Raw genomic sequence first — 144,179 nt, forward strand, 5'->3', positions numbered from 1 at the left:
AAGATGGGGTTTTTGTCCCCTGCATTGAGACACACTTGTTGCTCTTCCTACTTCTTGCTTAGACTTCACTCCTAAACCTTCTGGCAACTTCCCTTTTGTTCCCTATGAACAGCCAGTGGCTCTTGAAGCCCTAACCTTCCATTAGGATCTGAATGTTTTCCAGCTCATAACTCACTAGCAACCATGTATCATCCTTCTGCGAATTCCCTCCTGAATTTTTACTGGCACTTTAATTCCAGTGCTCTTTAAAGAATGTCCGATACTCTCAAATCTACAGGGTGTTGATTTTTAATTAAAAGATATATGGGTTTAACCAGCAATTTCCTCCGTCTTGGACAGCATCCTGGCTTCTCGTACTGGTGTGTAGGCGAGATACGACACATCTTAATGTTCAGTTATGGGGAAGAAATTGAATTTGCTAGAGGCCAGGGACACAGTAAGGGTGTAAGTTTTTAATGCTGCAGGAAAAAGAGATTTCTTTGTTTAATTGTCTTTTCTTTTTCTTTCTTTCTTCTTAGGCAGGTCACATCATATGGCCTGGGCAGGCCCTGAATTTGCAATCCTTACAAGTGTGGAGATTATAGGTGCGTGTCACTCACACCAGGCAACAGTTGTTTTAAAAGAGATTCAAACTCATGATGCCTGTGCAGCTGTCTTCCTTCTTCTCAAAATGTGTCTACGGAATGATAATCAGAGATAGCATGATAACGCAATAATAATGATAATAATAATAACAATGAAGAATCATACTGGCAATATGCATTTCACTTGCTGGCTAATAGGATCTTGATCAGAGATCTATCAGTAGCATTTAAAAATTTCTACTTCAATTCTATTTAATTCATCACCACAGGCACTGCTTCTGTTTATGTGCTTTTCTTGCCATTGTCATTTGTCTCTATTAATCATATCTATCTTTTCAGATTTCTTACCGTCTATCTGAAGCTCATAAACTCTATCAAACTCCTACTGTGCCATGCTACACAATGAACAAAGGGCTTGAGGTACATTGAACCAGGGACAACATGAAAATCTTTTTTAGTTTTTGGCCTAGAATGGTGTTGGAGATCAAAGACCCTCAGGGATAACACTTTATCCCTCCTCAACGATACATATTACACAACCTGGGGAACTATGCATTTAGTCATCCTCTTACAGGCTTTTAATCACTTGGTGAAGGCTTAGATGCATGGTGAAGGCAGTGAGATAAGGTGGCAAGTAGAACATATAAGCATAAACATGAGCTAGAACACACTCAAAGCTTTCTATGAACACAGATGGAAAATCTAATCCTACTGTGATTAGTGGGAGTCAGCCAATGAGGTATGTAGAGGAATTCAAGTAAAAGACTCAGGAGAAGAAGGTTATAAAAAGATTTTACATGGAGATTGTAATTCTAAGTTTCTTTGAAAACCACAAAACTTTATATAGAAGTGTTTTTAAAGTGCATGAGCTAGCTTATCGGGGCCCATTCCCTATTGTGGAATGCCATGCTCAGCCTTAATGCAGCGGGGAGGGAATTGGTCTTGCCCCAACTTAATGTGCCATACTTTGTTGACTTCCCATGGGAGCCCTTACTAGTTGGGAGGACCGGATAGGGGGGTGCACTAGTCTATGGGTATAAAAACATATTTAGAAAGCAGGTTTAGAGAGCCACATAGAAGAGTCTAGGGAAACTAACTAGATACATGAAACTGACCCGTGCCATGACTCTAACGCTCTAGTTTCAAATAAAGCCAGTGTGGTTTTATCAGTAATAGAGAATGAGAATGATGAGAATGGGTAATAAGCCTTGAGCATCAGATTGCTAGATCACTATCACTCCCATCATGTGACATGTGAGGGCTACTGAGATCATGAGTATTAATGAATTTATCTATCATCTGTCTGCCTATCTGCCTGTCTGTCTGCCTGTCTATCATCTATCATCTGTTTGTCTGTCTGTCTGTCTGTTTCTCTGTCTGTCTATCTGTCTGTCTATCTGTCTATCATCTATCATCTATCTATCCATCCATCCTTATGTGTGTGCATAAGTGCAATGGATTTGTGAAGGTTAGAGGACAGTTTTCAGGAGTTGTTTTCTTTGTCCACCATTTAGGTACTAGGATGTCAAGTCATCAGGCTTAGTGGCAAATGCCTGCTGAGCCATCTTGCTAGCCCAAGAGTTTGACAGTTATTGTATTAAGTAAATTTGATTTAGTGATTGTTAGATTGAAAACTGAGCTTAGGAAATAAGAATTGGATTTATATGTGAACAATTAAGTTAATACCAACAATTAATTTTATGAGACTAGCATGCAGGGTTAGAATTTCAAAACCGACTTCAGACCTTAAATTCACTCTGTTCTTAGATGTGTTATTTGGCTTTCCTGAACCTCAGGTGATTCTTCTTCAAAATACAATATTAATAACAATGCTTCTCTCTGATTTATTACATGGGAGGTCTGCTTCATAAATAACTTTTATAATTACCATCATTACTTTTATATTAGTTTAGCTGATACTTCCAGTGATTAGATTTTTATCCACAAGGAAACATAACTATTTGTGTTAGAAAGTTTACTTATTAATGTCAAGTGAGATTTTTTCCCTCATGTGGTTTATGCTTTATTCCACAACTTAAGGCATATTATTGTATTGATACCTGTACCACTGATTTCTCTGGGGAGAAGTAAAGTATAATTGATGATAGCCTCATAAAATCATTTGAAGAGTAAAATTGTCAGTAATATCAGACAAATGTAGCATGCGTGTCAATATAATGGCAAAGTTATGAATCCATAATTTACTGTGTGTAGCCAAATCTGAGTTTTCACTATAATTGTAGGTACTGAACTTTTTAAATAAATTTATTGGAAGTTTTTATTTGTTATTTTGAGAACTGTTACAAATATTTTCCCTTTTACCTCCCTCTCTCCCTCCCCCTTTCTCTTTCTTTCCCTTCCTCCCTCCTTTCTTTCTTTTCAAGATAGTGTTTCTCTGTGTGAACCTGGCTGTCTTGAAACTTGCTTTGTAGACCAGGCTAGCCTCAACTCCTTCTCAAGTGTTGGGATTAAGGCATATGCCACCAGGCCTGGCTTCTGTTGAAGCTATTGTGAATAGGACTTTTTTCTCCGATGCCTTTCTTAGCAAGTTCATTATTGATGCCCTGATTTTAATATGTTGATGATGCATTTTCGGCTTTTTATGGATTATCAGATATAAGTGCTTTCTGACGTAGTATTTTAGAATATTGTTATGAAACTTGCAAATAGAATTAATTTTACTTCTCTTTTTCTGTTTGCATCTCTTTTATTTTTCTTTTGCCTTTATTGCCTGGATTATATCAGAAAAATCTTAGCTTCATAGAATGAACTTGACAATCTTCTTTCTTTTTTTGTTATTGGTAGTAGAAGAGAATTAGTGTTAGTTTCTCTTTAAGGTTCTGGTAAAATTTGACAATGAATTCATCTCTTATGTTGGGTTTTGTTTGTTGGAGGCCATGACAGAATTCTCTATTTTTATGCTGTATAAATGTAAGTTCATTATTATTTTCTTGATTTATGTTTGGTAAGCCATATGTGCCTAGAAATGAAAATATTTATTCTATATTTTCCAGTCTCTTAGACTATGTTTTCTTTAATGATCCCTGGAATTCATTGGCATTTATTTTAATATTCCTTTTTTCATCTTGAATTTTATCTATCTATCTATCTATCTATCTATCTATCTATCTATCTATCTATCTATCTATCTATCATCTATCATCTCACTATGGCTGTGGCTGTCCTGGAACTCACTAGATAGATCAGTCTGACCTTGATCTGCCTGCCTCTGCTTCCCAAGTGCTGGGATTAAAATTGTGCACCACCACACCCAACCACCTTTGATTTTTATTAATTTAGATTTTTTTCTCTCTTGTTTTTAGTTTAGCTTAGGGTTTGTCAATTTTTATTATTTTTTCAAAGAACTGACTCTTGGCCTCATTGATTCTTTGTATTGTTTTGGTATGTATTTTATTATTTTCACCATAATTCATAATTTCTTTGCATCAACTTATATGGCTTGTTCTTCTTTTTCTATGGCCGTGAAGACTGTCATTGATCTTATTTGATCTCTTTGCTATCATTAGTATAAACAGTCATAAAATGGACTCTTAAAACTGCCTCTGATATATCTCATAGGTCCTGGTAAGTTGTGTTTTAATCTAGGATTCATAGCACTCCAATTTTATTAAGTGACTTGCTAGTCATTCAAGAATGTACTGTTTGAGGAAATGGGAAAATCTCAGAGTATAAAGTTCTTGTTCTGCAAGAATAAAGGCTGGAGTTCAGACTGGCAAACCTACCTAAAACCTGGCAAGTTTGTCAGCTACCTATAACCTAGTACTGGGAAGGTAGAGGTAAGAATTTTCAAGGATAGCTATATTGCCAATATTGACAAACTCTGAGTTCACCAAGAGACTATGTCTCAATAAGTAATGTAAAGAATGATTGGGAAAGACACCTATTATTAATAATAGGCCCTTATACACACAGGCATTTACATGAACTTGTACATGTATATGTACACATACATGCAATCAAACTCCCATGAACACTCTACACACACACACACACACACATACATGCACATTTTAAAAATACTTTATTTTTCAATATTTACATAATTGCATAGTTTTTGAGTTTTCTCTTGCAATTGACTCCTACTTTTTTGATTTCATTAGGTAAAAAGACAGTAAATTATTTAGGTATTTTTACATTTAGTATGCCCTAAAATATAATCTCAGAAAAGTTCCACAAGTCGTTGAGAAGAATGTGCATTCAGTAGCTGTTGTATGGAATATGCTATAAATGTCTCATAAATGTATTTGAATATGGTGCAATTTAACTCTTCACTTCCCTTTTGGACATTTTGTCTGGTTGATTTGTAAGTTAATAACAATGAGACACTGATATTATCTACCCTGAACATATTTGCATCTATTGGTTCCTTTGTATTTATGCTATGAAATTAGGTGCACCAACTTTCAGTACCTATGTTCTTCCAATTGCTGTGTGTTCTTGATTGACTCTTCTTTTTATTAATATGTTGTGAACATTTTTAGTTTTTTCCAGCTTTGACTTGATAACTACCTTGTCAGGCATACGTATATGCTATTTCTATCCTTGTGTTTTTAAAGATTTATTTGTTTATTATGTATACAGTGTTCTGTCTGCATGTATGCCTGCAGACAAGAAGGGAGGGGCACCAGATCTCATTACAGATGGTTTTGCATCATCACGTGATAGCTGGGAATTGAACTCAGGACCTCTGGAAGAACATTTAACACTCTTAACCTCTGAGCCATCTCGCCACCTTCCTGTTCCTGTCCTTTCATGTTTAGTCTCTGTGTCTTTGTTAGTGAGGTGGATTTCTTGAAGACAAAAACTTTTGGATCTTGAGTTTTAATCCAGACATCCAGTCAGCATCTTGTAATTGGAAAATTAGACCATTTATATTTAGTTAGGACATTTGTATAGAGAGAGGTTTTGAGATTTCTGCAATTTTGTTAATAGTTTCCCATTTGGTTCAGATTCTGTTTTTATTTTGGGTCTCCCATTCATTTCTGGTTGGCTGAGTTGTATGTCATTGAATCTTTCCTATCCTTCTTTGCCCATTCCTTTCATGAAATCTAATTTCCTGTCTTCTCATGACTGACTTTCTTCATTCTCTGTAGGGTCCTTCAGTAACTTTAGGTAACCCTGGACAGGACCACATATTGCTCTAGTTTGAGCTTATCTATAAATTTCTCTTTAGCTTTCCATTGATTTTTAAGAGTTAACTTTATTGAGCATGGTGATAGATATGGGTCTATTTTCATTCTTCTACATGTTGATATCCAGTTATGCCAGCACCGCTTCTTAAATATGCTTTCTTTTTTTTATTTGATACTTCTTGTTTCTTTGTCAAAAATCAGGTGTTCCAAGATGTGTGGATTGATATCCGGGTCTTCTGTTAGGTTCCATTGGTCCTCCTGTCTGTTCTTATGCCAATACCAGACTGATTTCCATACTGTAATCTCTGTAGTAGAGTTTGAAGTCAAGGATCGTGATGGCTCCAGAAGTTCTTTTATTGTACAGGATTGTTTTGGCTATCCTGTTTTTTTATTTCTGCTTTTACATATGAAGTTGAGTATTTTTTTCGTGAGGTCTTTGAAGAATTTTGCTGGGCATTGCGTTGAATCTGTAGATTGCTTTTGGTAAGATTGTCATTTTTACTATGTTAATTCTGTCTACTCAAGAGTATGGGGGATTTTCCACTTTCTGGTGTCTTCTTCAATTTCTTTCTTCAAAGATTTAAAGTTCTTGTAATACAAGTCTTCCTCTTTTTGTTTAGAGTTACTCTGAGATATTTTATCCTATTTGTGGCTATTGTGAAGGGTGTTGATTCTCTGATTTCTTCCCTAGCCCTTTTATCATTTGTGTACAGGAGGGGTACTGATTTTTTTGAGTTAATCTTGTATCCAGCTACAATACTGCAAGTGTTTATGAGTTGTTGAAGTTCCTTGGTAGAATTTTTGGGATCGCTTATGTAAACTATCATATCATCAGCAAACAGTGAGAGTTTGACTTCTTCTTTTCCAAATTGCATTCCCTTAATCTCCTTTTGGTGTCTTATTGCTCTAGCTAGGACTCAAGAACTATATTGAATAGATATGGAGAGAGTGGACAACCTTGTCTTGTTACTGATTTCAGTGGAATTACTGGGAGTTTTCATTTAGTTTGCTGTTGGCTGTTGGCTTGCTGTATATTGCCTTTATTATGTTTAGGTAAGTTCCTTGTATCTCTGCTCTCTCCAAGACCTTTATCATGAAGAGATGTTGTATTTTGTCAAAAGCTTTTTTGGCATCTAATGAGATGATCATATGGTTTTAATTTTTCAGCTTGTTTATATAGTGAATTATGTTGACATATTTTCTTTTCTTTTTGCTTGTTTTTTTATTTATTTAATTATTAAAGATTTCTGCCTCCTCCCCGCCACCACCTCCCATTTCCCTTGACATATTTTCATATGTTGAATCATTCCTGCATCTCTGGGATGAAGCCAACTTGATCATGGTGGATAATGGTTCTGATGTGTTCTTGGATTTGATTTGCCAGTATTTTATTTAGTGTTTTTGTGTCAATGTTTATGAGTGAGATTGGTCTGTAATTCTCTTTCTTAGTAATGTCTTTCTGTGGTTTGGGTATCAAGGTAATTGTAGCCTCATAAAAAGAGTTTGGCAATATTCTTGCTGTTTCTATTGTATGGAATAATTTGAGAAGTATTGGTATTAATTCTTCTTTGAAAGTCTTGTAAAATTCTGAGCTGAAACCATCTGGACCTGGGATTTTTCTGTTTGAGAGACTTTTGATGACTGTTTCTATTTTTCAGCAGTTATAGGTCTGCTTAATTTTCTTAACTGGTCTTGATTTAATTTTGGTAAGTGATATTTATCCAGAAACTTGTTTATTTCCTTTAAGCTTTCCAATTTTGTGGAGTACAGGTTTTCAAAATATGACCTGATGATTCTCTGCATTTCCTCCATGTCTGTTGCTATGTCCCCCTTTTTATTTCTGATTTTGTTAATTTGGATATTCTCTCTCTGCCTTTTGGTTATTTTGGATAAAGGTTTGTCTATTTTGTTGATTTTCTCAAAGAACCAACTCTTTGTCTCATCAATTCTTTGTATTGTTTTCTTTGTTTCTATTGTGTTGATTTTAGCTCTCATTTTGATTATTTCCTGCCATCTAGTTCTCTTAGGTGAGTTTGCTTCTATCACCATGCACAAAACTCAAGTCCAAATGGATCAAAGACCTCAACATAAAGCCAGCCACACTGAACCTTATAGAAGAGAAAGTGGGAAATACACTTGAATGCATTGGCACTGGAAACCACTTCCTAAATATAACCCCAGCAGCACAGACACTGAGAGAAACAATTAATAAATTGGACCTCCTGAAACTGAAAAGTTTCTGTAAAGCAAAGGACATGGTCAACCAGACAAAACGACAGCCTACAGATTGGGAAAAGTTCTTCACTAACCCCACATCAGACAGAGGTCTGATCTCCAAAATACACAAAGAACTCAAGAAATTGGTCACCAAAAGAACACATAATCCAGTAAAAGAAATGGAGTACAGACCGAAACAGAGAACTCTCAACAGAGGAATCTAAAATGGCTGAAAGACACTTAAGGAAATGTTTAACATCCTCAGTCATCAGAGAAATGCAAATCAAAACAACTCTGAGATTCCATCTTACATTTGTAAGAATGACCAAGATCAAAAATACTGATGACAACTTATGCTGGAGAGTTTGTGGGGAAAAAGGAACACTTTTGCATTGCTGGTGGGAATGCAAGCTCGTACAACCCCTTTGGATGTCAGTGTGGCGTTTTCTCAGAAAATTAGGAAACCATCTTCCTCAAGACCCAGTAATATCACTTTTGAGTATATATCCAAAGGATGCTCAATCATGCCACAAGGACAGGTGCTCAGCTATGTTTATAGTAGCTTTGTTTGTCATAGCAAGAAGCTAGAAACAACCTAAATGCCCCTCGACTGAAGAATGGATAAGGAAAATGTGGAGTACACAATGGAGTACTACACAGCAGAAAAAAATGGTGACATCTTGAATTTCCAGAAAAATGGATGAAGCTATAAAATATTATTTTGAGTGAGGCAACCCAGACACAGAAAGACAATTATCATATGTACTCACTCATAGGTAGCTTTTAAACATAAACCAGCCTACAAACCACAGTCCCAGAGAACTAAGACAACAATTAGGACACTAAGAGAGACTTACATAGATCTAATCTACATGGGAAGTAGGAGAAAGTAGAAAATGACAAGATCTCCTGAGTAAATTGGGAGCATGGGGACCTTGTGGGAGGGTTCAAGGGGGGAGGGGAGAGGCAGGGAAGGGAGCAGAGAAAAAAAAGTAGAGCTTCATAAAAATCAATAAAAAATTAAAAAGTTAACTCTATTAAATAGAGTAATTTTGATTGGCAGTTAAGGTCTTTCAAGGCTTCAAATATTTAATTTCATGATTTTTTGGGGGCTTTAGAATTTCCAATATAAATTATACGATTGGAAATAGGATAAGTTTATAGTCAGTTCTCCAAATGTCTCCTTTTATTTTCTTAGTTGCTTCTTCAATTTACTTCAGCTGCTTTTTAAAAATTATTACTTATCAAATAATTTTTAAAATTATTACTTATCAAATCCTTATTAAACTTTTTAAAATTAAAATATATTTTTCATACAATATACTCTAATTATGACTTCTCCTCCCCCAACTTCTCCCAGTCCCTCCCCAACTCCCTTCCCATCCAGGTCCACAGACTTTCTGTCTCTTGTTAGTAAACAAGCAGGTATCTAAGAAATACTAATAAAATAAAATACAACAAGATAAAAGAAAAATGAATAAATTGGAATAAGACAAAAACACGAAGAAAGGAAAAGAGGCAAAGAAAAGGCACAAGAAATTCATATAGACATAGAAATATACATATTTGCACACACAGGAATCCCATAAATACATAAAACCAAAGTATATAGTATATATGTATATTATCTATCTATCTCTAACTATCTACATAGATATAGATATACAAGGATCTATAAGGTTTAAAAAATGCCAAAGTTAACACTTGTGAGACAAGAGCCTCCAAAGATGCTGTTGGGTTCCTTTTGTGTTGGCCGTCTCCTGTTGGGTATGGAACTACCCTTAAGGCTATTTTGTGTCCTTAGTGGACTCCCTAGAAGAGAACTATATTCTCATTTGCTAGTGTCTATTCTTGACGTCCTCCATGTATCCTGGCTCTTACACTATTTCTGCCTTCTTTTCCACAGAGTTTCCTGAGACCTGAGGGTAAAAATTTGATGGAGATATCTTTTTCAGGGCTAAGTGTTCCAAGGTCTCTCACTCTTTGCATCTTGTCTAGCTGTGGGTCTCTGTATTTGTTTCCATCTGCTGCTGGAGGAAACCTCTGTGATGATGGCTGAGAAAAGCCATCTATTAGAGTAGCGGAATGCCATTAGAAACCATTTGCTTGTTATGGTTCTGTTGCAGAATAGCAGTATTTGGTTTTCCCCTGAATCCTTGTGCTCTCTAGTCTCAGTTTCTTGGCTATCCAAGTAGTGTTGGGAATGGGTTTCATCTCAGTCAGATATTGGTTGGTTACTCCCACAAGATTTGTACCACTTAATCATAATTTTGATTGGTTTCATTTCATAGATGATTAATTTTTGTTTTGTTGTGGTTCACTAGAAAGAACACACGTATAAATGCCCCCCCAATACTTAGCCATTTTTTTAAATTGTAGAGATGTTCCTAAAACTAGTTGCATGCTTAACAAATGAGGAAAAAGGGAAGTGAAGAGTGAAGGTTAGAACTAGTTCCAGATGTGGACTTACATTCTGCAATGTTACCAGGTCCCCTTTCCCAGTCCAGAGAGTGATTACCAACACTCATGGCATAGTGGTGCTCCAGAAGATTTATCTTTCATTTTACTATAAAATAATTAAAGTTTTCTACTAGATCTATGGTCTTCTTTATTATTTTGTTATTTTTAAAATAATTGTGCTATTCTTTACTTTGTTAGTTAGATTATATTACACAACATGCATGCCATTATTGCCTGAGTGTCTTAATAGCAAGGAGTCATTTTGTTTTATTCCTGCCTCAGAGAGATGGTGAGAAACAGAAATGGGGTTTAATACACTTATAAATGAACAAGTTACACTGTGAAATTGAGATTTAAAATAAACCTACTTTATAGTTAATTGTTTACTCTAAGATTTCTGAGATTATCTTTTTATTAGTGATCATGATTTTAACCCATTGGAATATCAAATAGTCAAATACTCACTTTTTATTGTTAAAGTTGGTTAATACATATGAAAGTATATATTAAACTGGGTTATTCTTAGCATTAACAATTCTGAAGCTTACTTATGATCTTGAGAAATTTCCTTTCATATTCAATAAGAATTTTTAAATCTACAAGACTTTATAAATTATCATGCCTCTGTAAATGTTCACATTTAGTTTCATGAAGTCCTTTAGGTCTCTGTAAATGTGGAATCTATTCACAACTAAAAGAGAGAGAGAGAGAGAGAGGGAGGGAGGGAGGGAGGTATGGAGGGAGGGAGGGAGGGAGGGAGGGAGAGAAACTTTCTAAACCAGCCTGCACATGTTCCTTTGGTTTTAAAATATCTCTTCATATGAAATACATATTTAGATTTATAACATTTTAGCACATCAACCAATTTGTTCTATTTTCTGCAAAATAAATGTTATCTTTGATGTAGCTTCTAATGTATGAATAAACACAAGCTTATCTGTTATGTGATGACATGTGTGCACTCACATATAAATATCACGTACACTCATGCACAGACACCCTCCCCTTGAGGCTTGCTCTAAATGACCAGTTTAATGCTGTCTTCACAGGATACAGCAAGGGAGTGTCAAGCTGGACGCTGTCTCAGTTATAGAGCTTGATTATAGGTGGCAGAATACACCCAGCCTTTAGAGTCCGGCTACAAGTTCACTTATTAGACAGCCAATTAAAATAAATTGTTCTGGATCATCCTTCAGCAATCATAACTTCCATAAATAATTAGGCAGAAAAGATTATAAACGAGTTTATTTGAAATACAATGTGCCAAAGATTTGTGTCTACACCTTTCTAAGAGTTGGTTACATTTTCAAATCCTTTTCTGTGAAATAATTTGCTTTAATCCAGACCTAAACATTTACTTCAGAAAGAACGAAATGTTTTCATTGTGTTGTCTTGAACATCTCTCTTCTCCAGGTGGAAGGAGTTAACTTGTAGAAGGAAGATGTGAGACACATGTGATCATGTACAACCAAGCTTTAGCTCTACTGGGAGCCTATAAAAACTTGGATCATTTGTGAATCAGGTTATATAGATTGCTGTGGCATTAGATTTTAATTGATTCCATTTAATTTGTACTCCTTGTTGATAGTGATTGTGTGTGTGAGTGAATGTGTGTGTATGTGTGAGAGAGAGATAGAGTGAGACAGAGATTGAGAGATAAACACACAGAGAGACTATGAATCTGACATCCTTCTCTTTCCAGAACAGATTTATTGATATTAAGCACTTTAATCTTTGCCTTTGCCAACCAGCTCTTCACCTCTCCTTCATCAATAACTTTTAATTTTGTTATCAGGTTACTCTAAAAAATAATGACAAACGTAGGAAGTTGGCTGTAGGAATTTCTTGCCAACAAGTTTTGTGGTTCAAAGATAGCTGAGAAGGCTGTGTGGATTCATTTTCTCAGCTTCTCTATGGAGGAGATATGTTCTCTCCTCTATGTAGATAATACTTAAAATTAAAATTTACCACGAAAACTACTTGTAAGTCTGTTGGTTTCACTTGAAAACAACATTTTTGCTCTGATGATCAATACCCAAAAACTTCTTGGGAGTTTTGTATAAGAATGTGGTCTTGTCAAATATTTGGGCTGGCTTCAAGTTTTACAATTTTTGTACAATGTCTTCAAAATTTAATGTTAGTACTACTTTTTCTAGAAAATATTAACTATCCATACATTCTAAATAGATACTGTTTTTCTATCCTCATACAGCTCCGACTTCCTTCGCATAACCCACACTCTTTGTACTACCAGCTTCAATGAGACATCAGAGAGCCCTCCCGACTCTTCCTCCTTGTACCTAATTTCTCACTACTTACCATGCCTATACCAAAATTATTAACCCTATAACTAGTTTAACATATTCCTTCTCTTACGTAACTATGATACAATACAATGTACACAGGGTTTTCCTTGAGAAAGTAAAAAGCCATACTAACAAAGAAATATTAAATACTGTTGGTTAAGGCACATTTTTATGTTAAGATGAGACATTTCCGGTTTCCTTTGCAGTTAAAAAGCTCAGTTATGTCGTCTGAGTCAGGTACAATTACATGCACACTTCACAGCATGTTTGCTTTTGCTGCACTAGATTCCAGTTTGCTGACGAATCCAGTCGCGGTAGGTTGTCACTCGAGTATACACTCCTGGTTTATTTGGCAGGCCACACTGATAGCCCCAGCTCACAATCCCCACAACAAACCAAAGCCGCCGTGAGTCTTCTTGTACTAGTGGGCCACCAGAATCACCCTGAAGGAAATAAAGCAATTGATTACTTAAATGGAAAAGCAACTCTGGAATCTGCAGTTTATTTCTACGGCAGTAGATGAAGTTCTAGTCATTTACGAGCCCATGTCTTTCTGAGAGACAATAAGCCACGAAAACAAGCCTGAAATCCTTCAAGTATACAAGCAAGGCTGAGAAAATGTAAAGCTCATTAGCTAGTCTTTCTTTCTAGTGGCTTCCTCTCCATTTTAGTCTTTCACCCTAGGAAGCCTTCTATGACCCTCTGCTTTCCTTTGTACTTCCATCTTGGGGTTCCATTAGCTTCTTACTGTGACCTCATACTCTGTGGTATCTATGTCACTGCTTCTTTAATATTTTATGAAGGCTTGATTATTCTCACTGGTCAGCTCTCCTTGAGTTAGCATTCTGTGCTTTTTGATACTTGACCAATATCTGTGTGAGCAGTGCTGTTGCAAAGTCCACCAGGGAAGGAAGCATCCTTGTTCTTGACACAGCTGCAGCCTAGGTGTCTAGTCCATAGGAGATGCCAGTGAAATAGCTTTTGAGAGAATGAGCTTATAGACTCGTCACTTACTGCCCTTTCTTTACTACCCAGTGAGATGCTTGATGCTTAGTAACTCATCCGCCAGTATTCTTTTAGTGAATAATTGGCAAGAAATTTTTACGACATTAAGTAAAGCATATCTTATGACATATTTATCAGCCAATGACAATAACCATCTGCCTAAACACTTATACACGCAATAATCTAATTAGGGAGATACATTTAAAAGATACTATATTATCGGTTAATTCTGTGAATTCTGGAGCTAGAAAGCCTGAGTTTGAGTCCTCCACCTGTCAGCTCTGTGAACTCCAGGAAGCTCTTTAACATCTCTGCACTACAATTCTCTTATCAATAAATGATGTTTTTATGAGTTTAAGTGAGCACAAAGCACTGTGGGAAGAGCTTGGTGTACAGTCAGTACTAATAAAACCCAGCTATTATCACCAAACATATGTCTAGAAAAGTTAGCTACTCATTTGACTGCTCTTAGTAGTTAGGTTTTCCATACCTATTTAATTAGTAGTTTAGACAGAGAGAAAGGTCAGTGTGTGAATCATCAACTTGCTTGACAAGTACTGCATGAAGCTGGCTGGTACCTCATTCCTTTGGATGATGCTTCATGCTCCATTTGACCAGTCCTCGGGATTTCCTTGCTATGTTTTTCATACTATTTTTCCTATACTGACAAATTTTTCTGAATTATAATTTATCTATTATGTATAAGCAAATGCTACCTATGAGTGCCATGTAACTTTTATTGTACCTAGTTAGTTTTACTGCCTAGTGGCAGATGCTTGAACTTGAATTATTTTGTTTGTTTGCTTGTTTCAAGACAGGGTTTCTCTGTAGCTTTGGAGCCTGTCCTGGAATTAGCTCTATAGACCAGGCTGGCCTGGAACTCACAGGGATCTGCCTACCTCTGCCTCCCAAGTGCTGGGATTAAAGGCGTACACCACCACTGCCTGGATTGAACTTGCATTCTTGCTTCTAAACCTGATAAGTGCAGGGACGATCTAGTTGCATTAACACAAGGAATGTCACATAGAAATAAATGAAAAGATGTATTTTTGAATGACTGTATGAAATTGATACTATAAACTTCTTCGTAAAATATTATTTATTTATTATATTTTTTGAGACAGAAAATCTGTGTGTTAGAGTGTTTCAAGTAACAATCAGTGAGGCCAATATAAAACAAGGAAAAATTTCATGATAGTGACATCATTAACCTGGCTGACGTGAAGAGCAGAGTTTTATATACAGAAGCTGATTGCATGAGAGAGGGGTACTGAAAAGAACATTTTAATATGCTATCCCCTTAAGCTGTTGTAACCAATATTCAGTAGATCTGAAATTGTCAAGTTGGGTTACTCTCTGACTGCTAAGTTCTTTAGAAGGCTTTATGAAACTTGACAATTTGTCATTGTGGAAGGTGGGCAAGGGCTCCACACCTGAAGACACTTGAATATTTATAATGTTTAACTATTTGCTCCTGAGATTATATTGGCTTAGTATCAGACAAAGAAATGGAATCCTTTGTCTTAAGTTTCATCAATTTCATTAAAATTTGGATATTAAATTTTATACTAATCACTAATGAAGAAAATTGCACACTTACTGTTTGTTTTGGGGTATTTAATTTAAAATTTTACAGGCTAGAGACAAAGTTCTTTTTCTTTCTTTTTTTTTTCGTTTTCCCTATTTTCTCTCCTCTTCCTTTTCTTTTTCTTCCCCCTTCCCCCTTTTTTCTTTTTCTTTTCTGTTATTATATAATTTAGAACCCTTTGTGGCTCAAATAACTAAGCTACTTTCTTTAAAGTACTTCAAAATTTAGATATCTTTGGTAGTTGTATGGTATAGTAATTTTTTTTAAATTGGACTGAGAATGAAGAGTGTTTACAAATAAAATGGTATGTTAAAACTTGGTAATTATTTATAAACTTAGCAACTGATTATTTTATTATGAATTGGTCATTCTATATATTTGTAGGATAGAAAATGCTTCTAGCTAATATTTCTACAATTCAAAACCTTAACATTGCTCCTTGTGATAAAAACATAAAAGTTTAATCTCTAGCAACTTTGAAGCAGATTATACTTTATCTTTAATTGTATCCACCATGTTGTATAATATTGGCTTGAACATTCATAGCAATTGAAAGTTAATATTTTCATGACATATGAGATTCATAAAAGATGTTTTTCCTCTATAATTAAGGGCATATATTTTTTGAGATTCAGAGTTGTGTGTAGCAAATGTTGTATCTTTATGCCGGTGACAGAGTAACGAGCTTGAAAATGCCTATAAACTTCTCAGTGATGACATTGATAAGGTTGTCTTGAACCTACCTGGCATGCATCCACTGCACCCGAAGGCACCCCAGCACAGAGCATTCCAGGCAAGACGCTTCCACCATAACCAGATGGTTCATTGCATACTTCGTTACTTATTATTCTGACCTGTCCTTGCCGTAGATCTGTGACTGTGTTGCCTGTTTAGTATAAAAACAGAAATGAAACAGTCTTCAGAAAATATGGACTAATGAATCTGTGCTGAATTTGAGAATGAATAAATGCTCAAAACATTATTTATTTTAAAAGGGAGGCACCAAAAGATGCACATAAGCTGAGCAAAGATTCTTCTTTTTTTTTTTTTTCTTAATTTTCAAGACAGGGTTTCTCCGTAGCTTTTTGGTTCCTGTCCTGGAACTAGCTCTTGTAGACCAGGCTGGCCTCGAACTCACAGAGATCTGCCTGCTTCTGCCTCCCGAGTGCTAAGATTAAAGGCGTGCGCCACCACCGCCCGGCCCTGAGCAAAGATTCTAGTAGGAGAGAAAAGATAACTCCTTTAGGGAGACAAGCGTCTCTTTCCTTTTTCTTTTTGAGTTTGTGATCTGTTTTCCTTTATAGTCTTAGAGTTAACCAGTAAATAGCTGAATGTGGTGACACGTGCCTGTAATCCCAACATTTAGAAAGTAAATATAGAAAAATCAGGAGTTCAAAATCAGCTCCAGTTTCGTAGTAAATTTGGTGTCAACCTCAGCCACCATGAGAACTGGCCTCAAAAAACAACGATAAACCCAACCCAACAACTTGTGTTAAAATTGATTTGCACTGTTTAAATTATTTACGGATGGATTTGGGATTAGAAAACTGTACATCAGTGAACATTTAGCAGCGAAAGAGAAATTGGTCTGGCCTTACAGGACTAATCTCTGATATTAGTGCTCCCTCAGCAGAGCCCTGTCTGTTTTCTGTGGCTGGTATAAAATTTATCTATTGCGTTAAAAGAACACAATGAAATGCTCTCTGAGACAATTAAGACTTATTAGTCCCTAGAGGGATAATCACTACCATGTCTGTAATAGCCCAAAGAAATTGCTAATGTTTCTCTTCCACTTCCTACTAGATTGTGTTATTATTTTTTTGGCTCTAATTATTCTTTCAGATTGTGCTTATTTTAATATCAACTCATTTCTATTCATTCAATGAATAAATGTGATCTAAAGCAAAGAAAACCAGCCTACAGACCACAATCCCAGAGAACTTAGACAACAATGAAGACACTAAGAGAGACATATATAGATCTAATCTACATGGGAAGTAGAAAAAGGCAAGATCTCCTGAGTAAATTGGGAGTATGGGGACCTTCAGGGAGGGTTGAAAGGGGGAAGGAGAGAGGCAGGGAGGGGAGCAGAGAAAAATGTAGAGCTCAATAAAAATCAATTACAAAACAAAAATAAATAAATAAATGTGATCAATATTTATCTCTACGTGGAGTTCCTTGCTGTGGCTGAAGGATTCATTTCATCCTGGAAGAATTAAAGGTAGTACTTTAAGGGGTGTTAAAGTCCCCAGGTCATTATTATTTTAAGTCTCCTTTTCTTCACAGAAAATCAAAGACTTTCTATATTAATAAGGAACTTATTGAAGGGGCTCTGGCAAGCCTAAGCATGGCAAATATGGTTCTAACAGGTTTTGCCATTCTCCTTCATCCCCTCTATCTTGCTAAAAACTGTTAAGTTACATTCCTAAAGCTAGCCCCCAAGGTCTGTTCCCTTATTTGGCCCTTCCTTCTCCTGAGACTGACTACCAAGGTCCAGTTATTAAAGTACTGAAGTCCAACAATCAACCCCCCTTTATGTCACCATAATTAAAACGCCCAACCAAAATTAACCAGCTCATCCTAACACTGGGTTTCTCATTTTACAGCCATTTGCCTCTGGGTCACATCTGTCTCCTCTATAAGCAGAGGCCGTTCCTTTGGGACAAACACTTCACCCTCTCTGTTGTTTCTTTCCTCCCCTCTTCCTTGTTCCCTTCCCCTTTTCTCTCATTTTCTATCTCCTGTCTCTGTCCGTTATCCTTGCCATTGGTTTCTCTGGGACAAATAAATCTCTTTTGTGCTGAAAACTTGGTCTTGGGTTGTCTTGTGCTGACTTTGATGTTTCTATTAGGTTGCTGTATCCCTTTCTTTACATATTTCTGTTATAGAAATTCCCACACCAGGTAGAAGACTGATCTCCAAAATATGCAAAGAACTCAAGAAATTGGTCACAATGCAAAGAAAACCAGCCTACAAAACACAATCCCAGAGAATTTAGACAACAATGAGGACACTAAGAGAGACTTACATAGATCTAATCTACATGGGAAGTAGAAAAAGACAAGATCTCCTGAGTAAATTGGGAGCATGGGGACCTTGAGAAAGGGTTGAAGGGGGGATGGGGAGGCAGGGAGGGGAGCAGAGAAAAATGTAGAGCTCAATAAAAAAAAAGAACAAATAATCCAATAAAAAATGGAGTACAGAGCTAAACAGAGAATTTTCAACAGGGAAATCTAAAATGACTGAAAGACACTTAAGGAAATGCTCAACATCCTTAGTCATCAGAGAAAAGCAAGTCAAAACAACTCTGAGATTCCATCTTATACCTGTAAGAATGGGCAAGATTGAAAACACTGATGACAATTTAAGTTGGAGAGAATGTGGGGTAAAGAGACCATTTCTGCATTGCTGTTGGGAGTGAAAACTGGTACAGCCCCTTTGGATATCAGTGTGGCGATTTCACAGAAAATTAGGAAACAACCTTCGTCAAGACCCAACAATACCACTTTTGCAAATAAACCCAAAAGATGCTCAATCGTACAACAAGGAAAAGTGGTCAACTGTGTTCATAATAGCATTATGATGTAGGGGAGACCCAGCCAATCACCTTGCTAGTAGGGGGTCGGGGTCCCCCGAGGATATTTTTTACTTATAAAGATTGCGGGCATGCTCCCAGTCACCCCTTCTGCTTTCCTGTTCTCCGCTGGAACTTCGGTTCTGTGAGTCTTTCCCTAATTAAAGCTAAATATTTTATTATAATTTCCGTCTGCCGTTCATTTATGCCGCTACATTATTTGTCATAGTCAGAATCTTGAAACAACCTAAATGTCCCTCCACCAAAGAATGGAAAAGGAAAATGTGGTACATTTACACAGTGGAGTACTACACAGCAGAAAAATAAATGACATCTTGAAATTTGGAGGCAAATGGATGGATCTTGAAAACATACTGAGTGAGGTAACCCAGACCCAGAAAAACAAATATCATATATTCTCACTCATAAAACAAAGAAAACCAACCTACAATTCACAATCCCAGAGAACCTAAAAAATAATGAGGACCCTAAGAGAGACATACATGAATCTAATCTACATGGGAAATAGAAAAAAGACAAAATTTTCTGAGTAAATTGGGAGCATGGGGACCATGGGAGAGGGTTGAAGGGGAAGGGAGGGGAAAGGAAAGGAGCGGAAAAAAATGTAGAGCTCAATAAAATAAACAAAAAAAGAAATTCTCTGTCTAGAAATCCCTATGGTTTCTGAGAACATTTCTTGTTTTACAGCCCTGGGGTAGTAGCTGTAGCTAGAGTCAGAGATGACTAGATATAGATGGTTCTGTAGTAGTGGTTGTCCTTAGGCTGTTTCCACATCAAAGAAATACAAAGCTGGACGTAGGGGTACAAGCCCCTATACCCATCATTTGGGGGTGGGAATGACTGAAGCAGAGTATTATGAATTTGAGGCCAGCTTGAGCTACATAATGAATTCCAAGCCAGGCTGGATTAAAGTGAGACCCTGTGTCAAAACTCAAAAACGAATTTCCATAGTAACAAATAACAGACAAGATGTCATTAAGCGGTTTCATTTCCAGAGACACTTACCTCCATAAGTGAGCGATCCCCAGCCTGTGACATATGCAACAGAACCAGGTATGATACTCTGGGTCGCAGCTGGGAGACACACGCTATGGATATTTCTGGTAAATGTGATGGGTCTTTCAAGTTGTATAACTGCAATATCATTATCACGAGTTGTGGGTCTGTAATTGTTATGGACTCTGATAGCTCTTACTCTCACTCGTAAGTTAGGAAGTACTGTAGAAACACCAAAGGTGGCAGTCCATTGTAGAGGATTAGAGTAGCTAAAAACAAAACCAGAAACATGCCATTAAATAGGGAATCCACAAGTACTTCATGTATGTGTACTTCGGCTTGATATATAATTAATTATATTGGGTCTTTGAGAATTTCATATAATGTGTTTGTATTTACCACCAACATCTCATTGATACATTTTCCTGAATTGTAATCACATAGCAGTATTGAACTCCTTACTAGCAGCTTATCTAGTCATTTTATTTTAACTATTCAGAGAAAGAGTTTTAGAAAACACATCTTGGAGTAGTACATTATCTTGACATTTTTTCCCAGTGAGTGTATCCCAAGACTATAGTTAATGATAACTAGTGTAGGGGAATGTTTCTTCCCTGATGTTCCCGTCCAAGCAACAAAGGATTCTGAAATCATTATCTTTTATATTTTAACTCATTTCCTTTGATTATTGTTTTTTTCTTTTGTTTTGAGAAGGAAGATCTATCCAAGCAGCAGAAAGGATGAATGCTATCTTTCTTGTTAATAGATGAATGATTATTCTGTACTAAATTTGAGCATGTTTTATATGTATAGTGTGTAAATATATACATATGTATAAAAAGAGGAAATTATTATTGTAACTTTGGAACTATAGAGTTTTAAAATATACCCTAAAAACACACACGTAAGGTAAAAATGGATGTTTTATTTAATAAAAATTAAATATAATATATACAAGTTTATCAGGCAAGTGAGAAGCCACAGAAAGTACGGATTAATTCTTAATATTTGTATTTTTTTAGATGGTCTCATATATTCCAGGCTTTCTTTGAACTTGCTAGATGACTGAGGATTATCTTGAACTCCAGATTCTGTTGTCTCTGCATTGCAAGTGTTGGTATCACACTCTACTATTCCCAGGTAATACCTACAAGCTTTGAAGGCTCTACAATAATGTCTATATACTATTAGTAAATGGACTGGAAAGCCATTGTAGAATGGGCATGAAATATTAATAGGAAATTCATGGAAAGGGAGACCTAAACAGCTCCTAGAAGTAAGAAAAAATGCTTGAAAACACTGACTATTGAGCAGTAGAAATTATAGCAGTGAATACAGAATGCACATTAATACGAAAGGTAAAAATTAAACAAGAGCATTTTACCAAGTGTTGATAGAAATTTGGATTTTTTTGTATTTCTGGTCAAACTAAACATTTGGAAAGCTCTGTCGTATATTTGTCAAGTTGCATGTCTACTTCAGGGCACATATCAGAAAAATTTCTAAAGATTTATGGATAGTATTCCTTTGTGTGTATGTTCTTGTGTATGTCTAGGGTACGTGTTCTTTGTGGCAATGGGAAATTACAGCAACCTAATGAGATGGGGTAAATATGATGACTGATTATGGTGAATTCATGAACAACAGTGGCTCCAACAGAAGGGAATTCCCATCATTACCTAAAAACCATAAAGAACAATACAGAACTTTATAATCTGCTGTTGTCATAAATTAAAAGCATATATCCACAAAAGTATATACAAGTTTAACAGGTTGTGAATATTTAGAAATATTCAAATTCATTAGTTCCAGTAAGTCTATTGAGTGGAATCCAAGAATGGGAAAAGAAAAAAATATAACTTAAAAAAGATCTTTTGCATACTGATGACAATAAGTGCTTCTAACTTTGAAAGTTGTTTAACTTAATATTACTACTCCTCAGATTGAGTACATGCAAAATTCAATTAAATTATCATTTAAGAGTTTTCAGATAGTAGAGTTAATACAAAAATATCAAAATTATGTATGTACAAATTTCTTGATTACACATGAATACACCCCAGTTACAAATTGTAAAGAAAAACTTAAATATGAGCATTTACATGTAAATATCTCTGCCACAAATCAGTATCATAATTATGCCCATTTAGTGTCTCATTCCATAGTTTATGTAGAAGGTGTGACTGACTGTGAAGTAGTAGTGAAATAAGAAAAATATGTCAAGCATGGCATTGGAATAAAGGAAACTGTCACTTAGAACAGTTACAGTTCTCTCCATTCATAGTTTAGCAAGCCATGGCTGTCTAGTTTGTGTGAGGAAAATCTCTGGAAACAAAACACTAAATAATTATGATTTCTATCCTTTATGAGTTCCATATACTGGTGGAAGAGACAAGTATACTATCAGAAAACAACCAAGATTGCTGAGAAAAGTAAAAGAAAAACTGGAATGAAAAGTAAGAAAATACCATGAGGAGATGATAATAGAGTAATTTTCAGTAGAGCCGCATCATGTCTCCGTACCTGGATGTAAGGGTGGTTATCCCTTAACAACTGCCTGCTCATGGTTCTTGGTGATGCTCAGATCAGGACAGAGGGTACCAGGACATAGTCCACATAGCTTTTCAGCTCTGGTGGTTCCACAAGGTGGAGAGTAGGTTTATGGTGGCAAAATTAAAATACATTTCCTGCATGGCTTTGGCATTCATTGTTGATACTTGTGATTACACCATTGAAGATGGTGACATACTTTCCTTGGTTTTTGATACCTAGGTTCCAAGAGAATACAGATCTAATATTGTTTCTAGTGCATCCCCAATTACACCTAAGTCTGCTGAGTCCAGGCACTTACACTTTTGGTTTCCATACTGTGGGTGTGGCTGAAAGCCAATAGTGTCAGTCTTACTTTTGGGCATTTCATGTGACATTGATTATTGAATTGGTTTTATGACTTTTGTTCCCTGTGTTACCTGAAATGCAGCAGCACATATGCCTATTTAAACCTGAATTATATGATTTGAGGGCAATCTCTCAAGTAAAATTTAAATTTATTCACCAACATTGAGTTATAAAACAGCAGCAGAAAGAGGAGAGGTTTTCTGGAATCTTTGTTCAGAAACTGTATGCAAGTTGTGTTCATGTTTAATCCTCTTCATCTAGTTAATGGACTAGTAAAAAAAGAACTGTGATAAAAGAGAGTGCTTTCAGCTCTCAGTACCATCCATCTCTTTGAATTGTGGCTATCCAAAAGCATTCCAGTCTGAACAAATGGGGATTTGGAAATGATAGCATTTTAGGGAAAAAAAAAAAACAGCAACTTGAGGAGTTTTGTAGATGGGGAAATGTAAAAAGAGTTAGAGGAGAAAAAAAGCTGACAGCCCAAAGCTTAGGATGCATACTTTTGGAAACAAGTTTGGACTGATTTGAGAGTGGATTGTTGTGTACGATAAGGATGCTGTATTTTGCTAATTGAAAAAGACTGAGAAAAGAATGGATATGGTTAGGGGAACACCTGAGTTTACTTTCCTAGATGATTTTCTTTTTTAGTTTTTTAAGCCTTGGATATCCAGTACCAATATATGCCTGAAACTAGAAGGTTTCATGTTGAACACAGAAGAAATCCTTTTCTTAGATACAGTGTGAGCTTCAGCTTGCACTGACAGAATGTTTGCACAGTTGCTCTGAAGCCGTCACTTACACTACTGTAATAGTGTAATAGTCTGCTCACTCTGAAGTGTAAATGGCCTAACATAATCACTCTCAAGTAGGAGTACTGCTGTGGTTGTACTTGGTGCTTCTATGAAGCAGAGTATTGTGTTCCATATAGGCATTAGGTCAGTTTTGTGAAACTAAATTAATGGGATTTTCTAGTCTCTATGCCAACATCAGTCTACTATTTAGCTTATGTAATACAATGTGAAAATCATTTATAACAAAACTTAAAAATTATCTTACTTATTTAACCTGATGTATATGCTTTGCCTGAATGTATGTATGTGCACCCACATGTATGTCTGGTACCTGCAGAGCTCAGAAAAGGGTGTTGATGCTGTGGAACTACAGCCATCATATGGGTACTGAGAACTGAACCCTAATTCTCTGAAAGCTCAACAAGTGCTATTAACCAACAAACCATCTCTCCAGCCTGGACCACAGCAATGTAATAGTTTTTAAAAAACAATACCGTAACCAGACCAACCAGGAATACTAGCACTTAGGTAGTAGTGTTGCCCTAATAAGAAAACAGAGTGAAGTTATGTAAATTCTATGAACTTTTATAAGAATTTAAATCAAGCACTCTAGTGTGTGATTCTTATTTTCTTTGCTATGTTGTAGTACTGTCATTTGGAAAAGAGAACTATTAGCAAATCATTATGCCATAGGAGAAAAGACAATTATACTTCCAGAAATGAAAAAGAAATGACTCAGAAATAATTTCCATTGAATTATTTGGGTTCTAGGGGTAGCGGGTGGAGTCTCCATATATCTGTCTTTCCTGATTACTCCCAGATGGAAGAGTAGCTGTGGACTCACCTTCTGAAGCAGTGAGCTGCGGTCAGGACCCACGAGTTACTGATCAGGGCACCTCCGCAATGGTGGACATTATTGAGCTGGAGACTGACTTGCCAGGGCCAGTCGCCTGTGTCGGCTAGAGTGCCCCCAATGATTCTCTCTTCAGACAGTGTGATGAGGTCCGGGCGGGCTCCACATTCTGACAAGAAAAAAGGATTAACCTGCTGGCCTGGTGATGCTTCTTCCCATTCAGAAAATTACTGCAGCGATTCTCTCTCATTGACAATTTACCCACCCTCTTCCTAACACGTGCTGGATATTCCAAATGCATGACCATTTATTTTTATTTGAGGCAGGGCCTCATATAGCCCAGGCTACCTCCAAACTCTCTTTATAGCTGAGAAAGAGCTTGAACTACTGATCATCCCAAGTCTACACCCCAAGTGCTGGAATTATAGATGTGTTACTGTATACCTGGTTCTATATGTTATATTTTTAGGGGCCAGGCATGTTTATGAACTGCGTTACGGAACACAGTTCTGAAGTAAATTGAATAAGGCCATCTAATTCTGGAGCAACTTCATCATGGTTTGGGATACTTCATAAGTGTGGGCTAACATGGGTCAGTACTGGATATGCCTCCATAGGCCCCAAATTCCTATCAGGTTTCCTTTTTCTAACTACTCAAAATACGATCTGTGGCCTTATTAAATGATTACTCCTGGAACCTTGTTGAGAATACTGACTTTCAGTTCCACACCATCTAACAAGTCAGAAACTGTTATTTTGAGGAGAGACGCATGTACATAGTGAAGTTGGAGTAAAACCATCGTATCTGGAAGCCTCCTCCTGGGCATTGTAGTTCACCATGGGTGTTCTGGTTCTCCTTACCTGGCTGTGTATGAGTAAGAGGAATTGGATGTGACAGAAGATTCTGATTTCTAGAATTAGGTTTAAGTCTGGTGAGATCACTCAGCTGGTAAAGGAGCCCGCCTCCAAGCCTGACAATGTAAGTTTGATTTCTGGGACTCATATAATGGAAGGAGAAAGCTGACTTCCCTTATAGTCTTGCCATAGCATGTGCATATGGACAGTCAATAAAAATGTAACTTAAAAATATAATATAACTTTATTTAAATATCTTAAGAAACCTACAAACATTTCAATGACAGAGGTGAAATGGACTGGGGTGGGTTAATTTGCTCAGTTCTTCTCGACCCAAAATGTTATATCTCGTCTTGTATTTAGTCTAATGTTTATTAGCAGTAATAAAGGTATATCATTAATAAACATTTCTATTGCTGGGTTGGTCATAGGTTGCTAATCCAAAGCATTTGTTTTCTTACAGATTCTCCAAAAAAAGAGGATTAGACTTTTATTAAAAATATACTTGGATATGGGTTTTTTCCTGCCTTCTCCAAACAAATTCTTTGGTGAATTATTTTATTACAGGTTTATTCAAAATAATTGTAAATTAAACACAGAACTGAATTGAAAAATATATTAGAGTGAAGTACCTTTTGAAATCTCTTAAGTTTCTAAAATAAATCAGAAATCCAAGTACATGAAACTAATTTCTAACTACATTTGGTTGATCTGAGACATAAGTTTTATGTTTCTAGGAATTTTATGCCTGTCCTCTTAGCCTAAAAGTATATATGGAGCAACATTGGAACATGACTTTCCCTTCAAGTTAAAGGCTTCAAACAAATATTTTCACAATTTATTACCTTATGATTAACCCAAATCCACAACAAAGCAAGGCATTCTGGTGGTTCCAAAAAGCTACATGAATGTTGTCATCAACCGTAATTTACAAGTCTACAGAAACACCGCTTTAGAACCACAGGAACAAAGCTTCCCAGAACTTCCAAGAAAATTGCCTGGAGCTTGGTGTTGTGTGCCAAGTGGATTATACTCCACTGTAGTTCTATTCTTTTTTTTTCTAGAAGGAGGAGAAATTACTAAAACATTCATACATCAGCCACTGTGAAGAGCAGTGACTGCTTTCTACAAGATCCCTACAGAGTAAACTCTTAATGAAGGCACCAACTTCACAGATAAGACTTTGGCAAAGAGCTCAAAAGACTTAAACTTAAGATCCTTATAATTTGATAACTACAAAATAACTGAGAAACTTACCTTGAGTCAAAAAATTTTCTGTATCCTGGTCAGTGAGTGCTAGTGTTAAAAAAGAAAGAGCGAGAGTAAGATCAACAAAATATAAGCTGAAAACCATTTCACCTTGGTTTTATGAAGCTCAGTGCCAGGGCAATCAGAAACTCAGTCACTGGCAGGGTTTGCTGAAATTCAGATTCCCAGGCTCCACCTCAAGCCTTTGGAAAGAACCTCTGAGTCATGTGCCCCAGAAAGCTCTCCTTGCAACCTCATCCTAGTTTGTTGCACACAAACTGTTGGAAGTTCCTGCTTACATCTTTCATGAAATACAGACTTTCCTGCTCCAAAGTCACTCATTACTCTTGGCAAAAGAAAGGCTTAAGCAGTCGTTAGGATTCAGTGTGATATCACTTAGAAGGTAATCATTCATCTTTCAAATGCACCTGTGAATAGTCATTGGAATATGCATGTTTTACTTTACTGATGCTACAGTGTGCGCTGTTTCTTCAATAGTTAATAAAACAGAGGCTCCCTCAACACATTATTTACAGATTGGTACTAACCAAGAAATCATTACAAATGAAAAATAAAGTGGAGGAAAGAGTAATGATACAGGAAGAGTCAAAGATGTGATCATGAAAGGCATAACATTTGCCCTGTACTTTGAAACCCTAAGGAATGGCCCACGAAGACAAGAAGGAAAAGACATTCTCAATGGAAGGTGACATAACACCTGTGCTCCAGGTTGTAAGATGTGTGTTGTGCAATAGTCAGTAGGTTAATACAGGTGTTGCATGCTGGGTTGTTGGGAGTGCCAGGCAAGACAACAATGTCAGCACTGGGTAGAGACAGTTTGTGTGCTCTACTTCCAGGTCCGAATTCAGAACAGTTTCCCAAGGCAGGTCTTACAGTCATCTCAAAGTCAGTATGAACAACACATTTTATCTGAAAGTTGCTACTTATATTTCTTCATTTAGTAAAAAATACCATACCTACTAGAAGTTAAAAATGGTCTAAAATTTCCCTTTTCTCATTCTCATTCCTTTTAACAAGCCTCATCTTCTTTGCTACTCCATACTTTTATTGTTTGACATTGGTACAGTTATGATACCTTCAGATTGATTCTGTTGTTACTTTATTGGACTTATACTTTCTGAAACAAGTATAAAAATATTCTTGCTGGTCTTGAAAATTTTTAGTGGGCTATCAATCTTATTTTCAATAAAATGAAATCAAACTTCAGAAGACAGGTTTTCATAGTCTTTAAAAATAGTTTAGGCCAAAATTATTCCCGGTTTCATAAAGTTTGTGATATATGATGTACTTTTGTATATGTGTTGCTTTTATTGGTTGATGAATAAATCTGTTTTGGCCAATGACTTAGCAGAGTAAAACCAGGCAGGAAATCTGAACAGAGATATAGAAAGAAAGTAGGCAGAGTTTTGGAGTTGCCATGTAGCCGCCCAAGAAGCAAGATGTGAGGTAACAAACCATGAACCTCATAGTAAAATATAAAATGATAGATATGGGTTAAGATGTGAAATCTAGTTAGGAATACGCTTCAGTCTTTAGTCAAACAATATTGTAACTAATAATGTTTCTGTGTGATTATTTGGGTCTGTGCAGTCGGAAAATGAAAGCACAGTCTCTATGTTCAAGTTTGTGCATTTCATTTGGTTTTGTAAGCATCAGTAGGGCCAAGTCATCCTGTTGGAAGCAGGAAAAACAAAAACATCTGATCATGTTTCTTCCTTCTTTGAACAAAACAGGCTTGAGTTTGAATCCTAATTGCCAACATATCGACTGTTTGACCTGGGCCTTTATCTATCTATGTTTCCTAAATGTTGTCAGTAAGCGAACCTATGGGGATATCCATAAGCTTCTTGTTTCATTGTTCTGTTGAAGTATTCTGTTAGAGTTCTTGCTCCCTGCTCCCACCTTCAGGTAAAGCTTCTTCTTTCCATATCTCAGGATATGGAGATCCTTCTCATGTTTGTGAGTCCATCTGTCCTCTAGTCTCTTTTCTGGATCCCTGTATAGATTGCTGTCTTTAATGGATAGGCTTGACCTGATGGATCCTTCCTCTTGCTTCATTTTTTTTTCATGCTTTGCAAAACAAGCAAGGGCCTTATATGTATAATAGAAATGCTCTCTTCTAAACTGTGTCCTGACTTTGTATATCTTATCTTGATTGTCAAGTCTGTTATCTAACAGTTAGACTAATGTTTTTGTTTCAGCTTGCTATGAGTCTCAGGGAGGTAGAAACTGCTATTGATTTATTTGCAAAATTACCCAGCACATTGCCAAATATATAACAAGTACCCAGGAAGTACTTTGGAAGCATACCGTAATGTGTAGGAGAAGAGGCAATATTTGCTTACTTAGACTGGTATGTGAGTGATCACAATATAAAGCATTTAAGTTTTTAAAAAGTCCCACAGTCTTTAAGGTTTAAAAACTTTAAAAGTTTAGTCTTTTTAAAATATACAGTGTCACTTTAAAATTGCAAAGTTTCTCAAAGTATCAAAGGTCTCATAACTGTGTGTTCTAAAAAATCAAAATAAGTAAAATACTTCCTTATTCCAAGAGGGAATAACCATAGCACAAATCACTATCAAATCAAAGCAAAACAAAGGTCCTACAATACATACCTCAGTGTCAGACATCTGGGACTCACCCATGATCCTTCCCCCAAAGGGTTTGGCAGTTCAAGCTCTGTCCCCTCAGTAGACTCTTGCCAGCTTTACGCCATACCTGCTTTTGTTCTGGTAATCACCTCATGGTACTGGCATCTACAAAATGCTTGGTCCTCTTGCAACTGGGTTGTACCTATACCAGTAGCCTTTCCTGGGCTCTCTTTGAGGACTGCATGATACCAAGCCTAAAGTTCTCTGCATAATCCCTTTAATCCTGGAATTTCTACTGCAACTGAGACTGCACCTCCACCAGTGACCTCTCCTGGCCTCTCACTGCTTCAGACCTCATGATCATGTTCTTCATGATCTCTTTATCTTCAAAGCCAGTATGACCTAGGAAACTCTTACTTCTTACCAAGTTCAGCAGCCAGAACCAGCTGTAACCGTGGGCTCCTCTGGACCACAGTTTCTGTGTGATGACCCTGAGGGAACACTTGCCAGAAAATTTCCCCTTAACGATCCTGGCCTCTTGTTAATCACAGCCAATCCTACAGCTGCAGCTAACTAGAACCACAGATTTTTAATTCAAAACATTGAATGGCCCCAACAGGGTCTCATAAACCTGCCTCTAAAATTTCACAAGCCATGCCACTGTCATCTGTTTCAATCTCAGAATTATCTTGTGAGTTCCCATAATAGCTCATTATGCTCTGAACACTCAATGGCTTTTCTAGCCCAAAGTAACAAAGTCCTTACACAATTTGCCCAAAACCAATCTCGTCTATCACAGAAATATCCCATGAACCTGATATTAATTTTTGTGTTAATTAGGTTTCTATTGCTGTGATGAAACACCATAATCAAGAGAGACATGCTGTGTGTGTGTGTGTAAGGTTTGTTTTGGCTTACAACACCAGATCACAATCCATCACTGGGAGAAGTCAGGGCAGGAAGTTAAGGCAGGAACCTGGAGGCAGGAACTGAAGCAGAGACCATTCAGCAGTGCTGCTTACTGACTGGCTCACCTGAATTGCTCAGTTTTTTTTTTTTTTAAATATACTCCAGGACCACTTGCCTGGTGGTACTGACCCAAACAACTGGGCCCTCTCATATCATTCATAATGACAGAAAATGACCCAAAGACTTGCCTACAGGCTGATATTATAAAAGCATTTCTCAGTTGACTTTCCCCCCTCAGATAACCCTAGTTTGTGTCAAGTGGACAAAAATCTAGCAACACAACACCCACTAGTAATTTACAAGTATGCAGAGAAAAGTGGTACAGAAGGCCAGTGGAATATTACGTAACAATAAAACAGCAGAATGCTGTCATTTGAAATAACATAGAATAGGAAGGCATTGTGTCTAGTAAGTCAGGCTCAAGATAACAAATAATGCATGTTCTCACTTTCATGTGAAAACTGAAACACTAAACTTAAAGAGGCAGGGAAAAGGATAGTTTTTATCTGCCCCTGTAAAGGGTATCTAGGAGGGAAGAATGGAGAGAGGACAGACGACAGGATGGCAATTAAGGATGGGTAGGAAGGATCGCTTTTCATGTTCCACTGTTGTCGTGAACTATGGTTGACAACTATTTATGAATATTTTAAAATACTTACCAGAGAAGACTTTATCTGCCCCCCAAGGAAAGAACTGTTGAATGTCTGAATTGATAGTTAAGCTGGTTTCTCTGATCTAATCTCTATGTAATGCATAAGTATTGAAATGCCGCAGTACCCTGTATATAGGTCTAGTGACTACATGTTGGTGGGGGACAATTCTGCATTCTGTCAATTATGTTTTAAGTAAATGCTGATTAGCCAATAGCCAGGCAGGAAGTAGAGGCGGGGCAATGAGAACAGGCATATTCTGGGATGAAGGAAGCTCTTCCTGTAGTCCTGTTCAGACACCAAAGAAGCAGGATGTGACCTGCCCCGCTGAAGAAGGTACTGAGCCATGTGGCTAACTAGAATAATGGTAATATAAGTTATATGAGCTAATACATAGCCTGAGCTAATGGGCCAATCAGTTTTATAACTTATGTAGACTTCTGTGTGATTCTTTGGGACCTACTGGCTTTGGGATCTGGGCAGGACAGAAACTCCAACAAGCAGCCCGCTCCTCATGTTACAGAATGTCAATTCAAATATGTTTTAAGCATTTTTATGTATTTGCAAATTTTGTCATAATAAATTTTATAAAACTAAAAAAGCATTTTCTCATTTTTCTTATGCAAATTTGAGATATCAGTCCTGAATTATATTCCCATTTTACAAAGATAAAACTGAGGCCATAAATCCTTTTAAATTCCAACATCTAAAATTCACTCCTATTGGAACCATCTTAACTTACGTAATCAATTTCAGAAAGAAAATAATTTTTTTTATCATGCTGTGTCATTCTATACAGGGCACAAAACAATAGAAAAAGACATGGTAAAACAAGTTAAAATACATTGCCCTTGTGTGGACAGTATAAAATAGATTTCTTACTATGTTGAAATTATTGTATTTAGGAAGAAAAATCAAAACTTCAAAATATTTATGACTAGTAAAAGAGAAAAATCTTAGACTGTTTATGTTAGAGAACTATATATTATATTTAGAATTGTAGTACAGTTTTGTTGGTTCAATTACAAGTAGTGAGGTAAGATTCTCATTTAATTAATATGTGAATTTGAATGAGTAAATTTGTAACCTATATTAAAATGAAAAGGCATAGAAATGATACTTGCATATTATCTCATTTGAAGGGGCTATTTCCAAGCTTCCAGAGTTATTCAGTATTCGTAGCACAGATTGTATTCTGCTTTTCATGGTTTTTTTATTGGCACGTTTACTAGATCGAAATTTCATGACAGCATCTGCGATCACACCATTCCCTTCTTTCCTGAAAGTCAAAAGAAACAGACACCTTCAATACTTTTGTGCTATTTATATGCTCTTGATGAGACCATCTTAAAAGAATTCATTTAGGAACACGTTTGCATAACGGGCACACTTAATGATATCTCACAATGCTATCTCCGAAATTTGGTTTTAACACAGCCCACCATAATCACCATACATAGCATTTTGAAAGCAGAATGCTACCATCATGTGACTTTTCATAAACTGTTTAAGTTTCTTAATACACTATGTCCAGAAATCTTACTGATTTTAATGGTTTTCTGTGAAGATTATATGCATAAATTGATAAAGAACTTTTGGAAAGAATGCATGGAAAACACTAAGGTGCACCATAATAACCATTACCTGTTATTAGACTTACCAAGTTGAGAAAAATATTTATTGTCTTAAACTAACTTAAAAGTTGATGAGTTTTCAAATTTATGTGAGTAAAACATCAGTTTTGTGTTACACAGATGCATTCATCTGACCACAACAACAAATTTATAGGCATATATTAAGATTTTATTTTACTTTTTATTGACCACAGAGACTCATTTTTCACAATGAACTTAATATCAAAACCTAGATAAATTCTACTTTATTTCATACCAACAATGTTAGGTTGAAAGTGGGCCTTCAAATAGTAGTGTTGGTGGCAATGACCTAAACTGAGTGTCTCTGACTGGGTTAAACAGAAGGATTGTTATTAGTTAAACAGAAGCCTAGATTCAGAATTACTAAGGAATTCTGTAAGGCCAGTCTGTGTTTATCATGAAAACCACTACCTCCTTTGTCTACCCCAAAGATCAACCACTGTGGGCTAAGGCATCCTGTTCTCAAACAAGTTCTACCAGCTACAAGACTCCCACCACACTATCATTGAAAATTGGATTGCTTTCCCGACAAGTGTTGTTCTCCATCCCCTAGACAGCAGTTTGTTCTTATCTCCCCACCCCGCCAAAAAACATTTCTTTCTATCCATGGAGTGATCCAGTTTGATGGTTTCATTGAGCCCTCACTTACAAATAATTAACATTATGGGCCACCTCCAACATCTGGTCTTAGCTTGTGTTCTTTCTAGTTTTATGTCAATTTGTCACAAGGTATAATTATCGATCAGGAGGGGATCTCTATTAAAAAAATGCTTCCATAACATCAGGCTGTAGAGCTGGGTGGGGGTGGCACATGCCTTTAATCCCAGTACTTAGGAGGCAGAAGGGGGAGGGTGGATCTCTGTGAGTTCGAGGCCAGCCTAGTCTACAGAGAGAGTTCCAGGCTAGCCAGAGCTTCACAGAGAAACCATGTCTCAGCAAAAAAATAATAAATAAACAAACAAATAAATAAATAATAAGATCAGGCTGTAGGATATTTTCTAAATTAGTCATTGATGTGGGAGGACCCAACCTAGTGCAGATGTTAACACCCTTGGCTGGGAGTCCTGGGTTCAAGAAGGAATCAGGCTAAGCAAGGCATGAGAAGCAAGCTAGTAAGCAGCACCACTCCATGAACTCTGCATCAGCTCCTCCCTCCAAGTTCCTGCTCAGTTTGAGTTCCTGTCCCAACTTCCCTCAGTGATGAACGGTGATATGGAAGTATAAGCCACATAAACCCTTTCCTACCCAGGTTGTGTTTGGTTATGGTGTTTCATCACAACAATAGTAACCTTAAAACTAGATCACTTTACTTTTTTGGGGGGAAAGTGCAGTAGGCAAATTTGGCTCAATGTTCCTCGTACACCTCTGTATACAGTTTCCTCTGCCCAACTCAAACACTAGTTCAAATTGCAGACTTACCATCTGTCCCAGGAACTAATTATATATATATATATATATATATATATATATATATATATATATGTTCAAAACAACATTTTGCGATGCTAGGCACTACTCTAAGTTCCAGTACTTGACTGTGGTGAAATTTCACTGTTGCCATTCTTGTGATTGGGCAACTTAGCTGGAGCAATAGACACTGAACAATTACAATTTATGTATTGCCAAATCTAAGCAATTTTAAATGTTATATAAAATGGTATGAATTGTATTTCAGATTCAAAACTGAACTCACAAGATAATGAGGAAAATTTCTAGTATAAAAAACAATCTGTTAAGTTACATATTAAATAGAATATTTAATAGGCTTCCATTTAACAATTTCATAGCAAAATAAAGACATGGTCTTGGGTGAGTGAAATATATGGAATTAGTATTTAGATCTCAAACAACTGAACTCTAGTGGAGGCGTGAATTAAAGAGAAAAAATCCTGCTCACCATAAACAAAGGGCTTATCTCTTTCCAAGGCTCAACTATAAATGGGGAAAAGAGTTTTATCCCCAGAAATTTGGAATCATGAACCTGGCTACATAATATTTGTGTTTGTATTGATACTATCTATGCATTCTTAAACTCTTTAAGGTAGTATCAAGTTGGAGCAAAAAAGGAAAAAAAAAACAGGGAACTTTGAAATTCTCAACACAGTATTACCAGCAGAGAAGTATATTTGAAGTGATTAATGATATAAAAGAAAGAATTATAAATATGAGAAAATAGATGATTTTAACTCCCCCCACACAACACATAAAAAAACCCAGGTAAATGGAATGTTGTGGTTTATTACTATAATCATAACGCTCTGGAGGTTAAGCCAGGAGAACTGAATGAGTTTGAGGCTATATGGGGCTTTAAAATAAGGCTTTATTTCAAAAAAACTAAAAAAAAGCAAGCTAACAAAAGATCTGGTAAAATGGTGCTCATAAAAAAAAGATCCTCACTAAAATGATAACTTTACAAGTTGTTTACAAATCATGTTGCAAAGCTAAATAAATGTAGTTAAATGAGAGATGAATATGAAAAAGAGTAAAGAGTCTAGTAATAGTTGTAATGAACATAGACATTAGGAGACACAGAGACTTTCAATGTACTCACTCATAAGTGGCTTTTAGACATAAAGCAAAAAAAACCAGGCTACAATTCACAATCCCAGAGAACCTAGACAACAATGAGGACCCTAAGAGAGACATACATGGATCTAATCTACATGGAAAGTAGAAAAAGACAAGATCTTCTGAGTTAATTGTGAGTGTGGGGACCATGAGAGAGGGTTGAAGGGGAGGGGAAAGGAAGAAGGGGAACAGAAAAAAATATATAGCTCAATAAAATCAGTAAAAAATTTAAGTTGTTTAAAAATATGGTTGTGTTTATTCATATCTGGGGATGAAAGATCACCATGATAGAGATGCAACTTCAAGAATAATCAACAGTGACCGTGAAGCCACTGAAAGGGGCAAGTGTGAACTGAGATATGTGGCTCATAGAGCACTCTCATGTCCAACCTGTGAGGACCATACTAGAGCTAGCAAAGGAAACAGAGAGGATATCTAGAAAGTAAGCAGCAAAATCACGGCTGTGAAGAGTCCTAAGAGGCAGGGAATGATATTTCAAGGACAAGCCAGCAATGCCAAATGGGGCTCAGAGATCCAAGAGTAAAACTGAAGTAATTTTCTTGGATTTTGTGATTTGGATGCTGTTGATGAAATTGGCAAGAACACCTTACATTTTGGAGTGTGGTCAGAAGACAGAATACAGTGGATTAGTGGCAAGTGAGTCGTTAATAAAAGGAACAAAAATGTGGATGGCTTTTTTCCATCTACTCCTTCAATATTGGTTTAAACCTTTATCATTGCAAGCTAGTGCAGACACAACAAATCACCCAAGGGAACGCACACTGAATAGATAGGAATGTGGTTTGTAACCTTCCTGTAGTCTCTCCCTCAGCCTCTTATTCCTCTTCAAAGCTCAATTTAAACACAATTCTATTTTTGTGATGTTAATTGTCCTTGAGAAAAAATTCATGCACCTTTTTTCATGAATTTTCATATTGCCATGTGAAGCAATATGGTCATTTAAGATATTTCTGGAACACTGTTCAGTGTGACTGTTTTCGTGGAAGAGCCTCTTCTACCATACCACATGGAGCAGCAGATTCCCAAAGCCTGCTTACTACCACTCCTGTCCACTACAGACTTCTCATGGGTTTTACTACACTCTTATCCTTTTATTATGACGTTCCAGGCAAGTGAAGTCAAAATCTTACTTCTGCTGTTGGCATGGTGTGCTGATCTTGGCTGAATACATCCCAAGTATTTTGCAACTCAAGGAGGTACTGTATGTAGACTGCTTTATGATATCCAGAGGATCTACACAGTAGCATGGCCCTGTTACTGTCACCTCACACCAGCTTTTCTTGCATCCATTAATGATTTTTTTTATTAAGGTATTGTGATTATATAGTTCATTTAAAAATGTAATGTAAAATAAAAAATATAGGTTGTTAATGGATAATCATCAATAATAGTCAAGCTTATAGTCATGTTAGTTAGATTTTCTAAATATATAGAGATATATTTCAATTAGATAGACATTCTTCATATCTTTCAAAGACTACAGAACATGACATTTAAAATATTTTAATAACTTAGGGCTTTTTATAAAAATGAGACACATCTGCTCCTGGCAGCACCAATCTACTTCAAGAGAAAGATGAACACCAAAGAGGCTCCTTATGGAGTTTGATAGCCATTTGAACATGAAACTGCTCATGCCTGGACTGTTACATAAACTGGACACAGAAAACCCACAAAAAAAAGGACTGCTAAACTTGCCTAAAGGTGAGATGGATTTTCGGGGTTCCTGACTCATGAAAGAGTCTGCAAGACATTCTACAGGACACAGCAAAAAGTGACTAAACTGTCTTTGAAATTTCCTACTTCATAAAAATGTCTGCTGGATACTATGGGCCTGAAGGCTAAAAATAGATGCCCCAACGGTACAAAAAAACTTTGGGTGACTGTCCAGGCAATGAGATGTCTCTGTCATTTCTAGAGTTTTAGATCTCTTGTTTACTTGGGTAATATTATATCCTTCTGGAGTCTTTGATGGAGTTAAAGAATAGATAAATAGTTATAGTTTTCCTTAATTATGATAAAATAGATATAAATATTATAACTATAATTCTTGCTTGATAACTGTTTTGCTATATGTAATCTTACTATGTTAAAATGAAAGCCTTTCTTTTTTGTTTAAACAAAAAAAGGGGAAATGATGGAGGTGGTTCTTGTATTTTATCTGTTGCTTTCATTGGTTAACTAATAAAGAAAACTGCCTTAGCCCATTTATAGGCCAGCCCTTAGGTGGGTGGAGTAAACAGACAGAATGCTGGGAGAAAGAGGCTGAGTCAGTAAGTCGCCATGATTCTCCCACTCCCGACAGACACAGGTTAAGATCCTCCCTGGTAAGCCAGCTCGTGGGGCTACACAAAATATTAAAAATGGACTAGATCAATATGTAAGAGCTAGCCAATAAGAGGCTGAAACTAATGGGCCAGGCAGTGGTCAAAAGAATACAGTTTCCGTGTAATTATTTCGGGGCATAAGCTAGCCATACAGGCGGCCGGGTGCCGGGGACACAGCCCTGCCGCTCATATTACAACACCAAAGCCTGCTTACTACCACTCCTGTCCACTACAGACTTCTCATGGGTTTTACTACACTCTTATCCTTTTATTATGACGTTCCAGGCAAGTGAAGCCAAAATCTTACTTCTGCTGTTGGCATGGTTTGCTGATCTTGGCTGAATACATCCCAAGTATTTTGCAACTCAAGGAGGTACTGTATGTAGACTGCTTTATGATATCCAGAGGATCTACACAGTAGCATGGCCCTGTTACTGTCACCTCACACCAGCTTTTCTTGCATCCATTAAGAATGTGGTGATATTGTTATTTGTACAATAGCAAAATATAGCGTTTTACTTCATCTTTTAAGCTGGCCCATTTCTTATTATTTTTATTTTCATCTTATTATAACAAATACAAGAACATGCCATTTAATATCCACAGCGCGAACAGAAGTCAAACATCCTAAGCTGCATCTTTGCAGATGTGGTTTTTGTTATGCTTTCACTTACCTGAGTTTGACAACATGTGTTCTGATAAACTCACTTTTTAAATCTGATTCTCGGAATGCGTTAGTAATCTGTAGGAAAAAAAATGGGAAAATAATCTCACTGAAATTGCAGTCTCTTCTTTCTATTTAATGACTCTGTAACATGGGTCTTATATGTTGAGAAGTAGAAATCTCTCAGGTGAGGTCAGGTCAGTTTTGTCACGGATAGCATAGAACTAATATAGGCCGATAGAGTAATCTGATGTGGGTCCTATTTCACAGCTATTAAGAAAAGAGGATCTGGACAGGGCACGCCTTCAATACATCAGATGTTTTACTTCATGAGACCTTATGACATATGATTTGCTAGTTGTGAATGAGGTAGTTGGGGTAAGACTCAAGTCAACATTAGGGAAATCCTTCCACACAACTCGATATGTGTGTGGTTCACAATGTCTGTGTTTCAAATGGTTGAAATCAGGCTAAGGTTAAGTAGTGGTTAATTAGATGATTAAGGCTGATTAGTGATGAAAATCTGAAGGGAAGGTGAAAAGAAGCAAAGAACAGTGTTTCCCTGTTAATTTTTTTTTGATTCTAGACTAATCTCCAGTTATTACTTATAGCATTTGTTGATAATTTCTTGATCTAACAACCTTAGCTAAGAGAGGTAGTTGTCTTGTCAGTTAACAAGCAACATGTTGTTCAAGGTCAGGTATGTTGTGCTTTTATAATTGAAATGGATTGCTTTCACTTATATTATGCGGTTGACCCCAGTGTATGAGGAGTTAGGCATCGTGCTGGACATTATATTTATCCAGGAGTTGAAGTCAACTTTTCTTTAGCTGATAAAATTTATATGATTTCTATAATACCACAACTTTTAAAATCAATTCCCATTAGCAGATTAATAGCTCAACCATTGATGTGGAAAAACACTTTTGTTTTCCCCATATAGACTTTAAATTTTCTTAAAAATAGTGAACTTTGACTGTATTAAAATCATTTATATTTCCTTTTAAAAATTAAGGAAATGCAGCAACTTTAATGAAAAAAGCAAAAAATCACGGAATTATATAGTGTGAAGTGAACTATTTCTATCATTTAGCGATCTTTATTTCAGTTATCTAAGTAAAAAAGACATAGGTTACTATGTTTATTAAGAGCTTGAGTCATAACTGCTCCCTACCAGACTATCCAAATGAATTAAATTTTATACTCATTTGGTTTTATGATCTGTTTTATTGATATTTTTTATAACATTGGGGAAACTAAGTAAACAATAAAAAAAGGGATTTTGTGTTTTCCTTATGATTGATAGTTGGTTTTAGGACTCTGTTGATGTTATAGAACGCTCTTCTCTTGGAGGCCTGCTGTCTTCTGAAGGGAAATGGAGAACAGTGGATCTGGGGGGAGGGGACTGGAGGAGTGGAGGGAGGGGAAACTGCAGTTGGGATGTACTGCCTGAAAGAACAAAGAGAAAACTCTAGCATTCTTAGCAGTCACACTTAGGATTTTTAAAGACTAATGTGAATTATATGTCATGTAAGTAAACTCCAAAAATTGAAACATAAGTGACCATCATTATACATATTAATAAAGTAGATCATATAAAAGCATTAGAAATAGAATTAAAGTATAATTGTCACATTTTTGCTTTTAGAAGGGAAACACTGTAGCAGCTCTCATGTGTTCTATAAACCACTCTTTCTAGTCTGTTACTTAACAGCTAGACTGTGTTCTGTTATCTGTGAGGTGAATGGTAGAGATGATGTTTTGTGGTCTTCTTTAGTGTCCATGATCATATTTTGCCACTTTAAATTCAGAGATGTAAAAAGCTCAGTTTTCAAGACAGAAAGGAAATAAGGTGTGTGGTCATGCGATCTATCTACTGTAACACTGGTTGGTCTGCAAGTGTGTGTGTGTGTGTGTGTGTGTGTGCGTGTGTGCAAACCATACTGCTCTTTTTTGAAGAGGAAATGGAGGGGAGTGGGTCTGGGGGAGAGGGAAGATGAAGCAGAACTGGGAGGAGTGGTGGCAGCTGAAACTGCAATTGGAATGTATTTGCATGAGAAAAGAATCTATTTTCAATAAAAATAAACAATAAATAAAATGAATTTAAAATTATAATTAAATTTGAAACATTAAAAATTGTAAATAAAGACTAAGATAAATGAAAAAGTTACTTTCCCTCTTTATTTTGGATCAGAGCTTTTATCAACTGAGCCCTTTCTTCCATTGTTAAAAGGATGGGTGTCCTGGAGCTCATGCTCCTCTGATTTCTGTCTCCCCATGCATTTCCATTGTCTTGTTTGTTATTTATAGGAATGCTGTTTTGCAAATTTTGAAGAGGACAATACTAGTGGTTTACTAAGACCTATGAAAAATATCAACTCTTCTTTTCAGAGACATAATACTTGGTTTAAGTGCTGGTCCTTTATTCTTTTACTTATAAAAGAATATTCTTTTATAATTCTATAAGCATTTATTCTTCTACAGAAAGATACATGTATATATTAACTATGAAAATCATACATCAAAAATTCAAGGAAAAAATTTAAACATTAACTGTATTATCAAGATACAGTACTTCAAATATAACTTGGTAATGATGTAGGCAAAGATTGATCTTGTGGAAGAGAGCAAAAGACAGAAGATAGAACAGGGAGAGTTAAGCGTGTGATAAAAGTGGTAACAAATACATCCTTTGTACCAAAAAGCTACACACACAAACCAAAAAAGCCCCACAAAAATCAAACAAAATCTACTGAAAGAATTTAAAAATCTGCTTATAGAGAAGTTTTTAAATAAGATATTGTGGTCCCATATGCAATAATGCTTATTAGGTATTTTAAATGATATATTTCTGAATCCATTAATATTTAAACATTTAAAATTAAGTGAAGATATACTTTTTTGAGGAAAACAAGGTAATAGCATATATTTGACTCTACTGTAAGAAAGACAGTCCCATCTTGCAAGATGGCGGGTGAAAAAGCCGAGAAACCTGATACAAAAGAGAAGAAACCTGCAGCCAAGAAGGGTGGCGGTGATGCCCCTGCCGCTAGTGCAGCCAAAAAGGGTAACCCTAAGGCTAAAAAGCTCAAGAAGGGGAAGCCCCATTGCAGCCGAAATCCAGTCCTTGTTAGAGGGATTGGCAGGTACTCCCGATCTGCTATGCATTCCAGAAAGGCCATGTACAAAAGGAAATACACAGCTGCAAAAACCAAGGTTGAAAAGAAGAAGAAAAAGGAAAAGGTCCTTGCCAGTGTCACAAAACCAGTTGGTGGTGACAAGAATGGTGGTACCCGGGTGGTTAAGCTTCGAAAAATGCCCAGGTATTATCCTACCGAAGATGTGCCTCGGAAGCTGCTGAGCCATGGCAAAAAGCCCTTCAGTCAGCACGTGAGACGCCTGCGTGCCAGCATCACTCCTGGGACTGTCCTCATCATCCTTACCGGGCGCCACAGGGGCAAGAGAGTGGTTTTCCTGAAGCAACTGGGCAGTGGTTTACTGCTTGTGACAGGACCTCTTGCCCTCAACAGAGTTCCTTTGAGAAGAACACATCAGAAGTTTGTCATCGCCACCTCTACAAAAGTTGATATCAGCACAGTTAAAATCCCCAAACACCTGACTGATGCTTACTTCAAGAAAAAGCAGCTGCGTAAGCCCAGGCATCAGGAGGGTGAGATCTTTGACACAGAGAAGGAGAAATACGAGATTACAGAGCAGCGCAAGGCTGATCAGAAAGCGGTGGACTCGCAGATTCTGCCAAAGATCAAAGCTGTTCCTCAGCTGCAGGGCTACCTGCGCTCTCAGTTCTCTCTGACGAACGGGATGTATCCTCACAAACTGGTTTTCTAAATTGCTGACGACCTAATTAAACAGCTTTATGTGTCAAAAAAAAAAAAAGACATGTGTGTTTGTGTCTGTGTAGCGGATGCAGTTTGCCTAGGAAGGCAGCTCAGACCTGGAATGGCTAGTACTAGATGTGTACCCCCATTGGGCTCTTTTGAATTTTCTTCTGCACATTTTATGTGTGTCCTGACATTTTTATGTATTGTGTAGAATCTTAATAAAAACACTAAAATTACCTTCATTTTAATGGTAAAGGGTATGTACATACTTTGTGATTTATGTTTTAGAAAATCTTTGAGAATAATTTAAGGATGACAAGTTTTAATACTCGTGTCTATATTTATGTATGTATGTATTCTAAGACATTCTAAGACATTTAAGTATTTTGCAAAGATATATAACATTCCTTTTTTCTCTTATGCCTTTGTGTTGCTGAATATATGGTATTTCTTATGCCAGTTTTTTTTTTTTTTTTTTTTTTTTTTTTTTTTTTTTTTTTTTTTTTTTTTTTTCGGTTAGTTTCAGTTCTGTGTGTGCTTGGTTAAGGTTGAGCTGACCTTCTGTATCTGACCTGATCCGTCTGGAACTGAATGACCCTATTAAGACATCTGCTGTGTTAATAAGAAGCTGGGTCCTGATCCCTACAGTGAAGCTTGATTCTTTCAATATTTAGTTAAGCTCGGAAATGCTATGCTACATGTCATTATTGTGTAGATATGGGGACTTCTCATAAGTAACTGTTTATGACAATCTCGCTCCAGGTTTAGATCATTGGTTGCTCCAAGAACTTTTGGATGCTCATGGGTTGAGCACCAAGCAGACAATTTCTTAGCACAAATGATGCAACTGAACTCTAATTTTTAAGAACAGATTGAATGGAGAAAGCACCAGAAAGGGAGTGTTGGTATACTCCAGTGGAGTTGTAAGTACAGCGTTTAGATCCTGGGTCCTTTGCGTTATGCAATGATGCCAGAGACATCTTGGATCAGGTTGCGACTATTGTGTTATGCATGACAGAATTTTTAGTGTAGGTCTGATTTAATCACAAATCATTTCCTACTGTTAGTCCTAAAAATTTAAGTACCAAAGGAATACATTTTTACATTGTATATGTTGGAATGCTTGATTTTAAAAATTGCTGTTTGAATTTCTAGCTTAAAGTTCATTTAGAAAAAAACAAAAGTCAAATAAATTTGGTTTGAGATTGAGAGAATTTCCAATAATTTTTAAGCAAGTTCTGTGCTGGCTGGTTTTATGCCAACTTAACACAGGGTACAGTCACTTGACAAGAGGAAACCTCAGTTGAAAAAATTACTCAAGATCAGGTTGTAGGCAAACCTGTGGCTTTTTTTTCTTAATTTAATTAGTGACTGATAGGAGAGGGTCAAGTCCAATGTGGGTGGTGCCACCCCTGGGCTAGTGGTCCTAGGTTCTATAAGAGAGCAGATTAATCAAGCCATGAGGAGCAAGGCAAAAAGCAATACTCCTCTACAGTCCTGCATCAGCTCCTGCATCCAGGTTCCTCCCTTGCTTGAGTTCCTGTCCTCACTGCTTTTAATGATGAACTGTTGTATGGAACTATGAGTAGATTAAACCCTTTCCTTCCAAGGTTGCTTTTGCTCATGGTGTTTCATTACAGCAATGACCCTAACTAAGATAGGCCCTAAACATGCTTTAGCATTTGGTACTCATGTGGAATGTGTTATCATTGATAATTATCAAATCAAATTATCAGTTAATTGAAAAACCTTGCAGATACTTAGAATTTTTCTCTATCAAATATGCAGCCAAGATTAAATTTTTTAATAAAAATAAACAATAATATCTACCTCATTAGTATGAAAATTGCTTTTATATTTAATAAATGGAATATATATATATAAACTGGCATCAAGGTGATATATAAGTTATTTATTCCTTTCATGGTGAACATATTTTTCTAGCACCTCTTACTTTACATGATTATTTTAAAGTTATATATGATTTATTGTCAGCAAATGTTTGATTTGTTTCTCTAATTTATATACTATATGTTGAGTAATACATAAATATTTTTCTGACAGCCTAGTGTGGTGGTTCATGCCCTTTAATTGCTATAGTCAGAGGCAGAGACAGGCAGATGTCTGTGAATACAAGGTCAGTCTGGTCTAGATACTGAGTTTCAGACCAGTCAGAGTTACATGGTGTGAACCTGTCTCATTAAAACAAATAACACACACACACACATACACACACACAAATACCAAACAAACAAAAAAACAAAACCATTTCTTAGCACAAAAGGAGTCACAACTGGAAAAAGTTTAAGAAACTCCACAGTGTTGTTTGGTCACAGGAATACATGCATGTTGAGAGTTTAATGGAGAAAACCTGACAGAGATGGAACGAAGCTCTTCAGGGAGGCTCGTTAGCTTGCTGTGCATATTTCTGCTCAAGCTTCTAAAGTTTGGCTCCCAATGAAGTTCACCTCTAAGTTGTGTGACAAGTTGCTTATTCAGTTCCACAGCAATGATAGTGCTCATTGGAGATTAACTTCCGTCTCTCAGAGTGTGGTGTGTAGACACAGTGTGTGTACCACAGCAATGATAGTGTTCATTGGAGATTAACTTCCATCTCTCAGAGTGTGATATGTAGACAGTGTCAGTACCACAGCAACGATAGTGCTCATTGGAGATTAACTTCTGTCTCTCAGAGTGTGATATGTAGAAAGAGTGTCAGTACCACTTTGGAACTAGTTAAAAATGTGTATTGGTGGGGAAGGGTGACCAAGATTTATTGAATTTGAAGTTGAGTCAGAGGCCCAGAAATCTGAGGCTTACTGAGACTATCACTTGGCTGTGTTATGCGTTAAAGTTTCACAAACTTTGGATTCATTTACTTATTTAGATCTTTTCAAAAAGGAGAGGGAAAGTGAGCAACCTTAGACTGGTCGACTCTAACCCAGGACTGAAAGCTAGCTAAGCTCTCTGTCGATGCAGGAGTGCCAGGCGTCTGCTTGTGAGGACAGGGCAAGTAGACCGAGACATCTTCATGCATGAGGCGAAGCTTGCTTTGAACGTTTCTGTTCAAACTATTAGGCCTATCATCACACCAGCTTGGTATCTGAACTGTCTTATTCCTTGTATGGTGAACTTTTTACTTATTTTGTTTTTTTGAGCCTGGGCTTCTCTGTGTAACCGCTTTGTCCGTCCTGTAACTTACTCTGTAAACCAGACTGGCCTTGAACTCAGAGATCCATCTACCTCTGCCTCCCAAGTTCTGGAAATAAAGATGTGCGCCGTGAGTGCCTGGCTGTGAATGTATCTTTTACACCTGCTACTTTACATGCTTACTTGAATAATGAAAGAAAAAAGAAAGAGTGAAATAAATATAAAAGGGTGGTCTCAATACTTAACCACACAAACAACAGATTTCCAGTCTTTGAAGTCATAATCAAATAAAAATCCATATTCTTTATGGCCTTCCTACTTTGTTACAATCATGACAGGAGAAAATATGAAGAAGAACTAGTATACTGGCAAAAAAAACAAAAAAAAAACAAAAACAAAAACAAAAAAAAAACGAAACAAAACTCAGAGAAAGCCGAGAAACAAATTTCTCACTTCTCAAGGGAAGAAAAGACACAAAATATTCATTTGGTAACATTAATATATGAAAATATTATTATCACATTAGGAGTCTTACTGTTTTCATTTTATGCAGAAATAAAAAGGAAAATCAAGCGTTAACCTACCATTGACTCGATCCTTTCACTCAAATGCCTGTGCTCTTGTGTGGCCGGGGAGTTCAGCGCCTCAGTGTATTCAACATTTAGGATTTGAAAGCTGCTATGGTAGAAGTAGGCTTTCTTGTCTGGAGAAAAAACAAAGGCAGGATTACTCTAGTGCTGCTAAGGAGATTGACTTTTAGAGAAAGAAAAGTCCGTACTTAATATAAATGTAGCAGGATTACTTTATTTTGAGCTTTCAAAAGACTGGCAAAGCTAAGATTGTTGAGGTAAAAGAAGTAGGCCTAGCATTAATTTTGGATCTTTTAAAGTTGTACAGAAGTATTATGATTTTTGTTAGTATTACATCTAAATAATATTTTGTTTTACTCACTCGGTAAGCATTAATATAAATTTATGATATGTGATTGTTCATTGGTAAAAAACAAATTCAAGTAAGGGAATGGTTTTAAATTATCAAATATTCTTTTTTAGAAATTAGTTATTTTATGTGTGTGTGGTATATGTGCGTATGCCCTTATGTGCTTGCGTATGTACGCGTGTGTGTGTGTGCGTGTACAGATCAGTGCTAATTGTTTTATTTTTTATCTGACTTAGGTTTTTGACACAGTGTCTGGAATTCAACACTCCAGCTAGACTATTTTCTGGAAAACTCCATGATCTGCCTGTCTGTGTCCACTCCAGTTACACACCCATGAATCTTGCCTAGAATTTACAAATGAGCTTGGACAACTGGTCCTACATACACTGAACAATCACCCCAAGCCTTTAGACAGTAGTTTTGTAGATGGATTATTGATCTGACAGTTTTCCTGGAATAAGAGAAACTTTCTCAGAGCATGTCTAGTCTGGCTGCCTATAGTAAGGTATTTTCACCAAGAGAGTCTTCTGGAAAAAAACATTCAGTGCAAAGATGTCAAGAATCCTTAAAATACGCATACGTAACTAAGAGAATTATGAATAGGGAAATAACTTAGCAGAACCTCTTGGGAAATGTTTTTCGTTCCTATGATCATGTATGTAACTCATAGAGAAATAACTAGAATAAGGAAGAACTACTAACCCTAGGAGTTAAGTAGTTCACTAAATGAGGGTGGAGCAAGTCATTTGTATTTCATAAGTGATCATGAGGTTCTGACTGGAATATGATTGCCTTGGTATCTCTTTTTATTATTTATGTTTGAGAATGTGCTGTCTTGTGACATTCGTTAACTTAATATGAAGCTCAATGATAACCTCCTTTTTTGCATCTATAATTTATTTGATGGCTAACTTCATGTAATTTGATAGCATTATGTTGAGAAAAATTCTACTTAGTTATAGCCTTTGTATCTGATTATCTGGAATGATTATTCCTCATTACTGATTCTTTTTAGCATTGATAATTTTATTTTTAATCATTTTTTATTTTTTATAATACGACATACCATAAACTGTGCCTTTTCATTTTCTATTCATATTCATACATATTTATTTGCACACCATATATGAGGGTTGGCATAGTTATTTCTAAAACAAACTCAAAATGTATTTTAAGGGAAAGTTATGTTATCTAACAATATGTTTTGTGTATTAAAACTCCTGAAATAATATTAACCCTTATATTATTTATATTATTATATAATTACTATACATTATGGTACATAATATGATTAATTTTGTGTATTAAGACTTCTGAAATAGTATTTACCAGGATTTTAAAGAAACCTGTATACATATTTTTTGTATATTACTTTTTCTTGTACTAATGATATAACATAAACTGTTTTAAAGGCTAACTAATACTAAAATCATCCATCTTACTTAAATTTGGTACCGCAGCTTTGTATTTCCCAGTATGAGGTAAACTTATCTACTGAGCACAGTAGCAGTTTAGCTTGTGAGACTGCTTTCAGGAGACAGAATGGCTTAGCAAACACTTAGGCACATCTGAATTTCATGCGGTGAAACTCAAGGTTGTTTGCAGTATTTTGCTTTCATGATTTTATCAGGCTATTAAATGAAAAAAACAGGAGAGGCAGGGAGGGGAGCAGAGAAAAATGTAGAGCTCAAAAAATCAATAAAAAAAAGAAAAAGACAATCGTGGTGCTAACAAAAGCAAAGTTATTCAATGTTAGCAGGAAAGAAGTAGCGAGTGATTTTATTCTTCAGTCTAGAATGTTTCTCTTCTGTGCAACAATGTTTGTTATATTAAAATGGTAGGCTTTATTTGGGGTCTCGTCCTTCTTTCCCCTTGGTCCTTTGAGCACTGGACTTCATAGGGCAAAGGAAGCAGGAATAGCAAGCAGGTCCTTGTCCACCCTGTGGTAGGTATGAAGGAAATAGCCTTCTGGAGACTGCTTCAGTGTTCAAGCTCAGCTTTAGTTCACAGTTAGGGGAGATATAAAGGCTGGGGAAGTGATTGGGCATTAAACAGCATGTGGCTATCATAAGGCTCCTTACTTGGCAGCAGGGTCCTATAGAAAACTCCTAGCCTAGCCGGGCAGTGGTGGCACACGCCTTTAATCCCAGCACTTGGGAGGCAGAGGCTGGCGGATCTCTGTGAGTTCGAGACCAGCCTGGTCTACAAGAGCTAGTTCCAGGACAGGCTCCAAAACCACAGAGAAACCCTGTCTCGAAAAACCAAAAAAAAAAAAAAAAAAAGAAAGAAAGAAAGAAAGAAAGAAAGAAAAAGAAAACTCCTAGTCTGATGTCAGAACACCCGATGGGCAGCAGGGGGAAAGGCTCTGCAGGGAACTGTGTCAAGGGTCACACTAGAGATAACTCAGGCATCTCCAAAGAAGGTCAGGTAGAGAGTAGGAAGGAAGTCTTCTTCCTGGGAGACCTACATGTTCCCTAGCATGGAGAGAGCTGCCGGACCACGGCAGGCTGCAACCTCAGCCCAGCAGAGCCGCCCAACATTTATTAAATGGTTAGTTTGGAGTTTTTGAGAGGGTGTTTCACGTAATCCAGGATGGCCTTATATTCTCGATATAGCCACAGAGTACTTTGAACTTCTGGTTCTCCTGCTTCCACTCACCAAGTAGTGGGATACTTTGTATATTTTGAAAAGCCAAAGTATTACTCCCCTTCCCCCCAAAAACCAACCAAACCATAAATCAAATTAAAATACTCATTGAGAAGAAATGTTGATATATATGAATATATACTTAGAGAAGAATTCTAAACAATATTACTGCGTGTTCGGAAATAGATATAGAGGAAAGACTACGTTTTTAATCTGAGATACATTTAATTATTTAATCTGAAAGGTACTTACCAAAAGCTAAGAAGTGAATAAGGAGACCTACAGTCATGGCCAGGAGCAATACGGTTGTTATGACAACGAAAGCTACTACAAAGGGACTGAAGAACCTTGACCGTGGTATCACTGATCTTGGCCTGAGAACAGGAATCAGAGAAAAGAAAGCCACTCAGTTCATGTGGAAATGCACACTCTCACTGTCTATGGCTGTCTTTCTGAATCTCTTTGTTTGTCCATGAATCTGATAATAGAGGCATAGTTGTAGGAATCCAACCTGAACCCACCAGGATGTTCTTCATACTTTCCTTTCAGAATTTTCTCTTTTTTTTTGTCATAGAGCTCTCTCTCTCTCTCTCTCTCTCTCTCTCTCTCTCTCTCTCTCTCTCTCTCTTTCTCTCTCTCTCTCTCTCTCTTTTTAAGTAGTTTGGTAGAATAATAATGTCATCTGACCTATGGTGTAGAATTACTTTATCTTTTACTACCAGTCAGTGTTCTTTGGGGTTTTTATTTGGTTATGTTTTTGAGAGAGGGTCTTACTATGTATTTCTGGCTGGCTTGGAACTGCCTGTGTAGACCAAGTTGGACCAAATACGTAGAAATCCACCTGCCACTGCTTCCCAAATGCTGGAACTAAACAAACGAACACAATTGTTGTGCTTTTAAGATCAACCACTAAAGATTCTTTCATACTGCAAGGCCTTCCAAGCTCCCAAACCTGGTGCTATCACAGCAATCTATCTTAACTAGGGGCATTACCAAGGGTGTGCTGAGGAGAGCCCACATTGAGTGTGAAGGATGAAAGAGGAAAAGGTGGGGCGGGTGAGGTTGAGGATTAGAACAATAACTTCCTTCAAGATGTTACTGCAATGTGTTACTTCACATTATTGCAAATGACAATGTGGGCAAAAAAAATACTAGAAGCAGCCATGGTTCTCAGCCTTCCTCATGTTGCGACCCTTTAATCCAGTTCCTCCTGTTGTTGTGACTCCAACCATAAAATTATTCTTTTTTTTTTTTTTTTTTCGAGACAGGGTTTCTCTGTAGCTTTTTGGTTCCTGTCCTGGAACTAGCTCTTCTAGACCCCACGAAATTATTCTTATTGCTGCCTCATAGCTGTAATTTTGTTACTGTTATGAATCATAATGTAAATATGTGATATACAGGGTATGGTATCTCTAACCCTTGTGAAAGTGTCATTCTATCCCCAAAGGGATGAGGACCACTGGATTAGAGCCTCTCTAGCAACAGATGATGCAGGTGACGTTTTTATTTTCAACTTCATAAGCTGCAGCACAGGCCAACCAATTTGTATTAATATACTATTTCATTTTACAGTAGGAATACCACTTAGAACAATTTCATTCACTGTCTTCTTTCCTTCAGGAGAGCCATGGCCATGGACACTCCCATGGGGAGGTCACCAGGGCAGCTCCTTGTTTGGGTAGTCATTGTAATGATCTCAGCCACTGCTGAGACAGGCTGATCTTCAGCTTCCAAGCTGAGTTCCTTCTCTCTCTTGAAGAGGCAGCTTCTGCCTCTCCCCAGTTCTCCCCCTCCCTCCTTCTGTCTCGCCCTCTCTCTTCTCTTCTCTTCTCTTCTCTTCTCTTCTCTTCTCTTCTCTTCTCTTCTCTTCTCTTCTCTTCTCTTCTCTTCTCTTCTCTTCTCTCTCCCTCCTTCCCTCCCTCCCTCCCTCCTCCCCTCTCTTTTTCTCTCCTTCTTTCTCCCCCCTCCATAACCCACTGAATATAAATATCCAATCTCACTCTGCATGGTGTGCTTATCCATGTCTCCGTCTCTTGCCACATCTCCCTGCCCTGGACCAGCCACCACTCAAGGACCTGCAGCCATCCCTGTCTGGGATTTACTGCTCTCAGGGCCTGCTGCCTGCTGCTACATGGCCTGCTGCCACTGCTTGAGGACCTGTAGCATTTCTGCTGCCTGCCACCACCGGGGATCTTCATCATTTTTTAATTTTACCATTACAGTCATGTTGTCATTTACCTAAAGAAATGGGAATAACTGTGCCTATCTCACAAGGCTTTTTGAAGATAAAATGAGGTTATATAATACAAAATAAAAATGTTTCTAGTTAAATAGATTAATCTGTGAATTCTTTCAGAATAGATGTTTTCCATGCAGTTGTTTCTGATGCTCTAGACTCTAGAGGGGTCAGGCGTACTTCGGGGTTTTGTAAATGTTTATATTATAAATATTTATTGCACATTCAACCTCCTGGGTGTATTTCATTTTTTAAATCCTCAACAGAACTGGGGTTCAATTACATTTGGCCAGATTCTAGTCTATTTTTTTCTATTTGCTTTTGGACATTCTGAGGTGAGAAAGAAATAAATATTCTAAGGTGATCATTGGTTTCTTGATTTTAGGTTTCAAGAGAGTGTGGCCCCGCAGTGCCTGAATTATGTCCAGATAACAGATTCATAAATGGTTCTCTTCTCCTTGTTGCAATTCATTCTTTGTGTACTATGTGCTGTGGATAGAGCCAGTAAAATTCTAGAAGATGGAAGTGGATGTAAATTTGCTAACTTGCATTTTTATTGACTAGATACATTATAAATTAAAAATACAGTCCTGATCAAACCCATAATTTAATAAGTGTGTTTTAATCCATCTTGTAGGAAGGATGTTACCCAAGAATAACTCAACAAAGAGATAAAAGACATAGATTTCTCTTTCTAATCAATTCTACTTCATCTGGTTTATTTTGCTGTACTGGTGAAAGCAGGCTTTCTAGTTCAGCAGGTGGGAGAAGGCGGGAATTTTGTCATTTACTTTGAGACTCAGTGGATTCACTTGTCCCCCCAGCACTGTCACCTCAGGGGGTTGTGCCAGTTACAGCCTACAACAGGTTGCAGTACTGGGTCTGGAGTGAAATAAAAGGCAATCAAAAACAAGGAGTAAGCTGAAGGTCAACCAAGGCTGATCACTAAAAATGAAAGGTTGGAAACAACAACAACAACAACAACAACAAAAAACCCGAAAGGTTGGGTATAGCAGAACATTTTCTTTTTAGATCAGTAGTGTTTAGTTTTACCCTAGATCAGGGCTATCGAGTCTCTGGTTTGTGGTTGCACAAACACTGTCCAGTATGGGTTCTGTCTCATGTACCAGATCTTAGATTGGCTAGCTACTCCCACACATTCTGTGTCACCAATGTCCTAGCATATTTTGCAGGTGGGGTAGATTGTAGGACAAAAGTTTTGTGGCCGGGTTGATGCACATGTTTATTTTCCAGTAGCCTGACGAATATCTTCCCTTATAGAAGACACTAGAATATAGGGGTGAGGACTCCAGTGGCTAACCCAGTCATCATCAGAGAGGTTTCCTCTGGGAGCAGGTGGATGCAGATGCAGAGACCCACAGCTAGATGCTTTGTGGAGAGAGTCTAAATCAGAGATCTCTATCCAATTCCTACCCTCAGAGCTCATGAATTCCCATGGAAGAGGAGGCAGAATGATTGTAAGAGCCAGAGGGATGGAGGAGAACAAGGCCCTCAGAGTCAATCAAACAAAACGCATATGAGCTCACAGCCACTGAAGCAGCAAGCAACAGGGCCTATGTGGGCCTGTATCAGGTCCTCTGCATATTTATTATAGCGTTCAGCTTTGTGTTTTTATGGGACTCCTGACTGCGAATGAATGAGATAGAGTCAGACCTCTGACTCTTGTGCCTGCTCTTGGGACTCTTCCTCCTGTTAGGTTGCTGGGTCCAACTTTGATAAGATAGTTTTGCTTCATCTTTTATTTTTGTCATGTTGGGTTGTTGTCTCTTAGAAGCCTGTTCTTTTCTAATGAGAGACAGAAAGAGTGGATCTGGCAGGGAAGAGAGGTGGGAAGGACCTGAGGAGAGTAGAGGGAAGGGGAAACTATAATCAGAATGTATTGCATGAGAAAAGAATCTATTTTCAGGAAAAGAAAAAAGAATACAGTAAAATTTTTTAAAAAAGAAAAGAAAACAAAACAAAAAGCAAAAATTGGAGTCAGTACATGCCTCCATTTACATGAGCCTCGCCTCCCATGGGAATGACTCTGGAGCCAACTTTGCCTTAAGTTTACTGAAGACACCTTGAACAGATAGACTGAGAAGCACCATAAGACAGATGACTAAAGAAACAAAGGGTGTGGAGCCTAAGTCACCTTAATCTCTCAAGCGACGATTACATAAGAATCAATTGTTCCACCCAGTAGAAACAGCTGAGGAGGTATCTTCAGAGGTAAATCTCGGTGTGCTGCTGATTATAAAGTTTATGGTAATTCCAGATGAATTTTAAGCTCATAAATTTATAGAAATGACGTCACAGACATTGGCTTGAAGTTTGATTTATAATGTAGTTGAGGAAAAATCAGGAAAAATTTGATTTTCAGCACTTGCGTTAAAACAGAAAAGCAAATATTCAGTTGTAATTTGATTACCATAATGGCCCAGCTTCCTGTACCCTAGTTAGCTGCTTTTGTGACAGGCACCACATATGGGGTGCTAGCTTTCACAACAGTTGTATGAAGTCACTAATAGAGTCCATTCCGAACAGGGGAAAGTGATGCTGAGGAAGTAAATTCTTCTTGATCAAGTGTGGCAGAGCTGGAAATGGAAACCAGGAAGGCTTCAGGGAAATAACACAAACTTCTTTACATATGTCCTGAGTCACCAACACTTCAGAGGACAGAAAAGTGCTGTTTTTTTTTTTTATCTCTTGTGATCTCACTTTGGGAAAAACAAGGATAACCAAATCTTTTGATTGCATTTCAAATATCTAGAATTTTGTCTTACACATGGTATGTATGTATCTTATTGTATAGGAAATATGCAATAAAGGAATTGATTTAATTTTCATTTGAAAAATATGTCTTACTATATTATATGGAAACATTAACTTCTGCCACTGATACATAGATATACCTAATATTTTGCTATGTATTAATAAATTTAATAATTAATTCATATTATCTGAAAGAATAAAAAGGTACTTATTAGATCAAATTTGCATAATGTGAAAACTGAACATTTTGACACTTTTATGTGCATTTTAGATGTCAGTTATGACGTTAGCAGTGATTTGGGTCTCAGTTCTTTTCTGATACATAGTTTTTACCATAAGCTCACTACATGTTATAGATCTCACAAGCACCCAATAGAATATTCCTAAAATAATCTCCTAAGCCTATAGATCTTTCTATATTTTTCACCATTGTTTCCAGTTTTTCACTGAATAGCTTATGGATGTTCCACATCACCTAAATAAACAGTTCATAGACTCGTTCCCCGGCACACAGTGTTTTTCATGTTGGCAAACATTACCACCTACATTACGCACTCAGAAGTTAGCTCCACTTTGTCCCTCTTGGTTACGTCTCAATACAAAAGGTAAGCAATAAATTCATACTCTACTGCCTAAGTCTCTTCCTTTGTAATCTCTATATCTCAACTCTGATTTGACAATTGCCTCATTGGTGATATTTGAAATACCTTTCAACCGGTCTCCTTGATTTTTAACCAATCAAATGTTTAATTAACAGATTTAGGAACAGCCTACAATGTTGTAGTGATTGCTTTAGGTACTGGGCACCCAGTAAACAAAACGAACACACTAGCTGCAATGGGATAAATGTTACTGTTCTTTTAAAATTCATGTATTGAACTCCTAACCCCCAAGATGATGTGGCATTTTAAGGTAGAGTTGGTGTAGGTGGTTAGGATATGAAGAGAGTGAACTCACTGATGGGATCATTGTCCTGATAGGAGAGACTGCATGGATCTCTCATGAGTCTTTCAAGGCTATGGTGAGAAATTTGGCTTCCATAACTCAAAAATCAGGCCCTTAACAGATACAAATCTTGTACTTTGATGTGGACTTCCCAGCCTCCAGAAAGCAAGAAATAAATTTTCTTGTTTCTAAGCTACCTCTTCTATACCACTCTTTGATAGCAACCTTCATTGAATAAGATCCAACCTTGGCGATGGGGGCAAGAGTGGAAGACAGGACAAAGGTAAATGTGTAAAACAAAAGATGAAGCCGGAAGTGGAGAGATGAGTCTGTATGAGGTACTGAAAAGTTAGAGTGACCAGGAAGGACCTACTGAAAAGGTGACATGTGAATGAAGATGAAAAAAGTGGCAAGCTGTCTAGTGTACCACTAGAAGGCAACAGAAGAATGATCTAGTTAGAAAGGATAGGAGGCCCTGAACCTGGGTGCCCTTTGTTTATTTTTAGGGAGAGCGAGGAGGGAGGATCAATGGTCATGTGCATTGGTGGGTTGAGGAAAAGGGAAGGATAGTAAAAGCAAATAAGTTTAGAGATATTGAAATAGAGGATCATGACAGAGACAAGTCTTTTGGGTCTGGGCACATAAAGCTCTCCATCTGAGTGGGGCAGGTATTTGAGGTTTTGAGAACAAAACCCTCAGATCTGTTCTTTTAGTAGGTCCTCTTGTTCTTGTTAGGGGAGTAATAGGTCTGAGATGCAGTGGGAGAGGATTTAGGTTATCCAGCATTCAAGGCAAAAGATAGATAATTGTGTCTTAGATGAGATGGTGAATGACTGGGGAGTGGTCAGAGTCTTGCTATCTTTTCAATTTTGAGTCTAGAGAATTTGGGGATGATTTTTCTGAAAGGTCAAATTTAAGTTGAATATAGAATTTTTATTTCTTTCCAATCAATGCCAGAAAACACTTTTAGGGATTTTTTTTAAAGAAAAACTTCCCTTTTCCATCCCTCATTTGAAATACACCTGTCTTTAAGCTAGCATTTGAACTTTTTTGTGACATTTAAGATACATGGTGATCATCCTTGCCATTTCACCTTCTGTGTCACCCTCACTTACCTGCATCACTTTAGCCAGTTGCCTGCCTTACCCATCCTTAAGATAATTCACGCATCATCCTGCCCTTTTGGGTGGTTCTCCTCTTGCCCCACTGCTACCCCTCATTTAATCTCATAAGGCTTGGTATGTTTTTCTCCTCCCTTTACAGTTCACACATCAAAGGCATTTCTGTCAGTCTCCACTTCCAGGATACTTGCTTATGGAAGGTTCTGTTCTTTCTTCGTCTATGTTCTATGGCTAGCACAAGACCATGGAATTTACACAGACATTGTTAATGGAAAAATCAACAAATGACTCTACAAAGGATACTAAAAATGATTTTACAATAATTTGGAGAGACTTTTGAAAGTTCAAGTGCACATCATGTGTTCTAGCTTTGAACGCTGAAGAGTATAAATTTATAAATGAGGGAACAACTCTCCCAACTATTAAAGTTCACCATGTGCCTGTGCAGTCCTGGCCTTTCCTACATCATCTCATTTAGTCCTCATAAAAAATGTGCTTTATGGATGTGGAAACAGCGGCTTAGGGATTAAGTTACTCAGCTAGTAAGTGACAGAGCTGTCATGTAAATCCGGGTTTGTCAAGTTCAGTGTGCCAAGGTCCACACCAGATGGGAGGAGAGTTTCTGCTAATTATATGGTGTGGCCAACACGCATCACTTGTTACCCTACTGTTGACACTAAAAGATGGAAGCCAAACATACTTCGCAGACCTTCTCTTACAGAATATACAAATAAAATGGAGTTGTAAACAATAGGAGAACTATGTCCAGATGGTGATAGTTTATTTTAGTCAGTCTCAACTCCAGATAGGTTTTTCCCACAATATAGGCAATGGGAGCTATCCAAATGGTTTAGTTTTTACCTTTTTTTGTTAAGTTAAAAAATGCTTTGCTTAAACAACGTCTCATTTGGAAACTCAATACTTTACGACAGATCAAAACAGAGAAACCTCTTTGTGAAAATGGGATCCTTGTTTTACTAGCTGAGCCTTTTCATTTCTTCTTTGTTTTATTTCCCTTGATAACCTTAGGTAAAGAGAATACTCTGTAAAAGGAAAGAAGGCAGCATTCCTCAGAATTGTGTAATTTGATGGCAGCCAGACCTGGAGTCATGGCTTGTTGAATAGACTTGCTTAATAGAGAATTCTCAGTTCATATGGAAGGAAGAATTCTATACTTGAATGACATGGAGGCCCAAAGAGGCCAAAGGTCAGAGAGTTTGGGACTTGTTTTTAGTTCATTTAAGGTTATTGTGCTTTTAACTCAAACAAAGCTCCCACCTAGTTGTAAATCAGAGTTCTGCTCTCTCAAGGGCAACACGTGCGGCTAGTTGCCAGACAACTGCTCGGGAAATAGGAAAGTAGTTGGTTCCTACCTAAAACAAAAGTTTAAGGATCCAACTAAGTTCCAGTTCCCTTTATGGGAATAACTTGGAATTCCACCCAGGGAGTGGTTTGCCTACAGAGTGTTTGGTCTAGGGTGTGAGTCTAGGGTTTGAGTGATGAATGTAGCCCGTGACTTTCAATTTGTATGTTAATGCAGTCTTTTGTTTTACTCCTATGTTTTAAGGTCAGGTGTATATTAACCAGTTGGAAATTAAACACGGGTGAATTTTCAGTACTCACTGAAAAATTCCCTCCCGATACTATCCTATATATTTCTGCGCTTTATTATTTTCGTTTGCATCTTTGTATTCTTTACTATATTTCTACATTCCCATGCCTCCACTCTGGAAGAGGGTATTTTTGTCGAGGCTGGCCCCCGACAGAACGATAACATCCATATCACTCTGTGTTAAAATCTCTTATTATCTTTTAATGATTTATATTCTTATTTCTTTTTATCTTGAATTGCAATTAAATTCGTTTATTTTTCTTGATGATGTAAGCTGCTCTATACAACTTAAACATACAGAGGCTGGAAGTGTGAGAGCCTATATATTTTGGGATAACCAGGAAAAGACAACTCCTTAAAGGGGTGTCCTTTAAGCTAAATGTGGCTTCGCTCTGAGGCAGTCAGCTTGGCAGGGAGCATAGGCTTCACTTTATCCCTCGGTCTTCCACTGGAAAGCCACACATTTTGTAGACCGTTCCAACTGCACAGCTACACATAGCAGTGGAGAACATTGTTCAAAATGCACAGCTACACAAAGCAATGCAGAACACTGTTCAAAATGCACAGCTACACAAAGCAATGCAGAACACTGTTCAAAATGCACAGCAAGATAGCAATGAAGGAGTGTCCTGCAGTTGCTACTGGGAGGATTAACCTTCTCATAAAGATACAAAAGACTAATCTGTATACATGTTTGTGTGCATGTTCACTTATGTGTGTGTGTGTGTGTGTGTACATGCATATGTGTAAGAGATGAAGACTGGAGGAGGTTACGGAAAGGTGAGTTGTTGATGGCTACTGCATACTTGCTGCCTGTGAATCTTGAAAACTGAGTCCTGCTGCCTCATAGGCTGGTTATTTTGGCTTTATAGAATTCAGTGTATGATCACAATATACAAATTGCTTTACTCCTAGGAGGGAAATAAGTGCCTTTTATTTGATGCACAGGATACAGTTTCTAGGTAGTTCTTGTTTTGTATGAATTATTTTTGTGTTCTGGAAGGTTCTTTGGCATGCTCCTTCACATTATAATATCATTATTCTTTTATTATATGATAGAAATGTGTTCTAAGGTACTTTATAGCAGTTAAGAAAATATTTTTGTTGCATCCTAGATAAAGAAAAGTGTGTGTGTTGCACATGTATTATCATCTAATGCGTGTGTGCAGGTACACACACCCATTAGTGCACATGTGGAGGAAAGAGGAGGACTTCAGGTGCTTCCCTCTATCACTGCATGGAGTCTTTCATTGAACCTGAACCTTAGCATTTTTACTACGCTGGCCACCAAACTCCTGGGATCCACTTGTCTTCCCCTCCAGCATTAAAGTACTTATGGCCATGCCTGATTTTAAATAGATGCTAGAGATTTGAACTCAGATTCTCTTGTTTTCACAGCAAGCCTATCTCTTTAGCTCTGCAATCTTCATTTTGAGGGATATACCCTCGACCTGTAAAATAATTATTAAATAAAGCAATATTGTAAACTATGTTCACCACTGTGAGTCTAGGCTGAGATGGTCTTAGAACAGAAAGTATCTTTTATGCGTTCTTATCTTGGAGTTAAGGCTTAAGCTTTGAAAAAGAGTGTGGGAAGCCAAATCTGACTACATTAAAAATAATTTGATTAAAAATATAAATTCTATGATATAAACTTCTAGATGGAAGTAGCCAGTAACACATGCAAACAATGTTCATTTATAATAGTGTGTGTAGAAAATTTAGGCAGCCAGGAGTTAATATTTAAAAACACAGCACCATGGTCCCATTTTGCGCATGAGGCTAGAATCTTAGTGATCTGTGACCCAGGATAAATGAAACTTTACTGTGACTTACCAATAGAAATGAAGGAACTATGAAGTTTGGTGTGAGGTTTTACTAGCAAATGCTAATTCTTAATATAACTTATAATGATGAATGAAAATAAACTAAATGTTCACGCTCAGTGCTTACGTACGTGGTTATTTAAAGAGTGGAATGAAGGACCACACCTGCATCATTAAACCATCAGTCAGGAGGGGATTATCTCATGCACTTAGGGCATGATAGAACGAGCCTAAGGTAAATGTTTAATTTTGCATAGATTTTTCTCCCCCTGCTAGTTCTTAGCTATAGGCTGGACACGCATTCCTATTTGTTTTATTCGAATGGGAGCTATTTTTGTAGTAATTTCTCCTTGTCACCAAAAATAAACAGGGGAGGAGGCTGGATAAAAAGAAATGGAAAGAAATATTGAATTAAGTGAGATGTTCTGGGAACAAAGCTAGATCATCGATGGTCTATACTGGTCATTCCACTAAAGGCATCCTGCTGATTTATGCCACAAGTTTTTCTCGTTTTATTTTGCATGTTTTAATACCTCTAGTTTCTCCAACAATAAATCTGTTGATGTAACTCTGTTTATCAAGTATCTTGGAAAGCTCTGGATATTTGTCTTGTCATGCTTTTCCCTCTTAATTCTTAGTTCTCTGAGAGTCACTACATCCAGGAGTTTCTGATACAGCCCTATATTTCCTTATAATTCTGATGCCATTTCCTACTTCACTTTCGTGTTCTGCTTCAGCCCTCTGGGCATCCTGGCTAGGCATACTAGGCACTCCTTAGCTTGGGGACTTTGACCTTCACTTTACCCAGAGCTTGCTTGTCTTCTTTAAGATGTAGCTCATTTGACATCTCAATAAGATCTTTGTAACCACCCTACTTAAAATTGTACTTTACTATTCTGCAGAGAACTGAGGCTCACTGCTGCCTATACAATTTGCTTATTTCATTGTGCGCCTCCTTATACTGCTTTAGAAATTCCTTAAAGGCAAGGGTAAGCTTTCTAATTTCCTACTAACGCATGAGTAATGCCTTTATTTAAGAAGACAGCATCTTGCTGCTCTGGTTTTTCTTCTCTTTTTGAAGTGTCCTTTTAAGTTGAAAAACTAGCAAATTGTTTAGTCACACCTCCATTCCCCCTCTAAAAAGCAAAAACAAAATACAACCCCACAAACCAGGTGGTAGACTAAATCTCTAGACAACATACAAAGCTGAGGAGGTTAAAAATGAAGATAACAAAGATAAAACAGGTCCTCAAGGCCAGTTAAGGAAACCCAGCTATGTACCAACTGTGATGTAGGCTGACTCCAGAGGTCAGAACACATCCTAACAACCCCACTCAGACTTCAGCTTGTCCTTTTCTTGTTTCTGATGAAGGGATAGGAATTATTCTTTGTTAATTCTATGACAAAATACTTACAATAAGTGGTCTTATTTACAATAGACTAGGCAGACATTGCTTTAAAGAGAGAAGGAAAGCCCTAAAATCCACTTCTTGGCAAGAAGGCACAGTTCAGTTTTATTCGTAGTAAAACAACAACAACAACAACAACAACAATAAAACAGAAACTTTGATTCGCATAGCAGAAAAAAGGCATCTGTGGAACTGACCTGTGCTGAAGCTGTATGTAGTGAGGACCAGGCTGGGCTGCCACAACCATGTGCAAATGTTTGTCGATTGTCCTCTAACAGTGACAATTATAAACACAGCAGCATGACCCGCAGGTGGAATAAGCAATCCTTCTAGAGCTACAGTGCCAGGCATGGTACTTCTCCTCACATCAAGGTTGCCTTTGTGTTTCTGGGCTTCCTTCTTCAGTACAGCATATTAGGTATTTCAGGTTTTTCAAATGTCTTAAGGAGCTTCCTCCTCACTCACGTTGGCAACAGTCTTGCAGGTGACATTACAAACCTTTGATGTCTAAAGAGGTGGCAGCAGAGTAAGTGGAAAACGTGTTCCTTAGAGTCAATTTTCATGACTTCTTGGTCCCAAACACGTATATTACTAGTCTGCTTTTTTTTTTTGTTCCCAACACCACCAGGGGGAGGAGGAGGGACATCCTTGTGAGCACTGTACCTCTTGAATGACTTTTTAATTTTAATTAAGAATTGTTGTATCTGGTGGTAAAGGAACAGGTTCATCATCTCCTTCATCATCCGTTCCAAAATCTAACCGGATATTAACAGTCGTAGATTGTCGATTTCTACATCAACTTCAAATATCTCTTCATCAAACTCAGCAATTTAATTGAAGGCATGGCGTTCTGTTTCAAGAGCATGAACCCATGGTTGATGGGTGCAACGCAGTATGCACAGCACAAGAAAAAGACAAGGTCAATTGCTCTGATTTGTAATATTCAACCAGTTCAAAAGCGTTCAGAAAAATTTAAAGGACAATTCACTTCTGATATTGAAAGATGGTTAAGGAATACCACATATACCAAAGATATATCTTTATTCAGGAATTTGTTTTATTTTACATATGTGAGTACTTTGCCTGTAGAGGTCAGAAGAGGGCATCAGATCCCATGGAACCACCAGCATGAGAACTCTGGATTCTGAACCTGGGTTTTTTAAAAGAGCACCAAGTTCACTTGACCACCAAGTTATCTTTCTAGCCCCAACCATGGAATTTTGAAATAATAATAATACAGAGATGAGGGGCCATTGTAGCATGTCATATATTAGCTCATCAATACAGTCATGGTATTGTCCTTTCCCCCTTCTGGTGATAATAAACTGGAAGACAAGATATTTCTTGGCTGTGAAAGGCTTAGTCAAAGAAACATAAACATTCTTCCTCTTGAAATCAGAATTATGGTGCAGTTTTCTTCTTTTAAATAAAATTATTTATTGTTCCCACTCTCAATCCACACCTCCTCTGTTTCTGTTTAGGAAAGGGCAGGTCTTCCATGAGTCTGATACGGCTATTTAGCCATCATCTGCGAAATGAAAATGTCCAGACACTTGTTTGTGACTTTGTTATTTATAATATTTTAGACTAAGGAGAAACATGTCATCTGTCTGTCTGTCTATCTTTCTATCTAACTATCATGTTGTGACTTATGTCTCACCTAGCAGATGGTTTATCTGGGAAGATGTTGTGGACTACTGAAGAATATTGACGGACATAGCTTCATAAGAATTTCCAAGCTGCCTCTCATTCAACATGTGGTATATTTTATTGTAGAGTCATTCTTATATTTGTTCATAGAAGGTATCTAGAGACTACTTGCTATTTCAGGGACAAGTCAATTAATGATTTTAAGATCTGTTTTGTTTCTTACCGCTCTATTGCAATGTGCGTTTGTTTTTCTAAGAAGCCCATCTTTGATGGGAATATGGTGCACAAACGGTGGGCCCTTGTGTCCATAGGTGATACCACAAATCTTCTGTATGCAAATGGACATAGTATTACTATGATAAAGGGGCTGTACCATTAAACAAAGCTTGCTTAGGTGATCTGAAAGCAACACTGCCAACATAAACAGAAACTTTAAGATGCTGGTACTTCATTTAGATGTATCTAGAAGTCATATATATTGTTGCATTGTATGTGAGTGTGGTATGTGTATTTGTGCTCACATGTATGGGTGAAAATGAGTTGGGGTACGTGCATATATATGGAAAAATCAAAACCAACTTTGTGTGAATTTCTCTATAACTCTACATCTTACATATAGAGTCAGTCTTTCAAGGAACCTGAAGTTTCGGAGTTCCTGCTAGTCTAGCTGGTCAACTTGTCCTGGAAGTCGCCTGTCTCTGCTTCCTATGGTGAAATTACTGTCAGCCCTGTGCCAACCAGGCTTTCACTTGGGCACTGGGAACCAGATGTCTGAAGCTGACGCTTATTTGGCAAACGCTTAGCCACTGAGCCATCTCCTCAGCTGCAGTTACTATGCGTTCTTAAAGTGATAGAAGCAATGACCTCATCGTCTCTATTGTTGTCAAAGAACTTGTTCTAATGCTCAGAAAGTCCTTACACAGGCTGTCTTATATCCTGATTGTTTAGTCGGAGAGAGCAAAGTATATACTCTAGAGGGCGCTGTTGTACAATGTTAGTATTGTATTTCTGAATTCTAAAAAGTATAGCCTTGATAAATACATGAAGTCTGCCAAGTTTCAAAGCAAATAATAACTACTTGATTGAAGATTCTTTCCTTGCTTGTTTCCAAAGAGATCTCAAATAATAGTTCTTTCAATCTGGATTTAGTTTTCAAATAGACAAGTCTTATTTTTTGCTTCCATCTATTTTTAGAAAGATGTTCTCTTACCTTTACAGATATCAATCTCATCTTCCTGCTATTTGAAAATTATGAGTATTTATAATGTGATATTTATTTACCAAAACACTTCTTTTGGAAATGAATATATTGAATACTTTTGGAATAAGACTTCTGAAATCTGATTTTGGTGAGAGTTGCATATATAAAGTTGTATTAGAGACCAAAGATATAAAGATAAATTTTATATATATATATATAATTATATATAATTAAAATTTATCTTTAAACAATTGTTGAAAATTACAATAATAAAAATTTCAAGGTTTCTGTAAGTAATTGACAGAGAAGGCAGACTGAACTTCAGGAACCCTTTCACTTCAGCACTCATGCCAGCTTGCAGGTAACTGCTCTACGAGAGATACTAAATCAGGGAGGGAGCAATTTGTTACCCAGAACAGTGAAAGCATCAATGATTAGGAATGCTTGTCTCCTTACATGATGCAAAGCTCTTAACCCTTAGGATAATGGTCCTCCCACTCACTTGCAGTTTCTTTTACTGGATGGAGTTACAAACAGTTCATTAGAGAAAGCTCATGAACCCAGTAAGACCTCCAAAGGTGCACATCACCTGTCACAGGTCAGAATGGAGGAAACACTGTAGAGAATCAAAGACTCACAATGGCACCCAGCTGCTGACGGCAGAATGGCTATCATCCTGTGACTGTTCCTCACCTCCGTTTCTTACTTCCCTCCTGCGTCTGAATTAATGAGACACATTTGTTCTCAAACTTATCTGAGCACATAAACATTTATATCGAAAGGACCCAGCATTTTAAAAATGCACAGTGTTCCTAGAGCTTAGGAAAGTTCTACTTTGAATACTTATTGACTTGCCAACGGAAAGAGAGAAAAACACTGCACCTGGCTTAGAGGACATGTTTTTCATATCTAAATACACAAGATTTTTTTTTTGCTATACATCTCTATCTCTATATTAGAGACTTTGGCAGCTATTTTAAAGCTTTGTAAATCTGTCATTTCATATGACTCTTACTAAATTTTAATGTATATTTGAGTTATCTGCTAAAATGCATAATTTAAGTTAGTGGCTCTGGATCTAAGACTCTTCATTTCCGAATTATGTACAAAGCTTCCAAATTATGTACAAGCATTACTTTTTTCATTTTTCATTGCCATTAATTTTGATTTTAATAACCACAAGTGGCAAACTTCTATATTACATGATATAAGCATAACCTTTTAAAATAATTTTTTCTTTTTATTGATTTTATTGAGATCTACATATTTCTCTGTATTACATTATTTTAAGAGGGGTTTTTGAAACAATTAGGCTATAGAAGTTCAAAAATAGAATAAAGAGATTTTATTGACATGCATTAGTTCTCTGTCTCTTAAAATCAACCAATAGCCAATCTTTTACTTTTGGATAACTACAAAATGTTCAAAGTCTTACTTTATTGCTCCATTAAAATATGCTAACCCTAATATACAGCAATATATAATTTAATTTTTACAGAAAGCAAAGGGAAAAAGAAGGTGTTTTTATGTCCAGGTCATAGTGATGAGATTTGTATTATTTTCCATTCATTACTGTCTCTAACATATGTGCCAAAGAGATGAGGAATTGGCTCTCTGAATGGGTACAGGGCAGTGGTAATACTGCTACATATGTGTGTATTCTCCAATGATTAACTTGATTGCTATATATAGACCTAAATATTAAGATGTTCTTGATAATTGTCAAGATGATAATCTTGCTTAATTTGAATATAAGGATATATTGCAGACACTTAAAACTTATTTTAAAATGTGGGGGTCAGGAATGGAGAGATGGTAAGTGAAATGCTATGAATGATGGGGTAGGAGGAGTGCAGAAAAAAATATATCATTACATGTACAAGTTTTAGTTGTGAAAATTCATGGACAAAGAGCTTGAAGTATACACAATATTTTAAAATATATTGGGTATAATACATCAAGGGAGATGGTAGAAATGTATTGGCACCATTCTTACAGAACATCTGACCAATACTTAGTACATATAACTTAGGGAGACAAATGGGAGGAATTCCTATTTGTATTTGTCATGGCTAATTTTGTTTAATTATGCTATCCAGTAAATGGCCATTGTTCTCACAGGCAAAACTAAATGGTAATTTACAGTGAATCGTCGACCATGCCTAAGATTAGCTATTTCAAATGCTTTTGAGTAATATTTACTTTCATGAATGGATTTTTTTGCATCATCCTTGTATTGTTTTCAGAAGCAGGGGAAAGAACTGGGCTTCTCTGGATCATTTTCTCATGAAGATTCTGTTCATAATGAAATGAGCAGAGTCCCTTGGTTTATGCAGCAAAGGTTCTGAGGCCTTTGCAAAAGATGTCCTTTCTCGGCGCTTATGAGAGATGCTGTGTGATATTCTTTTATCTTGGGAAGCAGTTTTCGTGGAGTCTTGGGGAAAAAACTGTGATCAATACATCTGCTTGGCACATAGAAAATCCCTTCTATGGATTTAATTTTTCTTCCTTATCATTTAAACAAAGAATCTTTGAGGGAAAATCATATTTGCTTTTCACTTCATTCCTTTGCATTGAAGGAACTTCCTCAGTTCCATGACCTTTCCATGAAGTAGATGCTCTCACCTCCAGGACAGTCTCCCCAGCATTGTCAACACTACAGTTCTAACAGGAGTATATAATAGAAGTGGGGGAGAAGAACCCACTGAAACATATTTTATTTATAATGCTAACTTTGTATTCTACTTAAACAAGGAAAACATGTCTGTCTGCTCACATGCCAGTTACTAGTCTTTCCATCTCTTCAACTGTCCTAAGGTAGACATTACAGTACTTAAGAACCTCATCCACTCTGCCTTTATGCCACACTTCCTAACAGTGAGTGGAAAGAGAGGTATCATAGGGACACCATATTCAAATAGACTTAGAAATCCAACACTGAAGTCGACTCTATGGTCCTCTCTTTATTAGAGTCATTGGCACTCTGCTGTTCAGACTGAGAACGAAAGGTTCACAAAACTGTCATTCTCTAAAAATACCCTCTTCTTTCTCCTTCTATTTCTCTCTCAATCTTCATCTTTACTTAGTATTGTTTCATGCTCTGTTAATTTTGTCTAGTTGACCTAATTCAGACAGTTTTAATTGCAATTTAAGCCAATCACGTGTATAAGAGCAGAAGGAGCTTGGAAATTGAAAATTCTCCTCTGAACCATCCACACACTTTCAAACAATGTGGTTGTGCTGCTCAAAAATCTACATTCAGGATTCAGATAGACAAGGATAACCAAAGGTGGTATTTTACAAAAGACTGACCTAGCCATAATTTCTTAACTGTAATGTCCAGCTGTAATTTTCACATATCTCCACTTGGCATTTGGTATTCAGTATTTCCAAGATGAAGTATCCATTATATTCTTTCTAGCCCTCACAACCTTCCCTTTCCCTTTCGAAACAAATTTTCTTTCTTACTGAATGATACCACTATCAACCAAGTTACTCACATGGAGACTCTGATAGTCAAATGTGAGACTCCTCTCACCCTTGGCTTCGGGTTGGTGTTCAGACTGCTCTCCCTACACATCTACTTTCTAGCCACAAGTTTGACTTCTACTTCCACCACATTCACCCTTTGCCATTTTCTTGAATACTGAACCAGCCTTTAGCCGGGCTCCATTCACCAATAGAGTCATTCCACAAGGATCTTCTCTACAGGGAATCAGAGTTCTTTGTATATACTGTCTTAAGGGTCAGGGTTTCTATTGCTGTGAAGAGACGCCATGGCCATGGCAACTCTTATAAAGGAAAACATTTAATTGGGTGGCTTATAGTTTCAGAGGTTTAGTCCATTATCATCACGGCGGGACATGGTGGTGTGCAGACTGACATGGTGCTGGAGAAGGAGCTGCATCTTGACCTAAGACGTCAGGAAGTGAACTGTCTCACTGGTGTAGCTTGAGCACAGGAGACCTCGGACAGTGACACACTTCCTAATAGTGTCACTCTCTTTGGGGGTCATTTAATTTCAAACCACCGCATATGCTAACACTCTAGCAGAATAATGTCCCCATTTACAAATCTTTGCTAGCTTTACAATTCTCTTAGGATATAACCCAAAATCTTTAATTTGGCCTGAAGATAACAGTGAAATCTCTTCTGTATGCATTTAAGTTTGTGGTTAAATAACACTTCTTCAGGAAAGTTTTCCAGAAACATGTAGATTAATATAGTTTTCATGACAATACACATTTCAGCGTCTTCTTACTAACAAAAATTAAAATAAAAATTTTCAATCACTAATCTTTTAGTCATTAGGATTGGTATTTTTGATAAATACTGCCTTATATTGCTTAAACTTCCACAATACACATTTCACAGTTGCTTCTATTAATCTTAATTAATCAAAGTCCTTAAATTTTCCCTTGTGACATTATTATAATTAGAATTGGACAGTGGTTTTATTATTTAATTTTTAAGTGGTTGTTCTTCCAATAAATAAGGCAAGAACAGGGCTCAGGTCTTTATATTATAATTATGTATATCTAGTATCTAACAGTTTTTCAAATGAAGTAGGTACTCAAAAGCACAAACTTACATTCAACTGATGAGTATATAAAGTATAATATAACAAATAATAAGACAAGTACTACAAAGGAGTCATTAAATAAGACAGTTAAGTATGGATTTTTTGCCATATGCTACTATAGCTTACTTTTAATAAAAAAACTATTTTGCTTTTCAATAAATGATTATGGTCTCCACAGACCACTAATTGCCTTCAAGACCACCAGCTTACACAATATGAAAAGCACAGGATGGAGAGTACCACAACTAGTCCTCCAAAGCACTCTGAATTTAGAAGACAGGAAAATGAGAAATGATTTGGGTCAGTAAGATCAGAAAGTAACTAAGAAAGAATAGAATTTAAAAACTCAGTGGACAGCACATATGGAGGCAGTAATGAACTGCTCTGGAGGTAAAATAAGCATGGAATTGATACCATACTTTGCACAGTAGATGATCATGAAAAGCTAACAAAGAGCTGTTTCAGAAGTATGTTGAGAAATCATTTGTAATGGGATAAATGAATTTGCAAATGCAAGCATACACACGGTGTCACAGACAATTAATTTGCACAAATATGCCCTGAAAGAACTCATGTGCATTTGTACCACAGAATCTGTTCAGGAATGCTCTTGGTGGATATGTCAGTTGTAGGACACATGTACCATGTAATCCTTATAAGAATGACCATGGATACAGTATTACATACTTTTCAAAACAATTTTTTATCACATTTTATACATTGCATGCAGATAGAACTTATGTTTTTATGAATATGCCCCAATGATGGAAAATCATGAAGAAAATGAAGGGCATTAAGTTATCATCCACAGACAGCAGTTACACAGGGGAAGGTGAAGAGGGGGAAGCTGAAGAACATGGTATGTTTGTGGAAGTGACCAAAAGATCTTTTCAATAAATATTTGAATAGCCATACATTCATTTTTCAAAATGTCCATGTCTTTGAGAAACCATTATTTTGCTCATTAAAATTATTAACTATTTAATCTTTTGTGATTTTAAAAGAATTCCCTATAAGTAAATTCATTTGTTAATCTAACCCCACACATATCAGGAGCTGAATCTTTCCAATACCCGGTTGGTATTATCTCACATCAATGTGCACTTTCTAACTATACAGGCAGCTATAACTTTGGGAGTATGGCATTATTTTGTGTTAACTGTATGTCCTAGAAATGATTCTGTATATTGTTATTATGAGTAAGTCCCTCTTTAATCAGCATAACTGCACAATATAAGTGTCTTGTACCAGCATTCAGAACAGAAAACCACTAACATCTTGCCACTTTAGCTTTTTTTTTTTCTTTTTTGTGAAAGAAATAAGACATTACATAGGTAAAATTTCATTGTTTCATCTCCAGTCTGGCTTCTTGCTCCCATCCTGTAGTCAACCATGCATAGTAGACTTAATGCCTTTCTTTTTGGTTTGTTTGTAAGACCATTGCACACTTGTGTTATTCATGAATTAAATACAGTATGTTTTGTTACTTTTAAAAATAAGCCAAACAGTGCCCATATATTGCTATTATGTAGCCTTTCTGAGGTACTGGTTCTTTGAATCTGAGTTTTTGCTTAAACCACTGTATAGTAAAACTGTGTTATGAACATTATGTTGCATTTATTTGTTTACCTGTTGAATAAATATTCCATGTATATTTTGAATGTATGTTAAGGGCTTTTTATAAAAATAGTTCATTTTGACTTTGGATCACTCAGCCCTAAAGAAGATGTCTTTATCAAACCCCTTTCTTCAAGGCTCAGGGATATATGCAGAAGAGGAGGCAAAAGGATTATCAGAGCTAGAGGTGATGGGTGACTCCAAAAAACAGTGTCTTCCAGATGTAACAAGATTGATATACATTAATTCACAGAGACTGTGACAGCATGAACAAGACCTGGACTATTGAAACCAGATGAACCCCAGCACTGGGAAAGGGAGCGTACACAAAGTCCCATCCGTAACCAAGAAGCCATTTCAAGTTGATAGACCCTGGGAAAGGGAAAGTCTGTTTCTTTGGGTGGCGGGTCACTGGGTATATTAACCGCACTTCATGGGAGGTCCCATGCCTAAGGAATATTTGGACAACATAAAACAGACTCCATGGTTTTCATGTATGTGTTTTTGTTTTGTTTTTATACTTTTTGTCTTACTGGTTTTATTTGTTTGTTTGTTTGGTTGGTTGGTTTTGACCTTTGCTACTTGTTTTGCGGTGTTTTTAGAGAGAGAATAAGAAGTTGAGTGAGTAGAGAGGTGAAAGAATATAATCAAAATGTATATTAAAAAATTTTAAACAAGAATAGCTCATTTTGTGTTTGGTTTTAATTTGTTTTATTTTAACAGATATATAAAGAGAAAAATTTATTTGTTTAAAGGGTACCATATGATATTTTAATACTTACATGTAGTATGTAATGTTTAAATCATGCTAAAATATATATGTCTTCCAATATTTTTCATTCTCCTATGCTAAAATATGTTCAAGTGCCTTTCTAGGTTTTTGATATATACTATTAGTACATTAACATTGTCTGTGCTCATCTTTAATTCGACTTTATATGTGTTATAGTTCATAATGATATCTTTCATAACAAATATTAGAAAGCAAAAAGAATGATAGAAAGATATTAAGATAGATGCATATATCTATAAAAAATTTCTGGAGATTTTTGCTACTAAGGGGACGAGATGAGAAATGAGATTTGTTCAAAACAGAAATGTTGGAGGAGAGAAGAATTTTTTTAAAACTGAAGTTAGTTCTGTATGTCTTTGTACTGATGATAGGTATTCCAGCAGAGAAAGACGCTTGCTTGTTGTTTCCTTGAAATGTGAAAGTCAAACAGATTTACTCTAGAGGAACCAACCACAAGCTTCATGGGTTACAGAGCAACTTAAGTTACAGGTTAAAAAAATGAAATTTTAAAGAACTACCTTGGGAGTTGTTTCTGGTGGTCAGATTTACAATAGACATGAAATAATTTGCTATGAGATATATAATCCTGGATGATGAATTGGAGCTGATGTTTCTGTGTCTCATAATGACATCACTACTTCCCCATCCCAACATTAGATGGGCTCTATGATTACACAGACATATTGGTGCCTATCCGCCTAATTTTCATAAATCAATATAACGTCTTCTTAATGATTCATAGGTTTAAGCATGGATGTTGCAAGCTAAAACAACAATTCAGAAAGCAGAGTGGAAACAATAGATAAGGTGCAAAACTCATTTTGGGGAACCTGATGTATCCTATTTTCAATTTATCTCATGTTCTTTCAGGATCTTATTAGAATGCAAGTCATCTGACTAGCTTTGTCCTGTCTCTGTATTCAGCTAATTGTATCATAAATAGTAACAAAAGAGAAGAAAATGGAAATGTGGTTTATTAGGAAAGAATGGGTTCTGCCAAGACTTGCCTGTCCATTGGATGCTTATTTATTTGAAATCTTTCTTTAAACTGTGCTCTGATTGTCGACTTCTAAACCTTCATCCTGCTTTCTAAACCTCACCTTCATCTTTTGATTTTTATGCTACCTGGTGGGTATGAATACTCTGGGTAGACCTATGAAATTCTGGAAAATCACAGAACTTATACGAATAGCAATTATTTTATAAAATAGCTGTTTAAGTTCTAGGGGCTGTATGAGGATTTCTGTCCTCAGAGACAAGAACATGATAAAAAACATGAACAAACCATGTGTGCAGCCTTTAGGAGATGGCAGCTTGGATGAAATCTGAGAGTGTAATTTGTACAGGAGAGCACACAAATCTGTCAAGAAAGCCCATTGTCAAACAGAAATATTTCATAACTACCTGAAGATACATCTACATTTAGGTAAAAATTGAGTAGAACTATTTAAAAAGTATAAAAATAAAAGTATAAAAAAGGTAAAAATCTGTTCATTTTTGCGCATCTTACTTGATGCCCTGATCTCTCAGAGAATTTGGAAGAATTGGGCAATTGGAATTTAATAAAAGAAATCCCTAGGACATTTGACTCCTTTCCTAACCCCATACCCTGGAAGTTCAAAGCTTTACTCAGGCTGATGGAATGTACTTTCCAAAGTATGCTGTCTCAAATTTCAGATTTTCATCAGTTTTACATAATTATTGATTGTAGATATTTCATGTTAATAAGAAAAATGATTACAGTAGATACAGCTTGTTTAAGAAATAAAATATAGTCAAAAGTACAATCTGTGGAAACCAAAATTCCAAGAGAAATGTGAAACAATTTATTTTTAAGTTTGAAAAATAGGCTGCTACCTATTTCCTACGTATCTATAGGTATACTCAAATAGATTTAATCATACATGAGTTTTGTTATTAAATATGGTTTGATTTTTATTCTTCTATTTCTGATGTTCCAATATTAAAGCAAAACTCAACTGCACTTACACCTAAACAGTATTCTTGCCTTAATTGATCCTTTTTTAGTATAGCCTGCCAGGAAGGGTCATTTCTCTAGTGCTGATAGAAAAGCCATATGTACAATATATACAATGCAATGATTTTCATTATGTTAACTAAGTTGTTAACTTGGTATTAAGTTCATTAACTAAGTTTGCCAATTAAGTAGTATCTGAAGGCAGGTTATGAGATAATTTGCTTTGTGTGTAAAAGTTTATGAAAATAAGTTTTCATTAACCAAAAGGAAAATTGGAGCAATGACAGTTTTCTTAATTAGTAGCAATACTTACTAAAACTAGAAATAGCATTATTGCACAAAATAGAGAGAAATCTTGCCTTTGCTTTCTTGGCTTTCATGTCACATTTAGTAGCTGGTAATGACACCAGTAGAAATAAAAACATTTAGTCTTCAAAAAGTTCTCAAGCAACAGAGCAAGTTTTTTTTTCTGACTATGTTTTAATAATCACAGTTCAGTTTTTGAAGACTGAAACTTGAGAAATAAAATACTTCCTTCAAAGATAATGTAGCAACAGTACTTCATTTTCTTTGGTTTATTTATTTGGTTTGAAAAATTCCCTCTAAACAGAGAAACAACCAAGAATGTTACCTAAACAACACCAGTCATGTTTAAACAATCTCCAACAGTTTCACTAAAGTTTTCAGAGAAGTGACTGTAATTGCTTTTTACAATCCAAATTTCTTAAGCATTTATGTACTTTACATGCTTTAAGACACAGCAAAACTTGTAAAGAAGCTACAGAGGCAAAAGGAGATCTTACCTAAACATCTTACTCCTGAATAATGACAAGGTCCTTTCCTCTGTGTGTCCAACTGCTTTGAGATTCCCACTCAACTGTGTGACTCTTTCGTGCTGTGTGTACCTGAAGCCAAAGGAGGAAATCCCATGTAATTAAAGCCTAACTCGTAAAACAAGTCTGAAGAAAACAACTTGAACCAATAGTATGGATTGTGGGCCAGAATCAGAGACTGGGAAACCTCACAAATCAGAAATAATTCCATTTATCTGGTAAGTTATCAATAAACATGACTACAGGTGGCAGATATTTTCATAATCCTGTGGCCATTTCACGTCACAGTTGTTTTTATTCAACAGGATGTGCCACTTCTGCTTATTATCATAAGTTCACTCCTTACTTCCCATGCATTGACAGGCGCCCCCTCTGAATATGCTTTTCTCTATGAGAAAATATTTATTCCTCTTAATGTGTAAAACAGAGATACAGAGAAAGGCTTGAGCAGGCAGGACAAATGGTTATGGGATAAGTGAGCATAAACCTTGAAATTAAAACATACCTACTCTTATTCTAAATATTGTCTCCTGAAAACACATCTTAGCCCAATGAGATACTAGAAGATAATAAGTGGAAAAGGAGAGTAGGCATGAGTGGAGGATTAGGGGAAGAATGTAAGATTAGAAGCAGGTCTTGCAGGCACGAGCAGAACCTGAGAAAATGCAGAATATGGAGCAGGCATTTCTGTCTAATATGTTGGTCAAGTTGTCAAGTTGAATGGCTATACTGCGATTACTTCCTAGGAAATAATGAATGCTGAAGAATGGAAACGGAATACAATCAGACTGTTATTAAAATCTGAATTCCGGCCTTAGCCTTTTCACTAACTGTGTGGCTTGAGAGAAAAAGGTAGTCTAGGTGTTTTAGTCACTGGTAGAGCACTTACTTCGTGTGCATGAGGTACTAGGTTCAGTCATTAGTACCAAAAAAGAAAAAGGCAAAAGCAAAACGTACTCCTCCCTGAGTTTCTATGTGCCCATGAGGAAGGGAAAGCTGAAGAGGTTCTTAGACAGGCTTTTGACTTTGTCTTATTAGTTATTGGTAGGCAATGGTCAATTAATTTACCACAGGGCTTCAATCTAACAGGTTTTAAAACAGAATGTACAATTTAGAGAACCCTGCCAGTACTAAGTGGTCCCCTTACTCTTCATAAACTCATCTTTAGACCCTCTACCTTAGGCCTGATTCTACACTTAGGTTTTTGACTAAAATGAATGAAATATATTTTAATAATTAAACATATTAGCTGGGCGGTGGTGGTGCACGCCTTTAATCCCAGCACTCGGGAGGCAGAGGCAGGCGGATCTCTGTGAGTTCGAAGCCAGTCTGGTATAGAAGAGTTAGTTCCAGGACAGGAACCAAAAAAAGCTACGGAGAAACCCTGTCTCGAAAATCAAAAAAAAAAAAAAAAATTATTAAACATATTACCTGAAAATTTTATTTATTTGCTAACTTCAAATTATTCATTTATAGATCTCTTCAACACATTTTAATCATATCATAGCATAAATACTTATATTGTATTTTAATAATGTTATTTCATGATCGTATTCTGATTTTTAATTCTTAGATAGAGTATCTTATATTTCTAACTTGTTTTAATACAGTTCTAACTCAATAAATAGTACCTTCATTTATCAGTTACTGACAACTTAGTGTCTATATTATAAAAGATGAATTACATTATCTTGAGTGGATTAATCATTAAATTTTTTCTAACATGGAATGTTTTGAGTATTTTCTACTTTTTTTCTATTTCAGATGATTCTTTCAATGCTACCTTTTGTACATAGTATTTCTATTTTATTTGACTTATGATTTTGACTTAAAATACATTGAGAAGTCATATTGGACAAATGAGTGGAAATATTGTCTTTGAACTAACAGTTATCCTCCTGCCTCCGCCTCTAGAATTTGGACAGCTTTCTTCTGTTTTCATTTAGAAAAATTTCTCCTAAAAGATAGTTCAATTCCTACATCTTTGAATTAGTGAAGTTTTTTAACCAAATGCGTGCTCATTTAAAACAAACTGAATGTTTGATATCTTGCTATAATAGCATACATTTAATGCTGTTATTGGTTACACCTGTCACAACAGAACTTGAAAATGAGTCAAGGGAGTGGCACTGGGAAAACTGTATTCAGTCTGAAAGTGACTTCCTGCATGCTTATAATGAGCTCAATACAGAAAGGGAGGTGGAGCTGAAATTGTGGCTGGTGAGATCAAGTAATGGTTCACAATAGAAACTAGTTTCAAAGGTGTTGACTTTTAATCTTCATATCCACAAGGAGTGGCAGGATAAACCTTGGCCTATTCTATTGTTTTGGGATAGTCTTATTCTTAACCAAAAAGAATAGGGAATGTAGGATTGTATTATACACAAAGCATAAGAATTAACTCACCATTAGTCTTGGTTTTAATGATGTAGTTGTATAATTCCCAAGGCAACCTGCCAGGTTGATCGACACAGCCTTCAACCAGCTTGAAGATGGACCTGTATAAGAAATATTGACACTGGCATTTTTGCCTGATGAGTGTGAAAGAGAGAGGTTGTAACTCAAATAGTTCCTCTAAGACACTTACTTTTAGCTTTGGAATATTTATCTGCTAATATCTATTGTGTTGCCTTAGACGGAAGGATGACTCATTCAGTGGAGCTCATCAAGACATTATGAGTAAAAATCAAAAGAAACTCAGCAGCAACCTGAAGCTGATGATCTAAGAAGGTGTGGACCAATACTTTTTTCTTTGTTTTGGAGCTTATTTCTTCATCTAGTTCAGGGAAATAGAGGCATATGACTATGGATGTTCATGAATTTGTCATAACCGCCTTTACAGAGCTATTGTTATGATAGAAAAGTAATTGCAAAAGCAAAGAAAATAAACAGACAAATAAAAAACAAAAGGGATAAAAAACAGAAAATTAAAATAGAGATAATACAACTTCCACACTTAAGGCTCAACAACTATTGCCGAAGAGGGTTGTAAACATGTAAGAGCTAGAGAATCAGGAAGTTTGCTGTGAGATTGCATCTCCTAGAGATGTCAGACGCTCCACCTGTAAAATCTCACCAACACGGACTCTTAAACACAAGCTAGACAATGGTGACACTAATACTAATAGACATGCTATGGATGTGGAGAAATCTTATGAGACCTTAACCATACATACACAAAGGACCACAGACACCTAAGGAATGTTGATAGTGGGCAAAATAGTCTTCCCCAAGGAAGAACACACCAGTTGCTTAGCCATACCAAATGGTCAGCCCTGAAAGCATACATACAAGTAAAATTCTGCAGACTGAGAAGGCTATATTTAGGAATACATTTGTGTGTATACATATATACATATATGTATGTAGTAACAATGAATGGCAAAAGAAGCCATAAATTTGTATAGCAAAGAAGATTATATGGGAAGGTTTGGAGGGTGGAAAGGGAAGGGGGAAATGAGGTAATGATGTTGTTATCTCCAAAAATATGAAAGAAATATTTATAAATAAAAGTAGTGGATGTACTCACCCAAAGAAAATTATAAAATGATATTTAACTACAAATACTTTCACTCATTATAAATATTAGCTTAAACTGGGTTTAAGTTGCAAGTGGTCCTCCTCACACTTCCACAGTGTTTTGACTGAAGCCATTCTTATCCTTAAAGAATCCTTACAAGCTTGACTAAAGAAACACACTCCTTACACCCTGGTGTGGCTGTTATGCTGGCATTCAGCAATTCTCTTGCACGTTCTCATGATGCTACTTTTAACCAGGTTTTCACAGTACATTCTGAAAGAAGCATCTTAGAGATAGACTTTTTTCAAAAACTTGTTAAAGGCAAAGAATCCATCATTTATCCTTTTCGAGTCCTCCTTAAGCTGCACGCTACTTTTCTCCTGTAAAAGCTGTAATGGTTAATCTTGAGTGAACTTGATGAAACTTAAAATCACCCAGGAGACAAATTTCTGGGCGTGTCTATGAGGGCATTTTCAACGAGGTTTAACTGAAGTGGGGAGATATACCAGGAAGGTTGGCAGTACCATTCCACACACTGGGACATCAGAGCAAATAAAGAGGGGGAACAATTGGAGAGCCAACATTTGCCTCTCTCTGCTCCTGCCTGCTGATACAATATTACTTGTTGCTAGACCATTGCCACTACAGGTAGAGGCACTCACTGTCATGCCTCCCCACATGGATGGATCATATCCTCAAACTATGTGCTAAAACAAAGCCCTCTTTCTTTAAATTCCTTTTCTCTAGTATCAGATTACAGCAGTGGAAAATGGTCACTTACTTTTAAATTTTGAAACAGGTTTCCTTTGTGGGTGTGTGTGTGTGAGAGTTTGGGGTTATGGGCTAGAGAAGCCAGAGTGTCCTAAGCAGAGAATAATTGGGCCATTCTAATTGGTGCTTTGAAGAGCAGAATGCCAAGAGAAATATGGAAAATGGGGACCCAACTCATAAGTTTTCAGAAGAGAACGAAGATTCTTTAAGGAACCGTGTTGAGGTCCTTTCATGCTATATTCTGCAAAGAATCTGAGAGGGCAGAATATGAAGTAGAAAGTTATGAAAAATGCAGTTTGGTGAAGAAAGGACTATCAGCAAACTAAAAGTCACAGACAAGGGTGGTGCTGAAAAAATAGTGGCAATTGTTAATAGATCAGCCGTCTCTCTCTTTTTTAATCTTTTTATTTCACATCCTGGCCACACCCTCCCTCCCTCTTTCCTTCCTAGGTCTCCTGCCCTTGACCCCACATGCCAATGCCCAGATGAAATAGATCTGCACTCTTCAAGAGAAACCTCATGCTGTACCCTGTGCCATCAGAATAGTTTCCCAAATGCAAAATCTCACAAACTATAGGTTCCAACTTACAAAAATACAAATTTACATAAAAGAAGAGAGCCAGAACTGAGCATGCTACTGAAGATAGAGTATTTTTCTGTTCAAAAAAGATCACCTGCAGTGTTTTCTAAATTTCAGCTACTAAGGTACACAGAGGTCATTATTGCTGTGATGAATGAATGCTAGACTACATCTTGAACAGGGAGAAGAACTTAGTAGCATTATCCATATGGTTCTAGCTTCATAGGCATGCAGAGTGTAAGAGTTCATGGGGTGATAGGTTTACATTAAGGTTACAGGCAGTGCCTGGTGGGACCAGATTCCCTGCAAGGAGGCCCAGAGAAGCCGCTGTGTAAAGCTGTGAAGATAAAGTCTAAGTTGTATTGAAGATTTTAGGATGCTAGAAATTGCAGGTGTGTAAGACATCAGCTAAGAAAAGTTACAGATACAGACTTGAATTGGTTCAATAGAGAAGCTACATATAACACAACAGAAGAACTGAGCAGGTCCAGCTACCCTAGACTGTTGGAAGTCAGTGAAGCCATTAATAGCATCTGGTGTGGGCAGAGAGCCACAAAATTTGGTGTTTTTCCTGCTGGCTTCTGGACTTGCCCTGGCCTGATCTTTTCTATCTATGTTTCTGTTCCTCATTTTTGAAATGGGGATGTTTACTTGGTGCCATTGGACATAGAAGTACATAACTTACAGCTTTTATTTGACAGGGACTTACAATTAAAAGATTATCCGAGACTCTGCACTTAAAATGGTTCAACTATTTGTCACTGCTAAAAGGGTTTGGAGAAGCCCAGCTTACCATGCTGACTGCCTATAAAGCTCTAGACAGCCCACAGAGCTAACTAAGAATACTCCCATGGATCTAATCTACATGGGAAGTAGAAAAGACAAGATCTCCTGAGTAAATTGGGTACCATGGCAGAGGGTTGAAGGGGAGGGGAAAGAAAGGCAGGGGAGCAGAGAATAATGTATAGATAAATAAAATCAATTCAAAAAATAAAATACTCTCAAGCCTACTCTACCCTGCTTCCTCTCCAGAAAGCTTCAGCAAGACTTTAGGGGTAAGAAATTTCTCTGCCTCCCTTGGAAATCTCCCAAGCCAACCCCACTCTGAACATTAGGGAACTCAAGTTAGCCCATGAAGGCCTGGTAAGAGTTCCCTCTGCCACCCTGAGGAATTCCCCAAGCCCACCCCACTGACTGTCACAAAATCTCCAGTTGTCCTGTGAGACCCAAGCAAGAGCTCCCCTCCAACCACTTTGGAAATCCCAAAGCCAACTCCACTCTACTGACAGCCTTCTCCATATCAAAGCTACATATTAAATGTATAATACCAGCCTACTCCTCCATGCCCAGGCCCTATCACAAAACACAAGCAATTCAAAATACCACTATAATAATGCTTCCCCACACACAACTGATTCCATTGTAGTGACTTCTATTAAGAACAATTTAGAAAGAAAACAAAAAGCCAGAAGAACGTTTATAAACTTCCTCAAAGAGTTGAAGAATTGAAAGCGAACATAAACAATCAATGAAGTTAAAGTAAACAGAAATAAACTAACAGAACTAAAAGAAACACAAACAGTTGAATGAAATAAGGAAAGAAATTCAGAATATGAAAGTATAATTCAATAATGGGATAGAAATACTGAAGGAAACCCCAACTAAAATGAAGCTAGAAATGAAAATTGCAACAAATCAGTTAAAACTCTTGGATATACCCTTTCTAACAGAATGAATCATATAGAAGACATAATATTAAGACTTGAAGATAAAGCAGAAAAACTGGATCATTCAAAGAAAAATTTAAAAGCCCATATAAATATGCAGAATTTTTGGGAAACCATGATAAGACCACATCTATGAACTATGGCCATAAAAAGTAAAAGAATTCCTGATGTCATAAAAACTTTGAAGTCAGCATTAATCTAATACTAAAACCATATAAATACAACAACAACAATAAGCTATACATCAATATCATTGATGAATGTAGATGTAAAAATTCTCTACAAAATGTTTGCAAAACCTCAGCCTTGATCCCAGGATACTACAATACCTACCTACTAGAAAAAATTTTCCCAATTGAGCAACAGCAGTAGGACAGTTATGAAGGTAACTAATTGTTTCCTCGTTGGATTTGAAGCCTGTTTCACAGAAGGAAATTCAGTGCTTAATAAGATAAACCTGGTCTAAAGCTCACGGCTGGGAAGTCACTGATACTAGTGGGGTAACTTGTTTTATAATAATAATCTTCTAAACATATTTATGTCTATAACCATGAATCTGTGTTGCTCTCAATGATGGTCATAGAAACTATATTCTTCAGTTTACAAAGCCATAAGTACTTCATTTTTATCATACCCCACCACCAAAGGTTCAAAGAACATTACAGAAAAGAGGTGGAAGGACTATAAATCCAGAAGACGGGGAATGGAGTTGTGACATACTATCTTCTAGATATGGTGTGGTCATTGGACTCATGACTTGACAATCGACGTAATTACATGCAAGACCCACACAAGATCAAAACTGATCTAAATTCCAGCATGCATGAGGGCAGGGTTTTTGAGTGTGCACATCTTAGGAGCCATTATCTATTAGTTGATTAATGCTGTGGAGAAAGGAAGAGTCGCTTTTCCCTTTGGGAGCATGAGCACTGGCAGGTAGCTTCAGTGGAAGGCTCCATGTCTGTACATATGTAGAGAGCACTTTGTACTCAGTGACTTGCAAAAAGATGGTATGAAGTTTAGAAACAGATGTTTTGGAAGCTTAAAACAGTTGGGAACAGTAGGGGTAGATATGATAAAAATATATTGTACAAAAAAAATATATTGTACAAATGTATGCCATTTTCAAAGAATAAATACAAACTGTTTTTAAAAATAATTGCAAACTGCTACATATCAACTTATCATTCATCATGATCAAATTGACTTTATCCCATGACATGGTTGGTTCAATGTGCTCAAATCCACAAAAGAAATGCAAGAATGAACATATGAATGAGCTTCAAGATTAAAAACTACATGATCATTTCAACAGATACAGAAAAATGCCTTCAAAAAATCTAATATTGTTTCATAGTCAGTCTCTGAAAGTAATGTATTTTAGCACAATAAAAGAAATATATGACAAATGTAGCCTACTTCATCTTAAATGGAAAAAACCATGAATCAATTTTGTAAAAATCAGCAACAAGGCAACTGTGTCCACACCTTCTCATTAGAGTGCTTGAAATCTTAGCTAGAACAATAAAAACAGAGAAGGAAATAAAATATTTACAATAAAAAAAGTAAAGTCAATCCGGGACGGGCACCAAAGCTACAGAGAAATGCTGTCTCGAAAAACCAAAAAAAAAAAAAAAAAAGTAAAGTCAAAGTATTCCTCTTTGCAGATGATATGATACTATATATGAGACCCAAAAGACATCCCCAGAAAACTCTTAGAATGGATCAATGATTGCAGTAATGTGACAATAAACAAAATTAAGATACAGAAATCAACAACCTTTCTATATAGCATTGACAATTAGATTGAAACATAAATAAGGCAAATTTATTTACCCCAGCTTCAAAAATGATAAAGTACTTTGGCGGTCCTATGCTCTTGGATTGGTTAATGCTGTGAAAATGACATAATTCCTGTCAAAAACAACATACAAATTCATTGTAATCCCTGTAAAAACAACATACAAAATCAGTGTAATCCCTGTCAACACACAAATTCAATGTAATCCTGATAAAAATTCCTATGAAATTATTCTCAGAAATTGAAAAAATAATCTTTAAAAATTATATAGAATTTTAATGATCTTTGATAGCCAATGGAATCCTGAATGTAAAGAATAATGCTAGAGGCCATGCCACACCCAATATCAAGTTGGGCATATATCCAAAGGACTCTAAATCCTGCTACAGAGACAACAGGTTTATTGCTACCCTGTCACAGTAGGTAAGAAACAGAATCAGCTTAGCTGTCCATCTACTAATGAATGGATGATGAAAATGTGATACAAATATACAACATAATCTTATTCAGTTGTAAAGTAAAATGAGATTATGAAATTTGGTGATAAAAGGATGGAAGTGGGAAAAATTATATTGAGTGAAGTAACCCAGTCAGAGAAAGAGAAGCATCACACATTTTCCTTCACATGTGCATCCTGGTTTTGACTCTCCAATCATGTTCTACCAACCTGGAGTATCTGTTTAAGCCTATGGAGGATGCCCTAAGTAGGGGATAATGGTAGAATGTAAGGATTACAAATACATTTATAGAGAGAATACTGCCAGTGAAGAAGAGTTTAAGTAGGACTGAGCGGGGAGGCTGGGAGATGAAAGGTGGTAAGGAAGGGTCAATTAAATCAAAAGATGTTAAAGAAAGTCATAGGTAAGTCTAATAACTTTTAGCCCAACTAGAAATATATAATTTAATAAACATACAAAAGATGTTCTGACTCTGAAAATTTCTATAAGTACATTCCTAGAAATGATTTGAGCAAGAACCCAAATACCAGGTATGGAATACTTCCTTATGAGTTGCTGACTAATGAAACAATACAGGTTTCTGTCATAACTCGTGGTTGATGTAGTAGTTCTTTTTCTATTGTTTTGATTAAACCACTGGCCAAAGAAATTTATAGAAGGGATTATTTGGGCTTATGCTTCCAGGAGAATAAAAATCTATCACTATCACAGTGATGGAGGCATGGCAGTAGGGAGACATGACAGTTGAAGCAGAAAGTTGAGAATTCACATCTTGAACCACAAGCATGAAGTAGAGAGCTGCTGGAATCTTTAAACTCTCAAAGACCTTCATTGACACACTTCCCCAACAAGACCTCCCCACTGAAAACTCTACCAATAGTGGCAGAAATTTTCATTCAAATGAGCATTGCTGCTCCTGAGAACTGAAGACCCTGTTGCTGAATCTACTACTACTAATACACACACACTCACACATACACCACACCACACACACAGACTCACACACATGGCAGAAGGGGTCACTGGATTACAAGGGGAACTTAATACTGTTTTTAACTAAACAAATATAGCAAAATTAAAGTATGTATGTTTATACTCGTGAGCAAATGCTGCTCTTAGCTTTATCTGAGAAGCCTCCTTTTCCAGTGAACTGTCTTGAATATAGAGACTTAAGATTGCTTAAGTTATTGACGAAAAGTGACAGTTGACTGATCAGTCCTAAACAGCACGTTTATACCGTACTCTCTGAGGCACAGAAAACATTTAGAAGAGGGCCTAGAAAGAATGTAAAACTCAAAATATGAAAAGGGCTGCAAAACACATTTTTTCTGAGCAAGATAAAAACAACTACAATCACAAATTACTAGCTGAGGTTGCCTCTGTAAAATCTACAGAAGAATGGAGGTGAAATAGGCAGGAATTGATGGGAAAGCAGGTCACAGAACAAGCAAAGAAAAAAGAACCCATGAATATTGGAAAGTGACTTATGTCGTATGTATGATAGGAATGGGAGGAGGATGAGGGAGGGTGAGAGAAGAGAGTGACCAGGATGTCTTACATACATGTATGAAATTGTCAAATAAGGGTTTTACTTATTTTACTTATTTTTTTAAAAAAGTTGTTGGTAGACTTTTAGAGACTGACTAAATACAGTTTGCCTTTTTAAAACAAATGAAAAATTAGGGACCTTGAACAAAATATTACAATTTCAAGGTGAAGTGTTTGGATGTTAAGTTGACAAAAGTTACGAAAATAGTAAGTTGAAGGCAATTAGCACAATTTAAAAATTAAGTGTGGAAACATTCTCTTGGTTAGATTTCTGAGAAGCCTTCACTGCTTGTGTTAGGTGATCAGGGAAAGCTGAGTGCTGGGCACAAGAATGGGCAGAGGGACTAAACTCAGGGGCTTTAATGCCCAAATGAAATAGTTCTGTCTCCCAAAGTCAGGGCTCTGACTGGAAGACTGAGAATCCGATATCCAGGATGTGAGCACTTGACTGGGTGTTTTTGGATGTTAGCAGCCTTCAGACTTGAGTCTTCTGACCGTGGACATACATCCCCACTCTTCACTGAGAGTGAACACTCTGAAGAGACATTGCAGAGGCATTTTCTATAAACCACAACAGGTAGCTTTTCCAGGAGCTGTGCACTTCCTCTCTGGCTACCGAGCTATTATCAAAATTAAGTCGCAGACAAGAAGCTAGTGTAAACTTGTGTTGTGGGGATGCTTCCCAGGAGCCTAGAAATAATGATGGTCCATACTGAACAGCATGGAATGTCAGCATTATTATTGGACCTGGTAGAAACAGGGGATTAAAAGGCCCCAAATAATGAAGATGGTGGAATGGATATTTTATGTGAAGCCAAAAGCCTCATCAGAAAATTATGGTTCATTGTAGGGACATAGCCCCACCCATTGGGGGCGTGTTCGCCTCGGGCTAATGTTTACGGATAAATCTGCAGCCCTTTTTGTCTTTTGCTCCGCCGCGGGAACCTGTGGTCCTGTAAGTCTATTTCCTTATTAAAGCTGTATATATCTATATAATCTGTCTACATTCATTTGCTCCGCCACATTTGGCGCCCAACGTGGGGCTATTTTGCCCCCGACCCGGCACAGGGGGGGCGCAAGCTCCACCTTTCCCGGCTAGTTGCCTGAGCTCAGGAAGGCGATTTACAGCGTGCTCCCTGCTCGCTTTCCTTCTATTACATGGCAACAAGCTAGGGAGATTGTAAAGAAATGCCCTACTTGCTCTTTCTATAACCAAACGCCACTGCCTGCAGGGGCTAATCCAAAGGGCACCCAAAGGAATGAAATCTGGCAGATGGATGTGTTCCACTTTGCAGAATTTGGCAAATTAAAATATGTTCATCACACCATTGACACGTATTCAGGCTTTCAGTGGGCAACGGCTTTAAGTTCAGAAAAAGCTGATTCAGTTATCACTCATTTATTAGAAGTCATGGCTATTATGGGTATACCTACACAAATAAAGACAGATAATGGTCCTGCTTATGTCTCTAGAAAAATGAAACGGTTTTTTGATTATTACAATATCAAGCATGTTACAGGTATACCATACAATCCTACAGGTCAAGCAGTCATAGAAAGATCAAATCGAACTATAAAGGATATGTTGAACAAACAGAAAGGGGTGGAAAACACCCCCAGAAATAGGTTACATAATGCTTTGTTAACCTTGAATTTCCTCAACGCTAATGAGAAGGGAACATCGGCTGCAGAAAGACATTGGATAATGGAAAAGTCTACTGAACTAAATCAACCAGTTTATTTCAAGGATGTGCTGACCTCACAATGGAAGCCAGGAGATGTGCTGCGTTGGGGAAGGGGATTTGCTCTTGTCTCCACAGGTGAGGAAAAATTGTGGATTCCAACAAAATTGATAAAGGTTCGTTTTGATGAAGAGAAGCCAGTTGGGAAAGATAAATAACAATTCAATCACATGGATGGCAAACATACTGATGGTAAGTAATACAAATAGGTTGGGGGCAGGGTTCTCTTCTTATCTCCACAGGAAAATACCCATCTTCAAAGAATTTAAGGTACCCCTAATATTTAATTACTGATGGAGGGACTTGTTCTGTAAGTATTAATTTATATATATATATATATATATATATATATATATATATATATATATGTCTTAAACTTTCTTTGCTTTTCCTCATATCTGTGTCTTTCTTTATATGTCAGTATATGTCCTTGTTGTTAATGTTTAAATTTCCCATAACAAGCAACAAATTTTCCTACAGTAATCTTTGAAGTTTCCAGGATGAAGATGGGGCCCCACAACATCAACTCCATCTGGTTTTTATGACGTCATGATTTTTTTTTTAAAAAAAAGCGCTAATATTAGACCTGTTTTTTGGTACCAACTACAAGAGACAATTTCGAATGGTGCACATTTTTGACAACACTCTGGTCGGACCTTCTCAAAATGCTCTGAGACTAGTTACAATTTTCTTAGGTCAAAGGTTAATTTGGGAATTTTACCATCATTTGCTTTCACAGGACCCCCTAAGAAGAACGTCGCCCCCATGTCAGCTAGAAGAAATCTTAGAGGACGACGTCCCCTCTCCCAACAGAGTTTGCCCTCAGGGTTGGGGACATCTTTTAGTGGTTGGTTTAGGGTTGAGGGGATGGGGTGATAATTTTTTGGAAAAAAAAAAAAAAAAAGAGAGAAGAGGAAGAAGAAGGGGGATTAACTGGTTTTTTGGGATGATTGGTATTTGTGAATTACTGTTTATAGAAAATTGTACTGGTACTGTTTCTTGTATACTGATATGTTGAATATTGAATGTGAGTGTTCCTACCTCTATTTTTGTATGAGTATGCTTATAACTTTGTCTATATTGTATTGATACTTCTACCATATTACATTGTACATTTCTACCTCTGATACTATGACATTGTTTACAGTTGAAGATCATTGTCTTCATATATTGCACAGTTGTTTATTCTTTTAGTCTTCAAAGTTAGATAGGTATTGAGAATTATATGTTTGTCATATTTATTTTTAAGTTTATCAGGTCTTTTAGTTACATAGAGATTATATTTAGTATAGATAGTATGATCTTCAGCCTCTTCGAAGAGCTGTAGAAAATGGCCTTTAATCTAACCTAAAATTTCTATGCCAAAGAGACACAATTACTCCTGGCAACACCACTCTACTCCCGAGAGAACGTTGAGCACCAAAGACACTCCACTGGGAGTTTGTCTTCTTGGCAGAACTGGCCTTTGGGTTAAGAAAAGCCCATACCTCAACTTCTGACAAAGATACAGAATATCCCTAAGTGGATGAAACAGGATTGTCTTATCTTGCCAAGACAGGGTAGGATAGTCCTAAGAAAGTTCCTTGCCTTTAATAATGGTATGCCAGTTATGTTAGGCCTTAGCCAAATTTGGTTGACTCAACATTGCAAACGAGACTTTGGGTGATTGCCCAGGTAGTCAGTTGTCTCTGTCAATTGTTGCACATTTTGGATATCTCTCGATTGTTAAGTAATCTTTATTCCCTTCTCAGATCTTTGACGGAGTTGAAGATTATATAATTGTAGTTACTCTCTATGTTATTTAGACTCCTTGAGATAGAATGTTTAGCAAAAGTTTTGTTCTCAATATTGTTTGTTATATTTATTATTTGTTATTATTGTATATAGTTGTATTTGGTTTGGTTCTATCTTATTTAGACAAAAGGGGGAGATGTAGGGACATAGCCCCACCCATTGGGGGCGTGTTCGCCTCGGGCTAATGTTTACGGATAAATCTGCCGGGCGGGAGCCCAGCAGCCCTTTTTGTCTTTTGCTCCGCCGCGGGAACCTGTGGTCCTGTAAGTCTATTTCCTTATTAAAGCTGTATATATCTATATAATCTGTCTACATTCATTTGCTCCGCCACAGTTCATGAGAAGTTACAGATAAGTAACTCTTCAAGACCATTAGGAATATGCTTAAGAAAGGAGCATTATTATAGAGCCACTTACACGACATTGCTTGGGACTATCCATATTATAAAATGGAAAGCCGACCATCCAAGAACCTCTTCAGCCCCAGGCATACTGCTGTAAACAATTGTCTTAGACCAGTATAAATAAATGCTATCATGATGTGAAGTGGGATTCCCCTCTGTATGCTGTGAATATGTTTTATTACCATTGGTTAATAAGGAAGCTGCTTTGGCCTATGTCAGAGCAAAATATAGCAAGGTGGGAATTCCAAGCAGAGACAGAGGAGGAAAGAAAGCAGAGTCAGGGAGATGCCATGTAGCCACCCAAGATACAAGAGGTAACACACCACAAGCCTCGTGGTAAAATATATAATAATAGAAATGGTTTAATTTAATATGTAAGAGTTAGTTAGTAAGAAGCCTAAGTTAATAGGCCAAACAGTGTTGTAATTAATATAATTTCTGTGTGATTATTCAGGTCTGGGTGACCCGGAGACCAAATCAGAGTCTCAGTTTACAATGGTGGATATACACCTAAATGACGACCACAGTGAGAGAGATGGAGGCTCACTTACCCTCACAAATCTACTACTGCTTCTTCCAAATGTCCAGTGCACCATCAACAGAGGCAAACATGGCACACATGAGAGAGTTCTATTCTTTAAGATCAATTGGTCAGGTGATTATGTTGGGCATATTTCATACTAAAAGCAGAGGTAAGTTTTTGATCTCACATATAGGCATGTATTCCAGGTTTGGGTTTTCCTCACAATACCCAGAGGGCCTCACTAACAGCACCATTTGGGGGACATTTGTGAACACTCTATTAGGACAATTATTTTTTGATATAAGTGATTTACCTAATAGAGTGATGCTTTTTCAATATTCATTTCATTGATATTGTTATATTATCAAATACTTTTTATTTTACTGCTCACTTGAAAAGTGCTTGACAATATCATTAGCCATTTCTTATGCCTATCTTCATATTGTTTACCTTTATATGTTACCATTCCTATTCAGGAAATGTGTGCTTAGGTAGTATATCTTTTACATACATTTAAGAATATTATTCAAGTCCATATTAAATAATCAAATTGGTTCACATGAGCATTAGTGATCGTGGTTTGCACTGATACTTTGCCATTTCACCAAACAGAAATGTCTGTCTGTAGAGGCAGCAATTAAGGCCATGGTCAAGGTGTCCTTTCACAGTGATAGTAACCCTAGCTAAGACATCGAGCAATGAAAATCCTATTTTTGGTCACCTAGTTAACATGCCCAATCAAAATGAAACATCTCATCCTAACAAGGGTTTCTCCCCTTACCTTTAGAAACTTCCATTTTCCTATGTGGCACATCTTTCTCCTGTGTATCCAAAAGCAATCCTTTGTACCTCTGGGACAAATATGCTGCCACCTTTTCCCCTTTGCCCTCTTCCTCCAACTTCTGTCTTTGTCCTTATCCTTTTCATATAAAACTCTATGTTCCACCCTCCAATCTTTACTTTTTACTATAACTCTAAGTTCTTCCTAAAAAATGATAGGTATTAAAAAACAGACACCGTTTAGGTTCATAGCATAATGAAGTAGAAAGCACTGAATACTCGTATATCTCCATCCTCCAAGAGCCTCCCCCACAAGAATCATCCCAAAATTAGCAGTCCACTTGTTGTAGTCTAGGAGCCAACATTAATAAACTTCTATCACTTGGGTTCATTCTCTGGGTGGTTATTTTTAAGGGTTTAAACACATGTACAATTACATATAGCCACTTATATTTCTGCATAGTTAGTTAACTTCCCTAAGATTTCCTAGTTCTGTCTCTTCATTCATTTGCCCTCTACCACTAACCTCTTCTAGTGCCTTCCTAATTTTCTTCTTCCAGGAGTGATGTAGTTAGACTCCTAGAGTACATAGCTTTTTCATAGGTCTCTATCATTTAGCAACACTTCTCTGTTTTCTCAGGGATATCTTGTCTTGGTGTGCCAGTTCATCTTCTTTCTGAAGGATGTCTTGGTTGCTTCTTTGTTTTTAAATTAATAGCTGCTGTTAATGTCTGTGTGCAAATTTTTGTATGAACGTACTTTTTGAGGGGTCATGGATGTGAATACAAAAGACAGTGATTGATGAGTCATGTGTTCAAAACAATTACCAAGCTCTCTAAAACAGCAAAACCATGTTGCGTTCTCGTGGTAGCTTTGTAGCTCTCAGGAATTATTTTTCTTTTGTATTTAGTAAGGCATCATCTTGCTATGTACACCAGGCTAGTCTTAAACTCACCATTATCTTGCCTTAAATCCCCACCCGCTGGGATTGCATGTGCAACACCACCATATCTGCAGCATTTGAAGAATCTATGGGCTACGTGGAGTTAACAAGTTCAGGTGCAAGGGTATGCCAAGCTTCGGATAGTCTACTGTGCAGAATACAATGTCTGACAGTCTTGGCCAGTGCCAGACAACAGTGGTCTGCTGGATGAGTTCCTTTGAAGTATTAGCAATTATTGATGTGTTTCTCATTACTCATCATCAACATTGATCTTTTCATTCAAATCTGGTGTTTATGTGCAACTCATTAAGACTCCTGCTTCTATCTACAGACCTAAGCAGTGCATAGTAGAGATAGAAATCTTAAATATGAAGAATTTCCCAGCTAATATTTGTGTCTACTTAGTAGTGTACAGATTGTGGGAAGATGTCATTGTCATAATGTCCCTCTACTGCAGAAATGTACTAGATATATTTAAATTTTTTAATGAATAAATATGGGATAATATCTTTAGTTATTCTAACATTGGCCAGTAGTACTATTCCATTAAAATCTTCCGGATTTGTCATAATTTTGTCTGAGGACTCAATATCTAATTTCCATATTTTTTTAAACATGCTGTCTTTCATATTTTCCTTATTTCTAAGTGTGTTAGAAATTTGTGTATAGAGTTTCTTCCTCATCAGTTAAAATATTCAGATTAAAAATCTCAAAGATGACTTCTAAAGTGAGCTTTTCATAAAACTACACTTCAGGAATCCTAATTTTATGCTTCAAAATACTGAAATTTATATAGAAATGATATTTCAATTACTAAATCTCTGTGACAACATGCTGAATGTCTGAGACGAATATTCTGAGCTTCTGTTTATGTTGAGAAAGCTAACATTTACTCAGTTTTCCAGTCCTTTATTAGGTCATAAATCCCAGATCATTTCTGTATTTTTGGATTCATATAACATTTACGATTTCCCTCTGTATTTAATTTGGTGATTTGTCTTATGAGGTGGACTTCCTTGGCTTAGAAAACAATACAGAAATTAGTTTTCAGCCTTCATGCTTCTCGGAGCTGCCGCGGACTGACTCTCTTGGAGATCGATGACCGAGGAAGAACAGGGGTGAAGGCTTAGGAGAACCCAGGATTCGGTGAATGACAGACAGACACAACTCTAATGAGATTTGAATCTGCTGCAACTTTACTAAAATTCAAGCATCACTTTTAAGAGATTACAGAAGGAAGTTGGCAGACATAAAAGTTTCCATAGAAAAATGATTACAGACAATTGATTATTCTCAGCAAGTCTTGTGGTCAGGGCCAGGTGGGCAGAGCTTTTCTTTGAAATTCGTCTCACACCACTAACCAACTGTGCTTTCTCATGGCTCTAAATCATATCTGCCCTCAAGGTAACCAAGGTAACCCAAACACCATTCTTCAGGATTCCACCCCCAGGGTTTGTTCCAATATTGAATGACTGACTTCACGTTATCAAGAATAGCCTGCCTTTCTTTCCTATCTAAAATGCACCAGGAGTTTCTCATTCTGGCTAGCCTCTCCATAAATGGTAACTCATGCCATTCCATACATTTTTCTTCATAATTTACCCATCTTCTACCAAATCTCCTATCATGGGCTCTTTCTGTTCTAGGGTATCTGTAAATTCCCCCAGAGAGCGAGCCAGAGTCTTAATCATAACATTAATGGCCTGAATCAAGGGAGGGAACTGACGCATCAGTTCCTCCGTATTCAAGGAGCCGTTGGAATTGCTTCCTGGTTTCTTGAACAGATTAAGATTTTGTCAAGAGAAAAATAGAACAGAAGCAGAGTCAATGCAAGAAACCATCGCCAGGAACAAAGTGAACGAGATCGTTGAGGCTAATCAGGCACTTCAACCCGAGCAGACTGCCAGGGAACCACCGGGGGCCAAGCTCCGGGAAGCACGAGCCCCTCATTTTGAGACGGCCACCACCTGAGAGGCATTTTGTCACACAGGCGGGACAGCTGTGGATGTGGCACGGAGCCTAACTGGGTTTCAGGCAGCTGTGGGGTCCCACCTATAATCTCAGCATTCAGAAAGCAGAGAAAGGAGTTTTCTGCAGGATTTTGACTAGCTGGACTAGTCTGTATTGGTGATCTGTGGATTCGGCTCAGATACAATCTCAATAAATAAGGGAGTGATCAAGAAAGATTCCCTATATCATGCTTGGGTCTCTATATGCATGTGCACACATATAAGTGCTCACACACATGTAAACATGCATAAACACCCTCATGCTTACCACACTCACATTAAAAATTGAGCTTACTGTTAGGTCTTAATTATCGACATAAATTAAAAGACAGTCTTATATGGATAAGAGTAATTCATATATAAAATATAACTATTTTGTGAAATTAGTATCTCCTTGATTCTATGAACTCTAAAAATATTTATATTACATATGAGTCTCAGTTTTATTACCATGATTGCTAATAGGAAATGACAACAGTGAAAAGCTTCAGTTGGAGGGTTTCATGTATATTGAAAATGGCCATCTGGAAGTGCCAGAATGATGAGTCATTAAAGAGAAAGAGCAAAGACAGATGATATTGATGAATTAAGGGTCAGAAAGTTCCACAGAATGATTATTTGTTGCTGTAGTAATTTCTTGAACCATGTGTGAATTCCAGATGTGTTCATGTATGGAGATATGAAGGAAGATTTTGAAATAGAAGACTCTCAGAAAGTGTGTTGTCATATTGGAGGGAATGTCTGTATTTGTCACTCTTTGTATAGCTTATGAGCAGGAGGTCTTTAGGAACATGACATAGGACCATATAAGTTGAATAATTTAGTAAAGAAAATAATGGCAAGTGGGGCTAGGTAACGCTAGCAATGGATTTCTTGACTAATTAGACTTTTAAAAATTGTTCCATTACTAAACATTTATCTAACATATATATTGATTATCAATTAATACTGTGTGAGATAAAAATAAATAAAGCAGTTGTGAAGCTTTATAGGATGTGAAATACTAAGACTAATACAAATATATAAAAATTACAATGAGAAGTGAAAGATCAGAATTTATTTGAAGGAGGAAAAAAATGCTAAGAGAGGTTTGTATAGTGAAAAATTTTACCTGGAACAGTAAGAGCCACATTCCTAGAAAAGACAAACTTAATCTTGGTTTTGTACAATAAGGAGAGCAGTCTGATAAGAGAGGAAGTTTCTTCACAAAGGAATAACAGTGCAACAATAGAGGAAGTTGTGTTCATGAAGTGAGAAGAGCATGTTCAAAGAGGAAGCTGTGCTAATTAAGGGAAGTCACAGAGCACACATAACACAGAGCACAAGCAAAAGAGAAATTCTATTGATTGCCACGGGGCATTGACTTAGGTTTGATTTTCAAGCAAAAGAGCTATCAATGATATTTTGATAGAATATGTCCAAATTATGGAATTATAACTTAACAATTCAGTAAATGAGTGCCATAAGGAGAGAATGAAGGTGAAGAGAACCGCAATGTGATAATAAGAGGACATAAACAATAGCAGTGACTATTCCAGCCATCTTCTGCAGGTGATGGGTTGGCAGAGTATACAGTCAATTTGGTTGTAGGTATGCTTTATAAAAATAACAAAATTATGCAATTACACTTTGTATTATTTGTAAGTATTGCTTCATGAAACTTCAGTCTAAGCTATTATTTATGTATTTTATTGTGTATGTAAAGGATTATGACATGAAAACATAGTGTTTCTTGCTATGAATTTTTGCCAAGCTAGAGAAACTAAGAGAAACCCCTCCTTCATGATTGCTACACACAGAAAGTTCAGAGAATTCTCCACCTGAAGTATAAGTTGGTGCTGTATGGCACAATATAGTAAAAAGTTTTAATGCTATTTTTATTCTTTGATAGTTTTGTACATTTCTATAATACATATTGACCATACTTACCCACCACTACCTTCCTTTAACCCCATATTCCATTCTCTTTCCTACCTCATGTTCTCTGGGGACTGAAAGTAAAGCCTCCCACTGTAGGTGGAGAGAAATTCTCTGAGCTGATGAGCCTGTATCTGGAAGAGTCTCTGGCAAGCATTGTTCATCTATTCCACTATTTAATAAGTAGGTGGTCTACTTCATAACTCTTCTGTGCTTTTTGAATACTCAATGTCACATCTTTGGGTTTCTCATATTTCCTAAAGTGATCAACTGCCTTCAAAAAGACAATTTTCCCAGAGCATAATTTCACAATTGGAAGATATTTGGTGTACACAGTTACTACTGGTTATCAAAATTTGTAGAAGAGGGGTGCTACAGGCATCGAAGAGGGTGTGTTGAACCCTCTGAACTGGTAATCTTTTCACAGTAAAGATTTGTTCTTTATCTTTCACATCATGCATCTCAACCCCATTCATTTCCCTGTCCCTTTGTATCCTCTCTCTGTCCTTGCAACACCCCCTCAAAATAAAATTTAAAAGAAAAAAAAATGAAAAGTCAATCTCATCATGGAAGCTGCAGTGTGACACAGTGAGTTATGTAGTGATGTGTGATTCCCCTCTGTATGCTGTGAATATTGTTGGTTAATAAAGGAACTGCTTTGGGCCTATAGCAGAGCTATAGGGGGACAGAGCTAGGCAGAGAAAACTAAACTGAAGGCTGGGAGAAAGAAGGGCAAAGTTAGAGAGAAGCCATGAGACACTGGAGCCAGATGGAACTTTACCCAATAAGCCACAGCCACATGGTGATACATATATTACTAGAAATGGGTTAAATTAATATGTAAGAGCTAGCTGATAAGAAGCTAGAGCTAATAGGTCAAGCAGTGATCTAAATAATATGGTTTCTGTGTGATTAGTTTGGAAATAAGTGGCCAGAATGACAAAGCAGACTTCTCACTACAAATTGGTGCCAACATGGTCAACTAAAATTCACTTAAAAACCTGAGAGAGCTTAAAAAGGAATTCTAGTCACAAAAATACAGAGTTTAACACAGCTTCTTGCTGTTTGCTGATGGCATGCTGCAGCTCCTTTAAAGGTGGTTTTACTGACTCAGTGGCAGCAAAAAAAAGCCATGCTGTTTTGAAATGCTGGCTTTCTGGGTTATGCTGCCAGCATGACCTCTGGCTCTTTCAGGACACTGAGCATTTGAATGGGGTTTGTGAACAAACGTGCTATGGCTTGCTTGGTGGCAACATAGATTGGTTGTGTGCCTTAAAGACAGAGCATTGTGCATGGCACTCAGAGGCAGCGAGCAGCTCTACCATGCTGGACTGTATGGAGCCAGCAGGAAGTACTGTTTATACCCTGCTAATGCTGCAGCTTAAGTTATTAAGGAGCTCTTAGCATTTTAAGGAGTACTCTTGGACAGTAAAGAACTACAGATACACAATAGGACAAATTCAGACATAAAAGACCTCTAAATGAACCACAGTGTTAGATAAATGTACATAGGCTTGGGAGAGAGAAATAGGGAGTTATAAAAGGAAATAAGCGGTTTATAAAAATAACACAAAGTCTTTAAATAAAGAGTACAGACAGTCATAGATTAAAATGACTAAAGATAATAAATATTAAGAAGTAATAGAGTAAAAACTAATAAGCCACATAAAGATGGCAAATACATAGAGAGTGTGGATTATGTATATTGTAATTGTGTGTTCTTTGAGTTTTTTGACTGTGAAGAAGCTAAATAACCAACATATATACTATAAAAGTATCTTGACTTTAAAATTTGAGTCTAAGGATATGTAGCTTTGGAAAATAGGTTCTTTTTTTGTTTCCACAGAGGATGAGAACCTGTAGATTAATTCCAGAATAATGTGGTTTGATATACCAAGACCCCATGAAAGGTTACCGTGAACTATGCCAAAAAAATTACTTCAGCCAATAAACAGAAGGAAGAAGTTTGGACAGAACTACAATATTTATTATCTATAAATACTTGTTTACATTTAAAGGGAGAGATGCTATAGAGATTTGCATTGGTATGGATCTTGTTTATTGATACAAATTTAAGGTCAATTTTGTTATATGCATATTTCTGCTCTTGATTAAGGTATTATGTGTGTAGTTCATTTAAAAATGTAATGTATAATTAAGAAATATAGGTTAATAGATAATCATCTATAATGGTCCAGTTTGTAGTCATGTTAGTTAGGTTTTCTAGATGTATAGAGATATATTTCAGATGGATAGGCATTCTTCAAACCTTCAAAACTACAGAATATAGCATTTAAAATATTTTAAGAATTTAGGACTTTTTATGACAGTGAGACATATCTGCTCCTGGCAGCACCAATTACTTCAAAAGGAAGATGGGCATTGAAGAGGCTCCTTATGGAGTTATTTCGGCATTTGGGCAAGAAAGTGCTTCTGCCTGGACTACTTGATGAATTGAAGATGCAGGATCCACAGAGAAATGACTGCTGAACTTGACTAAATGTGAGACATCCTTTGGGGTTCCTGTTTTATGAAAGAGTCTGCTAGACATTCTGCAGGACACAGAAGAAAGTTACTGACAAACTGCCAATATCAGCAGAACTGTCTTTGAAATTTCCTGCTTCATGAAAAAGTCTGCTGGATATTATGGGCCTGTAGGCTGAACATGGATGCCCAATGGCACAAAGAACTTTGGATGACTGTCCAGGCAGCGAGATGTCTCTGTTAATTCCAGAGTTTTGGAAGTTGCTTACAATGCACTTCCTGTTTACTTAGGTAATATTATATCCTTCTGGAGTATTTGATGGAGTTGAAGAATTTATATAGTTTTCCTTAGTACAATAGATATAAATATTGTAACTGTAATTCTTACTTGATACCTATTTTGTTATATGTTATTTTACTATGTTAAAGATAAAGCCTTCCTTTTCATTTAAACAGAAAAGGGGAGGTGATGTGAGATTCCCCTCTGTATGTGGTAAATATTATTGGTTAATAAAGGAACTGATTTGGGCCTATAGCAGAGCTATAGGAGAACAGAGGTAGTCAGGGAAAACTAAACTGAAAGCTGGGAGAAAGAAAGGTGAAATTAGAGAGAAGCCATGGAGCCCTGCCGGAGCCAGACAGAACTTTACCCGGTAAGCCACAACAACGTGGAGATACACAGATTACTAGAAATGGGTTAAATTAAAATGTAAGAGCTAGCTGATAATAAGCTAGAGCTACTGAGCCGAGCAGTGATTTGAATAATTTGGTTTCTATGTGATTATTTTTGGGGCTAAGTGGCCAGAGCTAACTATGAAGTGGCCTCTTTCAACAACGTAGTAAACCCTTTTTTCCATGTATCTTCAATTGCAAGTGTCCATTGCAGAGTCATTGTTCTGGTTTGAAGTATATGGTTTCTGCTACACTATCGATGCTGGGCCCTCACTGGGACTCTTCTTGAATACTCTATTGCTCCCCTGTGACATGGCCACTCTGCGACTTTGGGTTTGCAGGACTGGCCCCTTCACCACATGCTCCAACAGATCATTGATGGGGTAGATGCTGGGGTGGGCCAAGTCAGCCTTGGTTCTGGGCCTGGGTAGTTGCAGGGTCGGTCAGACAGCCAGCCCTTCCCGATCCTCACCACCAGGGTGCGCTGTCCAGCATTATCCTGGCTGGTTGATCCCTTGTGGATATTGGCAAGGGGCAGGGCCAGTTCTCCTGCTGTCATGTCCTCAGGGTAGGCTCTCCCACACCTACACCATCAGGGTCAGTTCTACTGTGTTACACAGGGGAGGTGCATGAGCCCCCCCCAACCCCCCAGGTGTTGCAGCTGGTGAGGAACACGTGCAGCTCTGCCTCTCTTATGACCTCAAGGCCATTTCTCCCACTTGCCACAGTCAGTGAGAGGATTTGCTGTACCAAATCACCACACGGCAGGTGAGTTGCCATTTCAGATCCCCCGTGCTAAAGTTCTCAGGGCCCGTTCACCCACTCCAGTCAATAGTGTTAGCTCTACTGTGCTGCCTGCCCAGGCGAGGTGCAGGACCTGCTTTCCTGAGTGCTGCATCTGGTAAGGGAAAAGGTCAGCTCCCTCGCCCACCACAGGTGGTAGGGGCAAGGTGTGGAGGCCGAAAAATGAAAGCCCATTTCCACCTTGTCTGCCCGTCAGAGAGTTTGGAGATTGACAGGCATTGTTGCACGACCTAACCCAGGAGATGATTGCTTGGTTCTTTTGGAAAATAAGATAGCTCGGTGCCATCCTGATGGGTGGTCAGGATATGCCAATGTACTTCTGCTTCTTCTTTTGTAACTATGAGGTCACCTAGGGAAGGGGGTCTTCAGCGTAGGTGATCTAGAGCACTTTTGCTACCTAGACAACAGAATGTTAATGATTTGATGTCTCAGAGTGATTAAGCCATTGACTGTGTGAGTTATCCTTTGTATCATGTTAATAAAGTCTTTTGTTACCTTCTCTCCCTCCCCCATTTATGTTGGGTATGAAAGCTGTGGAAAAATAAACGTGGGTGAATTTCAGGATTTCAGTCACTGGAATGCCCTCCCAATACTCTCTATGTTTTCTGTCCTATTATTTTTATATGTCTTCATATTCTTTACTTACATTTCTTCAATTTCCATGCCCCTACCCTGGCAAGAGATGATTTTTGTTGAGGTCAGTCCAACAGCAAATGGCGAGGGCATTCTTCCCTTGCCCTCATCACCACGTGGCAGACGATGGGGGCGTGGCAGACGATGGGGGCGTGGCCGGTTATCCCACTCTCACACCCTCCAGGCCAGTTCACCAGGGCCTCCACCAACAGGGTCGGCTCTATTGTACTGCCCAGGGGAGGAACAGGCCCCACTTTCCTGAGTGCTACCGCAGGTGAGGGGAAGGGTCAGCTCCCTCATCTGTCAAAGATGGTGAGGGGTGCGGGGTGAGAGGTAAGGGGTACTTCTCTCCCTACCTGACCCATGGCACAGTATGACAGATAAAGAGGGTCATGACCAGCTCTCCCATTTTTGTGCCCTCAGGGTCTGCTCACCAATGCCCCTGCTACCAGGGACAACTGCCCAGGTGAGGGGTAAGACCCTCTCTTCTCAGTGCTTCAGCCCTGAGGGGCAGAACCAATTTTCCCCAGTGTTGGCAATCAGTGAGGGGCGGGGCCAACTCTACAACCCTATCTTCTTGACCTGGTGTTATCAGGAACCAAGAACACCAACACAGACAGCGGCCGTCATTAGGGCTATGAACTCAGACATGGGCCTTGGCAGCAGCCCAGGAAGAGACATCACCATGGTCCTGGGTGTCAATAAAGCCACCCTCTTTATCCCACTTATCGCCACTTTCAACTCTTCAGGTCATGAACCATTCTGTCTCTACCTCTGTCTGTCTCTGTGTCTCTGTCTCTCTCTCCCCCCATATCAGACCACAAATTTGATGACCATAATAGTACCCATCTGGTTGGTGCTGCAAGATACTGGGCAGGACTGTGTTTTCTCCTTGGAGCCCCGGGTAGACCGCCCCAGATATTCTTGTGAGTTTTTTTTTTATCCCGCTTTGACCTGTCATGACACTGGGTACAACCATGCTTCCTCCCGGGAGCCTAGGTTGGCCCACCTTGGGTCTGTGTGTGGGTCTCTTTTTCTGCTCAGTCCTTTATTGAGAGTATAATTCTTTTGTTGGATGTTTTTGTTGTTGTTTGAGACAAAGTCTCACATATGCCAGCTGACTAAGTAGCTAAGAGTGATCTTAGATTCCTTATTTTAATGAATATATCTCTTAACAAGAGCTGAAAGACTCACACTATAATCTGAACACAGACTCTATGATATTGTTTATGGAATGCTCTAATCACCAACTTTATTAGATTTAAAATGATAAAACAGTATTTTTCCCACACAGCCCCAAATGAAATGCTGTAGCAGACAGTTTAGAACATATCATTTACAACTCCAAGACTTTCTGAATCTTAGCATTAGAAGCAAAATCATATCTTACCACCACAACACAGAAAATTTATGTGGAAATGGGTATGTGTGTGTGTATGTGTGTGTGTGAAGGAGCAACTTTTCTTTGAAGTGAGTTCAGATCAGTGACAGCAGCTACCTGAGAGAATTCTTTAAAATCATTACAGTAAGTTTCCTAGTTCAAATCAATAACACTTAGTAAAAAATGTCATGGGTGTCCTGATATACTGGATACAGCAGCCATAAAAAACTTTGGAAGGAAAGGGTACATGTGACTTTGACAGCCAAGGATGCAAATTTCCAATTCTTTATCAAGCTATTTATACATCTTGACTTAGAAACACAGACATCTCAAAGGCTAAGAAATATTCCAACAGAATCTTATCTAATTCTATTACGGGTACTGAAACCTCATTCTCTTGATGTCTGCATGAGTTTTTGTTTATTTTTTTGTTTTGTTTGATTGAAATAATCAAAGCATGAACCTCAGGAGGTACTTGGTGGCAGAAACAAAGACATCAGAAATTTCTTTTTGTGAAGAAACAGATTTTTTTTTCTGTGTTAAATTCTCAATTGTGTTCAGGCGGTTGACCTAAGGTAATACTGGACAATATCTCCCCCTGGTGACCAAAATATGTAAATGCACATTCAAAATGTCAAATTCTTGTACACCTATCCTGGGACAGAATGCTCACAAAGCTAGCATCCCCTCTCAGTTTTTCACAACAAAAGTTAAATATTGAGTAAACAATTCCTTTATATAAAGCATTAATCGCTATTTATCATACATATATCTATGCAGTGGGGATGGTGATGTGACTATAGTTCACATGGTTGTGTGTGTGTGTGTGTATCTTAAAATCATAGAAAAATCAGAAAGGTTTTCCAGCAAAGGTTTGACTACTGTTGCTTTAGTTTGCTACCAAACTTTGATGGTTGCATACAATCTTCTTTTATAAAATTTCCTTATATGCACTTAGAAGTAGCAAACGTGTTGTCTGTGATAGAAAGCTCATGAAAACAGAGAAGGAAAGTAAAGAGGACAAGAGGAGTTTGCGAGCTCTGGAGATGTCATGGGCATAGTATGAGCACCTTGAGATTTCTGAGAATTCAGAAAGTCTTTCACTTGAGGAGGCACCTAGGAAAAACACACTCTAAAAGTCTCCTAGGCTATCTTCAAAACTACACAATGCGTCTCATGTACAGTCCAATTTACTTGGCTTAAAGATATGAATATCTTTGCTGCATGATAAAACAACCCATCATTTCACAAATAAGTGATTCTGAAATGAAACACATGTGTTTCATGTTGCGAGGTCCAGCTATTTAATCTCTCTTCATTGTACCAGTGCCACCAAATGAATGTCTGAATTCTTATATACATATGACCCGCATGCTACTATTTTGTTTAGTGTCTGTAGCCCGTTAGAGACCCGTTTTTGATGCAATCCAGCGTCGGTAATAAGTCACTTGTGTGTAAACTCCGGGTTTGTTCCTTTGACCACAGTTGTCTCCCCAGCTCACAATTCCAAGGAGATACCAAGTGTCTTTATTGCCTCTTACAACCAACGGTCCCCCAGAATCACCCTGAAAATAAACAAGAGAAAAACAATTAGCTAAACTGTTTGTCACTTACAAAAGTTTGATGAATTACTTATTTTATTATGAGTGTATGTGTAGATCTACTCTAGTCTGTTTCCTAGGGGTAGCATTTTATGGCTTAAAAGTTTCTTATTGTATTTAACTCCTTATCAAGTACTTTCATTGCTGTTTTTTTTTTCCCAGCTAGATAACACATAATGCTTTTCTGTCATGGCAGTGGATATTTAACTCTTTACCCTTCACCACATCTTAATGAGTTCTAGTTCATACCAGTGATGCTTGTCTTGTAAACATTACTTATGAACGAGTCAAGTTCTCTAGAAAGGTGTTGCCTGAACCCACCCACTGATTTCTTTTTGTTTTAATTGAAAGCAAATTATTCTTTTTTTTTTGTACAGTGAATGCATTCTGATCATGGTTTCCCCTCCTCCATCTCCCAGATGCTCCTCACTTCCTACCCTTCCAACTCCAAGCCTTCTTTCTAGCTTAAGAAAGCAAACAGGCAAATAAAACAAATTAACAAACGAGAGATGTGTTGGCTGTCTGTTGCTGGGCATGGGGTCTACCCGTAACTAAGTGTGGTTTGTGCCAGTGAGGCTCCACTGGAGAAAACTTCTTCTTCCTTTACAAACGGTGTCAAATTTCAGAAATGGCTTCTTCCACCCAGTGTGTTCTACAGTGATGGAAATCACCTAAAGAGAGCTCTCTCTCCCTCAGTGCCTGATGGTGGGTAGTAACCCGAATCTATTTTATCAAATGCTTGACTGAGCTACAACCAGAAACAAAACTGAAAATCTGCATAACGTAGTGAAGACTCTTTTTTTTTTTCTGGATTTCTCATCAGCAATTCTGATAGTTTTTTATTTGTACTTGGATCTTGCCTACCTTGATGCTTGGTGGAGGAATATTCTTATTCTTGCTCTTGTACTCTTGGGCTCTTACACAGTGGCTCTCTTCTGCTTTCTCTGTCTCTGTCTCTATCTTTATCCCCTCCTTCCTCCTTTCTTGGTCTCTGTCTCTGTCTTTCTCTCTCTCTCTTTCTCTCTGTCTGTCTGTCTCTGTCTATCTCTCTCTTCCCCCTTTGTCCTTCTCCCCTTTTCCTTTTCTCTCTCCTCTATTGACATTAGAGAGATCTATTGAATTCTAAATAAATATTTGATGATACAGGGAATCCAGGTTGATGATGGTACTTTTGATTCAGTTTTATCAGTTGCTCTGAAACCCTCATCATGTACCCCGGTCACCATCACTTGAACTACTTTCCCAGTGACTTTCCGTGAGTAGAGGTTTTTCTTAGATATCTTTGCCTCCCATTCCATTGAGTCCTCTTGCTTGGATCCTTACGTTCTGGCTGCCTCCTTCTACACTCTTGGCAACTTAGATTAGCTGTGCATTAGGCCCTGTTTGGACCCACCCTGTGTGTTATAAAACATTGTGCTCTTTTCATCAGCAGCTGTTGGTTCTGTAATTTGTGGGTCTGTGGGCAGGGCATCTAGGCATCCCACGCCACGAACAGTCTCATCATTTCACTGAGTAGATTCACTTCCTTGAAATTTTCAAGAGTCTGATGCCAAGAAAATGATTGCATATGGAAAGAAGCACACCTAGACCTTCATCAGAAGTATCCTGTGAGTTTCTGGTTATTAAGAATTTAAATTTTGTGTTTGATAGCATCGATGAAATTCTTTGCTTGTTTCAGGTGGTTTAATAATAAAACACTTAAGGTACTTATATACTCTGGAGGTTACACATTTGGAGATGTCAGAATGTCTGTGCTGTGCTAGCATAAAGAACATAAAAATATTTCCTGGACTGGGCAAAAAGCTTTGTGACCTTGGTGATTTTCTCTCCCCAACCTACCCTGCAGGCATCATAAATTCCTTCCAGATATCCCGCACAGAACATCCCACGCTTGATTTCATTGCCATACACGTGTTGTTGCTTGCACACATCATTGCTTATGATCTGCACTCTGGCTTCTCGGAGTTCATTTTGAGATTCCCCTTAAGAAAAAACAAAGCAGAATTCTCCATAGGTATTCTTAGATGGACTGAAGTGAGCGGGTTCTTCTCCAATCTTCTTCACTCTAAAGTTGTTTATGCAGACTGCGGTTAGGGTGAACTGTCTTAGAGAAAAAAGAATTCTAGCTAAAAGCCTTTAACCCCCATATTTGAAAGGCAGAGGTACATGTGTCTCTGCAAGTTTGAGATGAGTTTGGTCAACATAGACAGTTCAAGGACAGACAGTGCTACACAGTGAGACCCTGTCTCAAAACAAAAGCAAAACATAAAACTGGTTCATTTAATGATGGTTGTTGTATTACCAGTTTTAATAAATACTTCTCTAAGCAGGATGGCCATCTGGTTTCCTTTCTAGAAAATCCTTGAATTTTTACTTTCAAAATAATATATTTATTTTTTTATTAATTTTGATTTTGATTTTATGTATATAGAAGTTTTGCATTCATATATGTTTGTGCACAACATCCATGCAGTGTCTATGGAGTTCAGAAGAATTGGATCCCCTGGAACTGGAATTATATATGATTGAACCATCATGTGGGTGTTGGGAGCCGAACCTGGGTCCTTTGGAAGAGCTGTCAGTGCTGTTAACTTCTTGAGTCCTCAAAACCAGTCGTTATTGTTAAAGAATATATCCTATTTTTTAAAAAATGAGCTTTATATTTATGGATTTCAGATTGTTCCCCACAAATGTTACATGCTTGTTTGTCATTGTTTCTTGGTATGACAAACATGGTATTGTTTCTTGGCTTGATAAAACATTGCTTACATTATATGCTTATCCAGTCCTATGCATTTGCAAAGAGCTTCCATGAATATAATTGCATTACATCACAATGTAATGGCTTATAAATAAATTTGTCTTGAATAAATTTAGGCATCCAGATCCTAAGCAGGCAGAGGCAGAGGAAAACTAAGAATATCACAAACATTCTTGAACTGTTTTTCTCACTCAATGAATAACAGGAAATCACAGCACTCTTGTTGATAGAACTGTGCAGCATAGCCCCCAAGATACTTGTGTTATTTCTCTTTTCCCACGTATGGGTTGGACTCTCTGAGTGCAATGGAAATCGTTTTCGTGATTAGTTTTGTTACATGGAAAAGTTCTGGGAAATTTTTCATAAAAAATAATAACTTTAATCAGATTGACGTTGGCATAATCAAAAGGGAGAGTATTCAAGGCCTGGCCAAATCAGATAAGGTTTAGAATTTCCTCATGGGTTGGACCTCGTATAGACGACTTCTGCCACTGGGTGGCGCTAGAGTCCCTTCCAGTGAACTAGGGGAAAGCAGGACTCAGGTACAAGGATTTAGAGGTCTAAGGTGTAGCAAAACCATCTAAAGTTTGTGTTCTACCTGTATCTAAGCTAGATTTCTCACGCAGGACTCTTGAATTCCAAGGACCAAGTTTGCTTTGTTTCTATTTTGTGTTGGGTTTTTGGCACTTTATAAAACGAGATCTCAAACTAACCAAAGACAAGCTCTGGGGAAAGGGCTGGCCACTTAATACAGGCGATGAAATTCCTCTGCTAAGTACTGAGACATCTGCTCTGTGTTCAGAGGTACTCACCAGTGTAGTAGAGTGCTCCAAATCCTGTGATGAAGACAGTTGAATTTGGCGGGAATGACGCAGAAGGTTCCGGCAAACAAATTCGGCGTACTTCATCTGAAAAGGTGACTCTCGGAGAAAACTGTACAAGAGCAATGTCGTGGTCTCTTGCTGGGGGGCGGTACCTCTCGTGCATAATAATTCTTCGGACTTCTCTTTTCATTAAGGGAGGGTTTATTGTTGTCCCAAAACTAAGAGTCCATTGGCGTGGGTTTGAATTACTGGAAAAGATGAGCAGCATACATGAGCCACACAGAATTAATTAACTACATCGTTTAGTCAACTGCATGCAGTTAGGTTATCTCAGGAAAAAAATACCGCTCCCAATAACACTTATTGGCAATTACAGTTTCATTTCATTTAAAAGTCTGTTGCCCATGATTTAAGTATAAAATACATATAAATAGCATATTGGAAATGAATTTCATATTTAATTATTGAGTTTTAGAAGTGTTCCCTTAACAAATCCTTATTAATCATGCATATGCCTAATATTATCGAGATTCTAGGAATAAAGAAGTGAACAAGACAGAAACACTCGATTCACATGAGTGTTATGCTTGAAGAAAGGAGAATATAAAATAAATTGAAATGTTGATAAATAATACAAATTCTAAAGATGATTAATAAATAAAACAGAATAATGTATAAGGTACAAGTGGTATGCAGCTTTGGAAGGCTCTTTTTTATTATTGTTATTTTAGTACAATATCTTTACACCGGTGAAGGGAGAGTTGTCAGCTATGAGACAGTCAGGACAACAAGTTTCCAGGGAAGCATCTGAGGTCCTTGGGCCATGTGAGATTCAGTTTTAGACACCAGAGGAAGAATGGCAGAAGATGATGCTGGAGAGGGGGGTGGGTGCCAGAAGGTCTTACAGGAGAGAGAAAATGCTTATGGGATATTTAAGGGATACTGGAATTCTTTTGAAGTTTGAAAACTGGGGCTTATGTAGTCTCATTTACATATGTATATCTTTTGATGCTAGAACATCCCTATGTCCATGCAATGAAGCCTTGTGTTAACTCAATATCAGATCTTTTGTTTGTTCTTTATAAATCTGTCCTTTTGAGAACTGCTATACTCACCGTGAAAGGGCTCCCCATCACGGCTGATATGGAGAGAGGGTTGTAAGAATTACATAAAGAAGTCTCAAGCACCTAATCACGTGCCTGTAGCACCACAGAGCCTAACAATTGTGCTAATTGTTGATACAAAACCGCTGTCAACTCTTCCTTGTCTCTGCTTGATCGCACCTGCAGATGGAGGCGTGCTCCACTTTAGAATCCCTTTGTTCATCTTGGCATCCCTTTCATCTCTGAGCAGCTTTGCCTGCTGACAAGTTCTTTCTTGACTCCCTAAGTCTTCTCGAAAAACATGACAGTACTTTCAGATCAGTTAATATGACTCTATTATCTGTATTTCCTTTCTACAGGAGATTTCTCAGAATAAGATTTCATCATGTAGGACAACGTATCTAAAATATCAATGTGCACACAAGTGATTAGGGGCTTTTATTAAAACCCAGCTCCTGAGTCTGTAGCTCTGGGATAGGTTTAACCATTTTCATTCCTGATGAATTCCCTAGCGATGTGGGTACTGCAGCTCCATGAATTGCACTTTGAACCGGAAGGCAAGCAAACAGCTTACTCCCGCCTGCCTGTTGCCACCCCAGTTAACTTTAACTGTGCCACCCAGTTCAGAATCTACTCTCCCGGTAAGAACTGATCAGCTTAGGTTTCACAGGTCACATATTCTGGCTCTGCTTTTTAAAGATGTAATGTGGAATCATAATCAAACTTTGGTGACTGTTTAATGTCCATGCTGTGCACTTGACCTGGTCTGGTCTCCAGCAACAGTTCCGTACTTCCTGCCTCCTTGGAGATTCCAATTGCAGTTTATGAGCGGCACTGAGACTGGCGAAGTGCTTGACGGGAGCAGGCACTCACGTTAAGTGGAGAGTAACAAAGAGCTGCGTTTGTTAGTACATGTGTTGTGTTGGAGTAAGTTCTACTTTGTTGTAATTTCTTCAGTTAAAACTCTGAAGACTTAATTAATGGGTATTTTTTGGAAGCTGTGAACCCCGCTCCCCAGATCCTGAATTTCTGGTAAACAACTTGTTTTCTGCTGTTCTGAGTCCGCCTGCAGCTGCTCTGAGCACGAGACCCTCAGGAGTTCCTGATGGCAGGAGAGTGGTTTCTGGTGGGTTTGGCTGGGACTTGGCGATCAGTTAAGGATCTCTATATAAGCGGCTCTGGTACACAATAAAGGGGGCATTCCTGTTTCAAGGATGACGTGTGTTTCTGTCTGTGTGTCTTTGTGTGTTTCGATCTCCAGCCCCTTGCCCGGTTCACAAACTGTATGGTAGCGCACAGAGTGCAGACAGGCATGGTGCACTACAGGTATTGGTACAGTGTTCACTAGTACTGTATTCCCACCAAACTTTCCTAATAAGTATGCAAGGGGAGCATTACTTTAGAAAAAATCAGATTTACTTACTATACTTCATTCATATTTGGGACTTTGGCACTTAGAATATGGAAATGCACCTGGTTTTTAGCAACATGAGGACTGACTTAAGTTCAATAACTCACGTTCTGAAGCAGTGTGCTGCCGTGACGACCCACATGTTACCAATCAAGGTGCCCCCACACTGATGGATGTTGCTGCGCTGAAGAGAAACTTGCCAAGGCCAGGCACCTTTAGCTGCAGGGTTTCCAGACACTATTCTGTTGGCAATTAGCGGGATAGCTCGTTTGCCACAATCTGAAAACGGTGAAAACGTTTATAAGGAATGTCTAGTTTTTGATGCCACAGAATATTGCAAAGCAGATGTCGCATTTGTCATTTTTTAAACATGACTACTATTTAATTTTTGTTTTTCCTTTCGCACTGACACATTCATCGCTTAGTCCAACCATTGTATATGTGAATATATGTTGTTCACTAAGTTATAAACTATTAACAGCTTCATCGCCATGAACTATCAATTGCCAGTTATCCAGTTGTTCTGGAAGCCCTCACCAAGGTTATTGTTTTGCAGTTGTAGGTAATTCAGCAGTGTTGTTACCAAGGAGTCCTCTTCAGAAGGACAACTCTGTTAAGCCAGATAAGCAGCGGCCTGTTTGGTGGAAGCACCTTTGATGTCTACTACAGTGACTACATTTTAAGGTGTGCAAGGATTAGTGCATCACAACTAGTCATTCATTCTTTAGGATGGAGGTTTCCATGTTTCCATATAAACATTACATCCACCATTGATAAGAATGAACATGCACTTCATCACATCAGAGGCTGCTTTGGTGCTTGGGTTTTTGTGAAGACAAAAACTTATATAAGATCCTATTGTTAAAAAAATATAGTGGGCTGGGTCTTGTTCTAACAAATAATTATAAGAAAAGAAAAATCATTCTACTTGTGTTGATTATCCTCCAAACATGGCTGTTTCAGAAACCTCCAGCACACTACCATGGCTCTTACTGGACCAACCACTGTCCTCATCTGAGCATCTAGAAAAGCCCCCACACCATTTCCTTGAGCCTGTCTTCTACATTTCGTTTCTGCACTGGACATTGAATGAGCTTTCTGAAATGTGCAAAATTTCATTGCCTTCCAAATGAGGTAGACATCTTTCCAGGTGATTCTGGACACTGATGACTGTGAATCACATCTCTTTCCCACACACTCAGCTCCCAAGCCTTTGGCACAGCCAAGAAGACTCTTTCCATTTGTAGAAAATGATGACGCCTTCACTTTCCTGGTCATCATGTCCAGAACACCTACTACTAGTCTCTGGATTCATGGCCTCTCTTCTCTGCCATTTCAGGGATTATTTTCTGATTCAACAAGACCAGATGAGCTAACTCTGATGGACTCTTAAAGCACTGCATATTTTCTTAAATCATTTGTCCCATTATATTTATAATTTCCAATTAATTTCTGTCTTCTTTTACTTTGGAATTATGTTTTGAAGAAGATCATGTCTTAGTCACAGTGATATGACCAGCTCCCGGCACACTTTCTGACACTATATTAAAAGATGTTAAAAGGTAGATGAATAATAGTAAGTAATGAAGTTCTAAAATAATGAAAATAGATAAATGAATAAATAAGCAAAAAATAGTACAGGTGTTTGCAACACAAAGAATCAAAAGCATGGATTACTGATGAAATCCTTCACCACATATGTATATCTTTCAAAATTCATGCCACATTAAGTTGAAACAAATTGATGTCACTGCCAGGTATGAAAATAATGCTATAACCATAGAAAATGGGTTAATTTCTTCCCTTTGTATCTCCTTATATCATTTTAATTTCAGTAGAAAGCAGGTTTCAAAATATTTTTAAAGAAATTAGAAAAGTAGGCCCACTTATTAAAAATGAGAAATGTCTTTTTAAACTTTCTTAGTCTCAAAATTAGAAAAACCCATATCTATCTATTGCCCAATTATTATTCTTACAGATGAAAATGTGAATGTAGATGAGAAGTTATGGGCTAATATTTAAAGATACAATTGCATATGTGGAATTTGAGACTGTTTTTATAAGCTAATTAGACTTACATGCTTGGACAGTTAGCTCCCCTGATGATGAAATACATGGTTTAATGTCAAAAAGAAGAAAAGTGAAGACTTTATGTTCTCCAGGTTCATTGTAATAGCCAAGAATCACCAGAAGTCACTGACCGTGGACTCTAGACAGCTGAGTGCACAGACCAGTTAGGACACTGGCTCTCTCGCATACATTTGATGTAAAAGGCAAATCTAATTAGTTGGGCAATTTCTTACTCATTGTGTCAGATAAAAGCAGTGGATGAATAAATTCCGCAAATGATTTAAATTAATGCAGATCTGTCATTTTCCAAGAGTGCCAGGTAAACCCTCTTGGATTCCACTTTAGGATGAGGAGAGGGAGTAAGTAGATAGGCCCCTAGGCATCACACTTTTCCTCAACCAAAACATGTCTGTTTTTGTCTCTTTTGTTTATTTAAGATTTCATATAATCCTGTTCTTCTTGGAGCATTTAGGATGAAAAGACTTTGAAAAACTCCAACATAAATTGTGTTTAAAGTACTTCTCAGACATGTTCCTAACTAATTAAATGCTTTGGCTTTAAAAAAATTATAAAATGGACACAACAGTGTATGCCTTTAATCCCAACATCGAGGAGGCTAAGGTACAAAAAGCCCCAGATGGACCCTTTTGCAAACTAAAAGCAAAAAATGAAAAATAAAACTATGGTGTATTATTATATAATATCAGCTGAATATTGGGAAAGGTCAACTTTAAGGTTAAATTTTGCCAATCTCCAACAGTTTTAAATTTGGCAAAGGAAGCAAACTCTTACACACATATGAAATAGCATGTTGTTATTAGTAAATATGTAAAATTTTCACTTACACACTGTAGTTCGGTAAGATAGGAACATGATGTGCAAAGTTGCCTTACAGTTGTGGTGGTGGTTTAGTTAGAGAGGCTGACTCAACAAGATAGTGACAAACTAGAGGGCCAGATTTCTCTGAATTAGTCTCTGCATCCTATTTCTATTTGAGGAAAATAAGAAGGTGCCAACTCTTTATAAGTCCTTTGTGAGTAGCTGGTGACAATGACCCCTATGAAGCAGGAGCGTAAGGAAGAATGAGTTCAGAATCATCCTCAAAGGCACCCGCCAGACACAATGAAGATGCGACTGCTTAAGTGCTTAGCCTATAGAAGCAGCTCAGTATCTAGCTCATGTAGTTTGTAAGGTTCCTGTTCAACTAAAATCGAAACAAAACACAAAAAGAAGGAATTTAATTTGTCTGTAGTGACGCATTGAAATTGTGTCACAGATGGAAGGCCTAAGTGAACCTCCATGCTCCTTTTTCTTTCAGCTGCTCATCACTAGTTCTGCAACCATGCAAGACTCATCTGGCTGATGACCCTGAAGGCTTAAAGACTTCACCTGCCAAATGCTTCCTCCCCTGTCCTCTGGAAGAAAGTTGCTTGTCTTTATCTCCCTTGGAATTCAGGGGAAAGGTGGCCATTTGCTAACTACCCATTTCTCTGTTGAAAACATGCTCTCAGTGTACTGATGATACCTGGGGAACCAGTCATTCTCTCGAAAAAGCACAAGAAAGAGTGTAATTTCAAAAATTCCTCCTCAGTAATTCTTCTTTACATTTACAGAACACAGACTATCAAGTGATGCATTGTATTGGTAGTCTGTGAATCAGAAGAATCGACTATCCTGAATCTGTAACCTCCTTCTGCCCACCTTCTATACTACTCCCTAGATAAACTGGGTGCTTATACCCACAAAAAAATAACATGATATTGGTAGTTTGAATAAGAATGGCACCCATAGGCTTGTATATCTGAGTCCTAGGTCCCCAGTTAATGGAACTGTCTGGGAAGAATGGGGAGGTTTGGCCTTGGTGGAAGAGGTGTGTCTTTGGGCGGTGGGTGGGTAGGCTTTGAGGTTTCAAAAGGCATGCATCATTCCCAGTTATCTTTCTCCCTGCCTCATGGTGGTCATCTCAGAATGTAAGCTCTCAGCTACTGCTCCAGTGTTATGTCTGTCTGTCTGCTGCTATGCTTTATCATGGCAATAGACAAGTAACTAAGACAGAGCCTCTGTCTTCTTTAGTTTGGTTATTTTTCCTTATTCTAATGACTTACTATTGTGCTATTGGTGTTTTTGAGCAGCAAGTAAGATTCATAGGCTCACAGTCATACATTAGAATTCTTCTATTAGACATTCATCACTTCAGAATCAGGAAAATGCAAATTATACATCATCATAATGACTCTAGGATAAGCACTAAAGTAGTTGGAAATAGTATTTTTTTCCTCTGAATTCATTTTTTATTTTTCTTTTTGAGAGAATATTGCCCCATGACCTTGACTCGCCTGAAACTCACTATATAGACTGGTCTGGCTTTAAAGTTATGTCAAGTCTCCTGCCTCTGCCTCTTGAATGTTGGAATTACAGGCATGCACTTCCATGCCTGGCACTGTAATTAGAATTCTAAGAATATTTTTTTGTTTTGTTTTTAGGGATGATGTTACAATCAGGGGTTGTCTGTCAATTCCTAGTTAAAAAATTCCAACTTTTATAAAATATTTTCCATTTCCAGTGCAGACATAAAAATACTTTTACTTAATTCAAAGTTATCATCTCCAACACATTTTGGATGTAAGAAAGATTTAGCATTATTTTATTTTGCAGACTACAACCACTGTGATGGGAAGTCAGGCACACTTCCCCGATATAGGCAGTGAGCTCGTTTACCACAGGAATAGGAAGAAGTTGGTTCTAGTTTTGATTTCACAGCATTGTATCTAATAAAGGACCCAAATTCCACAGTTATTTATCAAAATAAAACACAGATTCTTGAGAAAGAATGGAAAAACCCTGAACTATAAGCTTATTTCTAGCTGCTCATAAACACTGTGCATTTGGAACATTCAGAAAGCTTTACAGTTCTAGCTCTTTCTCCCACCAGTCAATTTCCAAAGGGCGTACAATCCAACAGCTTCTGAAACAATAGTTTCCAGGTGCTGTATTATGTTCTTTGTTTTCCTATATGTTTTCTCATACTTTTGTGTAGTCAAGAAGAACAAGCATTATTTTACTTTTACAGGCTAAAAAAATGCACACGCAGGTACAGGTGATTGCTTGAATACTACAATAACAAAGAGGCTTTATAACTAAGTAACTCAAATATTGTTCTCCACAAGAACATACCCTCCTTAAATATAGTATAATCATTAAAGTACATGAAACACAAGCTGAGTCTATATGAAACAGAAAGGCCTGGTGGTCAGGGACCATTCAATGCTCCATCTCTTGTTTCCAATACTTCAGGAAAAATCTCGAGTTCCTGAAAAATTAACTCACTATTGGAATTACATACACCTTGTCATGTACCTTCTCAGAATGGCCATTATTTCACAATGAAGGAAAATGGATCATACATTTGACAGGTTCTTTCCTCCCACCTGGGAGGGGTCCATAGCTTTATGTCTTAGTAACTGACTTCATGTCCTATGAGCAAGCGTCTATTGATCCATTACCTTGGGTTCTCATTTCCTAATGAGGTTTTTTTCTTAAAGAGTCAGTTTGACCCTCAAAAGGGCAGGGCACCCTGTTTTATTTCTAACACAAGTCTTTTGTTCTTACTCTCTTAACTCTGGTTCCTGTGGAGTTTATGGGATAAATCTGTACCTCTATGCTGGAAGCAAATATTGTGTTAGCACATTGTCTGCAAGGCAAGCAAATTCCTGGCTTCCTGCACTACAAGGATGAATTTCAAGGAGACAATGATTATAGAGTTTTAACTTTTGTTTAAGCATAGAACTTCTTCTTTTGTATTGCTCATCAACAAGTTAGACATCTGGATTTGAATCCTTGCTCCTCTAAATTATTATATTCCTTACTATTTTTATAACCATCTAATAGAGTTTCCCTATTTTATTAGTGCATACAAATTAAAGTAGATACTGCATATAAGGTATAGAGATGGACCTTGATAAAGATAGACTCTCGTCAATTCAGAGAGTTGATGGTATAATGAGTTAAAGGTGAACAGAAAAGAGAAAAAATAGAGTAATATATAAATGGTTACAGTGACTTCTAATTCCCACTAAATTTTAAGGTATTATTCTTTATAAGATGGTTCCAGTGGCTCTAAAGGCAGTTTTTCTTTCTTCTAAATACTCATAGGAATAAAAAAATAAAAACTTCATAGCATCATCAAATACTGAAACTAACTATATTTTTAAAGGATACAGGTGAGTCTGTATTTGTCTAAGGTCCCAAACAGAAATCACTTATTGCTTAACATTTTCACTTGCTTAATCATGGGGGCAGTCACTGACTTGGATTAACCTTGCTTGTGGTAAAGATGTCTTTATTGAGAGAGGAGTCCCAATCAATTACTTTCAGGAAAACTGCTTGATGACTAATGCCAGACATTCTTTCATCAAAGAATAATAAAAACTTGAAATGTCTCATCTTTAGGTTGAATTTTTTTCCCGTATGATGTCTTAGTGTTTGCAGTGGGAATGACATGTGAGTTTCTGGCTGTACAGAGCATTTATATCGCGTGACAGTGAACCTACTGACCATTTACTTGAACTACTGATACATCAGCATGCAAGGCTCTTGTGTTCCTCTTCTTCTGATTTAAGATGCTGTGGTTCTTCTTTTCTCCCACAGTTCTTTGCCCAGTAGAGGGGGACTGGAGTGCCGTAACAATGTCTGCTTCTGCATCATCTTCTTCCGGACTAAGAAACACAAGAGCAAGATTCACATTCAAAGGGCACACCTGGTACTGTCTCACTGTCTTTCCTTCCTAGTTCTGATCTGTGCTTCAGTTGCTGAGACGTCAAGGGCCAGGTAATCCACTCATAAACACACTCTTCTACGTGCTACTTTCTGACTTAAATGAATTTCTCATTTTCCCTCTTGTAGCTTTTTTTTTTTTTTTTAAAAAAATTTGTTTTGATTGCACCCCTCCATTAACTTGAGGACATGTTACTATATTGGAATAAGACTCAGACACCAAAGTCAAAAGGTCATCAGAAAAATTAAGAAAAAAAAAGGTTTTAGTATTCTCAGGCTTTAGGATCAGCCTAGTTCTTATCCCTCAGAACTACAGTTGGTCAAAGGGCAGAGAATAAGTGACCAACCGTGAAGTATCTGTTCCTAAATGGGAAACAACCCTTATCCCTAAAGTTCAGGGAACATCATGGAAGGGGGAATGGAAGATTGTAAGAGGCAGGGAACCGGGGAGAGGGCAGTTACAAAGCTGTCTTCTGGCCATGGAGGATGTATACTCAGAACACTCATCAAGAATGGCTGACTGCCTAGTCCTGTACAAAACTGTACCAGGCAAAACTTCAGTATTGGTTGGGGAAGGGCTCATAAGACCCGAGTTATAGTTGAGGAGCTACAGGCAACCAACAGCTGCTGAGGGAGGAAGAGTCAGATTTCTTCAGGGATGAATTTTTTGTAGGTTGCCTATGTGCCAGAGGTCATCCTCCTATGTGCATGTGGGCAATGGTGATTGAACTCAATAGGATGCACACATACTCTTGTGTGTGTGTATTATATCCATATACAAACAAATAATGACAACAGAAAAAGAAGACTCAAACTTGGAAGGGAAGTGTTGGGGACACACAAGAGGAATTATAGGGTGGGGAGGATAAAACTGATGTGATCAAAATGCACTGTACTCATAATAGCTTCTTACAATGAAATAAAAACATAAAAACCTACTCGAATCTTTGGCTAAAAAATAAAATAAGAAAATTGCATAAATTCTGAGACACAATAGGTCTCACATTCAACTATTGCTCTAGTTTAGAGAAGTATAAGTAATTAGAATTTTATGCTAAGTTGGCAAAGAGAACCTGAATATTTTTCTATTTTAAGTAAAAGGAAATAAAACAGTTTACTGAACAGATTTCCACAAAAATATCACAATCAGCACTAGCTACTCATCCTGAGAAGCTTCTCAGACTATGGTGAGTTACTAAATGTTATAAAAATTAGAATGTGAAGACAGAGGGTATAAAATGTAGGAAGTTCCAGCATTTGTATGCTTTTTGTCTCCTAAATTATCCAACCATATGATAATAAGATCACAGAGGGGCTGGAGGGATGACGCAGTGGTTAAGAGCACTTGCTTCTCTTTCAGAGCGCCCGAGTTCAACTTCTAGCATCCACATGGTGGCTCACAACCATTCATTGTTCTCTTCTGGTCTCCAAGGCATGGGACAGGATTGGTGAACATGTCCACAGACAGAAAGAAACACTAACTACTATGAAATAAAAATAAATCTTTAAAAACTCCTTGTGGAAGTCATGAGTTAGTAGAAGTAAAGATCTTTAGAAAGTGTTCAATCATGCATTAGTCTCTTGGTAAGAAAAGTGATCTCCACCCAATCCTTCAAATAAATTCAACTAAATATTTTAGTTGTTTTTATCAAGCTTTTTATATACATTTATTGTACAAAGTAGTGGGTTTCATAATTACAGTTTTGTTTGAGTTTCTTTTTCCTCTTTGACATGAGTCATACAAACTCCTGGTCTTGTGCCCATCCTACTGTGTGATTTTTAAAATAACAAAGTTTAAACCTCTGAGCAATTTCAGCAACTGATCTGAGTCTTCCCTCCCCATCCAAACAAAAGGGAGCATCTCTTACAACACGATCATTTTTTGGTTCGGGCATGTCGCTTGTCACTAGGTCTTTGTTACAGGTAAAACTTATGATCCCATTTTGTAGCAAACTTTTCTTTCCTTGATGTTTTTGAAGCGCCATGTCTGTCAGAAGTGTAGAACTTGATGCATGCAAAAACATGGCCAGGTTTTACCTACGGCTGTGGATTAAGGTGGATTCCAGGCCTCACAGTCAGTGGGGAGGGTTTGAGTGCCAGTTCTACTGATTGTAAACGTCTCTTGGGGAACATTCAGTATATCATCATCCTCCTCCACACACCTCAGGATCTCGATTTTCAGAATGGATTTAGCCCTGTCCATTGAAGGAAACTATTGCAGCAGCAATATTTATGCAGAGCCCAGTATCCGGTCTAGAGACACACATTATATGGAGGGCCCTGTGTTCTTTCCCATTGTCCCTCCAGCCTCGCAACTACACCCTTGCCCAAATATACATACGTTAGTCTGACTACATGATTTTTGACATGGTGTTTGTTCAAGGTTGACTCTATAAATATTTCATCTACCTGAAATTACAAAAAAGGAAAAACAGTATGTTAGTGGGATGTTTTATAATGAGACTATATCCCAGATTAAATGTTAAAGAAATGCTGTTTTTAAATGAACGTCACATATTTCCAATTGTTTGCTATATTATAAAAGAATCTCATTGCAAAATGCTTGAATAAAAAGGGAAAAAAGAAATTCAGAATGTCTCCCAACCAATGGCTTTTACATTATAAAGAGATTCTGTAATAAACACACAAGCATGCTGAATGATCCCATCTGCTTCCACCATTTCTATCTTTTCAAACTATAGTAAGAGTTTTTATTCATGCAGAATTTCCAAAATTAAAAATGAAATAACTTCTCACTTTGTAGTAAATCCAGGGGTTGTACATTTCATATTAATTCTGTAAAAGTCTCACAAATAAAATAATTCATGTTTAAGGGAAACCATACAGAATTTTTCACACCAAAGTATGTGATAAAATGCAAACACACATTCCCATTTATTTATAGTATGTTCAGTAGGTAGTCACTTGCACTGTAGATCTTTGGTTGTGAAGTATAGGAGGTATTGGGGTAATATGGAGACATTTGAATCCACCATGGACTCTAGAGCTACCCAGAAAGGAAGAGAGTAAGATAATGTTGAAACATCAAGTAGCAGTGGTGGTCCTCATCTTATCCTATAAGGAAGAAGAAGAATAGTATTTTTGACAGATACATATGCAGGTTCAAGCCTGCTACACCATGATGTTATGTGGCCCATCACAGGTGTGCCTGACTTTTTGTTCCCTCTAACAACCTGTTGGTGGTGGCAGTGTCATCTGAATGTCTGCACTGGAGCTAGGGTTGCAAAGGAACCAGATGCAACAAATAAAGAAAGACACGGTCCTAAATCCTAAAGCCAAGGTCCAGAGTTGCAGCTCTTATTTTTAAAGGAACAAGACATAAAAATGAAGGAAAGATGTTTTAGGAATGGTGAATCAAGTCATGACTTCTTCTTACCACTACTAGTAATTCACAGATGCGTCACTGGGAGCCAGGCTTTTCATTACTTACATGATCCCTTACAATTACTCCATGAAATTGGAGTCATTTGATTCCTGTCTCACTAGAAAAGAAAACTGGATTTGAGGCAATGTCTAATTTTGTGATTCCATGCAGATGAGAACATGCTGAGACTTAAGACTTCCACATGTAGGAGCCATGGTCGGTTTCCACTCAGTTATAGAGTGTTCCTTAATATGCTGTATCCGATAGTTCAATTTCTTTCCTAAAGCACAGTGATCAGTCTGCAAATATAGTTGGTTGATATGAATGCAATGTAGTATAATACTTGGGGTAGATTTAAGCACAAGCTCAAAGATACTATTTAAAGAGTAAGTTGTTGGCATCAGAGTTAGGTGTCTACTGCTGTGTCGAAACACCATTATGAAAAGCAACTTTGCCTCTACTTCCAGGTAACAATTAATCACTGAGGAAAGTCAGGGCAAACACTCAAACAGGGCAGGTTTCTGGAGTCATAGCAGACCCAGAGGCCATGGAGGAGTGCTTCTTACTGACTTGCTCCTTATCTCTTACTCAGCCTGTTTCTTAGAGAATCCACCACCAACAGCCCAAGGAAGGATAGCACCACCCAGAACAGACTAGCCCCTCACGTCGATCCCTAAATAAGAAAATGCTTGCCTACAGGACAGTCTTCAAATATCATTTTCTCAGCTAAAGTTCCCTCCTCTCAGATGACTCTAGCTTGTGTCAAAGTGACACAAAAACTTCTCAGAACAGCACCCAAAATACATCCTCACCTGGATTTCTATAGGAGAAGCTTAAATTTGGCAGTTTGAAAGAAACTATTTTGCAAGATTTCCTCCAAACTTGCATTGCTCTAATAATCTCTTCCTCAACATGTGAGAGAGAAGTTCTCCTCCCCCACAAAAAGGCAAACCCAAATGAAGAAGGAGAAAATTAATAAGCTTCAAAAGAAAAAGTGCCCATTGTGATTGGGCACTAAAAATCTATGGCTAGTAACAATAGTCTGGGTAAGTTCTATCCACAATTGAGTTTTGTGCAACTTGATAAAAACACTGGATTAAGGTCTCGACCACTGACCTGTGGAGAACAGCAGTTCCATGGTGGAGTATAAGCCCTCTGTGAAGATGGGAACCAAGGGAACAGCAAGAGAAAAAGTGACATAAGTCACTTACGTGCTTATAACAAAGAATAATTTCTTCTTCTCTATGATTCCAGGACCTTGTCTCTAGACAGCCCCACTAATTAGATGTGGGTCAAGAGCCAAGGATGTTTATGTGACATGTGTATGGACAGCACACTGAGGAAGGAGATACAGGAACTGGTCAAAAGAGAGCTTGTGTGATGGCTTACATGCTGGAGAGAGGGGTGAGGAATCTAGCACAACATAAACATTAACTGTATTACTGAAAGGGGTGTAGTAGAACCAAGCCCAGCAGCTGTCCCAAAGTTACACTTGTGTGGGAGATGAGGGCTTGTTTCATCATACACACTTTCCCTGTTGATGCTGACATTCCAAGTTCTAGGACACTTTCTTCTTTCTCCAATGCAGATACGTAAGAGTTGGCTAAAAATTTATTGTCATTAACACAATCTAATAGAGTCAATGACTTAAAACTCCTACCTGTCACTTAAGGGCATCTGTAACTTTGTCATTAGGAATGGAGTGTCCTAATAGTGAACAAAAGACTTTTTTTAGGGTAGTACTTAGTTTTTGCTTGGTGACTCTGGAAGGCTTCAAATTGCACCGAGATTAAATCCTAAGAGGGCAACCGAAGGTTAGCTGGGTGTTTAATGAAAAAGTTGGGGAGAGGCTGACAACTCAAACAGATACACCCAGCCGTTGAGCTCATTCCCAATCATTCCTGAAGTAGCTGTTTGCACATGTTAAAGTATTTTTTTTCCTGTTAGATCTAATTGACTTCTCCTTTCAAAGCCGTCCATGTTTTCACATGAAGGTATTTCTAGACTGACATTGCAAAACTCAGATAGCTATTCCTCTGAAGGTTTAAGACAAGCTTGTATTTCCAGTTAACCTTAGTTGACCTCCTGAGAACTAAAGGAACAACAACAACAACAACAAAAAACCAACCACCTTATATTATCCTAATTATAATAATGGTACCATAGAAAGCATGATGTTTTAAAAGCAAGATCTTTAAAATATTTGTTCATTTTAGTTGTACAGGTATGTCCATGTACCTGGGCATACATATCAGCCCTGCAGGAGTGGAGTGCCAGCAGAGGCCAAGAGAAGGTATCAGATATCCCACAGATGGAATCTTAGACAGTTGTGAGCCATTGGCTGTGGGCACTGGGAACTGAACCCACACCCTCTGGAAGAGCAGTTAAATGTCCTTAACCTCTCAACCATCTCTCCAAAAACTTTATATAAGATTTTTTTAAAAAAATGATGAGGGAGGGGAACTTGTTGGGGGAGGGGGAGGGAAATGGGAGGTGGTGGCAGGGAGAAGGCAGAAATCTTTAATAAATAAATAAAAAAAATACCTTTAGTTTTAGTAAAGCTTACTTGAAGTTACTGGTGCTACAGGGATGGTGCCAGTAAAAACAGGGAATCACAAGAAATTTGAAGCTTTGTGCACCTCAACAATATTCAAGGACACCCCCCCCCAGACTGCTGCCAGGCTTCCTGTTCAGCCCTCCACACACAAGTACCTTGCAGCCCTGCCCTCCATTATCCTGAGTACTTGACCTTTGACCTATTGAGTCCTACTTTCTGGTAGTCTTGCTTCTCTGAATCAGTTACTCTTGGGGGCATCTCTCTCAGGGAATTAATTTGGGGGTTTAGTTGATTATTATTATTATAAGATTATTATATTATAAGATTAGTTTATCCTCAAGCTAATCTTATTTCCTGCTGTCTGGGTTTTTCTTATGCAATTTACACCTTCTACCTATTTGTATCTATTTGTATAAGTGTGTTATTTCTTTTATAAACTGTAAAGAATTATAAGTAACCATGGTGATTTTGTTTTCATGATCTGTAATATCTAGTCCAGCACTTTGCAGTGATAGTCATGTTGCATGTTGTCGAATAAACAAATAAAAGGGAGAAATAAATTTTGCATCAGAAAGTCTTACATTTACAAGGAAAGTTCTATGATAGTTTTAAGAGTGTCCCTTACATCAGGCTGAGATCAACGCTTTTACACACACACACACACACACACACACACACACACACACACACATACAATCATGTGAACTATTTGGAGGGATTTCATTCTTCTCATGGCTTTTTCCAGAAGCTGGGTTCCTTGAGGCAAGTTGCTCCATTATGAGTCTACACGTGGTAAATGCAGGAGTCATTATCAATATCGTCTGCTATCTGTGCACTAAGTTCAAACTCCCATGCGTTTGATCACACGTGCTTCTCTCAACAGAGGTGAGTACTATTATTACCCACATTATTGGAATGAGGAAATGACGCGCCCTAGCTGACACAGCTGTGAGCCACAGACTCAATTGGGCCCAGGCTGGCCAGCTTCAGCTTGCTAATGTCCTCACAGCACTGACCTAAGGATGAGCACACAAGTAGGTTTGCACCAAGAGCTCTTCACCACCGTGGGCAGCACACTGTGCCTAAGAAGGCCAGAAACTACAAAGGCCTGCCAAAAATAAATGGCACGATCCTGGGAGCTTTTATGGCAATCCACTTACACTGTTATTAAACTGACTGGAAATTCGGGATGCCTCACGTGCAAGTAAGGACCTCACTGATTCAGCTAGGCTGCCTGGGCAGTGAGATCCAGGGAAACTGTATTCTGTCTCCCTAGTGCTGCTGGGTTACATACAGAAGCTTCCACGCCTGGTTTACACAGTGAGCGCTTTACTGATTGAGCTATTTCCCACCCCACCCCCACTTTTTTTTGTTTGTTTGTTTTGAAAAAGTTAGCTGCAAATCCTTCCTTCTGGGCTGGGTTGAGGATAGCCATCCTGAGCACCAGATAATGTCTAAAGCATTCCCAGCGTCACTGGACAGATAAGGTTGACTTCTCCTGGCTTTGAACACAGTTCTGGATCTACTGGAGAAAGGAGCTGGATCCAACATCTTCTGAGGTTTGGATATGTGGGTGGAGTAACATGGCTGTGTGACTTTCTGATTACCTTAAATCAATAGGCAATGAGATCACTAAATAGGGTGTGCTGTTTCACGATGTTGCCAGTTTCTTTGGTGGCACTGCTCTTTTTCAATGCCTTTTTATAGGATGCCTTAAGGAACCCCACATGTATGATTAATCACACATTGTTGGCTTTAGTGTACTAGGTAGCTTGATCCCAACTTGGTTAATATTCCTGAGATGGGGAGTCAAAGAAAATATGTCAAAATTAAAAGGTCACAGTTAAACATTATAAAGATAAAGTTCAGTGTGCCTCAAAACTCGGGATCTAAAAATGATCTTTCAAAAGAAGGATAAAGTATGCATCTATTTCAAACAATACTAAAGAAATTTAGCATCAGGAATTTCAACGCAAGGGAGAGAAGTTACCATGTAGAAGGCTTCTATCTTCTCCAGGGTGGCTATCTTTTAAACCTCTAAATTTGGTTATGAGAGAGAGGGGAGACAGAAAGAGATTTTATTCAGTTCTTTTCTCATTGTCCAGTGTGTAACCATGTTTCAAAATAATGGATTAATAATCTGAATTAATTACAGACTATCTGGTGGAATGAAGACTGTGTCATAATTCTACTTCTATCCTGTTTAGAGACGCCTGTCTCAGAAACCTTTCCTCATAGAGCACACTCATGTGCAGGCTTCCTTCAGCTACAGATTATTCATGCTATACATACATGTGCAGGCTTCCTTCAGCTACAGATTATTCATGCTGTACATACATGTAGCTCTGTATTCATCAACATTCTCTCTACTTCTGTTTCATTTGCCAAATACTGAAGCCAGGAAATGAAGAAGAGAACACTTTTACATAAAAAGTAACTCTAGTATATTGGTTAAGAAAATGATTTATAATATTTTTGATATAAAAAACTAAATGAAAGAATTCAATAGGTTTTACCAGTTTTGTCTTCCACTTTAGCTGAGTCTGCCCATACTGGGAGAACAATTTACTAGAAAGAAGCCACATTTGAAATCTAAACCCAGAGGCTTAGTTATCTGACATGGGAGGATAAAAGCATCCCTCTTACACTGATAAAGATTAGACTTGAAATATACAACACTCATCTTCTTCCCTGACAGGAGTCACATGGAACAAGTCTGTAGTCTTGATACACATCAACCCATCCAAGCACACCTCCTTCAGTTTCAGAAGGGATACAAATCTGAGTCCTCTGCGAACATTCGGCTACTTTCCATTCCTGTATTTTCAGCCTCTGAGCATGAACTGTGTCCTTGTTACTGTTAATTATCAATTATTATTATGATCTCACCATATAACTAAGGGTGGCCTCAGATTTGTGATTGCTGGGTTGCATCACAATGCCTGTCTTTGCTCTTTCCTTTTATTTAAATTTTCTTTGACCTTCCAAATTCAATGTCTTATTTCAGCCATAGCTCCAATCCAAGCAGTGGGCATCTCTCTCGTCTCTCTGAGTTTCTCTAACACTATTGTTGAGATTAAGTTCATTATCATCATATTCCAGCTGTTTTTTCTCAGTAGCAATTATTCTGTGATGTACATCAGAGCCAAATCCTTCACTCTGTTTTCTAATTAGGATTGTTTCTAGAATAATTTTTAAAATAGTGACTATCTATTTCCAAGTTCTTTGTCGCTATTTTCGATACAAAAATCTCAAAGATAATTTGAGGGTAATTCTAAGCCCTGTTTCTGGTGGCACGTGCTTTTAGTTCCAGCACCAGAAAGGCAGAGGCAGAAGGATGTCTGAGTTCAAGTTTTGCCTGGTCTACAGAGCGAGTTCCTGGATAGCCAAGGTTACACAGAGAAAACCTGTCTCAAAACAAAACAAACTAAGAATAAATAAGGCAAAATTTAGAATGTCTTTGGTATTGGGGAAGCAGATTCTCATTACCTGGGGATGGGGAAACTGAAGAAAACTTCAAATTTCAATTGTTGCCATTGGTTGCAATCTCATGTGAGCAGAATAACTGACAGAGAATAATGTGCAAGAAGGAAAAGAGGTTCTGAGAATTTGAGGGATGATACACAGAAAGCAAACTCACATAGGTGATTCTCACACACGACCACTGTCTTGGGGACAGATGCTCACTAAGAACATGGCATCTGGAATCATAATGACTGCTTTCAAAGGCTGACTATATCATTTAACCAAATAATCAAAATGCATGGCCTTGAGCAAATTAGGTTTTCTGTATTTTCATGTTCTCACCTGTAAAATTGAAGCTGTAGTTTATTTCCCCCAAAAGGTTGTCATTGAGTATTAAGTGGAATAATATGTATAAAATAATGAAGGTGTTGCTTCATATTATATATTATTACTATTGTTATGGTATGACAAGTTTATAACTTCCATATGTATAATGATCCTATGAATTTAAATGTTTTTGATATTTCTAAAAATATTCACTAAGTAAAACACTGTCAATATTTCTGTTGATCCTCATAAGACTTGGATAGAAGTTAAGAATGTCATTAATTGTGATACCTACCACTGTCAATGTTTCTATTGATCCTCATAACACTAGGATGGAAGTCAAGTATATCATTGATTGTGATATCTACAGTGACCCCGCTTGGGTTTTTGACTTTACAGTGGTGTGAAAGCTGGACATTTGGCAGAAACTATAGTTTGAATGTTTGGTGTGGGAGGTCTTTCTGTTTGTGTTGCTTTAATTGGTTAATGAATAAAGAAACTGCCTTGGCCTAGTTGATAGGGCAGAATTTAGGTAGGTGAGGAGACAGAACTGAATTCTGGGAGGAAGCAGGCAGAGCCTGCGAGAGATGCCATAAAGCTGCCAGACACAGACATGCTGAATCTTTCCCAGTAAGCCACTGCCACGTGGTGATATATAGATTAATAGAAATGGGTTAACCTAAGTGAAGAGTTAGCCAATAAGAAGTTAGAACTAATAGGCCAAGCAGTGATTTAATTAATACATTTTTCTGTGTGGTTATTTCAGGTGTAAGCTAGCCAGGGGGAGGGGGGGCAGGATGAACAAGCAGCCCCTTCGTCCTACAAATGTTGAATTTTAATCTGTTCTTGGATTAGCAATATGGGTGTGAGATGCTCTCACGGTGGTCAACAATACTCTACATTGTAATGTGTTTTAGTGATTTTGCATATGAATATCTAGTAAATGACCTGAGCCACCCATCATTATTATAAAATAGGCTTTATATGAGATTATTTTGTCCAATTTTAGGTTACTATATGTGTTCTGGGTGTCTTTAGGGTTACCCAGGCTGAGCTATGATGTTTAGTAAGTTAAGTGTACTACATGCCTTTTTGGCTTATAAATATTTCCATCTTGGGGATACTGGAGGTAACTTGATAATAACTTAAGGAATATCTTTCCTGGAGTCAGGATACCAGTCCTCTCTAAGGGATGTGAGGGGACAGTCACTTCTGTCACATCACTTTGTGGACCTGGGATGAGTTCTAGCAATTTACTTTTACATCTCCATTCCCATCTAAATCAGTAAAGCGAAAACTATGATGCAGAACAAGATCTGCAGCTCATCCTTCTTGGTGATCTAATTCGTGTCCAGAGAGGAGGGAGAAGGATCTGGTTTTACTCATTAGGATTTAGCAACTATTAAGAGGAGTGACTCAGCATGGAGCATGAACCCTTCCAGGAAGTCCTCCAAAGCAAACTTTGTAGGGGAGGGGGATACACCTGCAACATTTAAGTAAGAGTGAGATAATACAAAGCTTTCCTGTTTGTGGGGAGCTTCCTTGAGCTCCCCTACCTTTGATATTCTCCTCTACTTATTGTCCCTTACACACAATTTAATCCTTAATTATATCATGTCCTGCTGTTTGACTCCAGCTGTATTACTCACATCTCCCCGAAGAGATTGCAACAGTATGAGAAGACAGAGTCTACTTCCTTTTCTGAAAGACAGATGTGCCAAGAAAAGAATAAGCTCAATACCCGTATTACATATTCAGAAAAGCTTAGGTTGCTTAGTTGGTTGTTTCTGAAAACGAGTTCATTGGACAGTGTCTGAAAACTGGCCCCTTACCTAATGCCACACTTGAAAATATTCACTAGATAAATTAAAGACATAATATTAAATACAAAATAGTAAAGTTTGCAGAAGAAAATACAGTACAATGTTTTTATGATTCAAAGCAGTCAAAGGGCTAAGAAAATCAGTATGATTGCATAGATTTTCATTTCATCAGCAGTACAAATAGAAGAAAAAGGAGATGATGCCTATAACAAATACACACTTAGTGTCTAAAAATTATATGTAACTCCTAAAAAATGTAATCAAACAGCAAAAATAAAAACATAGGCCAAAAATACATCCAGAAAATTATTCTTTTTATTGATTTTATTGAGCTATACATTTTTCTCTCTGTCCAGAGAATTTGTAGAAAGAAGAACCCCAAAAGAAATAAGGTACGAATTTATTCGTGATTTGCAAAGTGTGACTTAAATCATGACTAAGAAAAGAGTGCTACGTATGCCTATTAGGTTAGCAAATAATGCCAAGAAAAGAAAAAGAATAATTGTAGATTATATGAAGTAGACTAAAGGATTGTGTATTCCTGCTAGAGTTTAAATATCAAACGTCTTCAACAGGCTCATGTTTTGAAAGCTTTCTACCTAGCTGATAGCACTATTTGGGAGGATGTGGGCCTTCTAGCAAGTGAGATCTAGCTAGCCAAAGTAGATCACTAGTCACAGACTATTGAAAGCTATAAGGAGCCCCAATTTCTATGGGACCTCCTTTTTTCCTTTCTGGTCTACTGTTTGCATTTGGGTATTATTTGAAGAGACTGTGGAACCTTGAGGGAATGGAGTCTGACTGGGGCAAGTAGGCTCTTTGAAGGCTGTTTCCAGGCCCTGGCTATACTGTGTTCTAGCTTCTTGCCTACTGTGATGTGAAAACATGACCCCGTGTCACACATTGCCCCAGCTCTGATGTTCGGTAAGGTGTATGGGACTAATCAACTATGGGCTGAGATAAAATAAATATTTTTCCTTTAAGTTATGTCTGTCAGGTATTTTGGTTCCCGTTTAGGGAAAAGTAATAAGTAATTATTATTCCTTTCCATTATGAAGGAAGTTTTCTATGACCAAGAAGTAGGTTTTCACCAGATACCAAGTCTACTATGATCTTGATATTAAACTCCTGAACTTCCAAATCTATTTGAAATAAAAGTTTGTTGTTTAAGTTTCCCTGTCTATGGCGTTTTTGTTATCAAAGCAAGAAAGGAGTAACACAATCAATGTGAGGAAAGATGCACAAATATGTATTTTATGAGGATAAGGACATTATCATGTAGCAGGCCACATGGTGCCATAGCTCAGCTGACTAATATAAATATCCCATAAAGAGAGACAACCACAAGAGGCTCTGAATATGCCCGTGAGAATAAAATGTTTATTTAACTCAATTTCTGTCCCTGATGTATTTTTATGCCTAGAAACTCACATATAACTGGTTCTTGAAAATGTACTTTCAAACTCAGTTTCGGTTACACTCATATGTCCAAATTTTATTTTTTAAATTTAATATTTTTTATAGTTTTACTGTATTTATTTATTTTTTAATTTTATTGAGCTCCACATTTTTCTCTGCTCCTCCCGCCTCTCCTTCACTTCAACCCTCTCCCTAAATTTATTATTTTTTAAATAATAAAAGATAATAAAATGAGATAGAGTAAAAACTAATCACCGGAATTGGACAAAACAAACAAACAGAAGGAAAAGAAACAAAGAGAAGGCACCAAAATCAGAGATTCATTCATTTGCACACTCAGAAATCCCATAAAAACTCTAACCTGGAAGCCGTAATATAAACATAGAGGACATGGTTCAGACCCATGCAGGCCCTCTCCATGATGCTTAGTCTCAGTGAGTTCATATGCTGTTCATTTATTTTCAGATCTGTTGCAATCCTATCTATTTAAGTCATTAAAGGTAGAGTTTATTAGTTATTATGTATTTAAACAGTAACAACAATATTGAATGCAGACTAAGTAAGATGAGTTTTAAGTTTCTCAAAAAGTAATAACATTTTCTATCATTCAAAAAAAATTATTTTTTCTAGTATGAAACACACACATCAGAAAGTTTTATGAAGTTACTTGAGGTAAGAAGAATTGGGAGATATTGGGACACACACATGCATATGCACACTCATTCATTCATACTCGCTCATTCACATTCTGGAATTCCTCAACAATTTATTGCAAAGGCCATTGCTCATGATACTCTGGGTATAAAAGGATGGTAGAACATACAGCAATCTGTGAACATATATTATATGTTGGTACACAAGAATACAAGATGGAAAAAGATGTGCAGCATAATGTGAATTGAGAATACACATTAGAAACACGATCTATAACATTACAGCAGCCATGATGCAGCTGAGGATGCTGCATTCAGGAATATGGTGGCATGCCTAAAAGGACAACAGATTTGAGAAAGAGGATGATTTAAGGGAAAAAAATCTTGACTAAAGTATGAAATTCAATCATATTTCATATATACTTCAATATATATAACGTATTAATTTCAAATATTTCAAATATAATTATCAATTCCCCTTTAAGTGACTTAACTTCTGTGCTTTCTTCTGATAAGTTAATCTGAGCTGTTTTTGAATGAGGATTCATGGACTTTCATAACCCAACTTTAATAACATAAACATTTCTCTTTTGTAGAGTCTCCTGGACACCAGCGTTAACAAAACTGTTAGCATTAACTGTAAATATTACATAGTAAATCTGGGCTTCTTGCCATTAGTAACACATTTACAAGATAAAATTGGTATTTTGTTATCTTTTTATATCTATTTTAAAAACTGTGTACTGTGGTCTTACAAGACAATATGTTGTCATCAAATCCAGTGTAGTTAGACTTTCTCTATTAGGAAACTAGAGAAATTAGAGAAACAATTCATCTGATACCTTAGCATACAATCCCTTGTCTTAAAGGACATATTTGAGCCAGAACCCCCATTTATTAGACAGGCATATTCTCTTACCCCAACTCTACCTATACATCCCTTGAAATGTAGAATAAACAGGTCTGAGCTAGAGGGCTAGAAAGCTACAAGATGATGCTAATGTGGGTGGTTGGAAAATTATAATTTTGGAAATAATTCTTGCAGTATTCTATAATAAGACAAATTTATCTGACTTACCAAACCTTCATTCGCCTCCTGTAAGTCCTTCAGCTGATTTGAGCTCTTTCGTTCTGAACTGCTAATGACATGACTCTCTGAAATTTCAAAGGTTCCCTGATAATACTCCGCTTTCTGGCCTGTGAAGATAATGAAATATAGAAAATCCATAATCTATGCATACTTCAAGATATAAGACCTAATTATAAAAGACCTGAAATGAAGTCTTAAATATATCACCAAGCTTCCTTTTAGTCGAGTTTATTAAAAATTTTAATATATTAATAGTTTTATGTTCAACTTTCTTTTCATAGTGTTTTTTTTTTCCATAGAAATTCTACTGGATAGAGAACAATGGTCAAAAGCAAAAGAACCAATTTTGGTAGCACATTTATCATAGTCTTTCATCTTGATGTGCAGCAAGTGGTAAGATTTGCTTGGTCTGACTGCCAGTAGCCCATGGAAAATGACTGTTTCGGGTATTATATGTAGATTCTAAAGAATATTGTACCTCAGTAAGTGAGAATCTTTTATACTTTGTTGAATGCTGTATCATACACATCCAGAAAAGTATTTACATAATTATTTGTTAACGAAATGACTCAGATTATTTAAAATAATCTGAGTGGGGACAGTCCCAGGTGCAAATATGAATCCCATTCACAGACTTACAAATCATGCTGCCCTGTGGGGGGAAGTGAAATTACCAATTCTTCCTACCAGACACTAAGATGTGAGCCAGAAGTCCAATGGTTGCTGCCACCATCATCAAGGCGAGCACCGTGAGAAGGGCAATTACCCACGGCTTCAGATCTTTGCTGTGGGTTCCATATTCTGCCTCTCTGCACAAAGGAAGACCATGGTTAATCTCACATGGGAATAGTTCGAGGTTTTCTAGTTGTGCTTCAGTGAATTCACACGGCTTCGTGCTTCTTTGCTTCTTGGTTTTTACGAGACAGGGTTTCTCTGTGGTTTTGGAGCCTGTCCTGGAACTAGCTCTTGTAGACCAGGCTGGTCTCGAACTCACAGAGATCCGCCTGCCTCTGCCTCCCAAGTGCTGGGATTAAAGGCGTGCGCCACCACCGCCCGGCCTACGTGCTTCTTTAACAGCAAGAGGACATCGTTTTTAATTTTGGTTAAGGTCATCTTGGTCCTGTGAGGGGCCATTGAGAAGATTAGACCTAGGAATCATGTTTCTGCTTCTGATGCAGTTTGGTGGTATCAGTGGGATGCCAAACTGCTGTCAGCAGAGATTCCAGTGTCCTACGTATGCCTGCAAAAACTCACCCCCTTCCAACTCTCTTTTATGTCATATCAATCTATCTAAAGTTTCACAAACTTTTTTAAAAGATTTATTTCTTTATATGTGCATTCGTGTTTGGCCTGCATGCATAAATGTGTGAGAGTGTCAGAGACCCTGGAACTGGAGTTTCAGACAAATGTGAACGGTCATGGAGGAGCTGGGAATTGAACTAGGATCCTCTGGAAGAGCAGTCAGTGCTCTTAATCCTTGAGCCATCTCCCCATCCCCTAGGTTTCACAAACTAACTTCAGATATACTCTTTTACTCATCTTTTTAACAAGTGTGATATTTTAAAGGAGAAAAATTAGAAAAGTGTAAATAAATATATTCATCTTATAACTTTATCAACCATATTCTTATCATTCATTCATTTTTACCCCTGCATCAATAATGTGAATTAAGATATTATGACCTTCCACCCAACCACTGCTATAAACAGGCTATTTCCAATATTAGCCCCCAATATTAATGTTGTTCTAGTACCTCCTAATGGCCAGTCTACCCTCAAATTACATTTTGTCTTCACAGTACGTGTGCTTGTTTTACACAGGTCAGGATACTATCCTGTTTTATTTGCGTCAATGCAGAGTTTGTGGTAACTATGACTTTTAAGTCGCTTTTAGTCAAAAACAGCCATGCTTCCTTTGAAGTTTGGATGCTATTGGCTTGTTGAAGTGATCAAACTTAGTCTTTAGATAGTTCCGCCTTCTGTTCTTGTCCGATGCTTTCTTGTGGTATCAACCAGTTTGCTTTTGTAATTTCCTCGTAATTAGAATTTGCATTCTAAATTCTTAATTCCTAATTAAGTTTGGGTTAAATTAATTTGACACAAATACTTTAGATGTGACAATGTGTGCTTTATGTCTCATTAAACTAGGAGTAGAGAAAATTATCACAGTGTTGGATGAAAAGCTGCCTTTCTTATCTTAACTTTTTATGGACAAATGTGTTTATTGTATTGTGTCAAGCATGGTGTGAGTGTTCACTGCACAGCATCAACTGGAACTCCTCAGTGGGCTGCACTAGGATAGGTCATCTCTTACCATTAGAACCTGATGAGGAGCCTGGTACATAATAAAATTTCATTACCCTCTAAGCCACAAGAGGGTTAAACCAAGCTTGTATATGAATTACAAGAGGTCATCAGGCCCTCTAACTCGAGAGATGCATTCCAACAATTTTCCATGATAATAGTCTTGTTTGCATGTTTTGTTAGTTTATCATTTCATGTTTATATATTGATAAAAATATTTCTTCATGAGCAAAAAGTATTCTTCATATTTCCTTCACAGAACATGTTGAAATGTTTTATAGCAAAAATAAGTTAATGCGAAGGCAAAAACTATAATAATTGAGGCCTAAGTAATAAATAAAATAACAGATTTCAGATGGGCATGCCAGAGTACATGGGAAAAGCTCGCAAGACCTCAAACCCACACACACACAAAACTATAGGCAACTGAGAAAAGCTAGAAGCACGAGAAGTGATCCTCTTTAGGAAAGGGTATACCGATGGATACATTCAATGCCAAACCATCAGCTATGAAACAGACATACAAATAATGTTACTTGTACTGAGCAGGGGATATTTAGGAATATACATGCATATACATATACACATGCAAGAATGCATGCAGTAACAATTGATAGAAGACGCTATGAATTTGCAGGAGAGCGAGGAGAGGTATATGGAAGGATTTGAAGGGAGGAAATGGGATGGAGTAAAGTTTTAATTATACTCCAATCTCAGAAATTAAGAAGATACATATATCCTACAAGCCTGAGAAGCATAAATTATGTGTTCAGAGAATATAGACCATGTGGACAATGGTTGATTAAAAATAACCCTGATTTGGCTGAAGAAAACCTGTACGCTCTCTGACTGAGGCAATCTAACACACTCAATTATAACATCAAGCAGATGCTCCACTGGATGAGATACTGTTCTGCCTTCTAAATGGCTTGATGCTTAATTCAGAATGAAAGAAACCTTAGAGATGTTTTTGCGTAATTTAGCCACAATCTGAAAGAAAATACCTATATTCAAAGATATCAAGTAATTTCTCTTATATAACAGAAGTTGGCGATTTCCCAAACTAAGGTCTTTTGACTTCTAGAACACAAATTCCCAGTGGTTAGACTGTCTTTCAGTTAGTTACATTTGAGATTCTTAAATGTGCTTATAGTTTATGTGTTCTCTGTGGCTGCCTTGGAAGGGTGCACAGGTCAGCTTCAAGAGACTGCTCTGGCCCAGTTGGGCCCCTTCATAGACTCTTGTTAGTGTACCCGAAAAAAGCTATCCAAAGAAAGAAAGGTTTAACTTAAGAATATGTACAAATTTTCAAATCCATCATACAACAGTTCCTCTGAACAGAGCGAATAGAGGAAGGCAATTGTGAAAAATCGCACGGCTGCTACTCAGGTATTTACAGATGACAGCACAGGCTCACAAATGGGAGTGTTCAGCTTTTCTGTGTGCTACTAAAGTGTCTACGAACTGTATCTTCAAATCCCACAGAGAAGCACCTGGGTATCAGCGAGCTACAGTGAAAACTTTCATTTAAATTGTTATATTTTGGGGGAGCCTGGAGGTGAAAAGTGTTTGCTGCTCTTTCCGAGGACCCAAATTCAGTGCCCAGCACCCGTGTCTGGCAGACATGAGCTGCCTGTAACTCCAGCTCCACAGGGATCCAATACCTCAGGATTCTTCGTGCACTTGCACACACATTCACACACACGCACACACACACACACACACACACACACACACACACACATAGTAAAATAAAATGTTGTATGTTTTAAAGAAGCTTTGGGGACTCTAGTCCCCATACAGCTTTGAGTAGTACAAGCTGCAAAGTCCTAAGTTAAAGTTACTGCTATTTAATCCTGCATGAATCAAGGCAAAGACTAACTTTTTATGGAGATAAACATCTAATTCATGAAGGCAAAAAGCACACCATTGCCTTCCCATTCCGCACAGGCTCAATTAGTCATCTGCTTAAGATCACTTCCAATTAGGAACACTTAGTAAAGTTGTCTGGAATCTAACCTGTCTGTAAATGGGTGCACCATTTTGTTATACATTGTTTGCCTTACCAGATTTGCTTCTGCTGTCAAAACAAACACAGGTGTATTCATTTTCTATCCCCAAGTAACTGATTACCACAAAATTAGCAGCTCAAAGAAATACCCAGTGCTCTATGTGGCATGGCTGATTTCTTTGCTCATGTTTTCTCTCTCTCTCTCTCTCTCTCTCTCTCTCTCTCTCTCTCTCTCTCTCTCTCTCTCTCTCTCTCACACACACACACACACACACACACACAAACTTAAATACTATGATGTGTTTGGGTTGTTTGTTTAGTTCTCATTTTTTGAGATTTTATTTTAATGATATTTCTCCATCGCTTTCTTTCCTCTAAACTCTCCCATCAGCTCCTACCCAATCTCCTGTTCTTTTTTCACTAATTATTATTACATGCATATATGTATAGGTATATGCATATACTCCTAAACATCAGAAGTTCAATCTGTATAACGTTATATGGATGTTATATGCATGTGTTTTGGGGTGACCATTTGGCCCTGGACAACCTGGTATTCATAGTCTCTTGCGACTCAGATTGAGGTTCTGCTTGAAGCTGCTTTCACAGTCTGTGGTTTTTGAGCCATTTCCATGTTCACCAGAATATTAGACAGAACTTGGTTTCTTGAGGTTGAACTAAGGTCAAAATAAAGCCTACCCTTTTCTTAAGTTATCATTGAATCAGACCTCCAAGGATAATATCTCATTTTTTAATATTTTTCTGAGGCCATCATTACATCATCAAATCCCCTCATGGCATTTAGATAGGCATTTTATTCATATTCCTTCTCCTGAAGAAGGAGTATGTACAATAGAGGGTGGGAATGCTGGCAGCCATCACGGGATTTGGCCACACTACAACTAAAAATATTATGATTTTAATGAGAATGAATGCATGCACCATCATGGGGAAGCATGTGTGAACTAAACTGTAAGACTGGCAGTGGAGAACTGTCCCATGAGAAGGGAATTCTAAAATTGTCATAGAATAAAAAGAATAATAGGGAACGTAATGTTTTTAGACAAACAGAAAACTCTCAGAAATTAAACTGAAGGAAGACCTAAAGTTAATCCTCCGTCATGCTGTAATTGGCACTTTGCATTCTTCTGGGGACCAGGAAAGTACAAATGATCCTTATTCCAAACTGCACAGACCTATAATCTCCATGAAACCCAGTTTGTCACATCCATTAGTCAGTTTTGAGAAGGGTGTGTTCATGGCTGCCAAAGCAATATGCTACTAATTCAATAATGTGAGTTGGCTTCTAAATCTTAGAGGTTGAAAATACACAGAGAGTTATAGTGTGCAGTTCCTTAGTATCTTCATATGTGTGAATTCAAAGATGACTTAAGCAAAAGGACATGCTGATTCTCATGTCCCTTGGGATCTTCTTTTCCCTGGCCGGTAGACTGTCCAGGTGCTCCACCTTCAACTTTATGTCCTTTATCATTTTGTCTACAGGTCCCAGAGTTTTCATACTGTGGAATTATTTTTCTGCTTTCCCTAAGAAGGTTCATGTTATTGGTATACAAATGTGTCTTAGGGTTATTATTGCTGCAATAAAACACATGACCAAAAGCAATTTGGAGAGGAAAGGATTTATTTGATTTCCCTTCCATATCACTGTTCATCATTGAAGGAATTCAGGATAGGAACTCAAACAAGACAGCAACCTGGAGGCAGAAGCTGATGCAGAAGTCATGGAGGGATGCTGCTTACGGTGTTACTGGCTTGCTCAGGCTGCTTCTTATAGAACTTAGGAAAACCAGCCCAGGGATGGCACCACCTACAATGGGCTGGGCCCTCCACCATCAATCACTAATTAAGACAATGCCCTTCAGACTTGCCTGTAGCCCAATCTGATGGAGACATTTTCTCATCTGAGGTTCCCTCCTCTGAGATTATTCTAACTTGTGTCAAGTTGACATAAAACTAGCCTGCACAAAATATATATACATAAGATTGCCATATACCTGTCCATTTATACATTGGTTGTGTCCCTACAGGGAACATTGTGTGGTGACTTTTATATACAGCTGTCTACTGATTAACCTTTACATATCTTTTAGGATCACCATTTAATACAAAAATTATAAAAATATGAGCTATCCTTGGAAAGTGTACTTTATAGGGTTAATGTATTACCGTATTTGGCCTATAGTCATTTTTGTCACCAGAATTACTTATATTACTTTTGGGAGTATTTTACTCTGAGAGAGAAACAATTTGCTCGGTTCATGTATCTTGAGTATGCAGTTAGGACCTCATTTATCTTATCTTAGAAACATATATTCCTATTTCTCACTGATGATGCACAATTATGTGTGTGCATGGCCTATGTTGTGATATTTCAGTGTAGGTATACAATGGACAGTGATCAAATCAAGGTTTCTGCAAGTCTACTACTAGATGTTTAACATTTTGTGCTGAGGATTTTCAGAATCTTCTCTAGTAGCTATTTTGAAATAATCAATTAATTGTTACCATTAATTGTTTTAGTAGCTATAGAATATTAGAAGCAATTCCTTTTACTCAACTGTGTAATGATAACAATTAGGTGTTTTTCTTCAAACTGTCTGCCTTTGGTTTCTATGAGCTGGAACATTTCTTTTGGGAGAGCAAACTGTTCTTCAAGAGACTCATTTTTACTTGCCAAAAGAGTCTTCCCAGTGGCACAAATGGATAATTTGTGGGATCTGAGCAGCATGGAAATAAAGGCTTTCCTGAAGTGAGGCCGAGACTGTTTACTGGACAAAAGCTTTGTCAGGCTTTCCTGTGCTTACATCTTCAATTTGAGTTTGATTTTTGCACCTTAACCCTTTCTATTGGTCTTAAATGTGTGTGTGTGTTTTCCAAAAGTTATTATTCCCTTCAGTCCCCTCTTCAGAGAGCCTTGGTGACAATGGCAGCATGATTACAGAGATGGGTGCTACAAGGAGGCCACGCCTTTCTAGGCTGCCAAATGATGCCTGCAGATTTTAATTCGTGTGTGTGTGTTCCCTCAGAAGTGCAGAAGCCAGAAGAGGAGTTGGGTGTTCTCTACTACTATATGCCTTATAACTTTGAGTCCAAACCTTTCATTGAACCATGAGCTAGACAGGTGGTGACTTTCAGGAATCCTCTTGTCTCTGCTGCAGCCTCCCATGCTGGGTGACAAGTGGGTATGACTCCACCTAGCTTTTTTTTTTCATGAGTTCTGAGGATTTTTACTTAAGTCCTCATGCTTGTGATGCAGGCGCAGCTCACAGTTTAGTTCCTGATAGTTTATGTAGACACATATCTTCTCCAAAACTATAAGATCATGGGGGCAGTAAATATGTCATGTACAACACTGAGACATTTCTTAAGTGTGTTCTCAAGAAGGAAGAAGAAGGGAAGCTTCTCATGTTCAAATATACTTGGTAATGAAAATGAAAACATTTTAGGAAATGTTAAATAGGATATTTTTTTCTGAACTTTCAGTGATTTCAAATGAAAAGTGTAAAAATAGGAAGTGTGTTCACCAGTTTTTGCTACATGCCCTGGCCATTGACAAACTCACAGTGCATCCTATACCACTTAAGTCTTAGATACTGGAAACTAACAAATTAGCAAAATGAAATTTTTCCATGCCTACTTTTCATCAGCATTTGTCCTGTTGTTTCTTGGGTCCTCCTGTTTCTTACAAGGGACAGAAGACATAGGTGTGTATTTGTTCTCACCAGTGTGAGGTTTCATTAACAACAGGTGAAGCCAAGAGACCCATCATCTCGTATTTCTTTCAAGACAAGAAAGCGAAAACTATGCAAAATATCACCATGCATTGAGAACAAAGGGAATCTTCTGTGGGGAATGAAAATAAAGTTCAGGCTGTGCTGAGGTCAGGGAACTGAGAAGGAAATTGGAATACAGGAAGTACATCAGATCCTCATCTCTTTGCTGTGGTCTCAAGAAACCAAAACCAGCTTTTGAAGGGGCTTGACTGTGAAAATTTAGTAGTCAGAGGAAGATGTCAGCCAAAGGCTTCTCTGCCCCCATTGATGGTCTCCACTCAGTAAGAAACATACAGATGTGGCCATTATCAGTCAATTTGTTGTTATTATAACAACACATGAAAGAAATCAGCCCCCCCAACCCCCAAAAAAGAGCATTTTATTTTGAAGACATTGCAAGGAATTCTGGTACCAGGATCATTTTGGGCTTTTAATCATCTTGGAGTTACCCCAAAGAAGTTTATACAAATAGATATCAGAAAGTACCCAGGACATTTTTAGTGCAAGTTAATCAAGGTTGAGAGTACTTTCTACTGTGGTTCAATTGATACAATAAAATCAGGATATTATTCAATACGTGTATGATTAATAGGACAATAAAGGATTAAACAAACAGGCTAAACAAAGCTTACTCTAAAATGTTCTATGTTCCACAAGATATAGGTAGGACGTAATGTTCCTATGTAGTGTATGTGTGTGTTTATGTGTATGCATGTCCATACTTAGTCTTGACACATTTTTCAGTTTCTTCCATTAAATTATGTAAAAAGTATGTTGGATTGAAGGTTAGGATTCAGGCTGGAATCCATGTACTAAGAACAAATTCTATTTATATAAATGCCTGTGTCACAGAACCTTACAATACAAATATATTCCAAAAATTACTTCTAAGAAGTTAACCAGCCATAGTGGTATACTCTACTCTTCATTGTTTTTTAGTTTATATTCATCTATTAACCTTTTCGTCCACTTATAAATCTTTCTCTCTTCCACTGGTTTTCCTCAACCTTTTCTTGAGACTTTACTATGTTTTAAACATATTGAGTTTGGGGGAGTAAGGATGAGTGTGTATGGGCTCTAAGTTCAGTGAAACCATATTACAATGCCTTCTGTCTCCTTCTGCTGCCCAGGCTGACCTTGAACATACACATTCCTCCTGCCTCAGTTCTCTGGGTGCTCACATCATAGGGATATGCCACCACACCCAGCTTCATGGTACAACCTTTTAGACCTGTGCGATTAAAAATAATACAATAGGGTAAACTTTTTTCTGTAAATACTTAAAATAGCAAAAACAACGAAGTTTCAGTTTGCTAACAAATATGAAAGTTAAACACTTTGAGAGATTCTCTAATTCTCCCTCTTCATGGAACAGCCATCTATAAACATTTTATATGGAAATACTGACTTGCTCTTTAGGGTAATAAATGCTTGATTTCAGTGTGTAGAGTGATTTGGGTTTTGAGGTTTCCACAACTTCGTCAACTTCAGTTCCCTGTCCTCTGTGGAGGGGTGACAATAAACCTTACCCATAGATGAAAAGGCACGAAGTGAGCAAATGAAGGCCTCTAGAATACACTGAATCCACTCTCGTCTGGGTGCTTTCATGTAGGGTAACATCCTTTGGGGAGTGGAATGACGTTTTCATAGCAGGCACATATCAGATATCCCACATATCAGTTATACACATTATGATTCATAACTGTAATAAAATTATAGCTATAAAGGAGCAACAAAAGTAATTTTATGGTTGGGGTCACCACAACATGGGAAAATGTATTAAAGGGTCTCAGCATTAAGGAGTTTGAGAAACACTGATATAGATGATCTCACATACTTGTTGCCACAGCTTGGTGAGACTAGCCTTAGCACTACCATTTCACTAGTAAAGCCAGAGTGAAGGGAAGGAAAGGCCCTGTCTGTGTAGCTTCAAAGATGCCTGGTTGCAGGCAGCCCACCTTGATACCTATAGTTGGAGGAGCGGGGCCCCTTGTTTGTCCTGGCTGCCCGGCTGGCTTACATCCAAAATAAACACACAGAAATTGTATTAATTAAATTACTGCCTGGCCCATTAGCTCTAGCCTCTTATTGGCTAACTCTCACATCTTGATTAACCCATTTCTGTTAAATCTGTGTATCACCACATGACTGTGGCTTACTGGCAAGATTCTAACCTACATCCATCTCAGGCCGGAGATTCATGGCGTCTGCCACACTGCCTTCTTCCTCCAAGAATTCAGTTCTCTTTTTCACACCTACCAAAGCTCTTCCCTATCAAAAGGCCAAGGCAGTTTATTTATTCAAACAATGAAAGCAACACAAATACAGAAAGACCTCCTACACCAGATACCAAATGTGGACACCCAAGACAGAATAGTATCCAAAACCTTGGGTCCATTTCTGGCCACTACTCAGGATTTTTAGACATATAAATGAGTATGTGAGTTAATTGTGATCTGGGCAATGTTTTCTTCTCATGTGAACAGGATAATCACAGGGGTTTGTTTTTCCCAGGATTGTAATGAATAAATAATCTAATAAATACTGTGGTTCAAACATGCATCTTAAATAAACAGGCAAAATAAAAGTCCTTATTATGATAGGTACAAAAAATTACCACCCCATATGGAATTATGTACTACTCTGGTAATAAATTCCAACAATCTTGACCCCCAAGTATGTGTGTGTGTGTTAGTATATAAGTATTATATATCTTCAGTCTTCCTCTTTTGTTAGAAATATTATTCCCCATATTATAGCTATCAGGAAATGAGAGCACAACTTAGAAAAAAATTTCCAGTTCCCTTTCTAAATCTTGATCTTCACTTCAATTCATGTCTATAGAGATATACCTGAAGAGTGACGATACTCAATACTTCACAAAAATATAGGATTAGAAAACACAAAATATTATAGTCTTAAAAGTTGTTAAACAGAGGAAAAGCAGTACAGCCTTTCAGTTCATATTGGGCTTTGCCTCCACACCTAGGTTCTAACTTTTCTTCTAATTAATTTATAATGTTGGGCTCGTGACTTCCTCCACCTATACAGGTAAGTTGCTAACAGGAGCTAAGTCACAGACGTGGGAGGATTACATGAGCTAACAGGTGTAGAAGACACATTATAAGTACCATGACTTTGCTGGAAACAGAAAATATAATATGCAATTTATAATTTCCAGTTAGTAATTTTAACTCTGAAGACAGTTTCAGACTGTATCAGGAACTGCAGTTAACAAATTAACAAGTAATTGAAACAGTTATTGAAAATCAAATTGCAATTAAAACACAAATATGTGTAATGAACTTTTTCCGAACTGCCTTTTCCCCTAAAGGTGATAATCAAAAGATGAGTTTAGTTCTCTCTTTTTATTAAGCACTGCTTATACTAAGGAGCTAGAAGATGAGAGGGCTTCTGAGAAGCCTGTCCCACTTTCAGATGAAGGATAGCTTATCTGTTATAAAGTAGAAAAGTGAGATTTTAGAGTGAAATCCCCCAAACCAATAAAGATTTAGAAAGGATAGGGATATGGCTATTTTTACAGGAAAACTAAACAGAGTTCTGCCAACCCAAGACCAGAGATGAGATCACAGACCCCACGGCGGAGACATCCGGGGTCATGACAGCGGAAAGAACAGGCATGTGAATCAAATGGTGTGTTCCCAAGTTCTCCACATTGTGTTTCTCGATAGTGAAGAAATAAGAAGTACGATCTTGAGCAGAACCGTCAGACGCACCTTAGAAAGAGTGTAAGTGAGACTCAGGATATTCCTCAATTATTAAGCACCTGGTCCTTAGTCTTTATGAATGCCATTAGCGAGATTTGCTATCGCTTGCGAATCTTCCATTTTGGGTGAGTTTTCCTGAATTTGACCCAAAGCAGCTGTTGCTCCCTTGTGTTTCTTACCATCTCGATTTTTTTTGTTAGTGATATGCCACTGATATCTGAAATGGTGACAATTGAGCACTAATATTACTCCTATAATACACTTTCCCTAAACCATAAAAATTTCTAGGTACATTTCTACTTATTTACTAGAAAGAAAACTTTCTGTGGCTATACTTTCAAAACTTGATAATTTTGATAAGAAAAAAATGAGAAATGTAAGGTTTTGCTTTACAATATCTTAACATCTATAAACATTGAATATGAATTTTCTAATTCAAGGAATTTTAACAAATAAGCAAAACATTAGCATAAAGTTTTTATGTTTGTTAGCTTATTTGTGTGTTCAGTAAATATCTGTGCAGTGTTGGCTATGCGCGAGACACTGGTGACCCTCCTAAGTGTGTCAGAAATAATGGTTACTATATGATTTCTTTCTAAAGCTCTGATCTAAATAAGTATCCTGAGACTGGCGAGATGTCCAGTGAAACTCACTGACTTAGCAGCTGTCTAGGATCAAATTATCACACATGAAGTTCCCAGAATGGTGCCTTCTACCTACCAAGATAGAAGTTAATAAGGTGACTATGCTCATTTATAAATAATACTATATGATGTATGTTTAAGACTCTACAAAATTAGGGCATCTGACAGTCCTGTAAGCCTGGAGAAGTATCCTAACTTCTGTGTCTTCAGATTTCACTCATTAGGATAGGCATTAATGGCAGGTTGGCCAGGCTCTTGAATGAAAAATGTAAAATATTTTATGTAAAATATTTTGAAAATATTATAAATATTAACAAAAATGAAATATCATCCTAGCTGTTAAAATCACTATTTTGAAATATATAGTTATATCAACATAGGTTTTTTTGTATTTAGATGTGGCAAATCCTATTTAAAAATTCGTATTTTTTACTTTTCCTCACTACTTAGTAGAAGAAATTGTAGAAAGTTATCACACTAACACCAGTCTCAATCTCCTGCTAGCTCAGCTTCTCCTCAGGTGTAAGGTTCTCTACAGTGGACCGGGGGTCTCTGAAGTTCATGACTTCTAACCTTCCTCACTCCACAAGAAGCAACACAAAGTTACAAGGAGAAAAAGCTGAAGGAACGGCCTAGATAGTGCTGGGCTGCTGCTGTGAGGACTGCTTTCAAACAAATCATCACCACCATCACCATCACCACCACTACCACCCCGACCATCACCACCACCACCACCAGCGGCCTTCGGTTCAGAATCAACCAGGACAAAGTGTTATTGTCTTTCCCAGTGCTGTCCCAATTACTAACTATTGAACTTGGCAACAAGAAATAATGCTGCTGCTGATTTTTTTTTTTTTTTTACAAAATAACGCCAATTTTTAAACACAGAGATTACTTAATGCAGCCCACTATAAAGATTCCAGAACTCTCTCAAGCTTAACTGACATTTGAATCCCTGAAGGATTCGTCCCCAGCCATGCTCTGACACTGGGGAAGCTATTCACTGGCAGTCAGCACAGCACAGCAAAGAAACAGAGCCCAAAGGAATCAAGATGAACTTACCGATGCAGATACATCATGAATGGGAGGAAGGGAGCTTTCCGATGCCAGCCACTGAACAGGACGTTCCAATCAACTCTTTGACATCCCTACAGATATTAGACATCTACTACTGGAAGGAATAAGGAAACAAATGACAAGTAGTTGAAAAGAAACGAGTTTGACAAGTCTGAACACAGAAGCCTCAGCCCATAGGACAGCTTGGAGAAAGCAGGCAGAGAAAACATACTCCCAGCAGGAAAGAAATGGTTCTGGTTCTTCCTTCTCTCTCTCTCTCTCTCTCTCTCTCTCTCTCTCTCATATTTTAACTACCTTTGTTAAATAAGAACGTGGTTCCATAGATTTAAGTGAGAAATATATTATGAAGGCAATAGGATTAAGAGTTTAAAGGAGATTGTTGGTAGGCATAGGAACATCTTAGGGACAACAACATAAAAGTGCTCAGGAAGAAAGAATCATGCAATTCTGGTTGAAAAACACTCATCTTAAGTGTCAGCATATAGTGAATTTAGCACAATACTAATTTATCATAAAAGATACATTGTTATAATAATCAATACACTAACAGTTTACTTAAATGCCTACTGTCAAAATATAGGCAAATAAATGAATGTCAAATGAGATGTTTTAAAAATGACCTAATGTAATAAACAGCAACATGTATATTGGTATTTATCAGAGTGGGAAAAACCTAAAAAGAAGAAATAAGTTCTTTCATTTAGGCAAACAACACAGTGCATGTGTGCTCATTGTTCACATTAATATCTAGTAGCAAAACTGAAGCCTCCATCTCTTTCCCTTTGACTCTTCTGATGAAACTCGGTTTCTGTCATTCATTGCCCGCCTTCTAGAGCAGATAGAGTATGCAGTATGATCCAGTTTCTTCCATCATTGTGTGCCCCTCGGGTAGTCCCTTTCTCCCTCTTGGGTGGCAGTTGCTCCTACATCACTGCCAGTGGGCTTAACATACTACTACACATCTGACAAGTTAGAAATAAAATTAAGTGTGATACTATATGTGTGAAAATGTCACAGTGAAGTCAATTACTTAGAGCCCTATCTAAAAATTAATAATATAAATGTTTCAAATATAAAACTCTTTCATCATTATGGATACTGTACATCCCAAATCAAGATGTCAACAGACTGTGATCTTTCTAGAGGAGTCTAGGGAAGACTCATTACTTGATTTTTTAAAATTGAGGCATTGAGTGTTGAATCAATAACTTCCCATATGCAATGGTATTGCTGTATTAATGGGCTATATACCAAACATTTTAAGACAGGTTCTTGTTGAAGTCCTCAGGCTGCCCTTGAATTGGCATTGTATCCCAGACAGGTCTTTGACTTACAGTCTTTCTGCTTTAGCTTCCAGGTGGCTGGATTGCAGGTTTGTAGCATCAGGCCTAGCTTCCTCTGGCATCTTCCAGCACTTATGGACCAGGGACCCCTTGGCTTGTGATTGGTAACTCCAGCTTCTGCCTGTTGCCTCTCCTGGCTGTCTCATCTTCCTCTCCTTTCTCTCTCTCTTTTACTTTTGAATGTTATTATATAAATACATATAAAACATAAAACTTCCTATATAAACCACTCTTAAGCAAATAATTTTCTGAAATAAGTATATTCACATTCACAATATCTTCTAATCATTACAACTATCTGCTTCCTGAGCTTCTTCCTTATTCCCAAACATTCTGAATCCACTCAGCACTAAAGCC

At 37.5% G+C, this 144,179-nt stretch overlaps 3 protein-coding genes across 3 annotated transcripts; 1 reads left to right on the plus strand and 2 right to left on the minus strand.

Moving 5' to 3' along the window:
- Positions 1–13,001: 13,001 nt before the first annotated feature.
- LOC130876000 (transmembrane protease serine 11D-like) lies at positions 13,002–73,168 on the minus strand. The gene is made up of 10 exons (XM_057772374.1): positions 73,141–73,168; positions 48,845–48,966; positions 45,592–45,710; positions 38,026–38,093; positions 31,905–32,059; positions 26,559–26,597; positions 24,438–24,615; positions 19,914–20,173; positions 16,057–16,199; positions 13,002–13,163 (listed from the first exon to the last, which is right to left on the minus strand). Exons 1-10 carry the CDS (start codon positions 73,146–73,148, stop codon positions 13,002–13,004), a joined length of 1,254 nt encoding a protein of 417 aa, XP_057628357.1. The 5' UTR covers positions 73,149–73,168.
- LOC130876001 (60S ribosomal protein L6-like) lies at positions 40,983–41,901 on the plus strand. Its single transcript, XM_057772375.1, has one exon. The coding sequence runs from the start codon at positions 40,983–40,985 to the stop codon at positions 41,862–41,864; it is 882 nt and encodes a 293-aa protein (XP_057628358.1). The 3' UTR covers positions 41,865–41,901.
- A 27,895-nt stretch (positions 73,169–101,063) lies between the features above and the next one.
- Positions 101,064–142,478, minus strand: LOC130876360 (transmembrane protease serine 11A-like). The gene is made up of 10 exons (XM_057772876.1): positions 142,465–142,478; positions 129,610–129,731; positions 128,911–129,029; positions 116,545–116,612; positions 113,985–114,145; positions 109,439–109,477; positions 107,468–107,639; positions 104,835–105,094; positions 103,101–103,243; positions 101,064–101,225 (listed from the first exon to the last, which is right to left on the minus strand). Exons 1-10 carry the CDS (start codon positions 142,476–142,478, stop codon positions 101,064–101,066), a joined length of 1,260 nt encoding a protein of 419 aa, XP_057628859.1.
- Positions 142,479–144,179: the final 1,701 nt, after the last annotated feature.

The sequence above is a fragment of the Chionomys nivalis genome, chromosome 6 (genome assembly GCF_950005125.1).
Source record: "Chionomys nivalis chromosome 6, mChiNiv1.1, whole genome shotgun sequence".
Classification (NCBI taxonomy): domain Eukaryota; kingdom Metazoa; phylum Chordata; class Mammalia; order Rodentia; family Cricetidae; genus Chionomys; species Chionomys nivalis.

Coding starts and splice junctions, on each gene's coding strand:
- LOC130876001 (XM_057772375.1), top strand. CDS start 40,983: ATGGCGGGTGAAAAAGCCGAGAAACCTGATACAAAAGAGAAGAAACCT.
- LOC130876000 (XM_057772374.1), bottom strand. Junction 38,094..45,591: donor GTGAAAGGATCGAGTCAATG/GTAGGTTAACGC, acceptor TTTTTCCTACAG/ATTACTAACGCATTCCGAGA. Junction 16,200..19,913: donor GGGATCGCTCACTTATGGAG/GTAAGTGTCTCT, acceptor TATACTAAACAG/GCAACACAGTCACAGATCTA.
- LOC130876360 (XM_057772876.1), bottom strand. Junction 116,613..128,910: donor AGGAGGCGAATGAAGGTTTG/GTAAGTCAGATA, acceptor TTGTAATTTCAG/GTAGATGAAATATTTATAGA. Junction 107,640..109,438: donor GGAGCTAACTGTCCAAGCAT/GTAAGTCTAATT, acceptor CACCGTTTTCAG/ATTGTGGCAAACGAGCTATC.